The 130,725-nt window shown below is 58.8% G+C and overlaps 11 protein-coding genes across 33 annotated transcripts in view; 7 read left to right on the top strand and 4 right to left on the bottom strand.

Annotated features, from left to right (window-relative positions):
* Window positions 1-8,462, top strand: part of FASN (fatty acid synthase) — an 18,726-nt gene extending 10,264 nt beyond the window's left edge. The window contains exons 20-42 of the mRNA XM_059997143.1: window positions 1-88; window positions 165-368; window positions 1,006-1,310; window positions 1,590-1,982; window positions 2,065-2,229; window positions 2,326-2,444; window positions 2,532-2,686; window positions 2,841-3,044; window positions 3,218-3,368; window positions 3,455-3,633; window positions 3,719-3,838; window positions 4,035-4,157; window positions 4,267-4,490; window positions 4,569-4,770; window positions 4,906-5,057; window positions 5,170-5,261; window positions 5,470-5,621; window positions 5,715-5,960; window positions 6,203-6,391; window positions 6,671-6,901; window positions 7,014-7,234; window positions 7,322-7,420; window positions 7,516-8,462. The exon at window positions 1-88 is cut by the window's left edge and continues 92 nt beyond it. Coding sequence (XP_059853126.1) covers window positions 1-88; window positions 165-368; window positions 1,006-1,310; window positions 1,590-1,982; window positions 2,065-2,229; window positions 2,326-2,444; window positions 2,532-2,686; window positions 2,841-3,044; window positions 3,218-3,368; window positions 3,455-3,633; window positions 3,719-3,838; window positions 4,035-4,157; window positions 4,267-4,490; window positions 4,569-4,770; window positions 4,906-5,057; window positions 5,170-5,261; window positions 5,470-5,621; window positions 5,715-5,960; window positions 6,203-6,391; window positions 6,671-6,901; window positions 7,014-7,234; window positions 7,322-7,420; window positions 7,516-7,905 — 4,404 coding nt within the window. The 3' untranslated portion in view covers window positions 7,906-8,462. The remainder of the gene's footprint in view (window positions 89-164; window positions 369-1,005; window positions 1,311-1,589; window positions 1,983-2,064; window positions 2,230-2,325; window positions 2,445-2,531; window positions 2,687-2,840; window positions 3,045-3,217; window positions 3,369-3,454; window positions 3,634-3,718; window positions 3,839-4,034; window positions 4,158-4,266; window positions 4,491-4,568; window positions 4,771-4,905; window positions 5,058-5,169; window positions 5,262-5,469; window positions 5,622-5,714; window positions 5,961-6,202; window positions 6,392-6,670; window positions 6,902-7,013; window positions 7,235-7,321; window positions 7,421-7,515) is intronic.
* A 6,474-nt stretch (window positions 8,463-14,936) lies between these two features.
* On the top strand, window positions 14,937-22,084 carry DUS1L (dihydrouridine synthase 1 like). Of its 3 annotated transcripts, none has more exons than XM_059997226.1 (15): window positions 14,937-15,143; window positions 16,005-16,251; window positions 16,717-16,825; window positions 17,341-17,391; window positions 17,866-17,918; window positions 18,473-18,555; window positions 18,761-18,864; window positions 19,092-19,236; window positions 19,859-19,955; window positions 20,035-20,123; window positions 20,573-20,718; window positions 21,206-21,243; window positions 21,501-21,576; window positions 21,677-21,778; window positions 21,902-22,084. In XM_059997226.1, the coding sequence occupies exons 2-15, from the start codon at window positions 16,015-16,017 to the stop codon at window positions 22,039-22,041; spliced, it is 1,470 nt and encodes a 489-aa protein (XP_059853209.1). In that variant the 5' UTR covers window positions 14,937-15,143; window positions 16,005-16,014; the 3' UTR covers window positions 22,042-22,084. The 3 variants fall into 3 exon arrangements, with proteins under 3 accessions (XP_059853209.1, XP_059853208.1, XP_059853211.1); XM_059997225.1 differs by having other exon boundaries at window positions 17,806-17,918; XM_059997228.1 differs by having other exon boundaries at window positions 14,945-15,143; window positions 17,806-17,918; window positions 21,677-22,038.
* A 202-nt stretch (window positions 22,085-22,286) lies between these two features.
* Window positions 22,287-27,490, bottom strand: GPS1 (G protein pathway suppressor 1). 5 transcript variants are annotated; one of them, XM_059997222.1, is made up of 15 exons: window positions 27,429-27,466; window positions 27,049-27,252; window positions 26,459-26,551; window positions 25,773-25,954; window positions 25,170-25,334; window positions 24,911-25,046; window positions 24,731-24,808; window positions 24,491-24,551; window positions 23,969-24,054; window positions 23,657-23,751; window positions 23,443-23,548; window positions 23,282-23,362; window positions 23,061-23,198; window positions 22,856-22,990; window positions 22,563-22,774 (listed from the first exon to the last, which is right to left on the bottom strand). In XM_059997222.1, exons 1-15 carry the CDS (start codon window positions 27,459-27,461, stop codon window positions 22,700-22,702), a joined length of 1,668 nt encoding a protein of 555 aa, XP_059853205.1. In that variant the 5' UTR covers window positions 27,462-27,466; the 3' UTR covers window positions 22,563-22,699. The 5 variants fall into 5 exon arrangements, with proteins under 5 accessions (XP_059853203.1, XP_059853205.1, XP_059853207.1 ...); XM_059997220.1 differs by having other exon boundaries at window positions 22,287-22,774; window positions 22,856-23,198; XM_059997224.1 differs by lacking the exon at window positions 27,049-27,252 and having other exon boundaries at window positions 27,429-27,490.
* Window positions 27,491-27,552: 62 nt separating this feature from the next.
* On the top strand, window positions 27,553-31,142 carry RFNG (RFNG O-fucosylpeptide 3-beta-N-acetylglucosaminyltransferase). Its single transcript, XM_059997229.1, has 8 exons — window positions 27,553-27,882; window positions 28,537-28,585; window positions 29,154-29,256; window positions 29,387-29,540; window positions 29,842-29,930; window positions 30,020-30,185; window positions 30,760-30,845; window positions 30,919-31,142. The coding sequence occupies exons 1-8, from the start codon at window positions 27,601-27,603 to the stop codon at window positions 30,998-31,000; spliced, it is 1,011 nt and encodes a 336-aa protein (XP_059853212.1). The 5' UTR covers window positions 27,553-27,600; the 3' UTR covers window positions 31,001-31,142.
* A 23,679-nt stretch (window positions 31,143-54,821) lies between these two features.
* LOC132414934 (carbonyl reductase [NADPH] 2-like) lies at window positions 54,822-57,008 on the top strand. Its single transcript, XM_069540119.1, has 8 exons — window positions 54,822-54,854; window positions 55,062-55,134; window positions 55,598-55,695; window positions 55,800-55,957; window positions 56,119-56,279; window positions 56,402-56,466; window positions 56,691-56,808; window positions 56,905-57,008. Exons 1-8 carry the CDS (start codon window positions 54,822-54,824, stop codon window positions 57,006-57,008), a joined length of 810 nt encoding a protein of 269 aa, XP_069396220.1.
* Window positions 57,009-59,629: 2,621 nt separating this feature from the next.
* DCXR (dicarbonyl and L-xylulose reductase) lies at window positions 59,630-61,606 on the top strand. 4 transcript variants are annotated; one of them, XR_009517035.1, is made up of 9 exons: window positions 59,630-59,748; window positions 59,832-59,929; window positions 60,264-60,290; window positions 60,449-60,603; window positions 60,701-60,743; window positions 60,820-60,919; window positions 61,013-61,077; window positions 61,165-61,287; window positions 61,407-61,438. XR_009517035.1 is itself a non-coding variant. In XM_059997772.1 (9 exons), exons 1-9 carry the CDS (start codon window positions 59,697-59,699, stop codon window positions 61,508-61,510), a joined length of 762 nt encoding a protein of 253 aa, XP_059853755.1. In that variant the 5' UTR covers window positions 59,630-59,696; the 3' UTR covers window positions 61,511-61,606. The 4 variants fall into 4 exon arrangements, 3 of the variants coding, with proteins under 3 accessions (XP_059853755.1, XP_059853756.1, XP_059853754.1); XM_059997772.1 differs by having other exon boundaries at window positions 61,170-61,287; window positions 61,407-61,606; XM_059997773.1 differs by lacking the exon at window positions 60,264-60,290 and having other exon boundaries at window positions 61,170-61,287; window positions 61,407-61,606.
* A 1,161-nt stretch (window positions 61,607-62,767) lies between these two features.
* Window positions 62,768-65,650, bottom strand: RAC3 (Rac family small GTPase 3). Of its 2 annotated transcripts, none has more exons than XM_059997775.1 (6): window positions 65,458-65,612; window positions 64,811-64,882; window positions 64,493-64,610; window positions 64,247-64,309; window positions 63,650-63,813; window positions 62,768-63,502 (listed from the first exon to the last, which is right to left on the bottom strand). In XM_059997775.1, the coding sequence occupies exons 1-6, from the start codon at window positions 65,490-65,492 to the stop codon at window positions 63,442-63,444; spliced, it is 513 nt and encodes a 170-aa protein (XP_059853758.1). In that variant the 5' UTR covers window positions 65,493-65,612; the 3' UTR covers window positions 62,768-63,441. The 2 variants fall into 2 exon arrangements, with proteins under 2 accessions (XP_059853758.1, XP_059853757.1); XM_059997774.1 differs by having other exon boundaries at window positions 62,936-63,502; window positions 63,654-63,813; window positions 65,458-65,650.
* A 42-nt stretch (window positions 65,651-65,692) lies between these two features.
* On the bottom strand, window positions 65,693-74,084 carry LRRC45 (leucine rich repeat containing 45). Of its 5 annotated transcripts, none has more exons than XM_059997766.1 (17): window positions 73,354-74,084; window positions 72,812-72,873; window positions 72,348-72,418; window positions 71,891-72,069; window positions 71,488-71,616; window positions 70,539-70,651; window positions 70,110-70,168; window positions 69,741-69,818; window positions 69,305-69,440; window positions 69,125-69,202; window positions 68,916-69,027; window positions 68,760-68,830; window positions 68,245-68,337; window positions 68,043-68,135; window positions 67,322-67,495; window positions 67,090-67,237; window positions 65,693-66,819 (listed from the first exon to the last, which is right to left on the bottom strand). In XM_059997766.1, exons 1-17 carry the CDS (start codon window positions 73,571-73,573, stop codon window positions 66,623-66,625), a joined length of 2,013 nt encoding a protein of 670 aa, XP_059853749.1. In that variant the 5' UTR covers window positions 73,574-74,084; the 3' UTR covers window positions 65,693-66,622. The 5 variants fall into 5 exon arrangements, with proteins under 5 accessions (XP_059853749.1, XP_059853750.1, XP_059853751.1 ...); XM_059997767.1 differs by having other exon boundaries at window positions 67,322-67,492; XM_059997768.1 differs by having other exon boundaries at window positions 73,363-74,084.
* Window positions 74,085-74,248: 164 nt separating this feature from the next.
* Window positions 74,249-77,875, top strand: CENPX (centromere protein X). 2 transcript variants are annotated; one of them, XM_059998544.2, is made up of 5 exons: window positions 74,249-74,298; window positions 76,911-76,962; window positions 77,177-77,230; window positions 77,530-77,618; window positions 77,713-77,875. In XM_059998544.2, the coding sequence occupies exons 1-5, from the start codon at window positions 74,269-74,271 to the stop codon at window positions 77,725-77,727; spliced, it is 240 nt and encodes a 79-aa protein (XP_059854527.1). In that variant the 5' UTR covers window positions 74,249-74,268; the 3' UTR covers window positions 77,728-77,875. The 2 variants fall into 2 exon arrangements, with proteins under 2 accessions (XP_059854527.1, XP_059854526.1); XM_059998543.2 differs by lacking the exon at window positions 74,249-74,298 and adding an exon at window positions 74,477-74,608.
* A 1,524-nt stretch (window positions 77,876-79,399) lies between these two features.
* On the bottom strand, window positions 79,400-110,207 carry ASPSCR1 (ASPSCR1 tether for SLC2A4, UBX domain containing). Of its 6 annotated transcripts, none has more exons than XM_059997744.1 (17): window positions 110,057-110,207; window positions 109,099-109,154; window positions 106,026-106,140; window positions 104,641-104,741; window positions 96,664-96,721; window positions 95,645-95,718; window positions 94,859-95,291; window positions 85,429-85,568; window positions 85,111-85,192; window positions 84,679-84,745; window positions 84,169-84,231; window positions 83,556-83,608; window positions 82,371-82,495; window positions 80,135-80,186; window positions 79,829-79,898; window positions 79,578-79,753; window positions 79,400-79,493 (listed from the first exon to the last, which is right to left on the bottom strand). In XM_059997744.1, exons 1-16 carry the CDS (start codon window positions 110,156-110,158, stop codon window positions 79,620-79,622), a joined length of 1,725 nt encoding a protein of 574 aa, XP_059853727.1. In that variant the 5' UTR covers window positions 110,159-110,207; the 3' UTR covers window positions 79,400-79,493; window positions 79,578-79,619. The 6 variants fall into 6 exon arrangements, 5 of the variants coding, with proteins under 5 accessions (XP_059853727.1, XP_059853728.1, XP_059853730.1 ...); XM_059997745.1 differs by having other exon boundaries at window positions 82,371-82,474; XM_059997747.1 differs by lacking the exon at window positions 110,057-110,207 and adding an exon at window positions 109,576-109,847.
* A 12,323-nt stretch (window positions 110,208-122,530) lies between these two features.
* Window positions 122,531-130,430, top strand: NOTUM (notum, palmitoleoyl-protein carboxylesterase). 3 transcript variants are annotated; one of them, XM_059996303.1, is made up of 11 exons: window positions 122,531-122,786; window positions 123,583-123,941; window positions 125,069-125,121; window positions 125,204-125,299; window positions 125,824-125,884; window positions 126,133-126,191; window positions 126,589-126,691; window positions 127,352-127,758; window positions 128,298-128,445; window positions 129,462-129,509; window positions 129,740-130,430. In XM_059996303.1, exons 2-11 carry the CDS (start codon window positions 123,610-123,612, stop codon window positions 130,044-130,046), a joined length of 1,614 nt encoding a protein of 537 aa, XP_059852286.1. In that variant the 5' UTR covers window positions 122,531-122,786; window positions 123,583-123,609; the 3' UTR covers window positions 130,047-130,430. The 3 variants fall into 3 exon arrangements, with proteins under 3 accessions (XP_059852286.1, XP_059852285.1, XP_059852287.1); XM_059996304.1 differs by lacking the exon at window positions 122,531-122,786 and having other exon boundaries at window positions 123,047-123,941; window positions 127,352-127,543; window positions 127,658-127,758; XM_059996302.1 differs by lacking the exon at window positions 122,531-122,786 and having other exon boundaries at window positions 123,044-123,941.
* Window positions 130,431-130,725: the final 295 nt, after the last annotated feature.

Here is a 130,725-nt window from a genome sequence, read left to right as displayed (position 1 = left end):
CTGTGCCTGCCCACACGCATCACCGCCATCCACATCGACCCCACCACCCACCGGCAGAAGCTGTACGCGCTGCAAGGCGAGACACAAGGTAGCCCCGCCCTGGCCCCACACACTTGTGTCCCTGCGCCAGGTGCTGCCCGCACTTACCCAGCATGTCCCCGCAGTGGCCGACGTGGTGGTGAACAGGTATCTGAACAGCATCGTGGCCGGCAGCGTCCACATCTCGCGGCTCCACGCCTCGGTGGCCCCTCGGCGGCAGCAGGAGCAGCTGGCACCCGTCCTGGAGAAGTTCTGCTTCACGCCGCATGTGGAGAGCGGGTGCCTGGCTGGGAGCCTGGCCCTGCAGGAGGAGCTGCAGCTGTGCAGGGGTGAGGCCTGCGCCCACCCCCTTCATCCCAGGGTCCAGCTCCCAGTTCCTGTGCCCAGTCTGGCAAAGGGGAGCTCATCACCTCCCCTCATCGCCCCGTCACAGCCCCTCCTTCATGTGGAGCCCAAATCTGCCTTCCCCTCGTGAGCGCCCCCAGGCCTGGCTCCCCCAACCCAGAGCTGATGTCTTCAGAGGAGGCCTAGCACACACAGGTGACAGATTTGTCCCCTTCTGTCTATGCCCCTAGCCAGGCATATAGGCGTAATGCCATGAGACAGCTCCCTACACAGGGCTCACACCCAACCTGATGGGTGGGGAGAGCTGGGGAGGGGCAGCAGGGCCATCAAGGCACTGAACCCACCCTCTGGAGAATCCACCCTCTGTAGGGCTCACACCTGGGTGGGAGGCAGAGCAGCCCTTCACCCGCCCAGTGGTCCAGATGGTTGATGCCAGTTTCTAGCCCTGGAGGACTGGACTGCCCACTCCGTCCTTCTATTTGCTGTCAGTGGGCAGAGCCGGGCGGTGGGTCCTGCTTACCTCTGAGTCCCTGCTCCAGGCAGACACCAGTTGCTGGGGGACCTTCAGGAACCCCAGCCCAGCTGAGGCTCTTCCCTAGCACCCATCTCTGTCCTCCCCAGGGCTGGCACAGGCACTGCAGACGAAGGTGGCCCAGCAGGGGTTGAAGATGGTGGTGCCCGGGCTGGACAGTGCCCAGGCTCCCCGGGAGGCCCTGCAGCAGGGCCTGCCTCGGCTGCTGGCCGCTGCCTGCCAACTGCAACTCAATGGGAACCTACAGCAGGAACTGGGCCAGGTCCTGGCCCAGGAGAGGCCCCTGCTGTGTGACGACCCGCTGCTCAGCGGCCTCCTCGACTCCCCAGCACTGAAGGCGTGCGTGGACACCGCCCTGGAGAACACGGCCAGCCTCAGAATGAAGGTGGTGGAGGTGGGTGCTGGGCGCAGAGGCAAGCACTGTGGACCCAGACGCAGGCAGCCCCGAACACCAGGAGGGCCGGGGCCCCTCTGAAGCGAGGCCACCCGCACACTGAAGGGGAAGGGGCACAGAGAAGGGGCTGGAGGTGGGCTCTGCGGGTGCTGTGGACAGGGCAGCGCTGGCCCGTGGCCTCAGCGGAGTTGGTGGGTGGGCCTTTCTGGGAGACACCCAGCTGAGGGGGTGGGTGCGCCTGCCCCGCGGCAGCTGATCCAAGGAGCTCTTCCACCCCAGGTGCTGGCCGGTGACGGCCGACTCTATTCCCGCATCCCGGTGCTGCTTAACACCCAGCCCCTGATGCAGCTGGACTACATAGCCACTGACCGCCACCCCCAGGCCCTGGAGGTGGCCCAAGCCAAGCTGCAGCAGCTCGACCTGACCCAAGGCCAGTGGGACCCTGTGGACCCGGCCCCCAGCAGCCTGAGCAGGGCTGACCTCCTGGTGTGCAACTGTGCCCTGGCCACCCTTGGTGACCCGGCCACGGCCGTTGGCAACATGGCGGCTACCCTGAAGGAGGGAGGCTTCCTGCTGCTGCACACGCTGCTCGGAGGTTACTCCCTGGGGGAGACTGTCGCCTTTCTCACCTGCTCTGAGTCACATCAAGGGGGGCAGCACCTCCTGAGCCAGGTGCGGGGCGGGGCCGGGATGGGGAGGGGCCGGGATGGGGAGGGGCCAGGAGGCTGCCGAGCACTGACCCCCCAACGCACAGGACGAGTGGGAGAGCCTATTTACCGGGGCATCCCTGCACCTGGTGGCCCTGAAGAGGTCCTTCTACGGCTCTGTGCTCTTCCTGTGCCGCCGGCCAGCCCCGCAGGATAGCCCAGTCTTCCTGTCCGTGGAGGACGCCAGCTTCAGATGGGTCGACTCACTGAAGGTCAGTCCCTCCCAGCCCTGGCCAGGCCTGGTTAATGCAGCTCCAACGCTGGGGCCTGGGGAGCCCCCAGAAGCCAACCCCTCCCTCGTTCTACAGAACATCCTGGCTGACTCCTCGTCCCGGCCCGTGTGGCTCATGGCCGTCGGCTGCACCACCTCAGGTGTCGTGGGCATGGTGAACTGTCTCCGAAAAGAGCCCGGCGGGCACCGGATTCGGTGAGATGCCCACTGAGCTGCATGCCCCTTGCTCCTCCCCTCCAACCCCCCCCACCAGCTTCCCCTCACCTGTCTGGCTGCCCATAGGTGCGTCCTGGTGTCCAACCTCAGTAGCACGTCCCCCACCCCTGAGATGGACCCAAACTCCTTGGAGCTGCAGAAGGTGCTACAGGGGGACCTGGTGATGAACGTCTACCGGGACGGGGCCTGGGGGGCGTTCCGCCACTTCCCACTGGAAAAGGGTGAGTGCCCAATGTGCCACCCTGCCCCCCCAGTCTCCTCACCTCGCAGCTGGGTGGGCTGAGAAGGAGAGGGCAGGGGGACCCTGGCTGGAAGCCCTGCCCAGCCCAGGGCTGCGTGTGACCCTGTGGCAGCTCCACTTTCTGTCACCCACAGACCGGCCAGAGGAGCAGACAGAGCATGCCTTCATAAACATTCTCACCCGAGGGGACCTCTCCTCCATCCGCTGGGTCTGCTCTCCTCTGCGCCACGCCCAGCCCACTGGCCCTGGAGTCCAGCTCTGCACCATCTATTATGCCTCCCTCAACTTCCGAGACATCATGCTGGCCACGGGCAAGCTGTCCCCTGACGCCATCCCAGGTACAGGCAGCACACGGTGGGGGGACCAGAACAAAGACCCTTGGGGCCAGGACCTGGGAAGAGGGGGGTCCTCACCCCACAATGCTCAGGAACCTGGGAGGCTCCTCGAGCCCAAGCTCACACACTGGGGTCCTCCTGGGGAGGTAAGGGGCTCACCCACCATCTGCCCCCAGGAAAATGGGTCGCTCGAGACTGCATGCTGGGCATGGAGTTCTCCGGCCGAGATGCCAGAGGCAAGCGTGTGATGGGGCTGGTGCCCGCCGAAGGCCTGGCCACCTCCATTCTGGTGTCTCAAGACTTCCTGTGGGACGTGCCTTCCAACTGGTGAGTCGGTCAGGGCTGTGACCTGGGGCCCAACATGGATGTGGCCAGGGATCAGGCCAGAGCTGACCCCTGCGCTGTGCCCATAGGACCCTGGAGGAGGCAGCTTCAGTGCCCGTCGTCTATGCCACAGCCTATTACGCGTTGGTAGTACGCGGACGCATGCAGCCTGGGGAGACAGTGCTCATCCACTCGGGCTCGGGCGGTGTGGGTCAGGCCGCCATCGCCATCGCTCTCAGCCTGGGCTGCCGCGTCTTCACCACTGTGGGTAAGCCTACAGCCCTTCCCAGAGCCCAGGACTGCCCCTCCAACGCCTGAAGCCCAGACTTACCAGCAGCGTCTCTCCCCACCAGGGTCAGCTGAAAAGCGGGCATACCTCCAGGCCAGGTTCCCACAGCTCAACGAAGCCAGCTTTGCCAACTCCCGGGACACGTCCTTTGAGCAGCACGTGCTTTGGCACACGGCCGGGAAGGGTGAGTGGCTCCCATCACTAGCCAACCACCATCCACCCATATTCTCAGCCCCCTCTTCCTCCCATCCCCCCCTCTCCGGCCAAGCTGGAGGAGACACCGGCCCAGGCGGGGACAGGGTCTGGCCTTCTGGACTTGTGCCACGTTGGCTGGGCAGTGGTCTTGACTGTGAGGACCCCTCTTGCCCCCCCACCCCAAGGTGTTGACCTCGTCCTGAATTCCCTGGCGGAAGAGAAGCTGCAGGCCAGCGTGCGGTGCCTGGCCCAGCATGGTCGATTCCTGGAAATTGGCAAATTTGACCTTTCCAACAACCATCCCCTGGGTGAGGCTGGGCAGCAGGCCGGGTGGTCAGGGGGCTGTTGGGCAGGGCAGGGGTCCACAGGGTGGGCTGTCAGCTGAGTAGTGAGGCCGCCACCTGCCCACCTGTCCAGGCATGGCCATCTTCCTGAAGAACGTGACTTTCCACGGGATCCTGCTGGATGCAATCTTTGATGACGACAGCGCCACCTGGCAGGAGGTGTCGGCGCTGCTGCAGGCAGGCATCCGGGACGGTGTGGTGCAGCCCCTCAAGTGCACCGTGTTCCCCAAGACCCAGGTGGAGGACGCCTTCCGCTACATGGCCCAGGGCAAACACATCGGCAAAGTGGTCCTCCAGGTGAGTAGGGCACCCCAGGCACCCCCAGCTCCGGCCCCTGCCGGCACTGTGTGAACAGCGGTGCTACCTGGGCTGCAGGTACGCGAGGAAGAGCAGGAGGCGGTGCTGCAAGGGACCAAGCCCACCCTGATGGCGGCCTTGTCCAAGACCTACTGCCCAGCCCACAAGACCTACATCATCACGGGGGGCCTGGGTGGCTTCGGCCTAGAGCTGTCCCAGTGGCTCATGCTGCGAGGGGCCCAGAAGCTGGTGCTGACCTCCCGCTCCGGGATCCGCACAGGTGACCGGCCCCAGGGAGCACGAGGGTGGGGCGGTGGGAGAGGCCTCAGTCAGCTCCCCGTCCTGCTGCCCTCCGGGCGCCTGGGCCTAGGGCCAGAGCCCTGATTTGCCCATCCCCACCATCTGTGTCCCGCAGGCTACCAGGCCAGGCAGGTCCGTGAGTGGAGACGCCAGGGTGTGCAGGTCCTGGTGTCCACCAGCAACGCCAGCTCGCTGGATGGTGCCCGGAGCCTCATCACTGAGGCCACCCAGCTTGGGCCTGTAGGCGGCGTCTTCAACTTGGCCATGGTGAGGACGGCTCTAAAGGGGCTGCAGCCAGCTGCCCAGGGAAGCCCCCCGCCCCAAGCAAGCCCTCCGAAGCCCTGGGGCAAAGGCAGGTGCTAAGATCCCCTCACCCCAGGTCCTGAGAGACGCCATGCTGGAGAACCAGACCCCTGAGTTCTTCCAGGACGTCAACAAACCCAAGTACAATGGCACCCTGAACTTGGACAGGTGGGCTCCTCCCTCCTCTCTCTCCTTCTCCCAGCCCTCCCCCGCACGACCCTCACACTGCTGTCCAGAGACCAGGCCACAGGCCTCTGCCGGGGTCTGAACCAAGGGTCCGGGACAGTGGAGGCGGTTTGGCAGGCGAGCCAGGGATCCTGGGCATGTCGGCCGGTGGGCTGGGGAGGCCGGCTGGGGGTGACTCAAGAACCCACAGGGTGACCCGGGAGGCATGCCCCGAGCTGGACTACTTCGTGGTCTTCTCCTCGGTGAGCTGCGGGCGTGGCAACGCCAGCCAGACCAACTACGGGTTCGCCAACTCCGCCATGGAGCGCATATGTGAGAAACGCCGGCATGACGGCCTCCCAGGTGGGTCCGCCCGCCCCTCCTCCTCCACTCCTGCGGTGCCACCCTCACTTATGCCCCTTCTCACCCCAGCCCCCCACCCTCCCTCACCCGCAGGCCTCGCCGTGCAGTGGGGTGCAATTGGCGATGTGGGCGTCGTGCTGGAGACCATGGGTACCAACGACATAGTCATTGGCGGGACGCTGCCCCAACGCATCATCTCCTGCATGGAGGTGCTGGACCTCTTCCTGAACCAGCCCCACCCCGTCCTGAGCAGCTTTGTGCTGGCGGAGAAGAAGGCCGCAGCCCATGGTGACGGCAGCAGCCAGCAGGACCTGGTGAAGGCTGTGGCTCACATCCTGGGTGAGGGAGCACCCTGCACCCCCCAACTGGCAGACACTCAGCTCCCCTGAGTCTGGTCTCCCTGGCTGCAGAAGGGGGCATGCCGGCTTGCTCATGGAGGGAGAGACACAGGTGGTCTGTGCAGAGCTGGGTGGGTGCTGTGTGCCATGACCATAGTGATGATGGTTTGGGAAGACCCAGCCATCAGGGCACAGTACCCACCAAGGCCCATCCCCCATTGCCAACTGAGCGCCTCTCCCCAGGCATCCGTGACTTGGCCACTGTCAACTTGGACAGCTCACTGGCAGACCTGGGCCTAGACTCACTCATGGCCGTGGAGGTGCGCCAGACGCTGGAGCGAGAGCATGACCGGGTGCTGTCCATGCGGGAAATCCAGCAGCTCACGCTCCGGAAGCTGCAGGAACTTTCCTCGCAGGCTGGCACAGCTGATGGTAGGTGTGGAGGGGGGTATCCCCGAAACAGCACAGGTCCTCTCAGTGCTGCTGGCCTGTGAGCAGCCTGGACCCATCTGCCCCCACCCAGGTCAGGGCTCGTCCATCTGGCCCCGTCCTGAGAGCCCTCAGTGGGAGCCCAGTGCCCCCATCCACCTCCTACCCTAGCCACCAGCAGCCCCAGTCAGGTGTGTGCGTGTATATGTGTGCATGCTGGGGGATTGTAGCAGGGGACCCCATGTGGCCCCGGCCCTCCCTGGCATCTGCCCCTCTTCACAGAGCTGGTGGCCCCCACACCCAAGGAAGACAGCCCTGCCCGGCAGCAGGCCCAGCTGAACCTGAGCACCCTGCTGGTGAACCCTGAGGGCCCGACCTTGGCTCCACTCAACTCTGTGCAGAGCTCCGAGCGGCCCCTATTCCTGGTGCACCCCATCGAGGGCTCCATCACGGTGTTCCACAGCCTGGCTGCCAAGCTCAGCATTCCCACCTACGGCCTGCAGTGCACGGGAGGTATGTCAGGGTCCTGCGGAGCTGTCCCCACAGCGGGCCTCCTCTGTCCCCCAGTGGGTTGGGGGTGACGTGCACGTCCAGACAAGGGCTAAGCCTCACGCTGTCCCTGCAGCTGCGCCCCTGGACAGCATCCAGAGCCTGGCCGCCTACTACATCGAGTGCATCAGGCAGGTGCAGCCAGAGGGGCCCTACCGCATCGCTGGCTACTCCTATGGGGCCTGCGTGGCCTTTGAGATGTGCTCACAGCTGCAGGCACAGCAGAGCGCCGGCCCCACGAACAATAGCCTCTTCCTGTTCGATGGCTCGCACACCTACGTGTTGGCCTACACGCAGGTGAGGACGGCAACGGCGCCCCTGGGGCCGGGTCTGGAGTCCCAGCCCCTTGTGCCGCCACTGCAGCAGCCCCTCCTCCCTTTGCAGAGCTACCGCGCCAAGATGACCCCTGGCTGCGAGGCCGAGGCCGAGGCCGAGGCCATGTGCTTCTTCGTACAGCAGTTCACTGACGCGGAGCACGGCAGGGTGAGTCTGCAGATACCGCGTGGCCAGAGGCCTCCCGACACCCCTGCCCCCCATTTACGTGCCTGGCGCCACTCATCGTCCTGTCTGTCCTCCAGGTGCTGGAGGCGCTACTGCCCCTCGAGGGCCTGGAGGAGCGCGTGGCAGCCGCCGTGGAGCTGATCGCACAGAGCCATGCGGGCCTGGACCGCCATGCCGTCCGCTTCGCGGCACGCTCCTTCTACCAGAAGCTGCGGGCGGCCGAGAAGTACACGCCGCAGGCCACCTACCATGGCAACGTGACACTGCTGCGCGCCAAGACAGGCGGCACCTACGGCGAGGACCTGGGCGCCGACTACAACCTGTCCCAGGTGTGCGACGGCAAGGTGTCCGTGCACGTCATCGAGGGTGACCACCGCACGCTGCTGGAGGGCAGCGGGCTGGAATCCATCCTCAGCATCATCCACAGCTCCCTGGCCGAGCCCCGGGTCAGCGTGCGGGAGGGCTAGGCCGGAGGCTCCTGCATGCGGGGCCCACCCCGCCGGCCCCGCACCCCACGTGCAGCCACCAGTAGGACCAGCGCCCTCCCCGCTCCCACCCCCATCCCGGCTGCCCCGGGCGCGGGGCTGGGACCCGCGCCGCCAACTCGGAGACCTGCCCGGTCTGTGAAGAGTCGGCCGAGCCGCCAGCCAGGCCAAGCTTCCTGAATCGCGCGGGCTCTGCCACGCGGGTCCATTTGTCGTTTCTCCGTTTGGATTCTCCTATTTATTGGGTCGCCAGGGAGACGCCGGTTGGTCCACCTGTGAGGCCGGCGCACGGTAGCCAGGCCGGGGCCCCATGATGCCGGCAGTGGAGCGGAGCAGCCCCGGGCACTGGGCACCCACCCTGTTCGTCTGTGTTCATTTTTCAAGAAACAACATTCAAACTGCTGCTTGGATTTTGAAATTTACTGTAATTGTCTGTGTAAAGAACCATGTCTGGATACTGTTTCATTTTTACACCAACCTGGTAGAAATGTTGTCTCCTCTGGAGCCTCCCCACGATTAAACCGCACGTGCGCTCTGGCCTCTGGGCATCCTTTCTTCCTGACCAGCCCTGTGAGCCTGCGCTGTCCTGGCCAAGTCCTGGTGGCCCGGAAGGGACCACCCTCTGCTCCCTGCTGGAGGGAGGGGGCAACGCCTGGCTCCTGAAAGCAGGCTGGACACCTTGAGGCAGGGGCCCCTCTATCAGGGAAGCTTGACCAGGAGGAGACAGGTATGCCGTCTTATGATCCACTGGCATAATCGTGGGGTACCCCCTAGGGTACCCTTGCCAGATTTCCTTATCCCTCAGGGAAACCTCAGGTTTTCTCTCCTGGGCCTCAACTGAGTGGAGGATGCCCACCCACATTATTGAGAGTAAACTTTTATTTGAAGTCACCTGATCGTAGACATGAAGCGCACGGACCAAATACCTTCACAGCAACACCTAGGTGAGTGTGTGCTTAACTGGCCTAGTCCAACGGAAGACTGACCACACAGGTTTAGGCAGAAGGAATGAAGGCTGCATGGAAGGAAGTAGTGGGGCAGGGAGGCCCCTGAGCATCTGAACCTCGCCAAGCCAAGGGATGAGGTGGACGCACTGGGCTGGAAGCTTCCGGGCCAACAGCAGAGGTGAGATGGAGCAGGGAGAGAGGTGGGCCCTGCACTGGGCCAGGACTGAATCTGGGGCCGGGGGAGCAGGCCCACTGCTAGACTTCTAGAAGGATGTGTTGAACCCAGAACATCCGGGGGCCCTTATATGTTCCTCGGAAAGTTCAACGTAGAATTACCATGTGAGCCAGTAATTCCACTCCTAGGTATAACTCAAAAGAATTGGAAACGGACTCAGATACTTGTACGCCAATGCTCATAACAAGAAGTGTTACTCATCTACAACAGCCGAGAGGTGGAAATAATCCAAGAGTCTGTGAACAGATGAATGAGTATACAAATGTGGTCTGCCCACATAATGGGTATTATTCAGCCTTAAAAAGGAATGAAGTTCTGATAACATGCTACAACATGTATCAGAACATAGTGTGAAAAAGTTTCTGGAGCAGGTATGTTAATATCGGAAAAAGTAGGTTTCAGAGCAAAGAATAGGTTAGATATAAAGGATCATTTCATAATGATAAAAGTGTCAACTAATCCAAAGGACATGAGAACCCGTGCTCCTATAACAGAGCTCCAAATTACACAAAGCGAAAGATCTGGAAGAAGAATCGGAATTCCCTGGCAGTCCAGTGATTAGGACTCCGTGCTTCCGCTGCAGGGGGTGTGGGTTCAATCCCCGGTCGGGGAACTAAGATCCTGCACGCTGCATGGTGCAGCCCAAAAAAAAAAAAAAATCAGGCAACCTACAATTACAGTTGGAGATTTCCAAAACCCTTCTCAATAACTGAACAAGTAGAAAATCAGTAAGGATGTGTAAGACTTGAGCAATACAATCAACCAACTGACATTTATAGACCGACCAGCCAACAGTAGCAGAATGTACATTCTTTTCAGATTCACATAGAACATCTACTAAGATGGTTCACATTCTGTGTCATAAAACCAGCCTCAATAAGTTGAAAAGAACTCAGCTTCTATAAAGTATTTTCTTTGACCATAATTGAATAAAATTAGAATCAATAGCAAAAAGATCTCTAGAATATCCTCAAATATTTAGAAACCAAATAACATACTTCCAATAACCCATGGGTTGAAGGAGAAATCAGAGAGTATTTTGAACTGACTGAAAATGAAGACGGCATGCCAAAATTTGTAGTGTACAGCTAAAGCAGTGTAGGGGAAATACATAACAATAAAGGTCTATGTCAAAAAAGAAGAAATGTCTCAAATTAATGACTTCAAATTCTGCCTTAAACTAAACAAAGAAGAGCAAATGAAACCCAAACTAAGCAGAATAGAGGAAATAATACATATCAGAGTGAAAGTCAAATAGGAAACAGAAAAGCAGAAAATGAAATTAAAATCTTCTTTGAGAAGACCAGTAATTCATAAACCTTAAAACAGATTGAGCTGGGAAAAAAAATAGAAAAAACACAAATTACCAATAGTATCAGGAACGACAGAGGTGACATCACTAAGATTCTACATATATTAAAAGGCTAGTAAGGGAATATTATGAACAACTTAATGCCAAACAATTGGACAACTTAGAAGTGAACAAATCCCACACAAAACACAAAGTCAAGAAGATATAGGCAGGGCTTCCCTGGTGGCGCAGTGGTTGAGAGTCCGCCTGCCGATGTAGGGGACACGGGTTCGTGCCCCAGTCCGAGAAGATCCCACATGCGGTGGGGTGGCTGGGCCCGTTAGCCATGGCCGCTGAGCCTGCGCGTCCGGAGCCTGTGCTCCGCAACGGGAGAGGCCGCAACAGTGAGAGGCCCGCGTACCGGAAAAAAGAAAAGATCCCACGAGCCGCAGGTAAGACATGGCGCAGCCAAATAAATAAATATTTTTTTAAAAGCGCATTGAGATATCACACACGTATTTGCATGGCTAAAATTAGGCATACCAAGTGTTGGTGAGGATGTGGAGAAACGAACTTTTCTACGTTGCTGGTGGGAATGCAAAATGGTGGAACCACACGGGAAAACAGTTTGGCGATTTCTTTGAAAGGTTCAACACGCACCTACCATATGCCCCAGCCATTCCACTCCTAGGCATTTACCCGAGAGAAACAGAGCATATGTCCACACAAAGACTTGTCCGTGAATGCTTCCTGCAGCCTTATTTGGAAAAGCCAAAAACTAGAAACAACAATCCTTCACAGGTGAATAGGCAGACAAATTGTGGTTCATTTCTGAAATGGAATACCACTCCACAATAAAAAGGAATGAACTACTGATACACACAGAAGCATGGATGAATCTCAAAATAATAATGCTGAGTGCAAGACACCAGACCAGAGAAGAGGATAGCTTTTCCTTGACTTACGACGGGATTATGACCAATAAACCCATCATAAATTGAAAATACCGTGAACTGAAAATGCACTTGCTACACCTAAACTACCGAACATCACAGCTGAGCCTCGCCCACCTCAAATGTGTTCAGAACACCAACATCAGTGGGCAGTGAGGCAAAATCATCTAACACAAGCTCTATTTTATAATAAAGTGTTGACTGTCTCACGTAACGGATTAAATACCATACTGACAGTGAAAATCAGAATGGTTGTCTGGGTCCAGGATGCTTGTTCACCCTCGTATCACGGGCTGACTGGGGACTGCGCTCGCTGCCGCTGCCCAGCATCACGGGAGAGGACCAGACTGCATATTGCTAGCTTGGAAAAGAGCAACGTTCAAAATTTGAAATATGGTTCCTACTGAATGTGTATTGCTTTCACACCATCATAAAGTAAAAAAAATCGTAAGTTGAACCATCATAAGTTGGGGACCATCTGTCTATGTAATATGACTCCATTTATACAAAGTTCTAGAAAGGAAAATTAATCTGCAACAGAAAATGGATCAGGGCTTCCCTGGTGGCGCAGTGGTTGGGAGTCTGCCTGCCAATGCGGGGGACACGGGTTCGTGCCCCGGTCTGGGAAGATCCCACATGCCATGGAGCGGCTGGACCCGTGAGCCATGGTCGCTGAGCCTGCGTGTCCGGAGCCTGTGCTCTGCAATGGGAGAGGCCACAACAGTGAGAGGCCCATGTACAGCAAAAAAAAAAAAAATGAAAAAAGAAAATGGATCAGTGTTTGCTAGGGATAGGAGGGGGGGAGGGGAGGGAGGACTTACAAAGGGGTAGAGGAAGCATGGGGGATAATAAATAGTTCCATTATTTTGATTGTGGTAGTTTTACTGTTTACATACATGTAAAAACTTATTTCCTTGTCACCTTATGTGCAGTTTTAAACTGTTAATTATACCTCAATAAATCTGTTAAAAAGTTTATATATATATATACCAAATAAAAATCACTTAGACACCTAACATAATAAGACACTTCTCTCATTCTAAGAGAAATACAAACGACAACCACACTGAGCTATCTCATACCTTACCCATCAGACAGGCACAAATTGAGAACACCGCCTACATCCTCTGATGGTGAGGCCGTGGGGAGACGGACTCATGCGCTGCTGGTGGCAATGCAAAAGAGCACAAATCCTCTGGAAGGAATTTGGCAATCTGCAGAAAGATTACCTATGCATTCCCACGTCTTGTAATTTATCCTAAATGTATATCTACAGCAATTTTTGTAAAAAACCAAACCACACATACACAAGCAGATTCATTGCAGCATTATTATTATTATTATTATTATTATTTGGCTGTGTTGGGTCTTCGTTCCTGCGCACAGGCCTTCTCTAGTTGTGGCGAGTGGGGGCTACTCTTTATTGAGGTGCATGGGCTTCTCACTGCGGTGGCTTCTCCCGTTGCGGACCACAGGCTCCAGGCATGCGGGCTTCAGCAGTTGTGGCACGTGGGCTCAGTAGTTGTGGCTCACAGGCTCTAGAGTGCAGGCTCAGTAGTTGTGGTGCACGGGCTTAGTTGCTCCGTGGCACATGGGATCCTCCCAGAACAGGACTCGAACCCGTGTCCCCTGCATTGGCAGGCGACTCCCAACCACTGCGCCACCAGGGAAGTCCCTCATTGCAGCATTATTTGAAGTTGCAAAATATCAAGAGATCACTGACATGTCCATAAGAGGTGATTGACGTACTAAGCGACAGCCCATTCCCACGGAAAATAAGGAAGACTGCTGTGATATTCAAGACACAGTATTGGGCTTCCCTGGTGGCGCAGTGGTTGAGAGTCCACCTGCCGATGCAGGGGACACGGGTTCGTGCCCCGGTCCAGGAAGATCCCACATGCCGCAGAGTGGCTGGGCCCGTGAGCCATGGCCGCTGAGCCTGCGCGTCCTGAACCTGTGCTCTGCAACAGGAGAGGCCACAACAGTGAGAGGCCCGCGTACCGCAAAAAAAAAAAAAAAAAAAATTTCTGGCTGGACTATTGCTTGCTCCAACCATTATCATGGCCTCAGGCAGCTGAGATACAGGCCTCTACCCAGTTGTTTGCTACTGTGATTGCAATTGTTCTTTGGGGCTTTCCCCCTCCCCCAATCAAGCCAGCTCTCTCCAGTGTCTGTAGGAACTTGAGGTCCTCAAGGCCTACCTGGCTCTGGTGGAACTACCATGGGGAGGGAGGAAATAAAAGTAGTTCAATACTAAAACTCCACAGACTCCCATTGTTCTTCTTACAGATGTTCAGTACTTTTTTTTTAATAAGTGCTTTTCAAATATTGTATGCCTTTGGTCAACTTCCAGAGTCCTGGAATGGTTGCTTTTAACAGTTCTGCCCAGTTTTGTCACTGCTTTTTGGGGATGAGATTTGGTGAGCTCCTCAATCTGCTATTCCAGAAATCCCACCCACATACATAAATATAAATTTTCTAGTAGCCACATTGAGAAAGATAAAAAGATAAAATTATTTTCAATAATGTATTTAACCTAATATAAAAATATTATTTCAACATGTCATCAATATTCTTTAAATTATGAATTCTTTTACTTTTTTTGTTTCCCACTAAATCTTTGAAAACTGGTGTGTCTTTTTACTGTTACAGCACGTCTTAATTCAGACCAGTCACATTCGAGCACTCAAGATATGACAGCTGGCTGCCATATTGGACACACAAGGATGGATATTTGATATTAGGAAATTGTTATTTTTCAGGTGTGTTAATGATATTGTGGTTGTTTCTCTAAAAACTCCTGTCCTTTGGGTATGTTGAAATACTTAAGGATGAAATGATACAATGAAACTTGGTTCTGCCAGAGGAAATATTTTCCCTCTTCCCTTTTGGGACTGTGCTTGGAGGTCCTGAAAATTAATTGACAAAAGACAGGTGAACAGGAAGAAAGCAAAGTGTATTCACACCCTCTGGCGGGTACAGAAGACGTGCACGCAGTAATCAGAGGTAGGGGTTTCTGTACCTAAGGTAATAGGAGAAAGGGAGGGAGGGGAAAGAGAAGACCAATCGGTTTCTTTAGGAAAGAGAAGAGAGTGTTTAGGGGAACAAGCAGGAGGTAAGTTTGTGATCATATTTTCTAAGCAGGTGACTCGCACGTCTTGGGTTTAAAACGAAGAATTCTGTGGGTCTGGGCAGCCGAGCGTCGCACTATGGGGGGCAGGAAGTTCGCGCAGTGTTTGCCTTCCGCGATAAAACGGCGATTTCGATCCTTCGAAGGTTTCTACGAGGTTCCGCGCGCGGGGCCGAGGCGAGGACTTTAGCTCCGAGCTCCTCTGCGGGGAAAGGCGGGAGCTCAAGCCGGGCGATACCCGCTGCGAGCGAGGGGTGACTCTCGGCGCTCCCTGCCCGGCCCGCCCCCCGCGAACCCGCCCCACCGCGCCGGGCGGAGCCAACCTCCGCCCTGCGACCCCCGACCCCGCGTACCGCCCCTCCGCCGCCGGGCGCGGTTTCCCGGGGACGCATTTCTCGCCGCACCGCGGGCTGCCCGGACCTCCCTGGCGGAGCACCTTCCGGCGGACCCAGCGCGGAGCTCTGAGCTCGGCTGCGGTCCGGCGGCAACCCAGGTGTGGCGGCCTCAGGACGCGGTGCGAGCACAGGAGCCGCACCCCGCGGGACCCCGGCCTCACCCCCGGAGCTCCAGGCCGCCCCGCCTCGCCCCCGGCTCCGAAGGGCGTAGCTGCGTCGGGAGGAGCCTCAGCCTGGCTCGGGCGCTCAGGTGGCCCGGGTCCGCCCAAGTAGGTTCCCTGCGGATTTGACCCGCGGTTCTCGGGTTCCCGGGGCTCTTCCTTCGGGTGGGGGTGGAGGGTGCCCCGCTGGGCAACACACTGGCGACCTAGGTGATTTTTACATGTAACTTAACAATTTCCGAAATTCTCAAACCCACAGCTGGGCACTTAGGCAGTTGTTAAGCTGATGACCATGCTTAATAATTCCCAAACTAGGTACAGGAGGTGAGTGTTCTCTGAAAGTAAGCCTCCCTCATAGTCCGTTCTCCGGTGTTTCGGATTGTAATCGTTTCTCGGCTACCACCTGTTAAGCCCCTGTAGGGAACGATGGCTCCTATAAGGCTGGCCGGGCATAGGTAAGATAAGACAGAGGGGAAAGTACTCTTAGTGCTTTTATAAACCTGGCACCCAGAGGAGAGCACAGAGTGTCCAGGTGACTGCCCTGGGCCCCTTGGTGGGCAGGGAGGGCAGGCATTTTGCAGGCTTCCAGCAGTGTCGCCACTGGATGGTCCTGCTTTGGTGGGGGTCCCCGAGTCTTCTGGGTCGTAGCTGCCTTTTAGGGTAGCCTCCTCTGGGCTAGGCACTGACAGGATGTACTGTTCCATTTACTCTTCACGCCAGTCCTGCCAGGCAGACATCTTAATCCCGCTAAGAAGTAAGGGGTTAAAGCTCAGAGAGGTTGAGTGACCTGACCAAGGTTTCCACTGGAAGGCAACCGGCACTGGGGCTTCAGTTCCTGGCCTGCACCAGCTGACATCCTTAGTGTCCACATTTGTGACCATCGGGCAGCACTGGAGCGGCCTCGAGGAGGGTCGGCTCCTACACCTGCGCTCCGTTGGCCGCGGCTGAGCCCCTGGTCTTACCCCTCAGTGTGGAGACGATGCCAAAGCTGCAGGGCTTCGAGTTCTGGAGCTGTACCCTGGGGGGGGCCCGCCACGTGGTGGCCCCCATGGTGGACCAAAGCGAGCTGGCCTGGAGGCTGCTGAGCCGCCGCCACGGGGCCCAGCTGTGCTACACACCCATGCTGCACGCCCAGGTCTTCATTCGAGATGCCAACTACCGCAAGGAGAACCTGTACTGCGACGTGTGCCCCGAGGACCGGCCTCTCATTGTGCAGGTGGGCAGCCCAGCCCAGAATGCTGGCCGAGCACCTCTCCCTGGGCCTTTCCGGAAAAGGCTTCGTGAGATCGGAGTGGGGGGGGTGGGCCAGTTCTCCCAGAGATTGACCTCTTCCTGGGAGCTGCCTCAGGCTTTTGGTGAACGGACGACCTGGGTGCGATGGAAGATTCGCAGCCCCCTCCCCAGCATCACCCCTAGTGCTCCCTCTTTATCAGAACAGTTAGAATGGCTCTGCTCTTCACAAAGTCAGTGATACTGGCTTTCTGCTACAACTGGGAGAATTGTGTGAATTCGTAACTCGGTCTCGTGGTGGCATGGGAACGCATCCCAGCTTGGTTAAATTGTAAACATCTAAGATAGGATGCCATCCTGTGGTCATCCCCTCGGGCAACACCCCCACTGGTCACCTATGAACCCGTGTGGGACTGGCTTGGGCTCATGGTAACTTTCACGTCTCTTTCAGTTCTGTGCCAATGACCCGGAGGTGTTTGTCCAGGCAGCTCTCCTGGCTCAGGACTACTGCGATGCCATCGACCTGAATTTGGGCTGCCCGCAGATGATAGCCAAGCGAGGTGAGTTCCTGTTCTGGGGTTCTGTGTCATTGCACAAGCTTTTGGCTGGGGTGGACTCCAATCCCAGAGGTGCCCAGTGTGTGGCTGAGCTGGCCAGGGGCCTGGCCCTGCCTCTGATGGCAGCAGCTCAGGCAGCCACCGGCCCTTTCTTTGCTCCTCTTTCTGGAGAGCGGCCCTTCTCAGGCACTGAGGGCGGGGGACAGGGTTCAGCTGGCTGTCAGGGGCTCATCACGTCCTGGGACGTTGTTGGGCTCCCTCTGGATAAATGTGTTTTGCTGAAAAGTCCCCACCACGCCCTCGTGTTGCCTGAGGGACCAGTGGCTGCTGCCCTGGCATTTCAGCCTTTCTCCCTCACTGTGCCTGAGGAGTTGCTGGCTGGTCAGAGACCGTGTGGGGTGGGCATTCCATTCAGCACCCTTGAGCTCAGGCCGCCGGGCTAATAGAACCTGGCCAGGCAGCTCGAGGCCCATGTGGACTCGAGAGGGGGTTGCAGAGGGCATGCTTGTTCTTCGCAGGTCACTATGGCGCCTTCCTGCAGGAGGAGTGGGACCTCCTCCAAAGAATGAGTGAGTTGGCCACACACTACCTGCGGGGACTTGGGGCCACGTTGTGGTTGGGTGGCAGGCCTGAGACAGCCTGGCAGGGTTCAGGAGAGGACAGTGGCTGGCAGAGTCCTGTTGGCTGTGGCAACCCCCGTGCCTTTCCACTGTAGAAGGTGGCTGTGAAGTCGCCTGTCCCGCTCCTGCTGTCCCCCCGTCGAACCAGATAGTAAGTGCTGGAGGGCGGCATCCTCGCCCACCCAGTCCTGGCCTCTCCAATGCCCTAGGGTCAGAGGTGCAGCTCTCAGCTGCCATCGAGAGGGAGCCAGCGCGGGGCGTCTGCAGGGCCTTTGCTCCTTTGGGGGCTCAGCCATGGGTCCCCACACCCTGCCTGAAGGTGGCACCACAGCTCTCTCAGGAGCTGACTCTGCCTTTCCCTAGTTCTGCTAGCCCACGAAAAACTTTCTGTCCCTGTCACATGCAAGATCCGTGTCTTCCCAGAGATTGACAAGACCGTAAGGTACGCCCAGATGCTGGAAAAGGCTGGCTGCCAGGTGAGGGCTATGGGCTCCCGGGGCCCTGCACTGTTCCCCCGCCTCCAGGAGTGCCCCTTGAGGGTTTACCCTCTGGGGTGGGCAGGAATCAGTGACCTTTAGGTGAGGCCTGATGAGGGGAGGGGAGCCCCATGCTTGGGCCCAGGAGGCCAGTATTGTGCAGGGGGAGGTGCTGGGCCTCAACCACCTTCTTCCCACCCACCCCCCACCAGCCCTGGGGTCAGGCTGGTGCCTGTTCCTCCCTCACACCTTTGGCCTTGGGCAGCGGGGGTGCTGCCACTACAGAGAGGACTGGCCCTTGAAAGGGTCTGGGCCTCTCACCTCCACATCCTGGGTGGCGTAGTTGGCTGGCTCTGACGTGCAAGCCCCAGGCAGCACCCCCAGGGTGTCAGCTGGCCTCAAGTGCAGCACTGAGTGAGAGAGGCACAGGGCAGCCTTTCCTCTGCTCTGCATGGGAAGTTGATACCCTAAAAGCCGAAGGCAGAGGGTCCCCTGGAGTTGGTTTGGGGGCCGCAGTTGAGAGTGGGGCCGAGCCAGGTGCTGCTGTGTCCTAGTTGCTGACTGTCCACGGGCGCACCAAGGAGCAGAAGGGGCCCTTGTCGGGCACCGCGTCCTGGGAGCACATCAAGGCTGTGCGGTGAGTGGACACAGGGTGAACCCAGGGCAGGGAGACAGCCCAGCCCCAAGGCAAGGCCCTCAGCCCTTTGGGCACCAGGAGGGGTGCTGGGCCTGGGGGTGAACAGCACAGTGGGAAGATGGAGTTTGGGGGCCTGGCCCTCCCCCCAGGGTTGTGGGGGGAAACAGCATCCTTCTGAGCATCTGCCCATCCTGTTCCCCAACAGGAAGGCAGTGGCCATCCCCGTGTTTGCCAATGGGAACATCCAGTGCCTGCGGGACGTGGAACGCTGCATCCAGGACACGGGGGTGCAAGGGGTCATGAGTGCAGGTGAGGCTGTGCCCTTGCCCACAGCTGGGCCACCACTGGCAGATGCTGGAGGGGCCTGTTTGCATCATGGCACCATTGGCCCAGCTGCAGAGCCTTAGGCTTCATGCTGTCATCACTGAAGTCTCCATCTGCCTGATGGGCCAGAGCTGTCAGGCCAGTGGCCAGCCTTGCCCTTGCAGTGGCGAGGCACGGGGGCCCCTGAGCCTTGCATTGCCTTCCTCCTGCAGAGGGAAACCTGCACAACCCTGCCCTGTTCGAGGGCCGCAGTCCTGCTGTGTGGGAGCTGGCCGAGGAGTACCTGGACATCGTGCGGCAGCACCCCTGCCCTCTGTCCTACGTCCGGGCCCACCTCTTTAAGCTGTGGCACCACACGTGAGTTGCCCCCCCAGGGCACACGCTGTCTGGTCTGAGGCCTGCCTGGAACATTGGGGTTTGTTTGTTTTTTTCTTAAGTTTTTCTTAAAATTTATTTTATGTATTTATTTTTGGCTGCATGGGTCTTCGTTGCTGCTGTGCGCGGGCTTTCTCTAGTTGCGGCGAGCGGGGGCTATGCTTTGTTGAGGTGCGCAGGCTTCTCATTGTGGTGGCTTCTCGTTGCGGAGCACAGGCTCTAGGCGCGCGGGCTTCAGTAGTTGTGGCACGCAGGTTCAGTAGTTGTGGCTCGCGGGCTCTAGAGCGCAGGCTCAGTAGTTGTGGCGTATGGGCTTAGTTGCTCCGCGGCATGTGGGATATTCCCACGCCAGGGCTCAAACCCTTGTCCCCTGCATTGGCAGGATTCTTAACCACTGTGCCACCAGGGAAGCCCTGCATTGGGGTTTTTAAGACGAGCTCTCCACAGACATTTACAAAACCACCTGCCACCGAGTCTGGGAGGGCCGCGGTGACATGGTGAGGTTGGGTGGGAGGAGAGACCGTGCTCCTCTGTGCCCAGGGCTCAGGGTTGGTGGTTGGGAGCTGGGTGCTGGGTTGGCTCTGTGATGGGGCGTCTGCATCAGGCTGCAGGTGCATCAGCAGCTTCGAGAGGAGCTCGCCAAAGTGAAGACCCTGGAGGGCATTGCCGCAGTGAGCCAGGAGCTGAAGCTGCGGTGTCAGGTAGGTGCTGGGCTAATGTGTAGTGGGAAAGAGGCTTGGGCCTTGGGCCTCTAACCGAGGGCCCTCTGGGCTTTTGCAGGAGGATATATCCAGGCAGAAGGAGGGAGAGAAGCCTTCAGGCGGCTTGCCTTTCTTCCACTGGATCTGCCAGCCCTACTTCCGGCCAGGGTGAGCCTCCCGCATGTGGGCTGGCAGGGGGGTGGGGGGGTGCGAGAGGGTTACATGGAGGAGGGGGCTGTTCTGCCTGCTGCCCCCCTTGGCTGGGGTGCTTCATCCCTCAGGGGCCAGGGGCCTCTTCCTTGTCAGCCTATGTTTAGGTTTTAAATGGCTTTTTTCATAAGATGCTTCTCTAAGCTCCTCTGATCCTGAGTGGGTTTGCCCTGGGGTCAAGAGGTTGACCCTCCTTAGCTTCCTCTGGCTTTTCTGAGGTGAGGCTAGGCTGTCATCTGTAGCCACAGCCCCGCCCAGGACTCAGTGGCTCAGACACTGGTGTCCCAGCCTCTGTGCCGGCTGCTGGGGCCTCAGCGGAGTTGCACACATCCTCACCCGGGGACTGCAGCTGGCGGGCTGCCTCTCATGAGTGTCCCTCAGCTCCGCCCGCTGCTTCTCCCTTTCAGGCCCAGGGACGGGAGCAGGGAGAGCGGGGGTGCCCCTAGCAAGCGGGCCCTGGAGGAGGAGGAGGGCAGTACAGACATCTTGTCCAAGAACAAGCAGAAGAAGAAACTGAGGAACCCCCATAAGACCTTCGACCCCTCGCTGAAGCGTAAGATGCTCCCACCACTGGAGCCCTGGGAGGTGGCCAGCCCCTGCCCCGGGTCCCCCAGGGTCAGGTGGCTCTGCTGCTTCCTAAGCCATGGGGAGTCCACCAGGGAGGGCCCTGTGACCCTTCCATGTGCCCCCAAGGAGACTGGCGGGTCCCACGAGGCCACAGCCAGTCAGCCTCCCTGCCTGCTGCGGTCCCTGAGCTGCTGCCCTGAGGCAGCTGGAGAGGAAGGGAGTGGGGCCTGGGGCGGCTTTCCCAAGAAGGACCTTCAAGTGGGAGGTGGTGGGCATGGAGCCCGTGCACCTCGGGCAGATGGGATGAGGTTTCCCGGCGCAATCGTGAGTACTACGTCCTCTGCCCTCTGCAAGCCCCCTGGCCTGGCCAGCCGCAGGGAGCAGGGATACCTGCCAGGGGCCACATGTAGGAGATGGCTGTGGTGGGTGGGCTCACCTAGTTCAACCAGCACCTCCTTTTGCTCTTTTCCCAGCAAAATATGCAAAGTGTGATCAGTGTGGAAACCCAAAGGTGAGTCTGTCCTTCTAGCCACACCGCCCAGGGTAGAGCTCAGCCCCGGGAGGGGTGGGGACCTGCGCAAGAGGTCCTCTCCCTGTCTGTTTTGGGGGCAGCCTGGGCACAGCCCAAGGTGGGTTGGCTTCTGTCGTGTAAGGGGCTCTGCCTATCTTCAGGAGAGCCCCACCTGTGCTCGGGGCCCACTCACTCAGGCTGCAGCCCGGCCAGGGGAGGAGCATTAGCCCCAGGCTCACACGCTTTCCTATGTCCAGGGCAACAGATGTGTGTTTAACCTGTGCCGGGGCTGCTGCAAGAAGCGAGCTTTCAAAGAGACGGCTGACTGTCCAGGTGAGGTGCGCCCGCTGCCACCAGGTGCCCGCCCCCACTGTAGTGGGCAGTGGACCCTCAGCCTCCTGAGCCCCATTTCCCTCTCTTGTCCCTCTGCCAGGTCATGGACTGCTTTTTAAAACCAAACTGGAGAAGTCTCTGGCCTGGAAGGGGGCCCAGCCGCGGCTGCAGGAACCACAGCAGGCCAGGCCTGGAGAACCAGGTGGCTTCCCGGAGGTCATGGGCAGTGCCCTGGCCTGAAGGGCAGCTGCAGCCCCATGTGCCACCCCCCAGGCCCGCTGCTGAAGCCTTGAAACGTCCCACTTAAGGAAACTCCTTTACTCAGGGAACCTCCTGCTACTTCACACGGAAGGACAAGCTGGTCTTCCCTTCAGCCCACGCTGGGGGCCCAGAGATGCTGCACCAGGGAGCAGGCTCCCAGGCTGGACCTGCCCCGTCCTCACAGCCCACGTGTGTTCAAGATGAACAATAAATCATTTCAAAGACACGACGTTCCCACTCAGGTTCTTTAAGACCTGAGTGTCGTCGGGGTGAACAGGGCCTTCACAACAGGGGAGTGAGCAAGGCGCCGCCTGCCATCATCTTCCTAACCATGGGACCTGCTAAAAGGAGGGCCATGAACTGGCCTCAGCCCTGCAAAGCCAAGTGGAATGTGAGAAAGGGGAGCCCAAGGAGGTGGGGACTGGGCCAGGGGGCCCCATGGAGACAGGAAGGAGTGGTGCAAGGGGCTGTTCTCAGGCTGCCCTTTAATGGACTAAGATTCAACGATGCTACAACCCCAAATGACACAACGTAGAGGCTGGGAGACAGTGCTGCCGGGTGGGGCCCCAGGCGCCATGTGCGTGAGCCCAGCAGGCCGCTCCTTCCAGGAAAGCCCATCTCCTCCCCAGCACCCCCAGCACAGGGTGCAGCAAGGGGGAAGGGGGGCACAAGAATCTGGGCACATGGAAGCCCAGGCAGGGGGCTGAGGGCTAGCGTCAGCCAGCAGCCAGGCCCCTACAAGTGGGCCACAGGCAACACCTCTGGAAGTGCTGCTGGAGCAGATGTGAGGCCCAGGAGTCCGAGGGTGGGGGGTGGGGCAGGGCGGAAGGTGTGCAGACCGTCCTGGAGGCCGAGGGTGCCCTCACATGTTGGTGCTCATCCGGGACTGGCTGTTGGCTGGCGTCAGCTCCCCTTGGCTCCCTTCCCGGGGAGGGGACTGCAGTGGAGACAGCCACTTAGCCCAGAGGGGCGCGTGTGCCCATCCCATCCCCCCAACCCCAGGGCCCCCTGCCCGCACCTTGACGTGGATCTGGTTGCGTAGCACGGCTGCCCTCAGGATCATGGCTTTGGCACGGCGCTGGAACTCCTTGCCCATCAGCAGGGACTTCTCGAAGGTGGTGCTGCGCTGATCCACGTCCCGGGCATATAGGATCTGTGGAGGTGCAGGGCTCAGTGGGGCCCAGGGTCTCCCTCCCACACCCCACAGCCCTGAGGCTGCCCACCTTGCTGTGGGAGTCGATACGGGCGTTGATGAGCCCCTCCAGGATGAGCTGCGTCAGCTCATCCTCCAGCGCCGCCACTGTGGTGTTGAAGGCCGTGGCCATCTTGCGCATGTCAGCTGACACGTAGGGGCTGAAATACTGCAGAGCAAAGGGAACGTGAGCTACCCACAGACACATCCATAGCACCCTGCCTTGGCCTCAGCTTCTGCCCCTGTGTTTACCTGGATGAGGGCCCGGTTGCGAATCTGTGTGTACAGGGTCCTGACGTGGGGGGCCAGGTACATGTCTAGGAGCAGGTTGTCCTGGCGAGGAGAGCCAGTTAGGGACAGCTGCCCCAGGCCTTCCGCACCCGCCCACCTCCAAGCCAGGCCAGGCCCCTCACCTTCATCTCGTCCAGCATCTTCAGGCACGAGGCATACTTGGACTCATAGAATTTGAAGATAATGTCCCGAACCTGTGGTTCCAGCTCCAAGAACAACTTGAAGGAGCTGCAGATGCCAGACTCCTCAGAGCCGGCCCTGCCTGCCCACCCGCCTGAAGGTGGCTGGGGGCGCAGGAGCAGGGCTGCAGTGCCCAGTACCCCACCTTCCACCCACCTGCTGGAGATGACATTGCGCTGCAGCTCCTGCCGGTCAAAGGTGGCCAAGGCGCACAGGCCACCGTACACGGCCACGTTGCTGGGGGAGAGCAGCTGAGGAGCAGGAAGGGAGATAGGTCAGAGTCCTGGAGTCACTGGCAGTCAGTACAGAAGTCTGGGCTGGGTCCACCCTACCTCACCCACCACCCACTCAGAATGCCTAGAACCCCATGGGGGTGACCGCCCAACAGAGAGCCCAACTCTCGAGCCCTCACCCTGCTTCCCAAGCCCCAGTGAAGTTCTCCTCCCCAGAGACCCTCACGCCCCTCACCTCGGGGAAGTCGCAGTGATCGAAGGAAGCCAGCAGGAAGCACTTGGCAGCCTGCTTGTACTTGCGTGCGGCCAACTCAGCCAGGCCTGGAGCGGGGGCAGGGGGAAAAAGGATGAAGCCCGGCATCCAGAGGAAGCTGCCAGGGCCCTGTGGGGCCATCAACGGGCGCGCACCTGGGGCAGAAACGCTGGCAAGTGAGAAGTAACCTCGCCAGTGAGCACCGGCAGCACTCTCCATGAACCAGGCGCCCAGGGAGGCTGAGCAGCTGCTACTCCTACTGCAAAGGGCACCCGAGCTGTTGAGCTGACAGGCTAGGGGTGGGAGCAGGGGTAACCAGCCATGGCAGCCCTGTCAGAAGGCACTGCCTCTAGTCCCAACCACTGCTTACCACTCCCTAGCCTCCAAGGGGTACCTGAGCCGGGTAGGTGTCAGGTACAGCACAGGTGTGGGGCTTGTGGGTTTCCCTGGCTGGGATGAGGCCACCCGGGCTGCCCTCCTGCCCCTGTGCCCCAGGGCCCTCACCTGCTGCACACTTGAGCTTGGTGAGGATGGCCTGAGTCTGGGTGTCCCGCTCCCCACGCTGCTGCAGGAGAAGGTCGCACATGTGAGCAACCCCCCGCCCTCCATACCTTCATCAACCCCCAGGCACCCGGCCCCAGCCTAAGAGCAACAGAGGCAGACTCCAGGAGGACAAGGCCCACCAGGGCCAGGAGTGGTCAGGGATCCTAGGGCAAGTTCCAAGGGGCACAGAGCCATCATTACCTCGGCAATTTCCGGGGTGGACTCGGCCTTGCTGACATAGCTCAGCACGTGAGACCAATTCTGCAAGTAGACGCTGACCTGGTGGGCAGGTGGAATGCACTCAGCCTGGGGCGCCCCCTCTTGGTCCACGGGCATTGCTGCCCTATGCCCCCCTCCCATGCCACCCACCCCAGGGCCCACCTTGATGACGTTGAGGCACATGTTAATGACGTGCTTGGCGCTGGTGCAGTAGTCCCGGGCCCGGGAGTAACACTTGAGGGCGTTGCTAAGGTCGCCACAGTCCAGATAGTGGTCACCCAGGTCATCATGGCCACGCCTGTGGGTCCGGCCGCAAGTGGACACCGGTCAGTCCATGGGCCTGGCTGCCCAACCCCCCCACCCCAAGGGTGCACCTGATGCTCCCTCTGATGGAGCCTGCCCCCCAGCCCCCTGGGCACACCTGATGCTCTCCTTGATAGAATTGCCCTTGTAGTTCTTCAGATCTGTGTCTAGCTTCTCCAGCTTCAGCAAGGCCTTCTTCCGCGTGGCCTCCACCCAGGCTGTGTCCAAGGGTGGGGGCTCCACACCACTCTCAGGGATGGCGTCCGGTGCATTCTGCAGCTCCCTGAGGGAGGACCTGGCCATTAGGGGCCCGTGTGCAGGGGGGCAGCTGCCTCCCATTGGCCCTCATCCCCACTGGGAGGGCGCCCAGTTGGCACAGGGGCAGTTGTGACAGCAGGAGCCCGCAGCCTGGCGGGAGAGCCCAGCGAGAAATAAGTCACACAGCCGTGCTGAGAAGCAAAAAGCACGTTGCAGTCTCCACAGGCTCTGCTCAGTGTTGGAACTGCACACGCATGCAAATGTGGAGAGCGCCTGAATTCTCAGCGAGGAGAGTGAGAGTCTAGCCCGTTGGGTCGTTTCTGCCCCTCCTGGCTTTTCAACAAGAAAGCCAGATCACTGTGTCATGGGGCCACGCACTGCAGGAGCATAGGGAAGGCCCTTGCCCAGGCTGGCCATATAGCATACGCAACCCCTGCCCCACCTCATTGAGCCCTGGCCTCACCTGGCAGCCTCCAGGAGCTTGCGGTGGATCTCCTCGTACATGTCCACGTTGAAGGTCCTCTGCACGAAGGACAGGGCCATCTTCAGGGCCTCCACCCGCAGCGGGGGGCAGTGGTCAGCAATGAACTGCAGTCGTTCGATGCGCATCAGGCCACTGTAGCTGGCCGCGTACTGCTCCAGATCCTGGGGGCAGGGGTGGATTGTGCAAGCTGGGACCCTAGACCTCAAACCCCAGCCAGTGAGTCAGGAGTAGTGGCATGTGGGCACCAAATAAACCACTGTCCAGGGGCTGACGAAAGGCCACTCGGGATGGGCCAGTGCAAGGCCCTCTGGAGTCAATCTCTGCCCTGGGGGGTGAACGGCCAGAGCCACGTGGGCAGCCAGTCACCAAGCTGAGCAGTGAGGAGACAGTGCTTCCCAGGCTGGGTCCCAAAGAAGACCTGCCCTCGCAGTGAGACTCGACCTGCAGGGGGGCCTGGCACACAGGGCCCCTCCGTGTGGGGGAGAAGCAGGTGCAGGGTCTGGAAACGACTAGCAACCCATTATAAGTGGCCAACTAGAAACCCTAAAAGTTTCTGAGTCACAAAAAGATGCGGTGGAAGTGGGGAGTCTGGCCTGGACCTCCCAGCAGGACTGACACCCCCATGCAGTCCCCGACGCTCCAGGAGTGCCCGCCAGGCTCCGTACCAGGGTGGGGTTCTCCACAACGTAGTTGACATCGGGCGCGTTCTGCGGGTCCTCCTGGGGGTCCACGTCAATCTGCATAGGCTCCACGGCTCCCTGCAACACGGGCCAGCACCTTGGCACCTCGAGCAGGGGACGCCCAGGGAGGGCGAGTGACCCTCACTGTGTCCCAGCTCAGCTCTGCCCTCCATCTCCCGGGTGGGTGGGATCCTGTCCCCCGAGCCCCTCCCCACTGCCCGCCAAGTCCAGCGCCGCCACATCAGGGAGGGGGCTCCTAGCAAGACCGTTGGCTCAAGAGCAGAACGCTCAGCCCGATTGTGATGGCCCATCTGTGGGGCGGGAACCAGAGCCGAAAGACCACTACCCAGGGACCCCAGAGGGTCCCTACGTGCTCCCAGCCACCGTCCTGACGCAGCCTCCTCCGAGCCATAGGGAAAACACGGACGGCCTCGACCCAGGCGCGGCTGAGCAGCCGGAGCCGCAGCGCCGGGCGAGTACCGCCGATGGACCGGGAGGCGGGAGGGGGGCGCCCGGGCGCCCTGCGCGGCCCGGCGGGCGTGCGGGCTGGTCCCGGCCCCTATCCTGGAAGGTACCTCATAAAGCAGCGTACAGGCCGACAGGCTGGCGCTCAGGCTGAAGTCCCCGGCCGTGCCCGGCAGGAAGAGCTCTGACCTACCGCTGGGAGGGGCGCAGTGCACATCTGCCACTGACGACGCGGCCGCGCGGGGGGCCGGGCCACCCCGCATTCTGTCCTGACTCTCTGCACCCCCCGACCCTGACACAGAGCTGGCTGGCTGCTGAAGGAGAGAGAGCGTTAGCGCGCCGGGCCTGCCGGGCTGCCGGGGCCGACGGGCGGGACGCTGCGGCCGGAGCCCGGGCGCAGGGAGAACGCCGCGCGGGGGGTTGCGCACGGCCGGCCCCGCTCAGGCCCAGCGGCAGGAGCGCGGGGGGGCCGCCGGCCGCGGCTCGTTACCTGCAAGTTAAACACCTGAACCGGCAGCGGCATCTTCGCCCACCCCGCCGCGGCGCGCCGTTCACTTCCGGGGCAGCGCAGCCGCCGCTTCCGGGTCGTGGCATGGGCGGGGCGGCTCTTAAAGGGGCCGCGGCGCTCCTGGCCGGGCGGTGACCGCGGGTCCCGCGGCCGCATGAGCCGCGCGCGGGGGGCGCTGTGCCGGGCCTGCCTCGCGCTGGCCGCGGCCCTGGCCGCGCTGCTGCTGCTGCCACTGCCGCTACCCCGCGCGCCCGCGCCGGCCCCGACCCGGGCCCCGGCCCCCGGCCCCGGCCCACACGCTCCCCCTGCCCATCCCGCCACCGCCCCCCGCCTGCGGCCCGACGACGTCTTCATCGCGGTCAAGACCACCCGGAAGAACCACGGGCCGCGCCTGGGTCTGCTGCTGCGCACCTGGATCTCCCGGGCCCGACGGCAGGTGGGCCCCGTCCCGAGACCCCGCGGACCCCGCCCCCGGCACCCTCCCATGCCCCGAGATCCCAGCTCCCCGGATTCCTGACCTTGGGACCCCGGGCCCGGGACCTCCCCCATCCCTAGTCCCGGCACAGCCGCCCCCCGGAATCCGCCCTCAGGACCTCCACCGCCGGGATCCTCCACCCGGGACTCCTACCCCGGCATCCTTGCCTTGGGACCCCGCGCCCTCATCCCCAAACTGGCAACCCCGCCCTGGACCCCACCCAGGATAACCACCCCAGGACCCCTTACCCACCGCTGTGTCCCTAGCATGGCAGTCAGGCCGCAGGCCTGAGTATACAGAGACCCAGGACCCTCAGTGCCCACCCTTTCCTGTCCGTTCTCGGGCTCCAGGCTTGGGTGGGTTTTCCCAGCTGACACTGGGCTGAGGCCACAGAAACTCCTCCAGCAAGAGCAAGCCTGGCCCCAGCAGCACTGGGGATGCTGAGAGTACTAGCAGGCTGTCACTGGGACACCGCCCTCCCTTCTCCTGGACCCCATCCCTTCCAAGCCCACCCTTGCCTCTCCAGCTTCATCCTTGCTCACAGGGCCAAGGCCCTGCCAGACCCAGAGTCCCTGGGAGGTGCCTCTTGAAACCTCACAGGTTATTTCTCTATAGACGTTCATCTTTACCGACGGGGATGACCCTGAGCTACAGCTCCAGGAAGGTGAGTGCCCTCCCCAGCCCAGCCCTGCTGGCGTGTCTGAGGGCCTCCTTCTCAGCTATCCCTTGGTTCAGTGCCACATGGACCCCTGCTGTGTATAAAGGCCCGGGGTGGGGGGTGGGGGTGTTAAGGCACCTGCCCAAGGCTACACAGCTGGTAGAGAACAGAGCCTGGAGTCCAGGGCCCCACCCTACCAGCCATGCTCTGCCTCCCTCAGCCACTGGCTGACTTCCCAGTGCCTCTGGCTGGAGTCATGTTCCCTGAAGATGGGCCAGCAGGGAACCATCCTTTCCAGTCCTGCCCAGAGCAGTGTGGTCCCACCCCAGTCCTATTTCCTGGTGGGTTTTCTCCCATGAGATTCCAAGTGGTCGTCATCTGCCCAGACCTCGGAGGGCAGCAACAGGATCAGCTGAAGGAGGTCAAGACAGAGCTGTGATTGGGTCCGACTTCCGGACCTTGAACAGGACAGGCCCTGTGCCGACCAGCTAGCCGCATTTTGCCCGACTTCAGTGGGGTGGGCTGGCAGCAGGCCTCACCCCAGCCCTCATGCTTCCATCTCTCCAATGGGCAGGCAGCCATGTCGTCAACACCAACTGCTCAGCCGTGCACACACGCCAGGCTCTGTGCTGCAAGATGTCAGTGGAATATGACAAGTTCATTGAGTCTGGACGCAAGTATGTGGTGGCCACGCGCATGCCCCCTGGAGACCCCAGGGCTGAGTGAGAGTCCGGGCCCCCACCTGGGCCAGGGGCTCCCCCCCCCACCCCCTGGGCCCCGCTCACTCTAGAGACTGCACGTTCCCAGGTGGTTCTGCCATGTGGACGATGACAACTACGTAAACCCCGAAGGCCTGCTGCAGCTGCTGGCCACCTTCTCACCCAGCCAAGACGTCTACCTGGGGCGGCCCAGCCTGGACCACCCCATCGAGGCTACCGAGAGGGTCCAAGGAGGTGGAACCGTGAGTGCTGGGGCCGGGGAGGGGCCGCTGAGAACATGGAGACCCTAGCAGGGAAGGGCTGGGACAGGTGCCCGATCCACCCAGATGCAGTGTTTCAGGAACTGGGGTAAGTGAGGTGGGGCTGCGGGAGGGGCTGGGACCACAGGCAACTGGGCTGTGGAAGCCCCGGTGTCCTTGTGCCCTGGGAAGCTTCTGCCAATTGACCAGGGAGTCATTAAGGAGCAGCTTGGGGACGACCCTTGGAGTGCCCAGACGAAGAGTTGGGGTGAAGAGACCTGATCGGTGGCTCCCTTCCCTTCAGGTAACCACGGTCAAGTTTTGGTTTGCTACCGGAGGGGCCGGGTTCTGCTTGAGCAGAGGCCTTGCACTCAAGATGAGCCCATGGGCCAGGTGAGTGAAGGCCAGGCAGGCGCTGGCTGCCGCAGATGGAGCTGCCCAGGGCTGGGGAGGAACTGACCTGTCCCCGCTCCGCTCCCCAGCCTGGGCAGTTTCATGAGCACAGCCGAGCGGGTGCGGCTGCCGGACGACTGCACGGTGGGCTACATTGTGGAGGGGCTGCTGGGCGCCCGCCTGTTGCACAGCTCGCTGTTCCACTCCCACCTGGAGAGCCTGCAGAGGCTGCCGCCCGACACCCTGCTCCAGCAGGTAGGCACGCTGGGCCCCTGCTGCCTCCGCAGGTGTCCCTGCCTCGGGCCCCTGCCCCCACCTGGCTCCCCAGCACCCAGATGGGCTCCCGGCTGAACAAGGGCTCAGGGCGGGGGTAGGTTCCAGCGCTGCGGCAACTTTGCCGTGGACCCTGGACCCTGGCTGCTGTGGCCCAGGGTCCTGGCTGTACGGGGCTCCCAGGCTCATACAGGGGCTCTTTTGTAAAGAACAGCTGCTGCGCCTTCCCAGGTGGGTGGGCCCAGGGCACCCGGGCCATGGGCAGTGGTTCAGGTGTGACAGGAGTCACAGACCTGGCCCAGGGAGGGGGAATCAGCTTTGGGCAGGGGGTTGGGGACCTCTCGCCCCTACACATGCACCAGCCACCTCCCTGAGGTGTCTTCTGTGCTGGCCACGCCTCTCAGCCCCCATCACTCTTCAGTGCTCTTCCTGAGCCTGCCCTGAGAGCGCTGAGTGGGGGGCGCTAGGAAACCAGGAGGCCGAGTGGTATCTCCTGTGAAGGATGGGGTGGGAGGCACTGGCCCGGAGAGTGACTCTCCCTCCTCCTCTCTCCCAGGTCACCTTGAGCTACGGGGGTCCTGAGAACCCACATAATGTGGTGAACGTGGCCGGAGGCTTCAGCCTGCAGCAGGACCCCACGCGGTGAGCCGGCAGTGGGGAGGAGTGCTGGGGCCAGCCCACCCGTCTTGCAGCCTGACTCCCACTTCCCTCCCAGGTTTAAGTCCGTCCACTGCCTTCTTTACCCGGACACGGACTGGTGTCCTGAGCAGAAGCAGAGTGACGTCGCCTCTCGGTGAACCTCGACGTCGACCCAAATATGCCTCTGGCTCTGCCCCAGGTGCAAGTGGACGACGCCTGCCTGAGGGAGCAAGAACAGTGCTGTTCCCTCCTGGGCTCCAGGCGGCCACGGTCACGGTCTCATCCAGGGAGATAAGGGCGCCCAGCAAATACTCCAGCTGGCTTGGAGGCCTCCCCACAGCCCCGGGCAGGCCCGGGTGACCTGGCACTGTGGGAGAGGAGGACAGCGCTGTGTGCCTGCCCAGGGGCCCAGCCCCAGCTCTCACAGGAAGGGTCCCACCCTAGGGTCCGGGGACCTGGGAGGGGGCTGACATCTGACTCCCAGGGCTCCGTCCTGCTCCCCTCACCTGTTGGAGAGGGGACTCCAGGCCAGGGTTGTGTGTGAGATGCTGCAGCTTAGCAAAGGTGACTACAGATGCTTCACCCTCTGTTCTCTTGAGAAGCCGCCCTCCCCACACCAGGCTTTGGAGCCCAGACAGGGCCTCTCTGTTCCCGAGGGGAGCCGCACTCAAGGATGCAGGCCCTTTGGCTGGCTGTGCTCTTGGGCACAGCTTACTGCTAGCCAGGGCATCTCCATTCAGCGGCCACCTTCTTGGGGGCCATCGGCCAAGGGGTTCTTACTGAGGGAACTTGAACTTTTCTCCACTCTGACTCATTGCTCAGTACTGGTCCTCCCTTCCTCCACCCTGGGCCCCAAGTCCATCAAACAGCAGGAGCCTTTTGTGTGAGGCCCTCTCTGCAGTGAGGCATCCCCATCCCACCAGCTGACCCACCTTGACTTTGACGGTGCCTTTCCATGGGAGGAGGAAACAGAACAAGGGGAGCCAGCGCTTGCCTTCTGGTCTCTCGCTCTGCTATTGCAACGAGTGAATAAAGCCTTGATTGTTACTCTGTCATTGTCTTAATTAACCAGTGGCACCTGGCAGCTCAGCTCCGGCTAGGGCCACACAGCATCCAGCTCCTCCCCCTGAAGGCTCTGCCCCAGACCAGCTCCACGCCAGGCAGATCTGCGTTCCTTACCGCACTGCCAGTGCAGCCAAGCCTTAAGCTGCCCACTGGGCTCTTCAGTGTGAGTTGAAGAGTATGTGACGGGGGGCGGGGGGGCCTGCAGGGAATGATGGAAACATGACAGAACTTGCCCCAGGAGGCAGACCGCCTGAGTGCCAGGCTTGCTTTTTCAGCACGCTGTGGAAGTAGCGTGTGTGCGTGCGTGCACAGACGTGTACGTGTGTATGTGCATGAGTGAGCACGTGTGTGCGTGCGTGTGTGGGAATTCCTGTGTAAACGTATGCATGTGGGTACGAACGTGTGTGGCTGTGTACGTGTGGGCAGGTGTGTGTGTGTGTGTGTGTGTGTGTGTGTGTGTGTAGGGCAGGCCAGCAATACCCAGTAAGCAGGTTGGAGTCAGCATGGGCTGAGTGGTCAGACCGAGGTCCCTTGGAGAGGGGTTTATGGCAGGTCACTGGGAACTGTCCATACTCAGCAGTCACCTCCCCTCACATTCCCAGATGTGAATGTGTAACAGCTCCCGAGACCTAGACACACACTGAGCCTCCCAGACCGCAGCCCATTGGGGCATCCACACAGCACAGACCCAGGACAGCATCAGTTGGACCAAATTGCCCCTCCCCCAGCTGCAGCCGCGTCAGGTCTGGATCTCCAGGCTCGACCACCTCGGAGGCACAGACTCCTCCCTCACCAGGTGCAGAGAAATAGTCACCCCCAGCCCTCCAGCACCCTCTAAGGGGAGGTGGGACTGGCTAGCACCCTGAGGCTGCATGATCTGCCCAAGTGGGCGGTCCATTTATTGTTCAGAGAGAAAAAAGCCTGGAAGGAAACACACCAAAATGTTTATGTGATTGTCCCTGAAAAGTGCAAAAATTGATAAAAATGTTTTTTTCTCTTCACACTTTTTGTTATTTTACAAATAACAAAATATGTCGTATAGTAGACATAATAGATGTATAATCAAAGTTAAAATTTTGTTAATTAAGGTTCAAAATTAAATTGTGTGTACTTGGCCCTCCATCTAACTTTTTTTTTTTTTTTTGCAGTACGCGGGCCTCTCACTGTTGTGGCCTCTCCCGTTGAGGAGCACAGGTTCCGAACGTGCAGGCTCAGTGGCCATGGCTCACGGGCCCAGCCGCTCCGCGGCATGTGGGATCCTCCCAGACCGGGGCACGAACCCGTGTCCCCTGCATTGACAGGCGGACTCTCAACCACTGCGCCACCAGGGAAGCACCTCCATCTAACATTTTTTTGGGCAACTATTCACTCAGCATCAGTCCATCCCATGTAATTGCATGCCAGGCACTGAGCAAGCCCAGAGGAATGGTGACCTGCAAAATGGACCAGCTCCCCAGGGCTGGGGAGAGTTGGGGTGTATGGGGCATAACCACTGATGGGTATGGGCTTACTTTGAGGGGATGAAAAGTCAATCCTCGTTATTTTCAGACTCTGTGTTTCCAAATTCACCCACATGATAAAACTTATTTGTAACCCCAAAATCGACACCTACTTTCCTGGTCATTCTCAGACACGCAAACAACGGTGAAAAAAATTGAGTTGCCAGACGTGCCCATCCCCAGCTGAGGCTTAACTAGGTGAGGCTTGGCCCCAGAGACTCCGAGAACATGGAAACAGTAGGGGGCAGTGCAGAGTAAAGCAAGAAACCCAGTGGGAATTAACTTCACTCTGAATTAGATTATGGTGATGGTTACACAATTCTGTGAATGTAATAAAAAAAAAAAAAAACTAGTGAATTATACACTTCAAAACTGTACACTTTTTGATGTGTGAGTGATGTCTCAATAAAGATGTTATTTAAAAAGTAGCCAAGATGAAATTAAAAATTGAAATAGCCCTATATTTATTACATAATTTGAATTGAACAAAAACATTCCCATAAAGAAATCTCCAGGATCAGACGGTTTCATTGGTGAATTCTATCAAACATGTAGGGAAGGAATAACATCAATCTTACACACAGTCTTCCAGAAAATAGATGAGGACATTTTCCAATTCGTTTTATGAGGCCAGCATTACTCTGGTACCAAAATCAGCAAACACATTACCGAAAAAACTGACCAGCTGAATCTAAACTTTATATGGAAATGCTAAACACAATATAAAAAGCAACCTTGGGGCTTCCCTGGTGGCGCAGTGGTTGAGAGTCCGCCTGCCAATGCAGGGGACACAGGTACGTGCCCCGGTCCGGGAAGATCCCACATGACGTGGAACGGCTACGCCCGTGAGCCATGGCCGCTGAGCCTGCGTGTCCCGAGCCTGTTGCTCTGCAACGGGAGAGGCCACAACAGTGAGAGGCCCACGTACCGCAAAACCAAACAAACGAAAAGCAACCTTGAAAAAGAACAAAGTTGAAGGACTTACACAGCCTGACTTCAAGACCTACTATGAAGTGCCGGAAAATTAATCTGTAGGGACTTCCCTGGTGGCGCAGTGGTTAAGAACCCGCCTGCCAGTGCAGGGGACATGGGTTTGAGCCCTGGTCCAGGGAGATCCCACATGCCATGGAGCAACCAAGCCCGTGCGCCGTAACTACTGAGCCTGCACTCTAGAGCCCAAGAGCCACAACCACTGAGCCTTCGTGCCACAACTACTGAAGCCCACGCTCCTAGAGCCCCTGCTCCGCAGCAAGAGAAGCCAGTGCAAGGAGAAGCCCCCCCACATCACAGCAAAGAGTAGTCCCTGCTCACCACAACTAGAGAAAGCCCGTGTGCAGCAACAAAGGCCCAAGGCAGCCAAAAATTTTTTTAATATTAAAAAGAATTAAAAATCTGTCGATCTAAGAAAGAAATGCAAATTTTTATTTGAACCAAATTTGAGGATTATAACCCAGGAAGAGCATCTCAGAAAGCTCTGAGAACTGTTCCACCCATTAGAAGTCAAGGCACAGTTATGTAAGTTTTAAGACAGAAGGCTGTACATCAAATGACGTATTATAGACAATTTACATGATCCAGATCTAAGTGTCATCCTGGTGGGTCACGTGACCCCATACAAGATCAGGAAGAAATGCTATCCCTGGGCTTCCCTGGTGGCACAGTGGTTAAGAATCCGCCTGCCAGTGCAGGGGACACGGGTTTGAGCCCTGGTTTGGGAAGATCCCATGTGCCGCGCAGCAACTAAGCCCGTGAGCCACAACTACTGAACCTGCACTCTAAAGCTCGTAAACCACAACTACTGAAGCCCACGCACCTAGAGTCCGTGCTCTGCAACAAGAGAAGCCACTGCAATGAGAAGCCCGCACATTGCAACGAATAGTAGCCCCCACTCGTCACAACTAGAGAAAGCCCACGTGTGGCAACAAAGACCCAACACAGCCAAAAATAAATTAAATTAATTTTAGAAAACATTAAAAAAATGCTATCCCTTAAGGAGTTGTCTTGTTGATGATGGGAGAATGTTGGTCTTTACAGTTGAGCAGGTATTCCTGCTGATGGGGTAGGTTTGCCTGATGCCTAATGCAGATACACAATGCACAGTGAGGGGAGAAGGGAGGTCAAAGAGCAGAGAAGATTTTTTGTTTGAATATCTCTTGTCTTGCCATAAAAATATGACTTTCATTTCACAAAACTACAGTATGGGGACTGTGATGCTGGCACTGGGACCAACAGATGGATCCGTGGGACACACAGCAGAGCCCAGCCACAGATACACGCTTCTACTATCATAGAGTTCCCAACAGTGTCACCAGAGCAATTCAAGGGGGAAAAGTCTTTTCAACAAATGATGCCAGAATTAGTTTACTAATTAATTTTTTATATTTAAAAAAAAAAAAAAGAAGCCAACCTGGAGAATGTATGTCAGGATGCGCTAGGCTGTGCTGCAGAAACCACTAAGCCCTGGAAGCGTATTTGTTCACATCACACTGTGACCTGCATGGGTGGTGAGTCAGGAACTCAGGCTGCTTATATCCCTGGGGCCCAGCATCCTTGGATCGTCCAGGTGAAATGGAGGAGAAAGCGGGATGAATGCATACTAGATACACACCATCTGAGCCCAGTAGGGATGTTAATTTCCCATATGTCACTGGCTTGAAGAAGTCACATGGCCACCATAACAGCCAGGGAAGCTGGAACAGGTAAAGAGCGCTGTGGCATCGATGTTACTGAATGCAAATTCATGTGCCCGATGAGTGAGGCCAAACGTACCGAAACATCGGAGATTGGAGCAGAGAAAGGTTGATTGCAGGGCCAAGCAAGGAGAACAAGAAAGGGTAGTTCATGCTCAAAAAAACCTGAACTCCCCGATGGTTTTCCGGGAGAAGATTTTAATAGGTGAAATTTGGGGTGAAGGCTGCAGGGTGTGACTTACTTCTGATTGTTTGGTGGTGAGGTAGCAGGGCGGTGTTCTAGGATCTTGGCTCAGCCTGAGGTTACAATCCTCTAACTCGGTGGGGGCCTTAGCTCCTGCAGAAGAGCTCAAAGATATTGTTACCTCTATTCCTTGAGGAGGAGCCAGGACCCTGCCCCAAGGCTGCACTATTGTTTCGTGACTGCTCCTCCTTTGTTTCTGCATCCCCTCCCTTCCCTGATTAGCAACTCTTTGAATCTGCCCTTTGGAACTCAGGGAAGGCCGAGGAGGCTGAAGGAAACCTATTTCCTACAAAAGAAACAGGGGACAGGGAAAGGATTTGTACTCAGCAGGGCCCTCAGGGTCCTGCTCCGTCTCACTAAGTGGACAGAGGGAAAGATCCTGGGTCTCTGACGTTGCTGGCGCCACGTTCTCACCATGCATTTGTTATTATGAGAGAAACGTTTCAGCCAGTGTTAATCACCTTGTTTGCAGCTAGAAGCACTCCTAACTCATAGGGAATGTGAAGCAAAGTCCATAAGTACAAATCGTTTTTGGAAGGAGTAGTTAGGGGAAGAAAAATGAAATAAAAGAGGTGTTGGGCTGCATCCCACAGGCCTACAAGGCCTGTACTTACCCAGCTTCAAGATCAAAGAAAGAGCCCGGCGTCAGCAGCAGAGACATCAGTGGTTTAATGGGTGGGGGAGCTTAAGTGTCCGAGACAACGTCCTAGAACGACACCCCACCATGTGCGGCGGGGCGGCAAGCAGGACATGGCAGCAGCCTTCGCTCCCAGGCCGGTGTGGGGGGGGGGGTGGAATTGACATCAGGTGGGCTCATTAGTTACCAGGGAAACCATTAGAGGGGCACGCCCCTCACCACCCCTTTGATAAGAACGATCTCTAGCTGGGGCCTAGCGCAAGTATGTAGAAAGGTCAGTCATGTGAGTAGGGTGTAAGTGAAGCAGGCACTGGTCCTGCGGGGGATGTACAGAGAGCAAGAGGACAGCCATCTTGAGTGTCCTGACCACACAGGACTATAAAAAGTAGAGGCGATATGGAAGGAAGGCCCCTCAGCTTGAGACGGCGGCTCTGTTACCGAGTCCAAGCTCAGACTGCTCACTGCACGGCAGGCCAATAACTTGAGAGACGAGGTGTTGGGGCAAAGGAACAGCGACTATTCAGAAAGCCAGCAGATCAAGAAGATAGTGGACTAGTGTCCCAAAGAACCATCTTCCCCGAGGTAGAATTCAGGCTTCTAATACTAAAAGGGGAGGGGGGAAAGTTCTGGTTCTGGCCAGACTCTGGAAGGGATGTGTTAATTTCTTCCTCTCTACAGCCATTCACAGGTGGGCCTGGTTGGGATATTTCATGTCAGCTAAACAAAGGTATTTTAGCTTCACGCTCTTTACCTGGGAGGCAGGGTTCCCAGAGATGGGCCATTATGTGTAATATAAACTAATAGGCAACATCCCTTTAGTAATTACCTTGTCATAGAATACAAGGCTCTTCCCTATTACAGCTCCTGGGTGCTGCACACAGTTATAAGGGAAAGTCATCATTCTTTTTTTATAAATTTATTTATTATTTTTCGCTGTGTTGGGTCTTCATTGCTGCGCGGGCTCTCTCTAGTTGCAGCGAGCAGGGGCTACTCTTCCTTGTGGTGCATGGGCTTCTCATTGCTGTGGCTTCTCTTTGTTGCCGAGCACAGGCTCTAGGCACACGGGCTTCAGTAGTTGTGGCACACAGGCTCAGTAGTTGTGGCGCATGGGCTTAGTTGCTCCACGGCATGTGGGATCTTCCCGGACCAGGGATCGAACCCGTGTCCCCTGCACTGGCAGGTGGATTCTTAACCACTGCGCCACTAGGGACGTCCCATCATTCTTATGTCTTTTAAGAGGAGGAGGGAGAAGCACCTGTACTTTGAATCTCAGCCGGGGCACGAGAGCCTTTGGAAGCTTGACAGGCTGGAAGGTGTTGAATCAGGGTGACTCTGTTCTCCATGTGGGATGGGTTCCAACTCTCGTCCAGAGTTGTCACCTCCAAATAATTTCGTTGATATGTGCTGGGCACAGGGCTGCTATACATGCTGTGTCTCATCTCTGCACCAGAGCCTCCGCTGGCGGCTCAGGTTCTGACTGGAGCCGAAAGCTTTCTTCCCTCCCACCTGAGCTAGGGGTCTGTCTCCACCTACCCCTGAGGTGGCTTCCCCTTTCATTCTTTGAATATAGTTATAATAGCTACTTCAAAGTCTTGCTTGGTAAAGCCAGACAATTTTTTAATTGGTTGCTTTTTTTTTCTTGACTTTGAGTAACATTCTCCTGTTTCTCTTCATGTCTAGACAATTTTCATTGTGAATGACATGCCACAGAGAGTCTGGACTTCGTTATTCTCCGCGAAGTGTTGTTTGTTCTGGCAGCTTATTTACTGAGAAATCACTGCACCTGTTTGGGCTTGCGTCTGCGCTTCATTAAGTTCATCTGTGGAAAACCTATGGCATTTCCCAAGGGCCTCTAACTTAGTGGGATTTGGCCTCCAGACTCTTGTCTCTGTGCACGTTATCAAGGTCTTGGGGATTAGGACTGGAGTAAGTCTCCCTCTACTGGTCCTGACTGGTAAGGATCAGACTCTGCAGGCCTCAGCTGGGTGCCCAGGGAGTGGACTAGATATTAATGAGCTGCGTCCACTCTGGCGGGGCCACCACTTGCAGGCCTCCAGCACTGCTTCACTCCTGGTAGCTCTGTTGTGCCCTGAACCTCTCTTGGGTCATCTCACCCTGTGCACACACAGCCCAGCCCTCAGCCATTGACTCACAGCCATCTCTGCTGCTGTGCCCTGAAGAGTTCAGCTCCTTCAACTCCTCGAGTCCCGATCGGCCTTCTCTGCTTGGCAGGACCGTGCATCTGCTTGGACTCCAGCCTTCACCCCTCGGAGGAGGTGAGGTCCATCTGTGGGTCTCATCTCAGGGGTCCCACCCTCCGGAGACAGAAGTCTTGTGCTGCTTGTTATCCGTTTCCTGAAAACAATAACGGGGCCTCCGTTGTCAAGATTCATGGTTATTAACAGCAGGAGGGCTAGTGTGGGTACCAGTTACAACATTACCACTGGAAGCAAATGTCTGCGCGCATAATTTTGGTTTATGGAGAGGACAGTGTGTTGTACACCTCAGTCTCTTTCTGTCTTGTTCCTCTGCTCTGAGCGGCAAGTTACAGCAGGTCCTGAGGAGGCACTAGCTGGTGGGAGGGTCTGGTGGGGCCTAGGAAGGCAGATATGCATCTGTGCTGGGCCACTCCCCAGGGACACCATCACCTGGAGGAAGGGCTCATCCTTTCCAAGTGGCTGGGAGAGGCCGGGCTGTGTAGGGAGCAGGCAGAACTGCTGAGGACTGAGTGATCTGACCTGCAGTATGAGAAACCCCTCCTCACCCCAGAAAGTTCTCCTGGACGGGATTGCAGGGTCCTCAGCTCCAGATTCACAGTACTTGGGGCCCTGTGCCTCCAGGCGGGGGTCAACTCTTCCGTGAACTGCTGACTCCAGAAGAGTATGGGGCCTCTGTGCCCCACAGTGGGGCGGGGCCACGGGAAGGCAGCTTGCCCACAGGGAGCTCGCTGCCCCCTCCCTAGCTCCGCATCCTCGGCCACTCAGGCCTGCTCCTCAGAATGGCCCGGCAGCTTTTCCCAGGCTATCACCTCACTTCTGGCGCTCTCCTCTCCCGGGAGCGCTTCCCTGCCAGGAAGGGCTTAGCCTCTTGGCACGTCTCTTGGGAGAGCAGGGCCTCTCCCAGTCCACACTCTATTGCTCAGGCTATAATCCCATTATACTGGGGGCAGGGACCTCAGACCCTTTCCCACCAGAGAAGCTTCTGTGGATCCCAGGAACCGAGGAGCCTCTGGGGAGTGGGCCTCCTGGCCCAAGAACCCTGGCACTCAAGCCTCGCTCTTATTTCTCCAAAACCCTGGTACTGAGGTAGGAGCTTCCCGGAGGGCAGAGCCCCAGAGCAGGGTTGGGGTTTTCAGGAGACAGCAGGGGGTGGGGGGTGGGACGTCCTGAGAAACACTGAGACTCAGCAGTGAGGGATCCCCCCCCCCGATCCTGCCTCCTTGGCCAGTGCCAGGCACGGCCCCTCCACCCTGTGCCTACGCTGTGGGGCCCCCTCCCTGCATGTCCCTGTCCCCTCTGAGACGCTCAGCCCCGACAGCACAGGAGGGACTCACCCCTGCGGGGGAAGAAAAGAGCCACCAAGCTGACGTGGGAAGGACCAGAAAGGCCGTGGTCTGATGGTGACAGTCCGCCTCGTTGGAGGTGACCGCAGGTGCTGGCCTGAGGTCCTCAAAGGAGGCCTGCAGGAAGCGCTTTCTCTGTGGCATCTGTGGGCTTGAACGCCCCCCCCACAGAGGGGTTGCTTGTGGCAGGAAAGGCCTGGCGATGAGCCCACAGACACTCCTGGAGGCAAAGGGCCCCCAGCTGGGCTCCTGGGGTGGCCTGAGCCCTGGATCCCACTCCCTGCGCGGAGCACAGAGGCCTGGGGCTGGGATCTGACCTGGAGTGCTCTGCTCCCTGCACAGTCAGCTTGGCACCTTGGTCCTTGCCAGCTGCTGGCCACGCAAGGCCTGTCCTGAGAGCCAGAAGGACCAGCACAGTGTCCAGGAAAGTGGGAGCCAGAAGGTCTCAGGTCCTTTCAATCCCATCATTGCCCAGAAGAAAACAAACTATGTCCTTGAGATGGCCCTTGGCTTCTCTCCAGGAGGGCGAGTATTTCTCCAACCCCCACCTATGGTGACTTCAAAGGCCGCAGGACTGGGCCCAGCTCTCAGCACCTGGTGTGAATCTGGCCCAGCAGAATCCCCAGGAGCCTCCCTGAGACCAGGGAGCGGCAGCCGACCTAGGGGCCCTCACCACGGCCAACGTGCCATTAGCCACCCTTCCCCGAGATCCGGCCCGTGTGGCCAGCTCCAGGGAGTGCCAGGGTTCTGTCCCCTCCTTAGCATGGCTGTCCTGCAAGAGGACCCTAAGCACAGTGATAAAGACACAGCTCAGCCTGGCTACTGGGTCAGCCCAGCATCAAGAGTGAACGTGCCAAAAAAATTAAAAAAGAATGAACCTGCTGATGTCCAGGGTCCTCTTCACTGTGCCGGCCGGACGAATGTGTGCTCGTGTGCGTGCTCACGTGTGCCTACACCTGTGTGTGTCCATGTGTCTCCCTGTGTGTGTGTGTGTGCTCACACGTGCATGTGCCCAAGCAGGCACACACGAATGGTGACAGGAATGGTGACCTGCGCTCAGTGACCTGCGCAGGTTTTCTCTCCTTCCCAGGGCCCCCTTACGCTTTCCCTCAGTTGCACCTGCCTCTTGCTTCATTCGGGAAGTCCCCCTGTGCTCTATGGGGTTCAGGTCCTCTTAATCTCCTCTTAAGGGTTCATGCCCTGTGTCTAAGAGGCCTCACTGTCAACCGTGCTCTCTTTTTTTTTTTTTTTTTGCGGTACGCGGGCCTCTCACTGTTGCGGCCTCTCCCGTTCCGGACGCGCAGGCTCAGTGGCCATGGCTCACGGGCCCAGCCACTCCGCGGCATGTGGGATTCTCCCAGACCGGGGCACGAACCCGTGTCCCCTGCATCGGCAGGCGGACTCTCAACCACTGCGCCACCAGGGAAGCCCCACAGTGCTCTCTTGATAACAGTCCTATTGACAATAATAAAGCCATTTCCACCCGTCTTGGACGTGGGCCAGGCTAGGGGCTCAGGGGTGGAAGACTTGACTGCTGTTATCGGAACTCACGCCCCTGTTCCCGTTCCTTCCCGCCCTCTCGATCGCAAGCTCCCTGGGCAGGCACAGCTCACGGCCCACACAGTTCTGTGTGGCTACACGTTGGCTGTCCCCCTTGTTTTAGAATGTGTCATTCATTCATTCATTCACTCTGTAGACACACGTTGGAAACACACTCTCTCCCAACTGCTAGGGAAACAGTAATGGAGAGAGCGGCCCCTGCCCTCCCAGGGTTCAGGTGACTGCAAGTGACGGAGCAGATGGAAGTGTGAGATTCGTACCAGTAGTGCGTGAGTCCAAAGGGGTGACCCTTGAGGTTGCTGACACCCCAGCTGGGCCCAGAAGCCAGAAGGTGAAGGGGGGCCAGCAGGGAGACTTGCAGGTCTAAGCAGGGCAGGAGCTGGGCAGTGAGCAAAGGTGACCTGGCCTTTGGGAGAGGAACACAGGGATACAAGCAGATCAAAGGCTCTTCATGCAGTAGAACCAGTGGGCCAGGAGGTGGGCCCCAGGCAAGCAGTGGAGGACAAGGAAGGGTTTGGAGCAAGTAGGGGCTCCGGACTGAGCAGTGGGCAGAGCTGGGACCACGGCTGTGGCTCTGGGTGGGGGTCAGGTGGCACAGCAGAGACACTGCAGCTCAGAGAGGAGCTACGGGCTCAGACCGAACAGCAAAACAGGGCGGCGTCCGGATGGGGCATGGGAGAGCCCCACCCACCCCTGACCCTGGCTGCACCCAGGCGCCCTTGTTTGGGAGACAGGCTTGATTTCCAGGTCCAGAGGGTACAGTCCACGTGGAATTTTCTAGGTGGCATCAAGCCCTGTCCAGCCTGGGCAGCAGGGTGGGGCCTGGCCTGCTTCCCAGGCACCCCTGTCGTGCACCCCCGTCCCTGCTCTGCTGGGCGCACGGCCCTCCCTGAGAGCCCTGTGGCCGTTCTTGCGCTCAGCCTGGATCCCAGCCTTTCCCAGCAGGTGCCCGAGGGCTGGCCCTTTGAGGGGGCCCCTTCCCCTCAGAGGCCGCTTGTCCCGGACCGCGGCCAGCCCCAGCCCCACCCTGACCCCTGCTCAGATGTGCTCTACCTGTGATTACAGTTTTATTACAGCAAAAGGATACAGGAAATCAGCCAAAGGAAGAGACATAGAGGGTGGAATCTGGGAGGTCCGAACACAGAGCTTCCGCTGTCCTCTCCCGGCAGAGCCCTGACGTGTGACAACACACACAGGGTACTGCCGCCCAAGGAAGCTCTCCCAGACCTTTAGTTTCTATTGGGGCCTCATCACCTTCTGCCCCCGTGGCTGGCCATCCTTTAGACCCAGCCCTTCCCAGAGTCAGAACTGATGTGCGTGTCCCAAAGCCCTGGGCACAAGTCACACACTGGGCCAGCAGGTGGCCAAGGCTCCAGGCAACCGACAAGCTCCCATCAGGCAGGACGACGTGGGCCCTGGAGATCCCACCCCAGGAGACGAGGCCAGGACCACACCTCTCTGGTAAAGTTAATTCTTTAAATACACCTGATGCAAGAGGGCTGGGGTTTTGCCACACAAGCTAGAGCATCACGGGCACAGAGCACAAGCAAGCTTACGGTGGCCACTTACATTGGTTCAATGAGGAGCCAAGGACTTTCCTTTTGGAGACTCTGATGAGCGATGTCAGGAGCACATGGGCCACCAACTGTGTTGGGGGGGGCATTTTGCACCCCCACCCCTGCCCCTTGGCTGCAGGGCCATGGCCTCTGGCCCCAGGGCAGAGGGCAGCCCCTGGAGGGATGGTTCTGGAGAATGAAGCACCCAGAATGAGAGGGATAGAAAAGCAGCCAGCAACGCAGCTGTGGGGGCAGGCGTCCGGGTGGTGTGTGGTGTGTGGTGTGTGGTGTGTGTGGTGTGTGGTGTCTGTGGTGTGTGTGGTGTGTGTGGTGTGTGTGGTGTGTGGTGTGTGTGGTGTGTGGTGTGGTGTGTGGTGTGTGTGGTGTGTGGTGTGTGGTGTGTGGTGTCTGTGGTGTGTGGTGTGTAGTGTGTGTGGTGTGTGTGGTGTGTGTGTGGTGTGTGTGGTGTGTGTGGTGTGTGGTGTGGTGTGTGGTGTGTGTGGTGTGTGGTGTGTGTGGTGTGTGTGGTGTGTGTGGTGTGTGGTGTGGTGTGTGGTGTGTGTGGTGTGTGGTGTGTGTGTGGTGTGTGGTGTCTGTGGTGTGTGGTGTGTAGTGTGTGTGGTGTGTGTGGTGTGTGTGTGGTGTGTGTGGTGTGTGGTGTCTGTGGTGTGTGGTGTGTGTGGTGTGTGTGGTGTGTGTGTGGTGTGTGTGGTGTGTGGTGTGTGTGGTGTGTGTGGTGTGTGTGGTGTGGTGTGCGTGGTGTCTGTGGTGTGTGGTGTGTGTGGTGTGTGGTGTCTGTGGTGTGTGGTGTGTAGTGTGTGTGGTGTGTGTGGTGTGTGTGTGGTGTGTGTGGTGTGTGGTGTCTGTGGTGTCTGTGGTGTGTGGTTTCTGTGGTGTGTGTGGTGTGTGTGTGGTGTGTGGTGTGTGTGGTGTGTGGTGTGTGTGGTGTGTGTGGTGTGTGGTGTCTGTGGTGTCTGTGGTGTGTGGTTTCTGTGGTGTGTGTGGTGTGTGTGTGGTGTGTGGTGTGTGTGGTGTGTGGTGTGTGTGGTGTGTGTGTGGTGTGTGGTGTGTGTAGTGTCTGTGGTGTGTGGTGTGTGTGTGGTGTGTGTGTGGTGTGGTGTGTGTGGTGTGTGTGGTGTGTGGTGTCTGTGGTGTCTGTGGTGTGTGGTGTCTGTGGTGTGTGTGGTGTGTGTGTGGTGTGTGGTGTGTGTGGTGTGTGTGTGGTGTGGTGTGTGTGGTGCGTGTGATGTGGGGTGTGTGTGTTGAGAGTGTGCTGTGTGTGAGACCCTCAGGTCTCATGTCCTTCTGCCCCTCTCCTGATGGTCCCCTCATGGGTCTGTTGGCATCTGCTTCTCCTCACACAGCCCTTTCCCTTCCCCAGCCCTCCCTACACCGCCCCCTGCTCCTGGGCTCAGGGAGACTCGCTGGAGAAAGGCTGGGGCCCAGGCCTGGCCCAGCCCCTGCTTGCTGGAGTGGTGGGTTGCATTCTGCACGATGTTTCCCGTCATCTGTGGCACTCCTCAACTCAAGGATGGTAGGACCGGCCGGTTGCTTCTAAGTGTACTGGAGACATACGGGGAAGGAACACTCCCAGCCCAAGGCCTGCTTAAGGGACTGAAAGTGTCTGGGGTGGCCCTGGAAGAAACCCGGGTCCTCCGTAGTTGCAGGGGAAGATTTCCAAAATCCCACCCAAAATCTCATGCTGAATTAAAGCACAAATTGAATTCCTGGCCCTGCAGGGACCCTGTTTTAAAGCTGCAGCATCAATTGGCAATGAATGGGACCTGGAACAGTGAGATGGGGACCCATGGGGGGACGCTTGGAACCACTAAGTGTCGCTGGTTTCCCTTTCCTGGTGGAAGCAGCCCTTCCAGCCACCTTCCCTGGCGCTCAGTCGCCCTTCGCCTGAGGAACCGGAAACCGCCCACCCTGAGGTTGCTGTCTTGCAGGGAACTGCTGGTCCTTTCGAGCACACAGCCCACTGCCTCTCCCTCTCCAGACCCTCAACCAGAGGCAAGTCTCAGGGGGGCCTAGAGGGTGACGGTAACGTAGAAAGTGTGACCCGTGAAGGTCTGTGAGGCACACGGGAAGAACTGGACAGCTGAGCTGATTTATATCCACAGAAATGAGGAGAATGTATCCTCAGGGTGTAGGACCAGTGTAGAAGGAACAGGAAGTTGCATGAAGGTGAAGGTAGATGTGGGCTCACTTAGCAGGGCTCTTGGGTCCGTGGGTGACTGCAAGCAGTTGGGGCGCTCTGCTGGTGTGCTTGGTTGGTTGGCAAACCTGGACCCCACGACGGCAACTCTAAACAAACTGAAAATGTCAGAACGTCCATAGCAGATGGTAGAGCAGGGGGTCCTAAGGTGCTGAGAGATCAAATGTTAGAGTGGACTTACCATGTGAGACCTGCTCGCCCACCCCAGAGAGCCTGGAAGATGCACTTTTCACCACACTTCTGAGAAATAAATTCATGAGTGGGGCCCCAGCGTCCTCAGGGCCCTGTGGGGCTCTTCTCTGTAGGTCAGAGCTTACAGTGGCCAAAGCTTCCATCGAGCTGGGGGTGATGGGATCCCAGGGTGACAAGGGCCAAGGGGTAGTACTTGTCAACTTTAAAAATAGACTAGCCAGGGCTTCCCTGGTGGCGCAGTGGTTGGGAATCCTCCTGCCAATGCAGGGGACACGGGTTCGAGCCCTGGTCTGGGAAGATCCCACATGCTGCGGAGCAACTAAGCCTGTGTGCCACAACTACTGAGCCTGTGCTCTAGAGCCTGCAAGTCACAACTACTGAGCCCGCGTGCCACAACTACTGAAGCCTGTGTGCCTAGAGCTCTGCAACAAGAGGCCACCGCAATGAGAAGCCCATGCACCGCAACAAACAGTGGCCCCCGCTCACGGCAAATAGAGAGCCCATGTGCAACAACGAAGACCCAACACAGCCAAAAATAATAAAAGTAAATTTTAAAATAAATAGACTAGCCTGTTTCACCAGCAAAAGCAGGTTTGTTCTGGAATAGCCAGAGGAATGGCGACTCCAGAAATGCAAGCTACAGGGGACCAGAGGCAAATCCAGAGAACAAGGAAGGGAAACTTGCTTTTATAGGGGAAGGAGGGAGCGTGAGGAGGGGCCGTGGTAACCAGAGTACATTGGAGGAGCTGGGAGTCCACAGTATGGAGGCTTCCCATTGGTTGGGCTGTGGCAGTCTCTGATTGGCTGGGCTGTCTGGGCAGAAAGATTTCCTCCTCCTGAGGGACAGTAAGTGGAGGCAGCTGTCTTTCCCGTCTGGGTCATGGACATGCGTGGCGGGCATGAGAGCTCCCCCACAGGCCTGCCCAGACTCCAGCTGTGGCTGAGGTTCCCTCAATTCTATTACCGAAAGCGGGGTTTGTGTTCTAAAGCCAATAAAGAGGCAAGTTTGGTGGAAAGGAAAGTTTGCTTTATTTTGGAGGCTGGCAACCTGGGGAGGAGGGCGGATTCCTGTCCAAAGGCCAACTCCCTGCCGCTGACGATTAGTTGGCAAGAGTTTTTATAGGTGAAGGGAGGGGGCTACATGCAGAACAGCACAGTCAGCTCTGACCGTCATCTTGAAATTGGTCATCAGTGGTCTGATCAGCGTCATCTTGATTGTTTTAAGTACAGTTAATCTTCAGTTCCAAGGGCACGTACTAGGCATTGGTGCGAAACCTCAGACACCTAAGTGGACAGGAGGAATCCTGGCTGACAAGGTAGAACGTGGGAGGGAAAGAGGGGGGAAAGAAAAGTGGAGGCAGGACAGGACCAGCGCCCCTGAGGGGGAGCTGGGGGAGGGGAGACATTCCCACACTTGGAGGGGCCCACTCATGGCGAGGGGATCAGCGGGGACAGAGAGGGACCTTTGGGGGATTGGGGGATCAGAGGGGAACGCAGCTAGCATCTCCCCTGCCCACTCGGGCTCTGGTGAGCCTGCTGGGGTCCCAGGCCTGAACCCCCACCCCCTGGGCCCCCCTTCGGCCACGTGGGTCCCCGGGCCTGAGCCCTGACCCAGCCAGGGCCTCCTCCGGCTGCGCAGGTCCCAGAGGGCCTGAGTGCCGCCCCCCCACAAGGCCTCCACGGGCTGCATAGGTCCCAGTGCTGAGTTCTGCCTCCGCCAAAGCCTCCTCTGGCCACGCAGGTCCTGGCAGCCTGAGGTCAGGCCCCTGGCAGGGCCTCCTCTGGCCATGTGGGTCCAGGCAGGCTGAGTACCACCCCCCCTCCAAGGCCTCCTCCGGCTGCGCCGGCCCCTACAGGCACACCTGTGGGGGCCTGAGCCCCAGCTGGCCTGTACAGGCACGTGTGCTCCGGGCCAACTTCAGGAATAGACACTGGTGAGAGGAAAACACGCAGAGGTAGGGCTGACACAGCGGGTCCAGAGACCTACCTAGAGGTCTTGGAGGCCTACTGGGGAGGCAGGGATAGGCTGTAGCTCACCATGGGGGCAAGGACACTGATAGAGGAGGCACCAGGGAATATTACTCAGCCATAAAAAGAAACGAAATTGCGTTATTTGTAGTGAAGTGGATGGACCTAGAGTCTGTCATACAGAGTGAAGTAAGTCAGAAAGAGAAAGATAAATACCGTATGCTAACACATATATATGGAATCTAAGGGAAAAAAATGTCATGAAGAACCTAGGGGTAAGACAGGAATAAAGACACAGACCTACTAGAGAATGGACTTGAGGATATGGGGAGGGGGAAGGGTAAGCTGTGACAAAGTGAGAGAGTGGCATGGACATATATACACTACCAAACGTAAAATAGATAGCTAGTGGGAAGCAGCCGCATAACACAGGGAGATCAGCTGGTGCTTTGTGACCGCCTGGAGGGGTGGGATAGGGAGGGTGGGAGGGAGGCAGATGCAAGAGGGAAGAGATACGGGAACATATGTATATGTATAACTGATTCACTTTGTTATAAAGCAGAAACTAACACACAATTGTAAAGCAATTATATTCCAATAAAGATGTAAAAACAATTATTTTATTATTTATAAAGTATTTTTAAAAAATATTTATTTATTTATTTATTTGGCTGTGTTGGGTCTTAGTTGCTGCACACGGGATCTTCGTTGCCATGTGTAGGATCTTCGTTGCGGCATGCGGGATCTTTAGTTGTGGCACGTGAACTCTTAGTTGCAGCACACAGGATCTAGTTCCCTGACCAGGGATCGAACCCAGGCCCCCTGCATTGGGAGCGCGGAGTCTTAGCCACTGGACCACCAGGGAAGTCCCTATTTTATTTTATTTTTTAAATCTTTTATAATCTTTTTCTTTATTTTATTTTTTATTTTTTTGCTGTTGTGGTTCTGTTTTGTTTTGTTGTTTCATTTTTATCGTTATTTTTTCTAATATAATTTTTATTTTTCTAATTTTATTTTATTTTTTATTATTTGTTATTGTTCTGCTCTTCCCTGTTTGTGTTTTTTGTTTTTTTTTTCTGCCATGCTGTACAGCTTGTGCAGGTCTTGATTCCCAGGCCAGAAGTCGGGCCTAAGCTCCTATGGTGGGAGTACAAAGTCAAAGCTACTAGCCTAACAGAGAACTTCAGGTGCCAGGGAATATTAATTGGTGTGAGGTCTCCCGGAAGTCCTCATCTCAGCACCAAGACCTGGCTCCACCCAACTGCCTGCAAACTCCAGTGCTGGACGCCTCAGGCCAAACAAGCAGCAAGACAGGAACACAGCCCCACCTGTTACACACACACAAAAAAAGGATGAGACGACAAAAAAGTATGTTACAGACGAAGGATAAAGGTAAAAACCTATAAGACCAAATAAATGAAGAGGAAATAGGCAACCTACCTGAAAGAGAATTCAGAGTAATGATAGTAAAGATGATCTAAAATCTCAGAAATAGAATGGAGGTACGGATCGAGAAAATACAAGAAATGTTTAACGAGGACCTAGAAGAAATAAAGAACAAACAGTGATGAACAACACAATAACTGAAATGAAAAATACACTAGAAGCAATCAATAGCAGAGTAACTGAGGCAGAAGGACAGATAAGTGAGCTGGAAGATAGAATGGTGGAAACAACTGCCAAGGAGCAGAATAAAGAAAAAAGAATGAAAAGAAATGAGGACCGTCTCAGAGACCTCTGGGACAACACTAAATGCACCAGCATTCGAATTATAGGGGTCCCAGAAGAATAGAAAGAGAAAGGATCTGAGAAAATATTTGAAGGGGTTGTAGTCGAAAACTTCCCTAACATGGGACAGGAAATAGCCACCCAAGTCCAGGAAACACAGAGAGTGCCATACAGGATAAACCCAAGGAGAAACACGCCGAGATACATATTAATCAAACTAACAAAAATTAAATTTAAGGAAAAAATATTAAAAGCAGCAAGGGAAAAGCAAAAACTAACATGCAAGGGAATCCCCGTAAAGTTATCAGCTGATTTTTCAGCAGAAACTCTTCAGGCCAGAAGAGAGTGGCAGGATATGTTTAAAGTAATGAAAGGGAAAAACCTACAACCAGGATTACTCTACCCAGCAAGGAGACCATTCAGATTTGATGAAGAAATCAAAAGCATTACAGACAAGCAAAAGCTAAGAGAATTCAGCACCACAAAACCAGCTTTACAACAAATGCTAAAGGAACTTCTCAAGGCAGGAAACACAAGAGAAGAAAAAGACCTACAAAAACAAACCCATAGGGCCTCCCTGGTGGCACAGTGGTTAAGAATCCACCTGCCAATGCAAGGGACATGGGTTCGAGCCCTGGTCTGGGAGGATCCCACATGCCAAGGAGAAACTAAGCCCGTGTGCCACAACTACTGAGCCTGCGCTCTAGAGCCCACGAGCCACAACTACTGAGTCTGTGCACCACAACTACTGAAGCCCCATGCCCTAGAACCCATGCTCCACAACAAGAGAAGCCACCACAATGAGAAGCCCGCGCACCACAATGAAGAGTAGCCCCCGCTCGCTGCAACTAGAGAAAGCCCGCACACAGCAACGAAGACCCAACGCAGCCAAAAATAAATACATAAAAATAAATAAATTTATTAACAAAAACAAGACACATGCACCCCAGTGTTCACTGCAGCACTATTTACAATAGCCAGGGCATGGAAGCAACCACTGACAGATGCATGGATAAAGAAGATGTGGTATAGGGACTTCCCTGGTAGTCCAGTAGTTAAGACTCCATGCTCCCAATGCAGGGGGCCCAGGTTTGACCCCTGATCAGGGAACTAGAGCCCACATGCCACAACTAAGAGCCCGCATGCCGCAACTAAGACCTGGCACAGCCAAATAAATTACATAATATTCCATTGTACATATATACAATGGAATATTACTCAGCCATAAAAAGGAACATAACTGGGTCATTTGCAGAGACATGGATGGACCCAGAGCTCTGTCATACAGAGTGAAGTAAGAAAGAGAAAAACAAATATCGTATATTAACACATATATGTGGAATCTAGAAAAATGGTACACATGAACCTATTTGCAGGGCAGGAATAGGGATGCAGACATAGAGAATGGACATGTGGACACGGTGGGTGGGGGAAGGGGGCTGGGGTGAATTGGGAGATTGGGATTGACATATATGCACTACCCTGTGTAAAACAGAGAACAGGGAACCTGCTGTATAGCATAGGAAGCTCAACTCGGTGCTCTGTGGTGACCTAGATGGGTGGGATGGGCAGGAGGAGGGAGGTGCCAGAGGGAGGAGATATATGTACACATATAGCTGATTCACTTCATTGTACAGCAGAAACTAACACAACATTGTAAAGCAACTATACCCCACTTAAAAAAACAACTGCCAAGGAGCAGAATAAAGAAAAAAGAATGAAAAGAAATGAGGACCGTCTCAGAGACCCCCGGGACAACACTAAATGCACCAGCATTCGAATTATAGGGGTCCCAGAAGAATAGAAAGGATCTGAGAAAATATTTGAAGGGGTTGTAGTCGAAAACTTCCCTAACATGGGACAGTGGGCTTCCCTGGTGGCACAGTGGTTGAGAGTCCCCCTGCCGATGCAGGGGACATGGGTTCGTGCCCCGGTCCAGGAAGATCCCACATGCCGCAGAGCGGCTGGGCCCGTGAGCCATGGCCGCTGAGCCTGCGCATTCGGAGCCTGTGCTCCGCAACAGGAGAGGCCACAACAGTGAGAGGCCCGCGTATCACAAAACAAACAAACAAACAAAAAACCCCTTCAGTTCCAGGGTCAGTTTGTTCCCATTTCTTTTATTTATTTATAATTTTGGCTGCATTGGGTCTTTGTTGCTGCGTGTGGGCTTTCTCTAGTTGCTGCGAGCGGGGGCTAATCTTCGTTGTGGTGCGCAGGCTTCTCACTGCGGTGGCTTCTCTTGTTGAAGAGCTCTAGGTGTGCAGGCTTCAGTAGTTGTGGCTCGCAGGCTCTAGAGTGCAGGCTCCGTAGTTGTGGCGCACAGGCTTAGTTGCTCCGCGGCATGTGGGATCTTCCCTGACCAGGGATCGAACCTGTGTTCCCTGCATTGGCAAGCAGATTCTTATCCACTGCGCCACCAGGGAAGTTCTGTTCCCATTACTTTGAGGCCAGCTTTTGGAATTGTGGCAGCTTACATCATGGCTACAGTCTGGTCATCATGTAGTTTTCTTCTTCCACCTGGTGGGGTTTTAGTGTCTAGAAGACAGCTCAAAGGATATGGCTCAGTATATTATCTATAGCCCTTGAGGGGGAGCTAAAGGCCCTTGACTTTGCTTAATGACTAAACTATTATTATTTAGTCTTGTTGGACTGTTTTCCTTTGTTTCTGCATTTTCTCAATTCTCTGATTAAACTTATTCTTTGGCCAAAATTTTTCCACAGACAAAAGGCAGGTTGAGGATATGGGGGGCAAGGACCATAGGGGTCCTGCTCCATTTCGATTCCACACAATTTATTTTATTTTATTTATTTATATTTTGGCTGCATTGCGTCTTGGTTGCTGCACGCGGGCTTTCTCTAGTTGCGGCAAGTTGGGGCTACTCTTTGCTGCGGTACACAGGCTTCTCACTGTGGTGTCTTCTCTTGTTGCAGAGCACGGGCTCTAGGTGTGCGGGCTTCAGTAGTTGTGACTCATGGGCTCAGCAGTTGTGGCTCACGGCTCTAGAGCGCAGGCTCAGTAGTTGTGGCGCACAGGCTTAGTTGTTCCATGGTATGTGGGATCTTCCCAGACCAGGGATTGAACCCATGTCCCCTGCATTGGCAGGCGGATTCTTAACCACTGCACCACCAGGGAAGTCCCGATTCCACACACTTAATCCCCAAAGACAACTTGGTCACACTTGCCACAATGGTAGCAGATTCAAAGCAGTAATCAAAATGTGTGCCCTCAGAGATCTGACTCCACCTGGCAGTGGAGGACAAAAGAATATGGGCAGTGTAAGAAGATAAGCAGTAGTTACGGCCATGTGACCATGTGACCAGCTGCAGAAAAGAGAACTATAATAATTTCATCCTCATTTTTACACAAATATATTTGTGTACATATGAACCGATTTTTTTTCTCTTCTCTTCTCTCTCTCACTCACCGTCTATCATAATATGTGTTAATAGTGGTTATCTTTCTACGTCGGCATGTAAGTTACAGGATACATAAGGGGGGTGTGACTCAGTTGGAAGAGGGCTGAACATCACCCAGAGGTGGATAAAGGGACTTTACGTCACCTTCTGGGGAGAGGGTAGCATGTATTTGGTTGTGTGTTGTTGGTTGAATTATGTCAGGCCGACTTTGCTCTTGGCTTTACTTGGAAGTGAAGCTAGACAGACTGGAGTGGATTTGTATTGGTCAACGTAAATTGCGCAAGGCTGAACCTAGGGTCCCAGACTCCTTTCCCCGCACAGTTCTGAGTTGGTGTGGAACACAGGGGACATTTCGCCCAGGATTTGCAGCCGTGTTCTTTTTGCACCTGGAAGGGTGATGCAGCGATTGAAGTGGTGTCCTAGTGATGTCCGCTTCCATCCCATGATCAAAGTTAACACCACCAGTGATGGGACCGATCAAAATGGTGCCAGCTGATGGGATGCTGTGAGGATGCAGTGTCACTTCCATGGTGCTCGAGACAGAGACGCACAGCCTGCAGCTAATTACAAGGAAACACTGGGAGAGCCAAATCGAGGGACTTTCTACCAAACAACTGATCTATATTCTTCAAAAGTATCAAGGTCATAAAGGTCAAGGAAAGACTAAGGAGTGTTCCAGAGTGAGGAAGACAGAGAGACGGGACCTCCAAAGGCAACATGTGACTCTGGACTGGACCCTTTGGCCATAAAGAACTGGAGTGGAAGTCTCAGCTATGCCAGACAAGCAGGTTGTAGAGACCTATAGTTCACAGTTGGTACTGAGCATTGGGACTCTGTGTGAGAGGTGCCCTCACCACAAACACAAAACCAATGGGTATGAGGAAACTTGGGGGTGATGGATATGCTCATGACCTTGACTATGGTGATGGTTTCACACAGGTGTTTGCATATGTCCAAACTCATCAAACTGTATACATTAAATATGCAGAGTCATATATATCAATTAAACCTTGATATAGCTTTTTCTTTTTTTTTTAAAGAACATCATTGGGACAACTTATGAAAGTTGAATGGGAGCTAAGGATCACGTGGTAGGGACGCATGGTGTTACTCTTCTGACTCTGACAGTTGTGCTATGTTGTGATGGTGTGTGTTATGCTGTGGTTGTGTCGTATGTATTGTGTGTTTTTGTGGTTGCGTAGGACAATGTCTTTATTCCAAGGAAACAGACACTAAGCTATTTAGGGGTGATGGAGTGTTAGTTTTGCAAATTACTCTCAAATGGTTCAGGGGGAAAGAATCCTTACTATCCTTGCAACTGTGAAGCTTTTATTTCAAAATAAAAATTATCTTTGGCATTTGAAAATGTGTCTGGAGTGTGGTGACGGCCTTGGCTGCGTGAAGCAAGTGCTGCTGGGTTCTGATTCGGGTGGGGGTTGATGGAGGTAGGGAGATGTTTTTAAGCTGTGGGTGTTTGGGAGAATACTCCCCAGAGGGACCTCTGTGTGGCCTTGGCCATCACCCAGGGGCATCAGGCCCAGTGCTTGCAGGGACCAGTTCCAGGCCATCTGCCCCCAGCCAGCCAGGAAGGGGCATGTTCCCCACCCCAGGGTTTATTTTTAGTTTCTTTTCCAAAACCCAGGATGGCGCTTCTGGCTGGCACCTTTGGGTTGTGGGTGAGGACGGTGGCCCCTTCTAAGGAGACAGGTTTCTGCGAGCAAGGAAGCAGAAGCTGCACTGATGCCTGGCCCCGCCTAGTGCCCCCAGTCTTCCCTCCTCCAGCCAGCCCCCGCCCCCCCCACCACACACAAACCTGCCTGGCCACCCAGCCTGCCCCAGCCTAGGCCTATAACCCCCCCACGCCCTCGCCTCCTGTTGTACAGAGGCTGACAGTTGGCACCACGCTGCTGAATTTCAGTGGCCTTCGGGCCCTGGTGACGGGGCAGGGAAAGATGGGTATGAGCGAGGCAGGTGGGGGTGTGTGAGGGGCCGAGGTTAGAGAGCAAGGTGGCCAGACCCAGAGCCTCACAGGCCCATGCTGCGGCCTGCAAGTCCCTTTGTGCCTGAGCCGGCTGATCTGGGCCTGGACTGCTCCCTACCACCCAGCAGGCCCCATTGGGACAGGATGCTAGCCTCTCGCTGGTCAATGCAAGAGCCCTCCTGTGAGGGAGGCCCTCAGAATCAGTCTGGGCAGATGGGGGGACCCAGCCAAGGCCTCTTCCCTCAGCCCAGCAGGAAGGGGCTGCCCTCTGGGCCTCCCTTGGCCGAATCCTGGCTGGCTGGACCCCTGACCCCCGGGCCACCAACCTCTGGCCAGCACTGTCTCACTGCTCTTTCCTGAGCAGCAAATCTGCTGCCCCCACCCGCAGCCTTGGCCCAGACATATTGCGCCATCTGGCTGCCCCGTGCACCCCTGCAGGGAACGGGTGGGACACCATGAAGGCCCTGCACGCCTCAGGAGCCAGAGTGGTGGCTGTGAGCCATACCAATGCCGACCTGGTCAGCCTCTCCAAGGAGGTGAGGTGTGCAGCCCCACCATGGGCCAGGCCTGTGACCCTCCGGGATGCCTCACCAGCCTGCCAGGATGCCCCCTTTGGTCACTGGCCAATGCCTTCCCACAGGGCCCCGGGGTAGAGCCTGTGTGCGTGGACCTGGGTGACTGGGAGGCCATGGAGCAGGCGCTGTGCGACGTGGGCCCTGTGGACGTGCTGGTGAACAATGTCGCCATGGCGCTGCTGCAGCCCTTCCTGGAGACCACCAAGGAGGCCTTCGACAGCTGAGGAGTAGGAGAGGAGGTGGACTGGGGAGAGGGCTGCTGAGGAAGTGGACCGGGTGTGGCCATGGTGTGTCTGACTGTCCCCTCTCCCTCCAGGTCCTTCAGTGTGAAACTGCACTGTGTTCCGAGTGTCTCAGGTGAGCCAGTGGGAGGATGTGGCCCAGTGCAGACATGGCCCAAGCGGGGGTGCGGTGGGGTCAGGGTGCCCCCTCTCTTGGCTTACAGATTGTGGCCCGGGGCATGATCAGCTACAGAGTCCCTGGCTCCAGCATGAATGTCTCCAGCATGGCGGCCCATGTCACCCTTCCCAACCTAGCTGCCTACGGTGAGTCCCTCTGCCCAAACTTGAGCCCCCATTCCATGCAGGAGCAGCTGGGCTCCCGGGCTGGGCCTCATGCAAAGTGGGCTGAATCCTTAAGGGTCCTCAGTGCTACCCTTTTCCCACAGGCTCCACCAAGGGTGCAATGACCATCCTGACCAAAGCCATGGCCATGGAGCTGGGGCCGCACAAGGTAGGCATGGGGGAGCTGGGGGTGCCAGGGGCCCCGGCCTGGGAAGGCACGAGGTAGGCGCAGGGTGGGGGTGAGGTGGGGGCTGGCGGGTGGTGGGCAAGCGGCGGCTGGGGATGAAAACGGGGGCAGGGGGCGCCAGGGGGTGAGTAAGCAAGCTCAGTGGGGTCTGTGAGGGCGGGGTTTGTGCGCCGGCTGAGACCGCCCCGCCGGCCCCTCGGCCCCAGATCCGGGTGAACTCGGTAAACCGCACGGTGGTGCTTACCGCCATGGGCCAGGAAGCCTCGTCTGACCCCCAGTTCGCCCGGAAGCTGAAGGAGCGCCACCCGCTGAGGCAGTTTGCAGGTCAGCTGGGCTTCGTGGAGTGGCGGGCGCGGCTGGGGCGGCCGGGCCCAGACAGCCGGGCCGAGCCGTGCTGACCCCGCCCGCCACCCGCCGCAGAGGCGGAAGACGTGGTCAACAGCATCCTCTTCCTGCTCAGCGACCGCAGCGTCTCCACCAGCGGCTCGGGAATCTTTGTGGATGCCGGGTACCTGGCCTCCTAAGAGCGTGGTGCTCTGGGCGGCCAGAAGGATGGTGCTCGGCTCCGCCCGGCCCCGCTTCCACGCCCCACCGCCCCGCCCCCAGACCGCCAAGGCCACCAGCCCACCACGCCCCTGGCCCCATCTACGCCCACGCCCCGGCCTACTGCCCCCGCCCCGCGGCTTGGCCCCACCTCCACGCCACGCCGCGGCTCCGCCCCACCATCCCATCCCGCATCCACACTCACGTGCCAGGAGACCCCGCCCCTGTCGTCCCCACCCACTGTGTCCTCAGCTGTGCTGGAGTGGATTTGCCTAATTAAATGGAGGCCTTTCTCCTGCAGCTAGCCGTGCCAGGGCTCTGGCTGGGCATGCAGGGAAGCTGGGGAGGGGAGGATCAGGGACTGGGGGGCACCGGTTAACCTTCGAAGAAGTAAAGAGAGGGCAGATCCGAAGCCTGCCGGATTCCACCGCTGACCCTGCCTTTGAGCTGAAGGGCCGAGATTCCTTGCAAGAAGATTCCTCGTGTCCACGCCCTTACCGCAACACCCAACCTTCTCTGGGCGGAGGGCAGAGGGCAGCGTGCAGCCACCTTTCCTTCCCTGAGGCTCTGGCTCCGCCCTTCAGCCCAGCATGCCCCCCACCCCGCCCCCACTACCGCCGGCCAGAGAGGGTAGAGGGTCTGAGGAGCTGCGGGGAGATGCTCTGGACCATAGGCTATCCCTAGGGAAGATGGGACTGAGCGCTCAGCGCCCGGCGTGAGGGGCGGGGTGCTGGACCATTATAGCTTATCCAACCCTGAGCAACCAGCTCCGCCTTGGGGCACACCTTCCCCCACAAGACCACCCATGAGAGGGCAGCCCCAGCTGGGGAAGGGTCCACAGCTGCTGCCCTACCTACTGTCCCTGGCCTGACTCCAGACAAAACAGCCCTGCAGCTGGGGCAGCTAGAGGGTTTTGCAGGCCCTGTTGGGATTCAGCTGTGCTTACCTGGGTCAGGTTCCACATGACACATGCCTTCTGAGTGTGGGTGTGATGAGGCCTGAGGTGGTCAGTCAGCTGGACTGGTGCAGTGTCCAACTCTGGGCAAGGGGGCAAGGTATGAGGGGCTGGGGTGGGGCCCTCCAGGCAATGGTACCACTGGGCTGAGAGAGCAAAGGGCACGTTGCAGGGATGGGGAGTGCTGAGGGCACTTCTAGCCAGCCTCAGGGCCTCCCAGAGCAAGGTTTGTGCCAAAGCAGGCTTGGCTCAGTCCAGCTGGTCCACCAAGGATCACGGGGCAAGTGAAAGGATTTGGACACCATTCTGGGGGCCAGGTAAAGACAGTGAAGGGACCTAAGCAGATGTCCCTTTCAGGAAGGACAGGCTGGGGGCTGTTCCCCGCCTCCCCTTGGCTTCTGGCAGGCAGACGGCAGGGTCCAAGGTTAGCAGCAGAAGGCAGGGTTTGCCCAGTGCCTAGAGGGTGTTGGCTGCACCACAGTGCCAGATCTGGTAGGGAGGACTCACTTGGCTATCCTCCAGGGGCTTCTCAAACCTGTGCCTCCTGCTGTCCCCAGCCACCCTCTCCTCCAGACTGTCCACCTCTCTGGGCCCAAAGCCACAGTGACCCAGAGGCCCTGCAATCACCATTTCCTTACTCCTGTCCACAGAAGGTCCTCAAGGGCAGTGTTTCTAGACTTTCCCACCATGACCCACAGAACAAAGTAGCTTTTACAGGAGGAGCCAATGGCACACATGGACACGTAAGCACACATATATCTCTGACCCTAAAGCTGCAGGAAGCAATGCTTGCCCTTGCTGGCCACTGGGTACCCCATGACCCTAAGCCTATCCCTTCCCATCCTATCCAAGTTTTTAAAGTCCTGGTGGCCTTCTGTGGGTTGGTGGGGTGAGTCAGCGTTTCAACTCCCTTTGAGGCTAAAGCACACCTTTGCTGGCCTTGGCCTCTTCTTCAGGCTTATTGGGTTGTCCAAACCCTTTCCCTCTAAGCACAAGTGAGCCTGCGTGAGCTACTCCCAGGTCTGGGGGAGGGGAGCATGTGATCCTTTTTGCCAAACTTTTCTTCTCAGAAACAAAAGAAAAAAATGTTGGGCTTCCCTGGTGGCGCAGCGGTTGAGAGTCCGCCTGCCGATACAGGGGACACAGGTTCGTGCCCCGGTCCAGGAGGATCCCACATGCCGCGGAGTGGCTGGGCCCATGAGCCATGGCCGCTGAGCCTGCACGTCCAGAGCCTGTGCTCCGCAACGGGAGAGGCCACAACAGTGAGAGGCCCGCGTACCGCAAAAAAAAAAAAAAAAAAAAAGCCCTGACTGAGATCTCTTTCACGTACAGCTACGTATAATTACGTATTAATTTCACGTATTAATTACCACATCTGTTTTTTTGTAATAATCATCTTGGCAGGGGAAATGCTAGCGGGGCCCGCTAAACCTATTTCACTCTGGTTCGAAGGGTCACAACAGGGCAGTTTGAAAAACCCCGCCCAAGAGTCCAGCGGGGACCCAGCCTGCCCCGCCCCGGCCTCGCCCACTCCTTTCGGCCAATCGCCCCCGCGGGGAAGCCTCTATTTGAATATTCCCTCCCTCCCCAGGACACCGCCCTGCAATTGGCCCGCCGCGTCCCGCCCCGCCCCGCGCCCTCCCGGACAGTCGCGCGCAGCTGGACCCAGGCACGCAGTTGGGCCTCAGCAGTGCACAGGGTCGGTCCGAGCCTCATGGAGCTGAGCCTAGCGGGGCGCCGGGCGCTCGTCACTGGGGCGGGCAAAGGTGGGCCCGGGGCGGCGGCCAAAGGTGGGCCTGGGAGGGGGTGGCCGGGGAGGGGCGCCCGCACTGAGCCGCGCTCCTCGCAGGCATCGGGCGCAGCACTGTCCAGGCGCTGCACGCGGCGGGTGCACAAGTGGTGGCTGTGAGCCGGACCCAGGCCGACCTGGACAGCCTGGTCCGCGAGGTAGGCGTCGCCTTGTCCCAGCCCAGCGGGCGGCGGGCGAGGCTGAGGGCGGGCCGGGACACGCGGCCGCCGGGCGCTAGGGATCGCCAAGGACTCTTGCACACCCTCCCCCACGCCGGGCGCACGGCCTCTGTTGGGGGCCGACGGGTTGGGAGAACGACGACTCCCCCTGGGCTTAGGAGCAGGCAGAAATGGCTGCCTTGCAGGCCCGGGGCCAGACGCGTTCGGGCGCTGGGAGGAAATAGACTGGCCGGAGGCGGGGCCAGGCTCCCGTTCCCGAAGCCCCGAGTTGCCCAGTGGCCCAGAGGCCGAGTTAACTACCCTCCACCTGCAGCAGCCTGGGATTCTGAGCCCCAAGAAGGTGACTGGCTCCTCTGGAACCCCTAACCCCTCCCCCTGTCTAACTGAAAGGCCATGCAAACCCAGCCCTTCTCCCTCGCATGCCAGAGGCCCAGATGTACCCTTCCTTGGGCATGGATCCTCTGGTAGATGTGCCCCCTTACCACCTAATACACACAGTGCCCAGGGGTAGAGCCTGTGTGTGTGGACCTGGGTGACTGGGAGGCCACGGAGCGAGCGCTGGGCGGCGTGGGCCCTGTGGACCTGCTGGTGAACAATGCTGCCGTGGCGCTGCTGCAGCCCTTCCTGGAGGTCACCAAGGAGGCGTGTGACACGTGAGCCAGGGTGGGGTGGAGGAACTCCCGGGGGGAAGGGCTGTCTCCTGCTGCAGCAGTCCCAGTCCCTGACCACGGTCTATCCATCTACTTCCAGGTCTTTTGACGTGAACCTTCGGGCTGTCATCCAGGTGTCCCAGGTGAGCTGCCTTCAGAACAGGAGTGGGAACTGGGGGGTGACACCAGTTCTGCCTCATGCTTCCTCTGCAATTCCAGATCGTGGCCCGAGGCTTAATAGCTCGGGGAGCCCCGGGGTCCATCGTGAATGTCTCTAGCCAGGCCTCCCAGCGCGCACTGACTAACCACAGCGTCTACTGTGAGCAAGCCCCGGCTGTGCCCTGCCCCTCACCCCCCACCCCCCAGCCTGAGCAGCCAGCTCAGGCTCCACACAGGCTGTCTCTCCTCACAGGCTCCACCAAGGGTGCCTTGGACATGCTGACCAAGGTAATGGCTCTGGAGCTTGGGCCACACCAGGTGAGCCCCACTGGGATGCCTTCCCATCACCCAGCCCACGTGCCCAGAGAGCCTCAGCCCACCCAGCTGACCCCCTTCTTGTTCCAGTACAGATCCGTGTGAATGCACTCAACCCCACAGTGGTGATGACACCCATGGGCCAGGCCAACTGGAGCGACCCCCAGAAGGCCAAGACCATGCTGGATCGCATCCCACTTGGCAAGTTTGCCGGTGAGTCAGGCGGGAGCCCAGCTGGGAGTTGCATCAGTGGCTTGCTCAGGTGAGGGGTGGGAGGGAAGGATGAAGGGCAGCTCATTTCAACCACATCCTGAACCCCACCCCGCCCACAGAGGTGGAGAACGTGGTAGACACCATCCTCTTCCTGCTGAGTGACCGCAGCAGCATGACCACGGGCTCCACTGTGCCGGTGGATGGAGGCTTCCTGGCTACCTGAGCCCCTCCACCCACACACACACATGTTCCATGCTGAGCCCACTTTTACCCCCACCCCCCTTCCCCATCCCTCCAATAAACATGATTCTTCTGCCCAGCCTGCACACTCATTCCTAGGCTGCAGTCAAGTGGCTGGAAGATGTAGTGCTCAGGGCTGGGTGTGGGGATGAGTCCCAGGTAGAGGCAACCATTCAACTCACATCCTGGGCCAGTGGCAGCCTGTCCCTCCTGTGAGAGATTTTCAGGCCTGGCTAAGTCCCTGGCAGGACTGGGAGGTAGAATCTTCCAGAAGGCCAGCTCCTAATGAGAGTGGTGAATTTGACCGAGGATGGCCTTTGGCCCTGTCCAGAGGTCTCTGGTATGGAAGCAGTGGTGTTTTTAACATGAGTGTTGGTTGGCATTCCTGAAGTCCATGCATAAGACAAACGTGAACTGAGGATGCTGTGTGTTGGGACTTCATTACTTTGTTGATGACTTGAGCGACTTCTTTGCTGAATCAGATGACGGTTTTCAATTTTCATTCCCTCAGCTTTGTGAGTTATTCACCACGTACTGAGCACAAGCTCCAGCTGTAGGATTTGCCAACTTCTATGGTAAAATACTCCCGCCTGTTTACTGTCCTTGAGGTGGAGCTGGGGAGAGATGCGTGTCCCCCACCACACAGATACAAAAGCCTTACACCCGATAGCACAGATAATAGTAATATGTACAAAAATATTTAGGAAGTGATGTGTTTTGAGTATTTGTTAATTTCATTTTTTTTAATACAACTAATGTAAGTTTATATAATTATTAACAATAGCTGTTTAAAAACTGGCTAGCAAAATTCCTGAAATTCAGCAGTCCACCCTCTACACACCATTTTGGGGGTGCAGTGTGGCTTCTCATCACACCAGAGTAGTGCCTTGCGGCCTCAGGGGTGAAGTCCTAGCTCCAGGCCAGGCCCGCCCCTCACCTCCCGCCTTTGTCTGCCCAGCGATGCCAGGCTGTTGGCTCACCTGCAACCCCTCCTGTCCTCTCCACACCACGTTTGTTCTGCCTCCACGGCTGCAGGGTCCCTCTGCCTGGACGTCCTTCCTCTTGACGGTCTGTCTTCCTGAACACTCAGCTAGTGTCCCCTGGCCTTGCCTGGGCTCCACAGGGCCCCATGGGGCCTGACTTGCAGACCATCCTGCCCCTTGCTCGCCTGGCTGTGCCCTCCCAGAGGCCTGAAGTCAGCGTGAGAAGGGCTTTCTTCATCCAGAAGGGACCAAATGCACTTGCCCCCACTTTGATCTGGGTCCCTCCTTTGGAGACCGAGAGGGCTCAGCAAGCTTTTCCTCCTCTCCTCTGGTGCGCGCGCACGCGTGTGTGTGTGTGTGTGAAGCTCACCCGCTCTGTACCCGTGGATGGTGGGGGTTGGGGGCCTGGCACCCTCAGGGTGCAGGAGCAGGCAGGGGGAGACAGGAGCAGGGCAGGTAGCAAGACAGCAGGAGATGATGAAGAAGGTTTATTGTATAAAATAAAAAGGGGCTGCCCCATCCTGGGGCACAAGGACAGAACCCACCCCACAAACTCCCCCATCAGGGAAGCCCATCCTGGGGCTGCCCTGGACCTGCCCCTGCAGCCTGAGGGAGACCCTGCTCCCTTCCGGACTCCCTGGGGGCCAGGGAAGGCTGGAGCTGTACCCCCAGGTAGAGGAGGCAGAGTGGACAGGACCCCATGGCCCCAGCACCACCCCGGGAGCAGCAGCCTCGTCCCCGTGATTCTTCCCCCTCCCCACCCACAAAACTTCCCCACAGCAGACTCGGGGACACCAGACATCTCAACACAACAGATACAGGCGCGGGCGGCTGGAGGCTGCTCCTCCAGAAGTGAGGGCTCTAGAAGACCGTGCACTTCTTCCCCGGCTTCTTCACAGGAGGCGGGCAGAGCACAGCCCGGATGGCCTCATCAAACACAGTCTTCAGGCCCCGCTGGGTCAGGGCTGAGCACTCCAGATACTTGACAGAGCCTGGGGGCAGCAAAGAAAGAGAAGAGTGAGGGTGGCAGGCAGCACAGGCAGGCAGCGGGGGGCAGCACAGGCGGGCAGCGGGGGGCAGCACTGTGCCCCCCAGAGCGAACCTCTCCTCCCTGCACCGGCAGGCCTGTCCGTGCCCACTCACCGATCTCCCGGGCCATGGCCAGGCCCTGGGGGTAAGTGATGGGCGCTAGCTTCTTATCCCGTAGCCGCTCGATGGTGTCCTTATCGTCACGAAGGTCCAGCTTGGTGCCCACCAGGAGGATGGGCGTGTGGGGGCAGTGGTGCCGAACCTCTGGGTACCACTGTGGGGATGAGAGGCTCTGATCCCTACCCCTCGAGAGCTTTGCCCTCAGCCTGGCCCAGAGCAGGCCATGGCTCCCAAAGGCCCCTTCCTTGTGCCTAGACCCACACTTAGCCCTTCTTGTTTCACGGGGCGACCACTGGGTCTGGTAGGGGAATGACCAAGAACAAAAATACCTAGCCAAGACGCTTCCAGGCCCGTCAGGTCCTCTCAGTCAGGGCCCTTCCTTCTCTGAGAGCCTCACTCACCACCCCTACCCCACCCCTGGCCCCTCATCACCCTCTGGGCCATGAGACCTCACACCCGGCAATCTCCAAAGGACAATATGTCTCTGTAAGGCCCTCAAGCAAGAGACCCCTGCCCTCTAAGGGCAAGTCCTCTGGGCAGCTTCCTCCCCTCCCAGAAACACAACTCTGCTTCTGGCCCTTTCCTACCTTGGCTCGAACATTCTCAAAGGAGGCTGGGCTCACCAGGGAGAAGCAGATCAGAAAGACGTCCTTGGGAGAAAGGGAGAGAAGAAGGGAAGAAGAGAGGGTACCATGTAGGAATGGTCAAAGAGACTCCGAATGGCCTCTGCTCACCCCCCCAACACACACACACACACGCATGCACACACACCAGGCCCTCTGGGCCTCCACCCGAGCCACCCGGCCCCTGCAGGCAGCCCTGTGGTCCCCTACAGTTTGGGGGTAGGAGAGTGGCCGAAGCCGGTCGTAGTCCTCCTGCCCAGCGGTGTCCCACAGCCCCAGGTTGACAGGCTTCCCGTCCACCATCACATTCGCAGAATAGTTGTCAAAACTGCAGGAAACAAAGTGAGAGAGATTCCCCCCCGTGTCTGGGTTCTCAGGCCTGCACAGACCTGGAGCTCTGTCAGCACCTCGCCTCACCCCGGAACCCAGACCAGGGCTACTTGGGCCCGACCTCGAAGCCCAGGGGAGCCCCGCACACAGGCATCCATACCCTCCCCTTGCCAGCTCTGGACCCGCCCGCCTGCTCACACGGTGGGGATGTACTCTCCAGGGAAGGCGTTGGTCGTATAACTGATCAGCAGGCAGGTCTTCCCCACGGCGCTGCGGAGAGAGGACAAGTCCACGCTGCTCCCAGACCCACCTCAGCCCTCTGCCCAGCGAGGGCAGCCCCTCCCACGGTGCCCAGAGTGGGAACAGGGTTGCCTGCCCAGCAGATCCGCAGCGATAGAGGACCAGGGCAGGAGGGCCTCCGGGGTGGCAGAGTGGTGGGTGAGGGCTGGAGCGAGCTGCCTCAGAGCCCCAGGCAGGTGCCGGGAAGGTGGCACCGGCTGAGGGTTAAGCCCAGGTGAGAGGCCTGGCCCCACCCACCGGGAGGCCAGGAGGGGCCGCTGGCTGCCGGCAGCATCAGGTGGGCCTGGGCTGGAGGCCTGCGCCCCGCGACCAGCCGGGACCCCGCCCCACCGCGTCCTCCCGCCGCTGCCCGGTCCCCCAACGCCCACGGGCCGGTCGGGGCCGCCCCGCCTGGACCCCAAGCCGGGATCCCCGGACCGCACGCCGCACCCTCCGTCCCGGCCGCGCCCCGGAGCCCCGCGCCCTGCCCAGGAGGGCCCCCGGGGCCAACCCCTCCCGGCGCGCCTGGCGCGCCAGGCCGAGCGGCCTCCGCCTCGCGCACTCACCCGTCGCCGACCACCACGCACTTGATGGCCTGCATGGGCGCGGGCCGGGCGGGCGCGGCCGCGAGCCGAGCTGCGGAGAAATGCCCGGCGCCGCAGCGGCCGCGGACCCGAGCCGAGCGCCGAGCCGAGCGGCCGGAGACAGCCGAGCGCCGCCGAGCGCCGGGCGCGGAGACAGCCGAACGCGGCCGGCATGGAGGGCGGGGGGCGCGGACCCGCCCCGAACCCGGGCCGACGCGCCTTCCAGAGAAATCTGGTGGGGGGCGGGGTCACAGGGCACCCCGCAATCCGTGTCGAGCTTGGGCAGGCCCTCCCCAGAGCCCCTGTGACCCACGCCAAGGGGCGAGGGCAGCGCAGACAGGCTGCTCCCACCCACCTGAACAGGTTGTGGTCGGTGCACACAAGGTTTCTTCTAGGGAGAGGATTCCCCGGGCCCACCGAGGGAGGGGCTGAGGCCCACCCACCCTCTAACCACGAGACAGCTGGTGAAAACTCAGGTGTTTGCAGTCACTAGAGATCCACGAGGCAGGCAGCCCCCTGCCGAGCTGCCCCCATCCCCACCTGTCTGCTGCAGTAGCTGGACCAATCCCTACCTGGTAGCAGTTAGAAGGGTGACCCAGCCACACCTGGAGGGCCTTTCCTGAAGGGCCCAAGCTTGGAGAAAAGACTGATACTGGATAAAGGCACTGGGGCCAAAATGTATCACAAATTGCAAAAGTCTGTATTTCAGAACACCCTGGAGTGAGAGCTGGGGCCTGCGGAGCTCATGGTTGTGAAAGGTGACTGAACTGTGGTGGGTGGGGCCAGGAGAGCTCGGGCCTGCTCCCCCAGATCTCCTTCCAACATGGGTCTGTGTTCTCAGGCGCATCATTCCTTGTGATTGGGATGAAGGAGTGGGGATGGGGCTGGGGCCCTCTCCAGCCCCCTTGGCCAGCGAGGTTCTGGACCCCCCGCAGGTGGGCACTCTGGTGGTAAGCTGCAGCCGTCCTGCTCTCACATCCATCTCACATCCAGCACTGATTTTCCAAGTCACCGGCTGTAGACCCTGCCTAAAGAGCCCGGACCTACCCATGGCCTGTCCCTTGTAAAGAAGGGAGAGGCAGGCATGAGACAAAGATGTCCAACAGATGCCACCTTCCTGCCACTTTCAGACTTTCCCTGCCTCGCCTCACTTTTGGGGGCTCAAGGTCCTCAGGGGGGACCCCTGCACATAAGCCAGAACAGCATTTTGCAGGAAGCTGGCCCTTTGGGCCTCCTCATCCCGGATCCGGGCAATCTCGGCCTGCTTCAGGCGAAGCTTTTCACGGAGAGAGGCATTCTCGCTCTCCCTGTCCAGCAGTGCCTCCCGGTGGTCACTTGCGATCACTGCAGGGGAGGAAGCTCAGTGAGGAAGGGGCTCTGGGGACTGCCTGGGCTCCTGCCAACCCAGAGGTCCGCAGGGGGCCGGCAGGGTGGGGTTCGCTCGGGGTCCCCTGGGCACACACATACCCAGCCTCCCCTACCAGCACTTCCTGGAGCTGAGACCTAGGCCAAGCTCAGCTCTCCAGGCCAGCCTCCTCCTCCTCCTGTGGGATGACCCAGTAAGGAAGGCCCTGCAGAGAAGCCACAGGGGGGCGGGGGTGGCGCTCAGCTCGCCTTTCAGCTGGCGTTCCAGGGCCGCTGCCTTCTCCTTCAGCGCTTCCTGGGCTGTCAGCTCGGCTTGCAGGCGGCCGTTCTGCTCCTGCAGCTCCAGCCGCACCCTTGTCACCTCAGCCGCCTTTTCTTGGTCCTTGTTGCTCAGCTCCTGCCAGGCAAGGAGGTGGGGGGGGGTGAGGTGGCAGCTGGGGGCACCAGGGGCACCCCTGGGAGCCCTCGATGTCCCGGCTACCTGCTGCAGCTCCTCCAGGCGCCGCCTCAGGCCCTCCACCTGCCGGCCAAGCTGGCTGGCCCGCGCCTGGGCATCGGCTACCACCTGCTTCTGCTGCAGGCAGGCGCTTTGAGCCTCGTCCCGAGCCTGCGCCAGCAGCCGCAGCTTCTCCTCCAGGTGAGCCAGGCGCTGCTGCTGCAGGCCCAGGAGAGGGGCTGGTGAGCTGCTTTCTGGCCTGTGGCCCTGAGCTCACGAGAGGAGTGAACCCCCCAGCCCCACCTTCAGACAAAGAGGAGCGTATGTTTGCAATGTGGAAACTGCCTTGTCACTAAAGTTATAGCATACGTTGCTCTGAATGGGCTCAACTTGAATGAGGAACCTCCCCCATGTCCCAGGCTGACACCATCCTGCCCTCTGGCCTCTGGTCCCCTACTTCCACCATGTGGTCACAGGCTGCACATTTGGGCCAAACCCCTTCCCCACCTTGGGGCTGGAGGACATTGGCTCTTTGCGTGGGCGTGGGGGGGGCTGGATATGGTGCTGATGGGATGAGTGTCCTCGTCTAAGTTTTCTGCACCCCTGGACCTCCTGTTCCCTTGTCCCTCCCTACAGAGTCAGAAGACAGCCTTGGTCTGGCCCACTTAAGCCCAAAGGGCTGTGCAACCCAGGCAGCTCATGCCAACCCCTCAGACCTCTCTCCCCAGTGGGCGCTGCAAGCAGCGGACCGTGGCCCTGGGCTCACCTCCTCCAGGCGGACTTGGTTCTTGGCCTTGATGAGCTCCTCCTCAGCTTGGCTGCGCTCACTGAGTGCCGCGGCCTTTGCCCGGCTCAGCTCCTATACCGCAGACAGTGACCACTGGGCCTGCCCTCTGCCCCTGCCCAGGGACCCCTTCTGGCCACACCCAGCCTCCCTAGGGGAGAGCAGAGCCTGGCACCCAGCTCACCTCCTCCAGGGACAGCCGCACAGCCTCCAGCCTCTGTACCCTCTCCTGCATGGCCCTCTCGCTCTCCTCCAGGTGGCGAGTCATGTGCTCCACCTGCCCAGGTGTGGGGTGGGGACAGGGCTGGCACGCTGGCTCCCCAGCCTTCCCCTCTGGGACCCCCACCCTGGGGGCAGGTGAATCTTGGGGACTCTGTTACTTCCGAGTGAGTGCTGCCCCAAGTGACCTCACAGGAAGTGAGGATGGACGGCACGTCCCAGTGCTGCACCCCAGGTGGCACAGAGCACATGGCAGCCTGCGCTGTGGCCCCAGCAGTCAGGGTCCCTTCTAGAAACTGGTGGGGAGGTTCTGGGTCTGACATCTACCAGGGCTGTTGGAGAAATGCCACCAGCACCCCAAGGTTGTCGAGGGAAGCCTGGCCAGGAGTGCGCCTTGGGGACACCATGCCACACCGAGGTGTCTGCAGGCCCCGATGAAGCGGAGAGAGCAAAGGCCAGACGACACAACTAATGAGGCACCTCCTTGAAGCGCAGGTGTTCCGCGTCCTCCAAGCTCTGCCGGGACCTCTTCTTCTCCAGTTCCAGGCGTTCTGGAAGCACAGGGGAAGAGCGTGGGTAGGACTCCTCTGGGGGCCTTGGTTCTCAGGACCCAGTGGCAGGCCTGTGTGTGCCCACCTTCAGCCTGGACAGCCCGCATCTTCAGCTCAGCTGCCGTGTTGGTCAGCTCCTGCCTGGTCAGGAATAGCTGATCCTGCTGAGATTTCACTTTCCGCTCCAACTCGTCCACCTGGAAAACCGGCACTGAGGGAGGGAAGCTTTGGCCCCTTCCCTGAAGCCCTGCCCCAGGCCTTCCAGGGACCTGCCCCCACACCCTGCCCCCATACCTGGTTTTGCAAAAGCAAGTTCTTTTCATTGGCAGCAGACAAGTCTCTGAGGAGCTTAGACTCCCGCTCTGCAGCTTCCTGGGGGTCAGATGGGGAAAGGGCACCACTGGACACCTGCCACCACGTACCGCCTGCCTACCCCACACCCAACCACCTGCCCATCCAGCCCTCCCTGCCCACCTGCTGCTCCAGCCTGTGCTCCTTTGCCTGCCTCTGTGCCAGGCTCCGCTGTTCCTGCTCTGTGGTGGCCAGGAGCTCCCCCAAGTCCTGGGCCTTCTGCTCTGACAGAGCCAGGGCGGCCTCAGCCATCTGCAGCCTGCAAGGAGGGAAGGGCTAGCCCCACCCCATCCCTCCTCTAGACTCTGCTAAGTCCTTGCTGTTCTCACTCTTGCCAGACTATTACCCCAGCTAGCGCCCACCTCCTCCAAGAAGCGTTCCCAGGTTACCATCCCAGCGGTCCCTCCACCTCCTTTGTACGCTGGGGACTCGAGTCCTTGTCTGGACAGTCCTCCTCTGCCCTGTGGACAGGTCTCTAAAGTGTTTTGAAGCCTCCGCACAACCCCGTCCTACCCTCTGCTCCTCCTTACTTGGCGTCCTACCCTCTGCTCCTCCTTACTTGGCCTTGAGAGCGTTGATGATGGAATGCCTCTCGTTCAGGGCTTCCTGAAGCTGCCCCACGCGTGCTGCCGACGCCCTGTGGGCACAGAGGAGGGTTCAAGAGACCCAAACCCTGGCGCCCTCTGGGCCCCTCCCTGCGGCAGCTGCTGCTCCTCACACTCACGCCACCTCCAGGTGTGGGCTGAGGAAGTCGCGGTGCAGCCTCTAACCCTCCAGCCAACTCCCTCAGTAAACACACCCCACAACCTTGTTCACGGGCAGGCGACGAGGCTCACGTCAGGTCACTCCAAGGCCAGAGTGAGGACCCGAAGCCCGGGTACCCCCAGCGCACCACCTCCCTGCCCCCTGGCCCTGGGGCCACACTCACTTGCTGCTCCTGACCATCTCTTCTCTCTGTCTGTCGATTGTCTCCATCAAGTCTAGAAACTGGGGACAGAGCCAGCCAGAGCCCGGTCAGGGCCCAGAGCCCGCCCACTCCCCACCGTCAGCGGACAGGAGAGCAGACATCCACTGAGGCGGCAGGACACGAAAGGGCTCAGCCTCATCCAAAGGGAGAGTGGCTCCCACGCAGGGAGGCCCAGAGGGGAAACCCACCTACCCGCCCACCCAGCCAGAGGGTATCAGAACAAGAGGCTGCCTCTCAGGCCTGGCTACTGGCTGCTTGGAGAGGCTCCAGGGCCCAGAAGGAAGGAACAAGGCCATGGCACGGGGGCTGAGGGGGGCCCTTTGTCCATACAGCCAGGGCGGGGCTGGGGTCGGGGCGAGGCCCTGCAGTCAGAGGCAGCACTGTCCTCACCTGTTTGGACTTCTCTTCCCGGAGGTGCCGCACCTCCTTGCTGAGCACGTGGGCGCGGGCCTGGCTTTCCCGGAAGGCGGTCTGCCGGTCCTGGTTGTGATCCATGGCTTGCTCTGTTGGAAAGAGCCAAGTTGTCTACCGGGAGCCCCAGGAGTGGCCAACGGCCAGCCCAGCCCCATGCCCAGAAGACACTGCGCGAGGTGGTATCTCACCCCACAAATCAGACCCCTCAGTGCACTAGCAAGTGAGGGGCTCAGAGGGGGCGGGGGTAGGGACAACAGTGAAGCCAGGAGCCTGGGAGGGGGAACAGGCACACGGGGAGAGGTGGGGAGGCTGCTCAACTGCCAGAAAAGGTGGGCATTTGGGCTCCGCCCCAAAGGCCAAAGGCCAGCGTGTGACGTTTAAGAGGTGAATGGTGTGCTCAGCTCCCATGCTCTGGAAAGGTCCAGGCAGCATTTGGAGAGAGGCCAGCCCGAAGTGGCCACAGTGCCAACTGGGGTGACTCAGAGGCAGGCCCAAGAACCAAGAAGTGGGAGAGGACATGCGTTGGGCAGACCCAGCAGGTGGTGATGCCACACTAGATTGCAACCCAGGCTCGGGCCCTTGGGTGGCTGGCGCTGCCGGTGGGACAACGAGCCATGGGGAGTGGCAGAGTGCTCAGTGGGCTTGGGGCTGAGGAGTCAGGGTCATGACAGGCGGAGACCGTGGTGCGAGGAGGGTGAGGCGCAGCACCAGGCAGTCGGCACTCTGCAGGCTCCTGCCGCTGCCTTTTCTTCCCTGGAGCCTGCTCTCACTTCCTCTGTTTTTAACATGCTACCATCGTGATGCCGTGTTTACTTGTTCTGGCCCAAGCCACCCCTCCCTCAGTGGCTGAGTCTCTGACGCAGGGAATCAGCTCTATGTCCTGCTCCAAACAGTGCAAGCCACCAGCGGCTCCATGTGCCCGTACCCACGGCTCTGAGGATGTCACCGGGGATGCTGTTCCCAGCCAGCTCCAGCTTCCACAGGGTTCTGTTGCTGGGGAGACAGTTTACCAGGGCGCGGCCCCCCAGGAGGCCGATGTGATTCCAGCGCAGGTCTGGAGGGAAATCTGGTGTTGCCAGATGGAAAGCACGGGGCGGGGCTGGGAGGGCTGGCCCAGCCTGGAATACTGGTACTCCCTGCGATCGGCCACAGATCAGGAGCCCAGCTCAGCGTGCCCCTCCTCTCCCACCCCCACCCTTCTGGGAGAGGACAAAGGAAGCAGTGGGAGGGCTGAGGAAGCGATGAGATGCAACCCCTCCCCCTTCCCCCCCAGACCAAGACCTCCTGGCCCGGTCTGAGGACGAAGAGGCCAGTGCTGGCGGCCTCACCAAGCTGCTGGAGGCTGGTGTTGCTCTTCAGGGCCAGAGCCAGCTCCTCGGCACCCTTGTGGCTGATCTGGTTGTTGCGGAGGTCCAGCTGCCGCAGGGCGCCATTGGCTGCTAGGGCCCCGCAGAAGGCCGCGAAGGCTTCTTCCCACGTGCCCAGGCTGTTCCACTCCAGGGTTAGGCTGCAGGAAGGGTGGACATGAGGTGCGTGGCCCCGAAGGCTCCCATCCTGCTCCCATGGGGTCCAGCGGGCTTGAGGAGGGGCACAGGCTTGGGTGTCTCTGGCAGAAAGGCTGGAGGCGCGTGAGTAACTCATACCCGCCTACTCCCCACCACGGAAGACCGGCATGAAGGCGTGAACTCTCATGTTGCAGAACCGTGTCCGCTGGAGCCAACCCAGAACCACGCAGAGAGAGAGCGGGGGCTCGGGGGAGAGCGGGGGCTGGGACCGCCACCCTACCTCTGAATGGACTTGTTCTGTCGGAGGAGTTTTGCCAGTGCCTCGGCCCCTGAGGCGCGAAGGTTATTGCCCTAGGACAGGAAGAGGCCAGCCAGTCACTCCCCGGCATCCTGAGCTGGGCTCTGAATACCCTCGCCAGGCCAGGCGTCAGGCGTCAGGCGGTGGGGGAGGCCATGGCGAACGGAAGGTGTGGCTCCTTTCAAATTCTGCTTTCCCTGCCCGCAGTGGCCTCCTAATGCAGGCTATTTCAGTTTGCTTGTGAGAACATTCTGGAACTCACGTTCCTGCCCTCAGAACACCGACACGCGTGCGTGAGACCATGAGCAAATGGTGCGGAGCCTGTGTGCTAAGAGTGCTTACAGACACAGTCTCCGGCCACCATGCAGACCCCTGGTCGCCAGGACACCTGTATCTTCTCTACTCCTGCTCTCAGGTGGCACGCCCCTGAGTGCAGATCCACCCACCTTGAGATCCAGAAACCGCACGATGGTGTTGACACACAGCCCCTGCAGCAGCAGCACGGCCCCTGTAAGAGAGCAGGGCAGTCACCCTCCACCCCTGGTGTCTCCGTCTTGGGTCAGCTCCCCACACATAGGGGAGAGATGGCTGTCCCAGTGGCCCCCACCAGCCAAGGTTCATGCCAAAAAGGAGTCACCCCACTCCTGTGTCAGGTTTGAAACGTCCGCCAGGTGTGGAGTCGGGTGGCTCACCAGCACAGCGGGACTCTCCTAAGTCAGGGGACACTAAGGCTTTCCCATTACAAAGAGAAACTGCCTTCTGCTCCCGGGTTTCCAGAGAGGACGCTGCTGCTGCTTTATGACAGTAAAAGGGAGTAACCTCACAAAGAAGAGATCGGGTGAGACTGAGTTCTCTGCTAGAGATGCTAAGCACCAAGGACTGTGGCACGTGCAGCTAATAAGCAGCAGAGCAAAAAGAAGCCAGGGGAGCCCGGCCCCAACACTGAAGTTGGAAGGGCTGCCCTGGGCCGCCGGCCCTTGGTGCCCACCTTCCTCACTCAGCATGCAGTCACTCAGGACGAGCTCCGTCAGCAGTGCCTCCTTCTGTAGCAGCTTGCCCAGAGCCCTGCAGGTGTCCACTGTCAGGCTCTGTGTGGCCAGGTCCAGCCGGCCCTGCGGCAGCTGGTGCATTTGCTGCAGAACAGTCTCCTGGGGCTCGGCCCCACTCTCCTTGCACAGCCGGCTGTAGGTGCGCCGGAACTCCTCCATGTCCCTGGGGTGCAGGAAGGGCTTCCCGGAAAGCGCCTAGACAGGCCTCACCAGGAGCCAGCTGGGACCGGGAAGCCGGGGAAGGGCAGTACGGCAGGGCCTCTCCCCTGGGGGCCTTCAGAGAGCCCCCGGCAGCTCAGTGGGGGCACAAAGACTCTAAGTCTTCAGCAGCCAGGAAAAGAGGCGCAAACTGAGTTGGTCCAACAGGCGCGAGGCCCCAGGAGGGCAGGGGCGGGTGATTCTCAGCGGACCGCTGAAGCCTGGGACCGAGGAGGTGGGGCGTCCTCGGGGGCGGGGCCTCCAGCGGCGGGGCCGGTCCGTCCGGACGTCGCCCGTACCCCTGGGCTCCGGGCCCGATGCCCCAGCCCTCGCGCCGCTGGCCCCCCGCTCGCTCGTCACGGCCGCCGCGCGCCTCAGTATCCAGGAAGAGCAGGGAGCGTCGGGAAGACCTGGAGGAAACTACAACTCCCAGGAGGCTTTGCGGAGGAGGGGCGCTCACCGCGGGCTAGTGAAGGCGAAGGAGCGGGCGCGCGCGGAGGGTCCATTGGCTGGAGGCGGGGGGCGGGGCTCCAGAAGGCGCGCTCTTTGTCGATTGGTTGGAGTCGCGAGGGAGGGTCTCCGGAGGGCGCGCTCAAGGTTCATTGGCTGGGGACGCGGGGGCGGGGCTCCGGAGGGCGCGCACCTTGGTGGCGGTCATGGAGGAAATCGGCGCCGGCTTCCGGAAAGTGAGAGAGGGCCTGCTGGCGGGGCGGGCTGGGGGCGCGGGGCGAGGCCGCCGGGGCGGGGGGCACGCGCGGGTCCGGCGGGGACGCTGCGGCCCGGTCCCCTGAGTGACCCACGTGCGGATCCTGAGCTAGCCCCCGCGCTGCCGTCGGGTGCCTTATAGGGTGAGCCCATTCCCAGAATCTGGCAATGACCCTCGTCCTGCACACCTTTCGTCCTCCGTGGATGGGATCCCGCGGCCGGGTAGCGGAAGGTTGGGTAGGCAGCCTGGTCTGCGGCAAGAGGGAGAGGGTCTGCAGAAATCGGGCAGGGGTAAGTGCCAGCACAAATGAAGGGAGGCTCAGAGAGGAGCCTGGGCTCCCGCCCCGCGGCTCCGGGATCCGCAGGACTCACCCTAAAGAATTTAGCGTAGAGCACAGTGCGGCCCAGCTCGCGGGTAGTCTCGGCGCCTGCGTATTCTAAAGCTTCCTTTTGGCCTGTTTCCTATCACACCAGCCCTGTGCTTTGCGTCTCACTTGAGCCAGGCTGGCTTCGTTGCCTGGTGTGTACGTGGCTCTACAAGTGCTTTTCTTAGCAGCACACCCAGCACAGTCAGGCACTGTTACATGCACTTGAAATGGATTAGCCCGTGTAATGCTCAACACCATAGGAGATGGGTACTGGTACTACCCCCACCTGCCAGTGGGAAAGAGGCAGAACTAGAGTCAAACCCAGGCCATCCGCCTCCAGAGTCAGCCCCTTTGCTCTGCACCTGGCAAATGGGGCTCTGGGTGGGTGGGTGGTGAGGTCAGCTGCCTCCCACACCCCGCAGGCTGTAAGTGGTCTGAGTCTCACATTGTTGCTCTGTCTTAAGGTTAGGTGACATTGAGCCCTTGATATCAGGCCTTTGTGGGCAGGAGGGAGAGTCTCAGCCCCTCATGAGTACTTGTCCAGCCAGTCCCCAGTGGGTGTTCTCTTTCTATCACCCAGAATCGTCACTCTGCCCTGGCCTACAAGGGGTATATAGTGTCAAAGGGAAAACCACCGAGGCAGGGGGTTGTAGGAATCCTCCACTGTAATAGCTGCAGAGGGGAGCACTGGGCTGGGCCTCCTTCATGCAGTCCTGCACAGCTCTGGAGCCCTCACCCTCAGAGGGCTCTGGCCAGAGCTGGGGTTATGGTCATTACCCGTGAGCAGGGCTGTCCCCGGGGAGGGGGAGGGGTCGTGGTGCCCCCACACAGTGGGGCAAAGGCTGACCACATCCCAGGTCCCATCCTACCCTCTGCAAGTTTAGGGAACCTCTGCTCCCAGCTGGTGCTGACTGCTTTAGTTATCACGGCAACCCCATGCAGCTGCCCCCCAGCAGCAGCCTGGTTGATTTAGCTCTTCCCCAGGGTCTGGGAGCTGGCGGAGCAGTAGAGCCTTCTGTGCCTTTGCTGGTACCTTTCAGGTACACAGCAAGGAGGGCCAGCAGGTGGCGCCAAGATCACGTGGTCACTGCTGGGAGGATGAGGCTGCTTCTTTGGTGCTGCCCCAAGTGACTGGTGACGAGCTCTTACCCTCCTGAGCCAGGGCTTCGTCAGGGTCCGCTCCCTCCACTCTGCTCTCCAGCTTTGCTGAGCTGCACTGGGTGAGGCAGTGCCATCTCCGTGGCTAAGGCTAGAGGCCTGGTGGGTCCCCAGCTCACCTTCCCTGCACGACACCCAGTTTCTCCTGGGCACCCACTGCTGCTGTCCTCCCGCCTCCCCTGGCGCTCTGCTGGCTCCTCATTCGCAGCCTCTTCTGGCTGGTCCCTGCCCTCAGCAACCTCCCTTGGTCCACCCACGTGCTGCCACCTCCCAGATCCTCATTGCCAGCTTCAACCATCTCTGAGTTCCAGCCACCCAATGGCTGCTCTGCTTGGACACCTCACGTGTGTCCCTCATGCAACATGTTCCAAGCTGAGCTCCTGAGATGCTGATCCCCAGAATCTATATCCGCTTAGTGGTGCCATACTTTGGGGCTCAAGCCTCTCCCTTGAGGAGTCTTGGCCTGGGCCCGCCCTTGTCCCATCCTCATTGGTCAGGAAGTCCTGCAGATAGTCTGGGCCCTGCCCCCTACCTTGACTGCCCATTGACCGAGGAGCCTGGCCCCTCCCCAGCTCTGCGGTTCCCACAGTGCCCTTCCCCATTACAGGAAGATCCCTTTCCACGTGTCGTGTCGTGTCGTGTCGTAGGCTCCAGGGAGGGACCTGGGATGGAGCTGACCCAGTGCCCAGAGCAGGGTCTGGCAAAGCCGGGCAGCATTGGTGGTGTGGACAGGCCTGTAAAGGGGCCCAGTGTGGGGAGAGCACCTCGTCCCTGGGGGCAGGAGCACAGGACTGCTCTGGATACCATGAGAACTGGAGCCCCAGAGAGCGGCAGGCAGGCACCTGGGCTGCTCCCACCGGTCTGCCACTTGCATCTAATTTCTGGTCCTCCTGGAGGCACTCAGAGAGGTTTCTCCCCACTGCCTAATCTCCCCACCCTGGGAGAGCCCCACAGACAGCATTTCCAGCCAGAAATTACAACCCCATCCCATCCAGAACTAAATGCCTAAGGGGTGTGCAGCAGAGGGGCGGGGGCGGTGGCTCACTGACGCCCCCTCCGTCCCTCAGGAGCTGGTGAGCAAGCTGCTGCACTTGCATTTTAAAGACGACAAGACCAAAGGTGTGTGAAGGGGAGGGTGGGGGGGCGGTGGCCGGGGACTGCTGGGCACCCGGGACCCTGCACTGCACCTCTGCAGGGGCCAGAGCCTCAGAGAGGACTGGGCCAGACGGAGGGCTGAGGTCACCGGCAAGAGCGTGAGGTCAGCAGCAGTGAGGGCAGAGTGGGGCAGCAGGGAGAGGGTGTGTGTCTGTAACCTTCTCCCTTCACCTTGCAGTCAGCGGGGACGCGCTGCAGCTCATGGCCGAGCTGCTCAAGATCTTCGTTGTGGGTGAGCAGAGGGACCCAGCAGTGTTCTCTAGTATCCCACCCAGGCCCGTCCGGATCATTCACGACCGCTTTGCATTTTATTTTTCAGTGGGGTAACCAAGACACATTTTTCCAGTTTTTCCCCAAGCACCTAAGCTCCCTGTCCCTGAAAAGCTCCGTGTTTCAGAGGCCCCAACCTCAGCCTTCTGAGCTGTCGGCTGGCACGGGGGTGGGCCAGCAGCCAGGGCTGAGGCCCACGGGGTTTAGGGTTCAAGGCCCCCCAAGCCTTCTCTGCCTCACTTCCCTCCTGCATCACGGCAGAAGCGGCCATCCGCAGCGTCCGGCAGGCCCAGGCAGAGGACCTGGCCCAAGTGGACGTGGAACAGCTGGAGAAGGTGCTGCCTCAGCTGGTAGGTGCACCTCCAGGAACAGGGCCTGGCCCAGGAGACGGGGGTGGGGGGGTGGCTACATCCACGAGGCTCTGAGCGCTCCTCTCCCCCACAGCTTCTGGACTTCTAGGGGTTTCCACCCTCACTGTGGCCACCGCTCCACGTCACGGCCTCTGGCTTCAGACAGGACAGGAGCTGCTGATCCCCCAAGGTTCTCCTCCAGCTCCCAGGATTGGCCGGGTGCCAGCAAAGCACCACTCTCTTCCCCCTGTCATCCCCTCTGCCTGCTGCTGATGGCCGGGATGCAGCAGATAGAGGGGTCACTGACAGGATGAGGGTCCTGCACCTGGGTTGGTGCCCTCCCCTCACGCCCCCCGCCCTCAGGACAGCCGAGCACCCACCGGTGTGGGAGAAGCACTTGGTCACCGGGAAGCAGGTGCGGGAGACCCGCCTGCCTGAGCAGGTAGCCTGTGTGTCCTCCACAAACAAGCAGAACGGTGTGGTTCTGCCACCGACATCAAAGCCTGTGTGTCACCTTCTAGCCGTCTGATATTCCCCTCAAAAGATGCTTGCCTGAGCTGTATATTTGTTCTCACAAAGCAACGTCAGTAAATCAGAGCCACCTCCCCAGGCACAGCCTCCTGTTGCCATTAATCACCCAAAGTCAAGTTGCTTCAAAGCTGGGAGAGGACAGAATAACAAACAGCATGTGTGAGTGCCCTGCTGTGGGCCAGGCTCAAGAGGCTGTGAAATCGGAGCCCTCGCACGTGTGGCTGCTCGCCTGGGACGGTGCCTCTGCCACAGGGCTGCCGTGAGTGTGGTGTGCCACCGGCCTGGCAGGGGTGCTGGTGGGGCAGGGGGAGCCACGCCAGCGGGGAGCACCACCGGTCCCAGGGCCACAGGGCCAGGCAGCTCAGAGCTGCTTGGGAGCCGCTAGAAGCCCAGTCGGGAGGCCTGGCTGCCCTCCCCCCCCAACACAGTACCCACCTCCCACCAGTTCTGAAAGCTGCTGGGACTCATCAGCCCAGGACAGAAACACCCAGAGGGCCCTGGGCCCAGTGACCATGGGGTCAGGACTCTCGCAGAGCTGGAGGACCTATTCCACTGGGGAGGGACGTCTGCCCCTGCTGCCACGGGCACCCAGGAGCCCCACCCCCATGCCCAAGGATGGCATGGGTGGGGGGCCAGCCCTCCCTCCCTAGTTTAGCCCCGCTGGCCCCTTCTCGCACCCGTTCCCCGCCTCTGCCCCCCACTCCCCTCTCCCCCCTCCTGCAGGGAGTCTCAGGGCTTCAAAGCTCTGGGCGCATGTGGAAGTCATTAGACCTGAGGGGAGAGGCTGGCGACAAGTGCCAGAGCCCGTGCCCCACAGCCACTTTGAAGTGCGCTCAGATGGTGGGGCGGGCGGGGCACCGGGAAACCCCAGGCCAGCCCTGCCCGGTCCCACCGCAGGGTGGGGGCTGCGTCCGCCCCTCTCCTGCCAAGGGCTGGGGGCCCAGCCTGAGATGCAGCCAGGCAGGCGATGCCTGGAGGTCCTTCTCCCTGAACTCGTGTCCTGCCTACAGGAGTCGTCATGAACAACGTCAGTGAAGTAAAAACCAAGGGGCAGGCGGTTCAGGGCAGACACCTGTGCCCTCGTTAAGGAGAACAAGCCCCAGCAAGCAGCCTCCCAGGCCCACGTCACCGTCCAGCCAGGCTGGAGGCCCGCGGCTGGGGACGCGGCGCAGGGGCAGCAGCAGGAGGAGGGCCGTGGGTCAGAGGACCGAGGGCCTCTGCCCTGGAAAGGACGACAGGAGGGTCTCAAGAGAGGCTTGCATGTTTATTCCCGCTCAGGGTGGGCAGGGGTCCTGTGGCTGGCAGAGTGGCACCTCTGGGCTGGCGGCTCTCACCTCTTGCTGGCTGCAGCGCAAACACATGGGATGACCTCTGGGCCCTGGGCTCCCGCCCAGCAGCCCCTCCCTGCCCGGCCACCCCCCATAGTACCTGGCAGCTTCAGCCACTTGGGCACCTTGCCCAGACCCCTCCTCACTGGCTGGGCCGTCCCAGGGCTGGGCTCAGGGGGGCCCACTGCCCCTTCTTCAGCAGTTGGCTCCAACTCAACGGGCGCAGGGTCAGGGGCTGGTGGCGGGGGTGGGGTTCCAGCAGCCCTGGACATGGACCTGAGGACAAAGGCCGAGGTGCCAGATGGTGGGCACTGTGGCAGCGGGCTCTCCCCACCCTCTGTGGACACTCACCTGGCCACCAGCACGTCAGCTGCAGACGGGGAAATGGTGTGTTCCAGCAGCGTGGGCTCCAGGTAGATGCCTGCAGGAGGCCCAGCCTACCCTCAGGCCACAGAGAATGGGGTGCCCCTGCCTACTGCTGCTCTGCTCTGGGAGGGGGCGTGACCCAGCCTGAAGCCCCCAGGAGAAGGGTATGGGGTATCGGGGCCACAGGTCGCCCTCCCAGACCCGAAGTCCCCTGCTCTGGGGCGTCTGATGAGCTGGGATGTGCGGCCCGGGGCTGGTCAGCAGCGGTGGGCAGAGGGGGGCCCCACCCACCTGTTGGCTCCTCAGGTCCAAAGTGCACAAGGGCAGCAGGGAAGAGGTTTGCCTGCAGGGAGGACAGAGGAGAGCTCAGGGACCAAGTGGGCACCGTGGAGGACAGCAGAGAGGGCCGCACTGCACTTCCATGCTGGCCTCATGGGTGCTGCACCCATAAGGCCCAGGGCTCCGCTGAGGGCTACGGCCCTACCAGGCCCCTCCCACCGTGCAGTCCACTGCCCAGCTTCACCTATTCCTCCTCTGGCACCAACCCCAGTGCAAGCCAGGCCAAGGCATCAGACCATCGAATCCTAGGGCCAGCCCCAAACACCAGCTGAACAGGAAGTTCTCGTGGTGTGTGTGCTCTGGCATTTTTACCTACCTCCCCTTCCTGCCCAGTTCCCGGGGTAAACAGTTGACAGTCTGAAGGTGGGAACTAAGCTTGGAAGCCCCCGCCCTCAGCAGAGACTGCAGGAGGTCAAGAGGTCAGAGGAGATGCAGACTCACACAGAACTGCATGGGTGGGAGCATGGGGCACAGCCCGCCATGCCCCCCACTCCCCTCCCTCACCTGTGCTGCCCAAAGAACAGAGTGCAGGAGTCGGGGGCACTCCATAGGGACTGACATATGAGCCCAGGTGCACTGGAAGCAGCCAGACTGGAGACAGGAGCACCAGGGGAGGGACCCTCAGTGGCCCCGGCACAAGGGGAAGGCGGGGGGGGGGGGCTCTGGGAGCCAAGCTGCTTTGGGAGTCCCAGGCTGATCGGTGCCTCCAGGCCTACTGCCTTGACCCAAAAGCCCATAGGTGGGCTCCCTGACTCGGCACTGGTCTCGCTTGATAAGGAAAAGCCAGTGCCAGCCAGCATCAAGCCTGTCCTGCAGGGTGGGTGTTGCACTGGGGTCCCCACACCCCTCCCGGAGGCCTGTCCATGGGGGTGGTGGTGCAAGATTTCTGCTCAGGACTGGCTCCACCTGCGCAGGTGTGGGACAAGGACACATCACGTGGCCCCCGAAACGCCCCTGGAGGCCTCCCAGGTAGGGGGCTGGACTGTGGTGCAGAGTCAGGGCTGTTGCAGAGGATCCCGAAGCCCTCCAGTGTCGTAACCTGCCTCTATTCCCGCCTCTGCACCCGACGAGGACCATGGCTGTAAGCCCCAAAGCTGGCCTGAGCCAGCAGGAAGGCCACCGCCCAAGGCTCTGTGTCCTTAGCCCTGGAGGAAGGGCCACTGCTGCCAGCTGAGCGCATCCTCTCTGCCCAGCTCTGAGCTCCTGGCGTCTGGGCGGGGAGTATTAATAAGAGGAAGCTTCAAAGGCCATGTCTAGGAACGCTGAGATTGCAGTTGAAGTTGAGGGACAGAGAAGGGCCGTGAACACTCTGAAACCCCACTGTGATGCCTGGAATGATAGCCTGGTGCAGGGAGATGGGCTGCAGGGTGGAGGGCAGCCCTAGGGCCCTGGAGGCACTGGAAGCTGGGGGCGTGGGGAGAGAAACACAGGTAGGACAGTGCCTCAACCTTTCTAGGGTAGCGCAGTGAAGCCAGACCCTGACCCGGCCAACCCGCCAGGCACTGGGGCCACCCACCCGGCTGGGCCGTCTGGGAGCTGCAGAGCTTGAAGTCTTGAAGGACCCATTTGGGCCCCTCGAGGCAGCTCCTCTTGAACCTGGCCTCCCTGCCTTTCCTCAGCACCTGCTGGAAGCCCCCTACCTGCCAGCCTGTGTCTCAGGGAATCCCATTGGAAAAGGGGTGAGTGGACGGCACAGAAGACCACCATGACCGCCAGGAGGGAGGGTGTACCCCTCTGCTCAGGCTGACGAGGTCTACATGGATCATGGTGGTCTTCAAGGCCCACTAAGGGTGATGGAGGGGCTCTGGGTGAGGCAGTGGTGGGGGTGGCTGAGACAGGAGCCGAGTGAGCTCCCTGAGGCTTGGGGCAGAACCAGCACTAAGGGGGCTCAGTCCCAGGAAGCAGGTACGACGTGGGGGTTTGGGGACCTTTGTGTCCACGGACTGGGTCCTCTGCATCCTCCCATCCTTGGCCTCACCCTTTTTTGGCCTCTCCCAACGAATAGTCACTCTGACCTGATCCAGTGGCCAAAAAGGGCACTGGGCTGCCATCCCCCACACCCACCCTGAGCTGTCACTTTCTGGGGCGCAGGACCAGCCCCCGGGCAGCCTCCAGGGCAGCCGGCAGCCAGAACGCGGCCCTGCCAGGGACATGAAAGCCAGCAGCTTCCGCGCCCGCGCCTGCTCACCCGCAGGAGGGAGGAAGCCTTCCTTCCCTGAGCCCTGCCAGCTCTCTGATCGCGGGCGGGCAGGGACGCCACTCCGAGCAGAGGCCCCACGGCTCCAGGGCGAGCTGACGGATGAAAGGAGACGGCTGCTGGTAGCGGGGGCAGAGTGTCACCAGGAATCAGGCCACGTGGGCGGGACAGGCAGCACCCCAGGGTTCCTAATTGGAGGGGGGTGCCTGGACGCTGGCCCCTCTCCATCCCAAAGCATCTTCCAAATTCAATGTTTATCAACAGGCTGGCCAGCGAGGGAGAGTGGGGAGGGAGGGAGGGCGGGTGGGGATAGAGGAAGGAGGCCCAGTGCCTCTGGGGCTCCCGGGGGGCTGCAGAAGGAGGCTGAGAAGGGGGAGTGGGGGCAGGGGAAGCACCCTGCTCCCCCCAACCTTGACTTCTTTCCTTGGTGGGCTTCCAGCCTCTCTGCTGCTCTGGCCCCATCCCCCCATGACGGTGGCAGTCCTGAGCAGCAAGCAGACCCCCTTGCCCCAACTAGACCTCTGCAGGGCCTGCTGGCCACTCAACAAAGGCCAGCCTCTGTTACTAATTAAAATATCTGAAGACACTTTAAGAGGAAACCATTAGGCTAGAGGGCTGGGGAGGCCTCAGGCTGCTCTCCTGGGGTGAAGGGACAGGACATTCCTTCTTGCTCTGGACTGCCGCCCAGCAGGGCACCGGATCAACGCTCCTCACCCTGGGAGCTCTAGGGGCCTCCAGCTAGCAGGGAGGGCCCACCACGGCATTCCCAGAGGAGGCCACAGGGCCCAGGGGAAAGGCAGGGACAGGGCAGCAGGCCTGGCAGCAGCCCCTCCCGTCTGGGCAGCTGGCCACCTGCAGCCGAGGCCTCTGACCCTTGGCCCTTAAGGGGTTCCCCTAAGCAGCCCCACCTGCCAGCCCCTTCTCATCCAGACCCAGGGGCAGTCCTGGCTCAGGACGGTGGCAGCCAGCCGGGCAGGCCCATCCCCACCGGGGCAGGAGGCAGAGGAGGCTGGAAAGCCCCCAAACTGACTTCAGCAGCACCCTGCTCCCTCCTAGTCCACCCTCTAAAAGGCCTTATCATACTCCCGACTGCGGCCTCACGCTCCCTCCTGGGCAGGTGCCCCTCCCGGGCCAGCCTAGCAGCACCCACCAGCCAGCCAGGCAGGCAGGCAGTACCTGAAAGAGGGTCAGCGTGTGGTCGTCCAGGATGGTTTTTGGAGGAGCAATGACTGCGGAAAGATGGTTGTCTGCGCCAGGAAACGCCTCACGCCCCCCATCACCCCCCCCATCCCTTGCCCATGCACCCCCTGCCCCAGGACAGGCCTGAGAGTGAGCATGAGGCCTGGGCCATAGGCCTCAGCTGAGGAATTTCTGAAGTACTCCTCAGCTCACATCCCCCTGTCCATCACTCTACCGCTGCAAAAACCCAGCAAGAAGCTGGGAAGAGGGCCTCGGGCAGACTCACCTGCAAGGGGACACCTGCCCTTCACAGTTCCCTGTGCAGCCCTGAGGCCTGACCCTTCACTACCCAGACGCCCTCCAAAGGAAGCCAGCAGCTCGCCCCTGTGCCCCCAGCCCCTACAGCTCCTGGCCAGGTGGGAAGCAAAAGGCACAGGGGCGCTGAGCAGGGTCAACCTCCCTCCCCAACTTCCCCAGTCCCGGACTCATGCTCAGACACCGGCACAGGACCTGCCTGCCCCATGATGCTGTTTCTGTGGGAAAAGCTGCTTCAAGCCCCAACTGGGAGGTGCCAGGACTGCTGAGCAGGAGGTCCCAGAAAAGCACTTACACAGGTAGAACGGCAGCTTGGGGTTGCCCAGGTGGCTCCTCACGAAGTCCCGCAAATCCCCCACTGCAGGAGGAAGGGTGGGGTGAGCAGGGATCCCACACTCAGACCCACTCCAGGGCCGGGCCCCCTCTGCAATGGGACGGGAGCCAGGTCCAACCTGTGTGCAGACCCGCTCCCCAAGGTCACCAAGAACCCCACTCAGAACTGGTGGCACTGCTGCCTTCCTTCCAGGTGAGCTGCAGCCCCAGGCCAAAGACCCCGCTACTGGGTGTGGGGGAGACCTGGGTCCACCCTTCTCTGGGTGCCCCTCTGTCCCACCCATGCTCAGAACAGATGGGTGCACGGGGCCACCCAGTCCCACGGGTACTGCCTAGCTGGTCTGCCGAGCCTCCAACGTGAGCCGGTCCCCAGCCCTGCACCCGCTGCCTGCCCCATGGCCCAGAGGGAAGGAGCCTGGAAGAGCTCACAGGGCGCCCCCACCCTCCCGGACGCCCAGACGGGGCTGCTCACCGGTCTCGCTGGGGCGGAAGAAGCCCTGCAGGATGTAGCGGTCAGGAAACAGGACCCTCAAGACCACCTAGGCCAGGACAAGCCAGCTTGTCAACAGGACAGCTGGAGTCCAATCCAGGCGTCCACACCCCTGGGCCCACGATGGCTAGGTCCCCCGGCCACGTCGGGCCAGCACCCCCTCACCTTGGCTGCCCCCTAACGCTCCCGGCCCCATGGGCTGGACACAAGGACCAGTCAAGTACCCACGTGCACTTGTGAAAACACACTGATGTTTTTCATCTTAGAATGGGGCTGCCTGGCTCATTAACGAACCACGGCCGTGTAGGCTTGGGCTGAAGTACAGGAGACCATGGCCAGTGGCTTGTGGGCTGCAGAAGCCGCAGGAGGCCCCAGTGCAGAGCCATGTGCAGACCACCTCCCGCCCAAAGGTACCTTAGGGTAGCGCTGCAGCTTCTCCTTCATCTGAGCCTCTCTGAAGGCCTTGGTCACCAAGGGGGCTTCTTCCAGGCGCTTCCTGGGGTGGGGGGGTGGGGTAGGGGGTGGCAGTGGTGAAGGTCCCAGGTCTCCCCAACCAGAGCAGAGGCCCCACACCAGCTGGACTCTGGGTTTCTCCCTCGTCCCCCTGGACTTCGTGAGCTGCTCCGCAACACAGGGCCAGACAGGACTAGGAGCCCCCTGCCTGGGACCCCTCACCCTCTGAGGTGTTGCCAAGGGAATGGGTGTCTCTGAAGGGGCCGGGTGCACACCCACCGTTCACTCTTGAGCTGGGCCAAACGTCTTCTGACATCATCCACGGTCACTTCGAAGAACTCGTCAGGCAGCTCTGCAGGCCAGGCCTGGAGCAGCACCTCCAGGTCAGGGTGGCACACCACGGGGTCTCGGTCCACTGGCTAGGCAGGCAGAGGGCTCGGCTGATGCAGGTCCCGGGAAGGGCCCAGGCTCCCGACCCCAGGGGGCTGGGGTGGCCGTGCAGACCCCGGCTGAGCCATGTGCTGCCGGCCCCGCCTGTTAGCCCATGGCCAGGGCCGGGTCTCCGTGATGGGGCATGGGACAGCCGAGCCTGTCCAGGACTGGAGCCCCTCCCACCATGCCTGCCTGCTTAGCAACACTGACACTGAGACCCTCACTCACCACCAGGGCACATGGCCCTGGGGTCTTGGCTTAGCCGGGTCAGCTGGCACCCTGACTGCTGGGGGGTACTTGGGCAGTGGGTGAACAGCAGCATCTCTGTTCACTTCCTGTCTCCGTGGGGGCTCCCCACGAGCCCCAGGGAGCTACCTGTTATCAGGGTCTCCCAGTGGGGAACAAACTTGGGGAGCAATGCCCTGGTCATGGCCATGTCAGCGGTTCCACGGGAAGGGCAGGAGAAGCGACAGCCCCCAAATTAGAGATTTGGCAAAAACCTGCCAGCTGCTGGCCCTATGGCCAGGCTGACCCCTCCTCCCTTCTCTGGGGGAGCAGCTGGCCCCACCCTCTGCCCACCGTGGGGACACAGGAAGGGACAGCGTCTCTCCTAATTGGCAGCAACGGAGAGGGAAATTATAAGGCAGGGCCTGCTCTGCTCGCAGTGCCTCCGGGTGGGTAATTGTAGCGAGTGTAGCCCAAGTGACTATGTGGGGAGACACCTTCGCGGCGCTGAGGCCGCCCATGGAGCCGGGCCCGACAGAGGTGTCCAGCTGCGCCGGCAGGGCCTATGCCAGGTCCTACCCTCCCTCGCACAGAACATCCACAAGCCGTCTGGGGTGAGGTCACTTCTCTGCCTTCTGCTCCCGCCTGCCCCCTCCTCCCCGCCCCAGCCTGGCACCGAAATCCCACCTCCTGCCTTCAACACTCAGAGCCGGGCTCAGCAGGCTTCTCCGATCATCCCTTCCTGCGCTCCGGCCCGACCACAGCCCCACCCACTCTAGAGGTCAGACTCACCAACCTGGGGCTGGTCGAGGGCTGAGGCTGCCCAGTGCACCTGCCAGGTGTCCCAGGGCTGCTCCCCCAGCCACACCCGAGGCCTTGACAGCCCAGGCCAGCAGGTCTCTGCCATTCCTGAGTGCACAGCTGTGTCACTCCTCGTAATGAAGGGAGGTGGGTTCTCGCCAGGAAGCCCCACTGATCTCAAGGCACTGTGGCAGGGTGGCCAGGAAGGGCTGGCTGAGGCCCGGGCAGTGGGGTCTGTAGGTGGCTGATCGAGGCCCCTGGGGGCTGCCCCCTCAAAGCCACAACCCTCCTGCCGCCCACAGGCAGTCCACACCAGAGCTTTTTATAACAAGATGCCAGGCTGCCCCCCATAGCCACGGCGCCTGCATTCCAGAAGGGCCGAGCACTCGCCTGGGCTCCCGGGGGAGGGCGAGGGCAGATGTGGATGTGCCTGAGCTGGGCACCGCCGTGTCCACGAGTGCCAGGCCCCCGGCGCTCGAGCACAAAGCCCACAAGCCAACGAGCAAGCTCTGGGACCTCCCTGTCCCAGTCCCGCCCTCCGAGGACCCAGTTCTGGACACATGAGTCACCCCGAGAATCCAGCAATTGGGTGACTTGTGATCCACGGCCTGGAGCTGAGCCTGACCATCAGACAGGCCCCCTGATCCCCAGGGGCGGCACGGCTGGGGAAGCCCGACCCTGAGTGCACGGGGCCACTCTGGCCTCCTTATCCTCCTGGGTACTTCCAGTGCACAGCCCAGGGGTAACCTGGAGGACTGCAGACTGCTAGCACTTCCCACAACCCTCCCACAACTTCCAGAACAGGGACGCAGGTGACACCAGCTGCTGGCTTCATGCTGCTCAGGGGCCACTGACTTTCAGTCAGAAAGTGAGCAGACAAAAATCTCTCTCCCCGCTGGATCTACCTTCAATTCACACCCCTCCTCCCATGCCTCAGCTCTGCTCCAGAAGCCCGTTTGTCTGTCCAAGAGCAGTCAGGAGCCGGGGTCCCACACGGGAACCAGAGCACTGGGAGAGAGCCACCTCGAGATCCCACTCTCTCGTTCTCCTGCACCGCCCTGCGTCTTGGGGACCTCCCTGCTCCTGGGCAGAGGAGCCAGGGTTCTGAGCAGCCTCTGCTGCCCATCAGAGCCCAGGGGCCAGATCACCCAAGTCCCAGAGCTGCCGCCACGACCGGACCCCAGGCGGTCCCTGTCCCATGAGAACAGTGGATATCCATGGCTGGGCTGGTAGGACGGACCACCCTGTCCTACCAAATGACCAAGGGAGAAGCCAGGGGGCTTCAAACACCTCCATGAGGCCTGCCCAGAAGATATTTCCACCGCAAAGAGGAGAGAGACCAGGAAAGGAGGAGTGGGTCTGACCGCTCCACGTGGGAGGAAGCAGGGCAGACACGGCGCCAGCGGAGGCCAAGCCCTGGCCCTGCTCACTTCCAATGCTCTGCCGGCTATCTAGCCCTCATTTGCTGTTCCTTTACCCGCCGCTCCTTAGTCATGGGCAGTTATCATGCACAGCTCCCATCCTAGGTGGATTTATGGAGATGTTTTTGGATGGAGAATAGAGATCTAGGATGAGACACCATTAAGAAAAAAAAAAAAAAAAAAACGCATACAGTGGCCACTGTCAGAGGGCCTCAGCGCCCTCACCATGGGGACTGGGTTCCTGTGTGCTGGCCGAGGGAGGGACACAGCCCCAGGGTCCAGGATGGGCCTCCAAGATGAACCTCCCAGTTGGTGCCCGAGGATGCTGGTGGGGTGGCAGGCCTAGAACCTTCCCAGCGCACCTGACAGCTGGCCCACCTGACAGCCCGAATCTCCAGGTCTGCTCCTCCAGATCCTACCAGGGAGCCACTCAGAGGACGCGCCTCCACTAAGAACCCAATGTCACCAGGCTTGGGTCATCCTGCCAAAGTCACAGGTTTTCCATCATCAGCTCAAGGTCCAGCTCCTGAACGCTGTCAGTGTCCAGAGCACAGCCCCGGCCCCGTCTCCCGCCGCCCCCACCCCCTAACCCCAGGAAAGCCAGAGGAGCCGGTTCCTCCCCCGGTGGCCCCGACGCTGCGGGCATCTCACTGTCGGCTAGAAGATGGGCAGAATGAGGAGGAGGCAGCCAGAGCCTGGGGTCTGAGCCCATGGGGTGGGGGGGCCTACATGACAGCGCATGACAGATGAGAAAACAGGCACGGGCATGATCCTGAGGGGAGGATCGGCAGGTGTCTGCAGCCTCCAAGGGCAGGGCCACAGGAGACCCGATTCTTCTGGTGGAACGCCCAGCAGGGGTCTCTCATTTCCTGCAAGCAAGCACAAGACCCTAGCAAAGACTCCCCTGTCCCAGCCTCCACCGAGGGTATTAAGACAAGAGAACACCCAGAAGACCAGAAAGGAGGGAGGTGGACGGAGAGAGCAGACGAGTCAGGCTGTCTGCAAACTGGAGGATACTGGCGAGGGGCACAGAGGGCATTTGGGAGGGAAAGGACCCTCCGGAGGTGGGGGAACAGGAGCACTCTCTGCGGGTGATGTTCAGAGGAGGCCCTGGGTGACGGCCTGAGGCTGCAGACACTGGACTGACACCTGGGCCACTCAGCCATGGGGACTTGGGGACCCACCACCAGCTGTGGACGGCCACCAGTGCCTTCAGGAAGAGCCTCTGTCACACCAGGATGGACCCTTCAAGGGAGACCCGAGGGGAGGAAGGTGTGAGGGCACTGCCTACCCTCAGCCCCATGCCACAGGCAGTGAGATGCCAGGCCTGGAGGGGACCAGGGGACGGGGCTCTGGGCTGAGACGTGGGCCCACGGCTTCCCCCAACAGCCAGTGGACATGCTCCAGTGGCCACCACACGAGTGGCTGAGAACCCACTTGGGCACACAGGGGTCTCCTCATGTCAAAAGCGGCCTCACTGCCTGCTGAGGTTTCATTTTCTTGACAGTAATTTTCCAGGACATGATGACACAGGGAGAAAAAATGTAAAAACTATTTGGAGGTGACCTCAACCCCAGATTTTCCAGCTGCCCTGTGAGGGCTCTTGTTTTCCTCCCGCCCTCCCACCTCCCTCTTACCCAGACTGTCCTCTGACAATGGTTTTTGGTAACAGGGAATGTGAAGCGTTTCCCCTTGAGGCTTGGAGCTGAAATGAAACACTACGCGGGAGGAAGGCGGGCCAAGCCTCCGTCACTCTCAGAGCCGGCCGCCCTCTGGAGGGAGCAACGCGCCAGCACGAGGCCAGGCCTGACCGGCAAGGCTGCACTGAACTCCAGCCCCTCATCCGCTGGGCCTGCCAGCGGCACAGGCGGAGGCCGCGCCTGCCCCAGCCCTGGGCCAACGTCCACACCTGGGCCTGCACGCCTTCCAAGCAGGAAAAATGAGAGCATCTTTAAGAAGAGGAGAAACGCTGGGCTGCGACAGTGACGCAGGCACACTTTGAAACCCGGTGGCTCCACGCCCTGGCGTGGTCCCACCTGTCTGTGCACGCAGTGCATGAACCCCCAAAGGACTGAAATAAGCAAATGTAAGGCATGGGGTGGCTCTCCTCATGCACAGGGGAAGATGCCTGCTCCAGGCCAGCAAACCCAGGGGTGGACGCACACAGCAGACCAAAGGGCCAGGAGAAACCCCGCAGAGGGAGCCCCTTGAGCCCGATCAGGATGGGGGCCTGCAAACGAGGCTGCCTGGCCCTGCGGGCAGCTCTGGGGTTCCAGGGGGTACTCTGGCAGCCGGGGCGCCCTGCCCACCGGTTCTCCATGGCTTCGCAGGTTGGGCATCTGTCTCTCCCCCGAGTCCAGTCATGGTTGAGACACAGCATGACAAGGACAGCTGGAGGGCACCTGCCTGTCACCAGGCTTTAAAAACCGCCTCAAGACTCAGTTGGGGCCTTCAAAGTTGCTGACCCATCTGCCAGCAAACCTCAAAGGGCATCCCAAGTTAAGGCCAAGGCCAGAGCCCCGGGACTGTCCACAAACAGCGGCAGGGCAGGGACAGGCTCACAGCACGCCCTGGGCCCACACACGGGGGGACAGCGGGCTGTGCTCTTGGGGGCATGTCATGGACAGGCACCCCGGGCCAAGAGGAGGAGGGTGGCAGGGCAGCAAGGGGCACTGCTCTCGGTCCACCCCAGGCCCCAGGTCCTGGCCAGGCTCCCCCCAGCCCTGCGTGTTCTAAACCTTCCCGTAAACCGGGGACAGCCAGAGGCGAAGCTGACGCCTGCCCTGAGACATGGGTGCAAGGTGCGGAGTAAGCCCCCGGGGCCACGTCTTCAGGAGATGAGACCATCCCCTGGAGGGTGAGGGGCAGGCAGGGGAGACTGCCGTCAGCCCGCCCTTCCCAGGGGGTTGGGGCCTTTGATCACGAACCCCTGTGCCAGCTGCGTGGGGGGACGCCGGCTGGGAGCACAGCCCAGCAGCACAAAGAGCTGCGGGGCAGCCTCCTGGGCCAGCGGAAGGACTTCAAAGGACAGGCCAGGGGCCGCCGGGCAGCCCCAGCCTCTCTCCGCACTTGGTTCTGACGGCCAGTAAAACTACCTTCTAATAATTAATGTTCTGACATCAAAGGCAGGAGCCGCCCGGGTCTGTAAACCATCCCGGGCCTCAGCCGAGGACCTGCCTGTATTTCATCCTGTCTCTTCTGACTCTTCATTCAAATCCAAAACCACACACAGGCAAAGCATTAATGGGAAACTTGGAAACTCTTTTTGATTACTAAAGTGTACCTTTGAAGTTCCCCCAAAAGTTCTGATTTGTTCCCTTCTCCCCTCCCCCAGGACTCGAGGGGACACAAAGCAGACAGCATGTGGCCAGCCGGGCCTCCGGGTGCACGGCTGTCAGTGTGACAGGAGGCGCAAGGCAGGCGGGCGGGGGACGCTCCACAATCAACCAGCTGCTGGGGCTCCCAGATCAAAGACACGCACTGCTGGCGGCCAGGCGGACCCTCCCCAGGACTCCTCCTTCCTGGGGCCCCTGGGGTCAGCGCTCGGGGATGCACTGGGATCCTGCGCCTGACAGCAACCACCTATCAGGCTGGCACCGGACCAGGGCACTCCCCACACAGCCCTGGGGAGTCAGCAGGCTCCCAAGAGATGCAGAGAGCCACAGCCTTTAGGGTAGGAAAAGGAGACAGCCAGCCCCGGTACTAGTTTTCTGGCCCCCAAACCTAGGGGTCCCCAGAAAGAGCAGGCCCGAAGGGAGTTGGGCCCCCAGCCCTGGCTCACCCCAACCACAAGGCTCTGCTTTCGAAAGCTGATTCTGGGCCCAGGTGACGAGCCTGTGAGACTGGGGGCTTCGTACTAGTGTCTAATGCAGCCCAGACATCAGCGTAGAAGCCAGTAGGGTCCCTGAAGAGCCAGGGCACCACCACCACCTCCCCAGGACGGACATTCACGGGGCTTGAGACTGGCTCAGTTCCCCTCCCTTCCCCCATCCATTCAGCAAGGACACACAAAGCATGGTTCAGGAAGCAGGAGGAAGCCCCCACCACCTGCCCCTCTGCAGGAACTTGGGCTCTGTCCCACCGCTGAGCCTCCGCATGGCCCACCCCGCACAGGCACAGGTGCCCCTGTCCCTCTACCCTCCCCTTCAGGTATGTGACCTGAAAGCAAGAGTGAGGAGGGTGCTCTAGAAGAGACAGGATGCAGGCTCCAGCACTAAAATATTAGTTAACAGCAACTCAGAGTGCAGCTAAACACATCACTGAAACTGGACTGACCCCTGGAATGCAAGGATAGCTTCGTGGGGGAAATCCATCCCAAACCTCAGCATGCAAACGAACTAAATGAGAGCGAAGGCGTGGAATCACCTCAATGCGGGAAACGCAGCTCATAAAGCACCACTCTTGGGCTTCCCTGGTGGCGCAGTGGTTGAGAGTCCGCCTGCCGATGCAGGGGACACGGGTTCGTGCCCCGGTCCGGGAAGATCCCACATGCCGCGGGGCGGCTGCGCCCGTGAGCCATGGCCGCTGAGCCTGCGCTGCACAACGGGAGAGGCCACAACAGTCAGAGGCCAGCGTACGGCAAAAAAAAAAAAAAAGCACCACTCTTACTTTTGATAAAGAAAAATTCTCAGAGAATTAGGAATAGAAACTCTTGATTTGATAAAGATTTTTCACAGCCCACAGCATCTTTCACAGATAAACTAAGATTACTCCGTGTGAGATCAAGGTCAAGACAAGGATGCCCACTAAATTTGCTGCTATTCAACAGAGACTCAATCACTGCAATACGACAAGAAAAAAAAAATGAGAGAAGTAAGGACATCAAGGAAAAAGATAAGCTGACATTATCTGCAGACTCCAATTGAAAATGAGAAACTGCTGGAACCAGCAAAGCAAGTGAGCAAGGCTGCTGGGTATAAAAGCCAGCAGCATCCATGCCCGGGTGGAGCCTCTCCATTCTCACTCCACAAGCTCCTGCTCCAGGCAGGGAATCCTGCAATGGCTCTCCATCGTCTGGAAAGGTGATTTGTACAAAGGAATTCGTTTCAGCAGTGGCATCCTTCTCGTCACTTAAAACCTCAAGTGGACCCTAAGCGTTGGCACATGGAGCCACTCTGGCTGGAAGGAAGGGCAGAAGAGAGCAGAGAGCCTGGAGCCCTCACTCAGAAGGTGCAGCTGCGTCTCGAATAACGCCCACATGCACCTGTGCAGCCTCATGGGCTCCACAGGTGACAACGTGCAGCCCAGGCTGGAAACCCAGGCTGGCCCCACCGTAAGGTCTCTTTATTTGGAAAGACCCTCTCCAGCCACAAGCCAGAGACCTAAGCTGGACTCTGGATGAATGCCTGAGCCTCTCCGGGGGCCAACCCCAAGAGGCAGGGGGCCCAGCACAGCGCAGGAGCCCAAAACGTTGGGAAATCTACAACACGCCTTTCCTGAAAACAGTCTGTGAGCGCTGCTGAGGGAGCAGTCACACAGAGGGACACAAAGAAGCCTATGGGGGCTTCCCTGGTGGCGCAGTGGTTGAGAGTCGGCCTGCGGATGCAGGGGACACGGGTTCGCGCCCCGGTCCGGGAAGGTCCCACATGCCGTGGAGCGGCTGGGCCCGTGAGCCACGGCCACTAAGCCTGCACGTCCGGAGCCTGTGCTCCGCAAAGGGAGAGGCCACAACAGTAAGAGGCCTGCGTATCGCAAAAAAAAAAAAAAAAAAAAAAAAAAAGAAGCCTATGGAAGCTCTGCCGTACGACTCATGAAAGCCCTACTGGAGAAAGTCCCAGAGGCGCTCCAGGGAGAAAGTCCTGCCCTGGTGCCAAGCTTGAGCACCAACCCGACAGGGGCCACGCCTGTCCTCCCTCTTAGGAGCTCCAACACAGCTGCAACTGCCCAGGGACAGGTTGGCCTGACCCACAGACGACCAGAGATGGCCTCCATCAGACAGCGGGGAGGCAGACACTGGCCACACGTCTGACTTCTGCAGAGGTGCCGCCCACCTGGGGGTCCTCCTGCTCAGCGTGATCCAAGATGCAAGGCCCCTTCCACCCCTCATGTCTGTGTGTGGTCAGAGCAGGGGACGGGGGCGGGAATCACTGTGGGGGAGGATGTGAGACTAGGGCACAGCTCAAAGGTGCCCAAAGACAGATTCAACATCGAGAAGACAAAAAGCCTAACACTGCCCTGATGGTAGGTGTCTATTAAGTCGTACCTCAATAGAGCTGATCAGACTAGAAGACAGCGTCACAGAGGCAACCCAGGGCCTGGGCCGTTTCATCACAGCTCCGTGAGGGCTGCATGCCCTCCTCCCAGCTGTGGCTCAGACGGCCGCCAGGAACTTCCAAGAAGTCCCCACCAGAGACGTCCGAGGCCCCACCCACAAGCTTGTGAAGAGTGAGCAAACTCACCCTCTTCTGCCTGTTTGGCGCGTGCCCCACACGCCCACTGGCCAGTGGTGGGACGTAGCATGTGAGCTGCAGCACGCCTGGCTCAGGAGTCAATGTGGCGTGGGACGATCAAGGCCAAACCATCTTCCTGTCAAAAGCCAGTCAAACCCACCAGCCCAGGAGAAGGTGGAGGCGCCGCGTCCAAGGCTCTAGGAAGGATGGCTCTCTTGGCTGTGACATGGCCAGCCAGGACACACAGGTTTGTCAAAACCCATCAACTGTACATATAAAATGGTGCCTCAAGAAAGCTGATTTCAGGCAAAGCAAAACCAAAAAATCGCTTCCCTGGGAAGATGAAACCGCACCCAGCGACCCTGCTGCACCCTGGGCTGAGCAGCCACGAGGTCAGGTGCAGTTAAGAGAAAGGACCCCAGCGCCCAGCTCGCCCCTTACCAGCTCCGGCTCCGGCTGGGGCTCCTGGCCAGGCCTCGACTTCTTTGGCTGGGAGGGGCCTGCAGGGCTGGAGGACTTTGGCAGTTTGGCTGAAGATGACATCAGAGGCCTCACGGACCCGGAGGGGCCCCCCAGTCGCTGTCCCCCACCCGAGAAAGGAACAAAGGGGGCTGGCGTGGGCTCCTTCGAGATCTGCTTTGCCTGAGCGTCCACCGGCTTCGGGCCCAGGCCATCCACGCGGCCAGCCCCCGGGCTCGCTGCCTCATCCTGATGGCTCACATCGCCCTGGCTGAGCTCCGCTGAATTCAGTGGAAACGGAGGGCTGCTGGCTGCCTGGTCGGCCGACAAGGAAGGGGTCGGGCTTCCTGGGCTTCTGCTCCAGGAGACCCCAGGCTCCTGCCTGCCAGTGGAATCATGTCTCTTCATGGAAAACCTGAGTGGGTAGGCCCGGAAAGCAAATGAAACTCCATACACGGAGCCCCGCGTCTCACAGTGCCAGCATCGTATCTTCTGGTGACTACCAAGCCAAATCCAACCCCTGAAAGCACCCCACAGCCCTTCCCGACCCGCCTCAGCTCACGGGGGAAGAAGCGTGCGTGGGGCCGCCACGCCAGCCCGGCTGAGGGCAGATCCCCCCCACCTGATGCTGCACCCCATGGTGCCCAGCCCCCACAGACTGCAGGCGGGAGAAGCGACTGGCAAGGGTCTGGGCTTCCCCACGTTTCCTGTTTCCTTTCCCTTGAGACCGCAGTTTTCTTCACTAAACCAGACTCAGAGACCCCCCACCTGATGATGGCGCTGCCCCCGGTGAGGCCCAGTGACTGCAGCGTCGTGCTCTGCAAGGCGGCTCTACCGGTCACCTGTGAGGAAGGAACAGGACATCCTGCTGACCCCTCGCTGCCTCCCCCAGCCTGGGCACTGTGTCACCAGCACCATGGGGTCCCGCAGCCAGCCACAGCTCCCAAAAGGCCTGGGTCCAGCCCCCTGCACCCCAATCTACATCCGAGCATTTGTTCGCTGGTCCATGTCTGTCTCCCCAACCCCACCCCATCCGAGGTCTGGGTGGGCAGGGCTCAGGCCGGGGTTAGGCACATCTGGCCAGCTAACCAGCCCTCTGAGGGCTGGAGCTGATCCAGGCCCAGGTGCCTGAGGCCCAGTGGTCTGTCTCCTCCAGGGGAGGACCCATCCCCCAAGGTCCCTCCCGCTCACAGCCCTGGAACCCCTGCCCCACTGAGCTCTGGGTCAGGAACCTCAAACTGGGATAAATAGGTGGCTGTGCCCTGTCTACACCAGGGGCCCCTCGGGGACAGTGGGCACCCCAGGCCAGGAAAGGGCGCTTGGCCAGGGTTGAAACAAAAAGCCCCTGTGAGCCAGGGGACAAGCGCCAAGAGGGTCCCCCGTCACGGGCGGGCGGGCGGGGACAGGCAGGGCCTCAGTGCCAGGCCAAGCCTGCACCACGCCACACTCGGTTTTGAAAAAGATCAAAACTTTGAGCAAAGCAAATATTTATTAAAATGAAACCACTTTTGTGACTCTTGGGCTTTGAGAGAAGCTGAGAAAACAAACAGGGCTCTGAGGGAGGTTTGGGAGCAGCCCGGGCGGCCCGCAGTTGGTTCCAGCGGAGCCGGCGTCCTGCCTTTTTTCCATGAAACACATCATGCTTTCAGGGCCCCAGTCTGCCCATCGCTGCTTTGAAAGGTCTAAAGGAGTGAATTTTCCAGATTGGAAAGTGGGGTGGGCCCATGTGGCGGCTGGGAGGGGGCGACAGGGCGCGGGCCCGGCGGGTGGGCCCACAGCTCACCTACCTCATCTCTCATGTACACGCAAACGGGGCTGGCCTCACACGGCCGGTCCAGACACTCCCTGAGAGGGGAGAGAAGAAAGCATTACAGGTAGCCACTGCCTGGGGACACTGCTGCCCTGGGGACAGCACCCTGGCCAGCCACTGTGGGGGACCCGCCCACCCTGGCCACCCCACGGCTGGCCATCAGCCCATGGCCTGGGGGTGTCTCCCACCTGCCCACGGCCTCCCGGCTCAGAGCAAAGGGAGGACACAGAACATGGGGACGGGCGGCACCAGCCACCTCCTGGACGTGCCTTGGGTTGCTGTCAACTGTGCCCAGGGTCGGCGATGAGAAAGTCCTGGGAGGGCATGATCTGGGCTTTTATCTGAAGCTGTCCCCTGAGAAGGCTGCTGCCCCAGAAGCACCAGGAGCACTTGGCACGGATCTATCACACAAACTCCGAGGAGAGAGTGGGGCAATGCCAGGACAAACAGGGAGGTGGGCAGCGGGCCCAGCCACCAACGCCACTCCCCTATACACCAGACCCTGAGATGGGAGGGAAGGGCCCCCAGGAAGCACAGCTGGGCAGGCTGGAGGATGGCAGGCACGCAGGCGCACCATCGCGCACACACCCTCAGGATGGCCAACACCACTCACACAGGCCTGTACCTCGACAGCTGTACCACACAGGCCTGCGACGACCAAGGGAAGTTTATTTCTGCATTTCCTGACACATACCCGTAGAACCAGCCCCCAAATAAACGCATGTCCCAGACCTAGCAGCAGTGCCCCAGGCCTGACCCTCTCCTCCGGGAAGGGTGACACAAGGCGTTGCACCTGCCAGAGTAGGAGACCTGGAGCACCCTCAGGCTGTGCAGTGCTCCCGGCCAAGCCCAGGGCTCAGACAAGGAGGTGGCTGGGATGGGAGACACAGAGGCTCAGCTGGTGACTGTACACAGACACTCGGACACTCGACTGCCTGGGCCCGTCCCCGAGACCCGTGACACTGTCCTCTGCTCAGGTTCAGCATGTTTTCTCCCGTCTCTCTTTTTTGCTTTCAGTTTATGCTTTGCATATTCCTCAGGGCTGAGACACTCAAGCTAATCCAGAGGTTGCCGTGGGGCCCCTGGAAGAGGTCCCCGGCCACCTCCCACAGGCTGCCGGTCCCCATGGAGCACCCCGGGCTCTCCCCAAGGCTGTGCTCACAAAGAAGCTGCTCCCCAGGGAAGGCTTCCAGCCCTCGACCAGAGCCTCATGGGGGCCGGCCACGGCGGGTGTGACCCCGCACACACAGCGTGGCCAGGCCTCAGGAAAACACAAGACCCCAAAGTGCCAGAGAGACAACCCTGACCAGGCCTACACACTCTTCATCCTGAAGCCGAAACAGAGAAAGAGTGAAGGAAGATACTCCAGCAAACAAGATCCCAGGGCTAGAGAGGAGGAAGGCGGTGGGGAGACACAGGGGTCTTGCTCCTTTCAACGGCAACAGAGACAGCAGCTTTCAGGGCTGGGCTCAGAAAGCAAGCTGACTGCCCACCACGAGACAGGCAGAGTCCCCTCTGCTCTCAGGGGTTCTGGCCAGGCGTCCTCCCTCGAAATCCTTGTCCAGGGCACCCAATGCCAGCGTGGGGACCACAAATCACAAACAGGGACGAGAGCACAGCAGCACCCGGGAAGGCCTGCCTGCCTGCTGCCCTCAGAGGCCCCTGGACATCAAACAGCAGCTCAGCTTTGATGTCGGCTCCTCCAGAGGGATCGGATTCCTGCGTGTGGGATCTGAGGAGAGGCCTGTAAACACGCCGAGGGGAGGGGCAGCCGAGATCACTTCCAGACTTTCCTGGCCAATTAACAGCGCTCTCCCATCCGGCCGAGGACAGTGGACCAGGAGGTTCCAGCTCAACGGAGAGCCGAAGCCACCACTCCCTGCAACAGACATTGCTAAAGTTCCACGTGTCTCAGAGGGAGCCTAGAGGGGACCTCCCGGGGACCCTTGTGCCCCTGGACCTGCTCCCACCCCCCAGCCCAGGCAGAGCCACTGGACGCCACTTGGCCCAAGGGATGATGCTGGGGAGGAGTGGCAGGATCTCACTCTATCTAAGGCCGGCACACCTGCTCTCGGGGCCAGGCCTGGGGCCAGCAGGGTCAGCCAGGCAGGGCAAAGGTGCTGCTGCTGCTGTGCTCTTCAACCACCATGGAGGGTGTCACCCCATAGGCATGGGCCATCCGCCTACCCAGATGGCTCCTGGCAGGGCTCGCGGGGAGGTGATGCTGTGAACTGGGGGCAAGGCAGGCATCTGGAGCCCCTTCTGTTTTTGTCACCTGTTTGGGCCTGACCAAGTTGGGCTGGTACAAACTCAGGTGCCACCGACACAAGCCCGACACCACAGCACTCCCACACAAGAACAACCAAGGGCTTCCCTGGTGGCGCAGTGGTTGAGAGTCCACCTGCCGATGCAGGGGACACGGATTCGTGCCCTGGTCCGGGAAGATCCCACATGCCGCGGAGCGGCTGGGCCCGTGAGCCATGGCCGCTGAGCCTGCGCGTCTGGAGCCTGTGCTCTGCAACGGGAGAGGCCACAGCAGTGAGAGGCCTGCGTACCGCAAAAAAAAAAAAAAGAACAACCAAAACTGACAAAAACCAACTGAAACTAACAGAGCTGTGACTTCAGGCTCAGAGGGGTCCCTGCTGCCACAAGGAAGCCCAGGGTGGGTGAGGCCACATCCCAAGGGGTCAGGTGACTCACATCCACCACCACCCAGCAGCCCAACCCACAAAGAGATGAGGTTGTGGCCCAAGGGAGCAAGGAGGCCGAGGCTCTGCCGAATCACAGAGACTCCTCCTCCAGAGCAGACGGAGTGGGGAGTTGCAGGGGGAAGGCAGCCTCTGGCCTTCCCAAACAAGACGGGGGGTGGGGAGGTGCTGCGCGAGAGCCCTGAATCTAGGCCTCTGGCTGCCCGCCCACAAGGCTCTGGGTCTGGGCACAGCGTGACCACAGGCCGGCCCCCAACCTCAGGGGCAGCCCCTCCCTGCAGCCCGCTGTGCCCTGGAGGCCCTACGACCCTGAGAGAACAGGCAGACACCTACCTTTCCCAGGGACACTCGACTCCCTGCTTTTACTATGCATGGGATGAACACGGCTGAGATGGACCAGTGGGCTTGGCTGTGAAATGAGGCCAGGTGTAGAGGGGCAACGGGCTTCCGGGAAGAATCCAGCCTGGCATGGCATGCCTGGAGCCCTCCCTGAAGCAGATGCCCGAGAAGCAGAGAGGAGGACGGGCCAGCCCACATGGAGCCAGTGCCATCCGTGGCGGCTACCCGTCCACACGGGTGCCGAGCACGCGCAGGGCAGCTGGCCCAGAAGGAGGCCAGCTCCAAGTGTGAGACACACCGGATTTCAAAGACCTCCTACCAACAAAGAATGTAAAATATCTCCTTTTTCCTGTTGATTACACGTTCAGAGAATATTTTGGATATATTGAGTCAAGTTAATTATATTCCTAAAATTAATTACACCTGTTTTTACTTTCCTTTGATGTGGCTACCAGAAAATTCTGAATTACCTCCATGTCCCGCACATGTGGCCCACATGGCATGTCCAGTGGACAGTTCATTGCTCCAGATGCTAGGGTCAGGGCGGGCCACCATCCACCCTGATCCCCATGCATAGGACCTGCCTCCTGACCAACAGTGGATCCAGGGTGCTGTGCTCATCTCCCACAGCTCCTGGCCATGCACGGCACCAGCTGCTCTGGGACTCTTACTGCTCCCAAAAGCATCAAGTGAGAAAAACCAGCTTCCTACTTGTCCCACTCTGTGGGGACTTGGACACTTGGAATTCCCAGAGCTTCCTGCCCCCGGCCAGCAAGGGAGCTGCTGTGAGCCAGCCAGAGCTCCCTTGCCTCACCGGACCTGTCAGGCAGCTGCCCCCCATGTTGGCAGGCCCTTGCAGTGGTGGGCAGCTGATGCAGCCCCTGCACAGCCCCAGCATGGTTTCGCCAGCTCACTGGGCATCTGGCCATGACGTTGGGGCTGAAGAGGCTGCCCTCCCTCCCTCATCTGAACCTTGCTTCACGGTTAGGGAGTGCCAGCTTCCAAGGAAAGGCCCGGACCTGCACTTCCGGAGATGAAGCCGAGACAAGTCCCCATTTGCTGGGCCAGCAATTCTGCCTCCAGAGTAGATTCTCAGGGCGGAGTGGGGCACAGACCTCCAGCTGCCCACAGGATGGGCTGGGCGCGCGCACGCACACACACACAGGACAGGACTGCACAGCCATGGAAACGATGCTGAGGGCATTTCCAAAAAAACGCAGAACAGTCACAGCAAGAAAGAGAGGGTGCAAGCCGTGCCGTGCTCAACGCTGCACGAGTCAAGAATCCGTCCCTGCGTGACGACCCCTCCCAGGGCCCACATCCTCCTGATGTCACCTCGCTTCTTATGCCGCTGTCCCCACTGCCCCTACATTCTGTTTCTTGTATCTTAAACCCAGGTTACTGAGTCAGTCAGTCCTGAGAGGCTCGTGTGAACCAGTGTTCCCAGCACCTCGGCCCCTCCACAGAGGCAGCCCCCAGACCGCCCAGCCAACAACTCGAGGGCCAGATGGGAGCATCAGGCTTCATCATGACAGGGCGACCCTGGCTCCCCAGGCCAACAGCTGAGGAACCACCCAGTCTTCCCGGGGGGATGGACCCCGTACCATGGAGCCCCGTCTCCTCCCTCTGGGTTACTCCTCCTTTTGGTGGTCACAGCCTAAGCGGGGGGCCTGGCAACATGGGCTCCCACCACGCCTGTGTCTGGGGCCCAGGCGTCAGCCCCCCACGCCCCTCGTTTGCCTGCTTCTGGGTGGACCTGCCCGCCTGCCCTTTGGTGGAGCAGTTAGCAGCTTGCTCAGAGGGTGTGTGCGGTAAATGGGTGACCTTTGTGTCTAAAAATGGCTTTGTTTCATCCTCACCCTTCAACAATCTAGCAAAATAGAGAATTCTAGAACAAATGAATTTCCTACAGTATTCTGAAGGCACTGCTTGGCCACCTTCCTGGTGGTGCCACAGGGAGCCTGAGGCCTTTGTGCAGGACTGCTGTCCCTCTCTGAGCGTGGGGAACCATCCCATCATCTCCAGCTCCTGATGAGTTACAGTGATGCCACCAGATGAGGCCCCACTGGTACAGGCATAGCCAGCCTGTCACTCTGGAAACTCATGCCCTTCGGTTCCAGGACGGTTTCCCACCCTCTTCACCAGCTTCCTCCTGTGCTTCTGTTTTATTTCTAGAGATGCAGTATCAGGAGCCAGCGGCCTGTCCTGTCCCGAGTCCCCTTCCTCTGGCCTCCATCCTGTGCTTGGCCGCCTGGCTCTGCGGCTCCTCCCAGGAGGAGGGATGGCAGGGACCCTGCACCCCAGGTCCAAGCATCGGCTCCCAAGCCTCGAGTGGCGGACCCCACGTGCCCTCAGGCATTTGCCACCTCGGAAAGAATGCGCTCAGTCAGGCTGCAGACCAGCCAGTCACACCGGCTAACCCTCAGGCGCGTGAGTAGAACGGCATATCCTCGGACCACCGGCCACTCCCAGACACGCGGCACCCTGTCATGTGTGACAGGGATTGTGCCGTTTGATCCACAGCTGTGGCTGACCCCTGCACCTTCTACTGCAGCTTTCCGATCCACTTCCAAGGGCTCTTCCTTTTTTTTTTTTTTTTTTTTTTTTTTGCAGCATGCGGGGCTCTCACTGTTGTGGCTTCTCCCGTTGCGGAGCACAGGCTCCGGATGCGCAGGCTCAGAGGCCATGGCTCACGGGCCCAGCCGCTCCACGGCATGTGGGATCCTCCGAGACCGGGGCACGAACCCGTGTCCCCTGCATTGGCAGGCGGACCCTCAACCACTGCGCCACCAGGGAAGCCCTTCCTTATCTTTGAATGTTTCTTTTTAATAGCATCCAGCTCCAGTTCCAACAGCCCCTCCATCCTCGGAGAACAGGAACAAATGCTGTCACCCGTCCTGACAGCTGCCATCTCTTCCTGTCTGTCTGCATTGGCCTCTCACGTCAGCCTTGCTCAAATGTCTGGGCACCTTTGGCTGTGGGCTCCTGTTTACGCCCAGGGCTCTGGCCGCAGTGCAGCTATCAGTATCCAGGTGGTGATCTGGGGAGCCACCCATGCCCCCAACATTGGGAGCTTCCACCATTTTGGAAGCCACATGGGGGGGCTCACGCTCACCTACCCCGGTTCTCGGGACAGCAAGGGCATCCCCAGTCCAGAGAGCCCCACCCTACCCAGGGAACCAGCTCTGGCACCAGCAGCATGGAGTGCGAGGGGATCTAGGACCCCACGTCATCCAGCGCCTGCCCTGGCCACCCCCCTGCCACCCGTGGCCCCTTGTCACCCTCCCCACCCACGTCCAGGTGCTGTCACTGCCTCAGCTCCTGCTCTCTCCATCCTCCAGGCTGTATCTCTGTAAAGTCCTTTAATGACGTTTTAGTTGCCTTTTGGGAGGGAGAAGAATCACAAGCTGTGTTCCATGTGTTTCTCCTCTCCTTATTTCTGCCCCAGGACCTTTGCACTTGCTGCTCCTTTGGCCCAGATGTCTCCTTCTCAGATCCTAGTGCAGCTGGCTCCTCCACGACCTTCCCCACCACCTCCCAAGGCATCTTCCCTTCTTCTTTGTGATAGCTTCTGATAGTTTCTTCTGGTAGTTCTGTATACCTGCCTATTAGCTATGGGAGACCAGGACTAACTTCCTACTAGAGCCCCAGCCAAGCCTGTGCTGAATAAATGAAAGAAGGAAGTAGAAACAGAGGCAGAGGCCCCATCTTTTCAGCAGCTGAGAAGGCAGGTGCTGGCAACCCAGGCCCTGGGCTTTGAGGAGCCCCCTCCTCCCCTGGGTCTCTGTTTCTTCTTCTGAAAACAAGGGTAACAGCAGCCTGACCCCCCCAGCTGACAGAGGAACCAGTCAGACAACAGGTGCCAAGAGCAGTAGAGTGAGGTGGCAGCCTATGTACTCATTTTAGAAGTCCTAATACTGTCAGAAGCCACCTGAGTGGGGGCAGAGTTCTCTCAGGAGAGCATCTGGGTAGGAAGCAGAAGCTGGCTGCAGGGGTGGCATCCCCGGCTACCCAGGACCAGGCTCATAGGAGGGGCAGGGGCCAGCTGGTCTTTGCACAGCAGCCCACCGTGGCCTCGTCATAGAAAGAACTGGCAACAGGGGGACACCAGCACATCAGATACGGGGAGAGGAGTTCCATGGGAGCGGCTGAGGTGGGGGAGCAGGAATCTGGATGCTGGGACAGCAGGGGCAGTGGGTGCCACATCAGATCAGAGCAGGCTTTCCTAGAGGCCCTGTCACCGTGATGGCCCTACCCAGAGCCCCTTCTTCTGCACAGACAAACCGTGGGCAAGGTCCTGTTCTCGGCACTTGAGACACATTAACTCATCTCATCCTCACATCACCCCTGCGAGGCCCACAGAGGGCAAACAACTTGCCCACGGCCGCACAGCAACCACTACACCCTCTCACAGTCCCTTCCATTCTGTTGGTTGAGACCTTTAAAAGTGGACAAAGTCTTCCATCCCACAATGAAAAACCAAAACTTAGAAGACTACCATTTTGACACACTCAGAAATAAAGTTTAAACCATTAATCACCAGATAGAAACTGACACATGTTAACTGTCATCAAGATGTTTTCTTTAAATACGGCCCATTCTCACGACAAGGAAGTTTTACACCTGCAACATTTGTCAGCTGAGAAGCCCAGCACCCCACTTCTCCCCTGACTGCTCACCACACAGGTGGGGACCTCTTGGGTTCCCCACAAGCTCTTCCAGAAGGGCACGGCCTGGCTATCATACCAGGACACCAAGTAAAAAAGATGAGCTACTGGTGACCAGCACCTGCTGGTATGAAGTCAAAGCAAAGCTCAGGCTTGTGGCCCTGGACTAGCCCCAGTGACCGTGGCAGCATCCCCAGGGCAGAGGGAGGCAGAGCCCCAAACCTGCTCACTGACACTTACCTGATCTGGGCAAAACGGCAGAGAAGCTCCCAGAGTGTCTGGCCTGAGCAGAAAGTGTCTTGCAACCGGGAGCCATCATCCAACTGCAGAGCAATGCGCACCTGAGGGGCGAGATACAGGAACCAAGTCGGGAAGAGGAGCAGCTATCCCAGCTGGACCCCAGACCAAGTCTGATCCTTAGGGCACAGGCGGAGGGCATTGTGTTTGCTGAATTTTAGTAAGGGAGCACACTGCCTTACAGGATAATTTTAACAATTATCTCCCTAAATAGTGACACAAGTCTATAACCAACAGGGGGGTAAATTCTCCTCTGGTCCCTCTGTTGAACAACAGACACACTAAAGCACGAGTGCAGAGACCCAAGGTAAGGACCTTGCACAGCCCCACCTGTCACAGCCCAGCGCATGACTCTCTAGGTCATTGCTACTCCTGCCCTTCTAGCCAAGGGACTCCTCAAGGGCACGTTTATTTACATTAAATCCCAATAACAAACAAAGGAGGAACTGTTCTGTGGGAAGAAACTGCGAGGGGGTCTCCATCACACCCAAGGAACCCACAAGGGAAGTCAGGGTGCTTCCATGTGAAAGGCTGAGAACCACAACTGTAATGGAAAAAGAGGTGTATTAATAAGCTCAGCCCCAGGCGCCTGACTCCTGGTGGGCTCTGGACAGAGAACTAACACCCCAGGGCCTGAGCCTCCTTGCCTCTCGACATGGATGAAAACCACTTCCCTGCAGTGTTGGGAGAATTTGCAGTTTTGTATGTAAAGGACCCACTTGTGCACAAGAGAGCAGCTATCACCATGATTCTTGTCTCTATCCACAGTAACCCTAGTGTCATTCACTAAATCCCTAGGACATAAAAGTTACTGATTTGGTAGAAAGCAGTGGACTGCAGTCAGGAGACTCGGGCTGTGGTCTAGCCAAGACTGGTCAGAGGAAGCCTGCGCCCCTGAGCTGGGTGTCCTCGTCCCAGAAGTGAGGCTCCACTGGACACCGCACAGAGTCCTGTGGGCTCTAAGACTCTTGGTGATTTTCTGACCAGAAACATCAGGTCGTATGGTGGATGCTACCAGCACGCTGATACGGACACAGCACAATTAACTGCCTCTACACCCCCCACCCCCAAAAAACATTCAGCACAAAGAATGAAAAGTCTCATTTCCAATCATCAGCTTTTGGAGTAGAAAAGTGGCTCTGGCCTAACCTAGAGAAGGCAGCCTCACCCAAGGACGAGGACAAGCGCCTCGCCTGCACAGCCCTCTGAAACAGCCCACGCTCCACACCCCGTCTGCTCGGCCTGCTGATACATCCTGCGGCCCAAATGGTCTGAATGGAAGAGCCGGGAGGAGCAGTGAAGCCAGTCCCTCCTTGAGAGCCACCTACCATGTTCTCGGGCCCCTCGCGGCTCCGGGAGATGGGCACCATCTCCAGCTTGGCGTTATTGGGCAGATTGGCAAATCTCCACTGGAGAGAGAGGTCAAGCACATTCCTCTGAAACCTGCAAAACAGACCAAAGCCACAGGCTGCCCGCCGACCCGAACACAGCCCAGCCCTGCCGGGACCACGGCACAAGCAGAGTGACGCCCACGTCTGGCTAGCAATTCCACAGCCCATGGCGCCAAGGCTGCAGGAACAGAGTGACGGCCGGCAAGCCTGCAGAGACAGGGTGGGTCCCTGACTCCAGCAGTGGGTCTTCCAAAGGAAAGAGAGAGTGAGCATTGATACAGTTCAGGCAAGAACAGAGAGAACACAGACAGGTCACCCCTGGGGCAAACCGAGGGCCTGCTCTTTCAGACTGTGAAGCAGCAACCAGCCCAAGTACAAACTCAGAAGATAAAAGCGCACGTGAGCATGACTAAGGGGTGTGCACCATGCTCTGCGCAGAAAAGTTCTAACAGAACGATGCCTTGTCGCCACTGCTCGGAGCTGCAGCAGTCTGGCCACTGTGGCCACTCTCCCTGTGCTGCTGGCCATCAGCCAAAATGACCCGCTCCTGTCACTCCTGCTTCCTGCTACCCTTGGAAGCAGGGCCACAACCCCAAAGACCAGTGACAAAGGCAAAAGTTCTAGAGAACCACAAATGGAATGACCGGGCCTGAAGTCTCCATGGAGAGCCAGGCCCTCACGGTGGCTGAGATTCACAGATGAAGGGCTGAGACCGCCATTCCTAGCTCACAAAGCCAGGTCCTCCAACCCTGGAGCAGCCCTTCAGTCTCTCTGCCTGTGTCCTGCATGTTTTAGCTGCTGCACAGGGACCTGGCAGCTTAGAGCTTCCAACAGATGAGGAAGAGGCCCACATGGGCTTGCAGCCTCCTCTGACCCTCATGCATAGAGCTCCTGGATCCAAGGAGGGATGGTTCTTGGAAGGAACTGAGGGGAGCAAAGTGAACTGGTGAGTCAGGGTGGAAATATCCACAGCCAGGAGAGAAGGGCAGGTGGAGAATCCAGGGACCTCCGAGACGCCTGCTGCTCTCTATTGACAGCCTGCCCTCCCGAGACGCACAGTCAGAGTCGTGGTCACCCTACTTCACAAACAGGAAACTCAGATGAGAAGTGCCAGTAGGTAGCCCAGGCCACCCAAAGGCAGTGCTGGGACCACAATCTGCAGCTCCTGATATCCATCTCAGATCATACCTCTTTGGTGGACTGACAGGGAGGCAGATACCCACTCCTGAGAAGAGGAGAGAGAGGAAGGGGCGTGGGCTTTGAAGGCCTGGACACTGCCTCACCCGTGGGCAGGGAGGGTGGCGGTCAGGTGGCCCTGGAGCCTGAGTGACCCTGGGCCCTCTCCTCCTGACCCCCTTAGCTCCCAGGAACCCTACAGGAAGGAGAACCACCACTGTTAACCCTATAGATCACTTGGGTCTCAGAAAAGCTCCTGCCCACAGTAGAAAATAGTTCTGCCGTGTGGCCTTGACTTTACAAGAGACAGACAGCAGCCAGAATAAGTTACCAGGAGAGTGAATAAGAGAACTTATTTATGTCTCTCAGAAATCAGACTGTGAGCTCTATTTTCAATGAACGTTTAGGGGAAAAACTACAGCACTAGTGAGAGAATGTGAGCTTTGAATACACACAAAGTGGTCACCCGATGGCATGAATGCCAAGATGCCTTTGGAAACAATGGTTTTCTGAACATGAATAGGGCGTTTAGAAGACTTGGGAAAGAAACACCTTTGATACCCATCTTCAACACTGGCTGGAAATTGCCTTATAACAACCTCAACGTCAAGTGCAAGACAGGACAGATGACCTAAGGAAAACCCGAGAAGCGGGGCTCAGAGCTCTGGAGATGAGAGGAAGGGGTCTCACACACGTGCACACACATGCGTGTGCAAAACGCTGCCTTCGGTGGCAGTGGCAGCAGTTTTTAAACAAATTACACAGTCGGTGGATACAAAGGAGACAAGAGAAAAATCAATACCTGTTGTAACAGTCCAACCAGGCACCACGTGGAGATCTCAGGCAGGTTCAGGGAGAGCAAAGAAAGGGCACACAGCTCTGTGACAGGATGCCAGGGGACAGTCCAGCACTGGCCCTAGGATTCTCGGTGGCAAGAGGCAGAGATCTGGGATGACGTGAGGGCATCTCCACTCACACCTCCTCTGCAGAGCCCTACGTGAGAGGCAGCACGGGCCAGGTCTAGCAGAGCAGGCTCCCACCCCTTGGGCTCCTCTCTACCCCTGAATGTGAGGACAGCCAAACAGTGAAGGACACGCCGCTGCTAAGATTGGAAGCTCCCCATACGGGACAGAAATCCATACCAACCAGTGAGGCGTTTTGAGCCTTTCATTGCCTTAGACCCCACAAGAATCTGGTAAAAGCCCTCTCTTTGGAAAAATGCCTGCACACAAAGACCCATGCACACAACTCCAGAGTCTGTGAGCCCACCAGAACCCACCTACAGTTTGCAGGTTTCTTCCCATTTCTCCATGACCACCTCCTCTTGCCCTCAGAGCTCCACCAGGAACTTACACAACCAAATGCACAAAAGCCCTCTGCAGTGAGTAGAATGGTGGCCCCTAAAAAGACATATCCACATCCTAACACCCAGAACTCATGAATGTGCCTTATTTGGAAACAAGGCCTTTGCAGATGTAATTAAGGATCTTGAGATGAGGTCATCCTGGATTACATGGTAGCCCCTAAATTCAAAGACAAGTAGCCTTATAAGAGACAAAAGAGGAGAGACACAAACACACAGGAAGCAGGCAGGCAGAGACTGGAGGGAGGCGGCCACAAGCCCAGGGACGCCTGGAGCCCCCAAAGGCTGAAAGAGGCAAGACAGGTGCCTCCCCTAGACCTCTGGAGGGAGTGCAGCCCCACCAACACCATCATTAGGGGCTTCTAGCCTCCAGAGGGTGAGAGAATAAACCTTGTGGGTTTAAGCCTCAGCAGGGCCCTGCGGGAAGGGTGGATGGATTTGGAGCCCGAGGCCCGGCCAGAGCAAACTCACTTCAGGTCGTACTCGTTGGGGTTGAAGTCCTGCCGATGGCACGTGTCCTCCAGGACCTAGGGGTGAGATGAGGGCATGAGCCACTGTATCTGGCCTGGTGGGCCCCGGCGGGGGTAGGCAAGTGACACTGAGGCAGCCAAGGGCACAGAGTCCACCTCTTGGAGAGCCGGTCGGCTCTGTAGGACTAAGCCTAATACAAGCCAGGTGATGGACCGTCCACTCAACAGCTCCACACATCTCACCTGCAAATCCTGCTCACTCTCCTCCTCCTCACTGGGCCTGCTTTGTCAACCCAGCTCTGTGGGACCCAACAAACCGGGTCCCCAACAAACCCGGCACCACAGACATCTTCCTACACTTGGGGACACCCCACACACAGAGAATAAAGTTCAAACTCCACAGAGACCCAGCTCGAGTGGGTCCTAGGTGCCCCCCTGGGCGGGAGCCCCAGTCCCTACCCTGCACACATTGAGTTACCATTCATCGTCTCAGCCCCCTGCACCACCGTGTATGTGCACCGTCCCCTACACTTCAGGGTCCAACAAGCATTTCCAACGTAATGCAATCGACGTCCGCCAGGTGCCCGGTGAAGTGCTGCGAGTGACTCAGCACACCCGGCCACAGCACACCGAGACGAAGGGCGACCCCGGGGTGGGGACAAGGTTCGGGGGCCCTCGGAGGCGGGCTCGGAGGACCGCGAGCTCGGGTGGGGGTGGCAGAGGCCGCGACCCCTGACAGCCCCTGAGTGCGGCGCCCCCGCCCCCACGGACCCGGAGCCCGGCGCGGAAGTGGGCGGGCCCACCGCGCCAGGAGGCCGCTCATTGGACGTCGCAGACCCCGCCCCGAGGGTCCCGCCCGGCCCCGCCCCGCGGCCCTCGCAGGAACCGCAGGAGCGGCCGGCGCCGAGTCGCGGCCGTCGCGTCCCTGCTTGCTGCCCGCCGCCCGCCCGCGGCCGCACCTGCAGTAGCACTGTGCTCGGCGTCACCTTCACCGTGTGGCGCCGCCCGTTCGGGGCCAGCACCGACACCGCAGAGCCCCCGCTGCCCGCCGGGGCCGCCATCTTCTCCTCACGTGACCTGCCGCCGCCCGCCCAGCGTCAAACTTTATCCGCAACAGCCGGACGCACAGCCTCGCGGCCTCGGGGGCGGGCCCTGGGGCGGGGCGGGGCCAGCGCGCCTCCGGGCCCGCCCCTGCCTGGCCACGCCCCCGGTGCTTTCGCGGGGCCCGCGAGCGCGCGCCCGACGTTAGATAGGCGCGGTCACTCCAGCGCGGCCACGTGGCCCGGTTCTGGGCCGGCGGTGCGGGCAGCGAGTGCGTCTAGGCCTCGGCTCCCTGTCCTCGCCGGCCCGTCCTGGGTCCCACTGCCCCCCTTCCTGCCCCCTCTGGTCCCGAGGGGTAGGGTCAGGCCCGGTACCCCTGCGGAGTGAATGCCTGCCGGCCGTGGGGTGGTGTCAAGGTCAGGGAGCAGCTGCCAGGAAAGGCCGGCTAGAAACTCCAAACCAGAGAGCAGATTCAATGAAAGTCTGTGACGAGCATTGTGCCTGTCCGTGCTCTCACTCTGCCAGCAGCTAAACTCTTGACAGAACTTGTCCCCCAATTCCACCTGCCCAAGGCAGTGGAAGGGCCGGGAGGAGGGGCATGTGGGATCCTGCCACCCCTCTGGTGTGGGTGCTGTCATGCCTTGGTGTAGCTGACACATCTGTCTCACAAGCAGTTTCATACTGACAAACAGACGACTGCATGCTTATGCGAGAAAACGGGAAAGCCTCAGGGTAGCCACAGCTCCACGGCCACCCCCGAGGGACTGTCTAGCACTCTATGCAACCTCAGTGCCTCACCGAGCCACACACACTTCCTGGTCCCCATCGGCCAGTCCCCTCTCCTGAGGCCGGGGAACACCACAGGACACAGGACAGAGAAATTTTCTGGCTCAGAGACAGCATCTGCTGACCTGCCCCACCCCCTCCTACCTGCTCACATGGCTCTCATCATCTATGTGTAGCCGAGTACACGAGGCCTTGGAGCAGACACCTGTGGGGCATTTGTGACCACTGCCTGCAAGCTCTCAAACCCACCCTTCAGCCCAGCAGGGCCCCACATGCAGTTCTGCGGCAGCCAGGCCCCAAGTTGCCCCCAACCTGGCCTCTTCAGCACTGTGGGGTTTCCTCAGAGCCTCATCTGCACTGGGACAGGCCTTTCGTGCCTGCTCACTTGTTTACTGGCTGTCCCAAGGCAGCCCTGTCTGTCTGGCCCTCCGCCGGCAGGCACGCAGAGCAGAGCCTGGCACGGGGTGGGTGCTCTGCAAACATCTGTGAGAGGAATGACTATCGATGGGACAAACGAATGCACAGTCCCCCCACATGTGCCTTCTCCTCCTTCTGCTGCCACTCACCTGGCAGGGGCAGGGTGCCCCAGGCTCAATGGGGTCTGTGTCCTGGCATTGGCACTAGGAGGTGGGAAAGGCAGAGCAGACCCGCCTCCCTTAGTGGCCTGGCTGGGCCAGACCTGGTGAAGACCAAGCAGGACAGACCAGACCCCACGAAGCTCCCATGAAGCAAGCCCCAGAGCCGACCCCTGGATGCTGGACCTCAGCTTGAGAAGCCTCCAGAGGCTGGAAATGCCCAGCAGAGGCTCCCCTGGTACAGGGGATTATTTCAGGCTGGAGGCAAAAATTCCAGGTTAACACACCAGCTCCACACCACAGCAGGAAGGACCCTCACCTGCCCCATGGCAAGTTTGCCATAGATTAGGACCCACACGCCTGGCCCTCCATTTGCTCTGTGGGGAGGCTGCCTCCTCATGCTTACCTTCCACAGTTCCTCACTGCAACTTGGCACCTTCCCTCAAGGCCCCATCACCTCCTGCGGGTGGTCCAGGCACAGCCTTAAGGGCGTGATCACAGCAGAGGTCACAGAGATAACTGTAGGGTCAAAGATCATCTTTGGGGGACTCCCCTGGTGGCCCAGTGGTAAAGAATCAGCCTTACAGTGCAGGGGATACGGGTTCGATCCCTGGTCAGGGAACTAAGATCCCACATGCAGCGGGGCAACTAAGTCTGCGTGCCACAACGACTGAGCTCGCGAGCCTCAACTAGAGCCCACGCGCCCTGGAGCCCTCACACCACAACTAGAGAAAAGAAAACCTGAACACCACAACTGGAGAGAAGCCCGCATGCTGCAGTGAAAGATCCCACGTGCTGCAAATAAGACCCGATGCAGCCAAAAAATAAATAAATAAATAAATAATCTTTAGGAAAAAAAAATCATCTCTGAGAGGCATTCAAGACCCCAAAGGGGAGCCTCTTCTTTGTGCTCATAGTTCAGCCTTTCTCTGCAGCTCACATTTTTCTTTCCAATTTTGCCGTTTTAAAAAATGACAGATCTGTACATTAACTTTCACAGCAGCTTTATCTAATAGTCAAAAGCTGGAATGAACCTGGATGACCGTCAACAGGTTGAGCAGTTAAACAATGTGGCACATCCACACATGGAACACTGCTCAGCAATCACGGGAATGAACTACTGACACCGCAGCCTGGGTGAGTCTCCAGGGAAACATGCTGAGTGAAAAGAGCTGGTACCCAAAGATTGCATACTGTGCCATTCCATTTATATAGCATTATGGAAATGACAGCATTTGCCTTTTCTCTTTGCATTAATATATGCATATATATTTATATTTGAAAGTAAGTTGATGACATCCAAGCACTCTCCCCCCAAATAATGCGGCAGCCCCTCCTAAGAACCAGGACCTTCTCCTTTTTAATCATAACCCATCACCACACCCAACAACCATGGATATAATGATATTATCTAATACACAGCCCACTTTAGACTTTCCCTTGTTGTCCCCAAATGGTCCTTTATAGCTGGTTGTCACATTGCATTTTGTTGTTGGGTCTGTTTACACTCCTTTAATCTACCACAGTCCTGGGAATTCCCTGGCGGTCCAGTAGTTAGGACTCTGCACTTTCGCTGCTGAGGGCATGGGTTCGATTCCTGGTTGGGGAACTAAGATCCTGCAAGCTGTGTGGTGAAGCCAGAAAAAAAAAAAAAAAAAAAAACACCCTACCACAGTCCCTCTATTTTTTGTTTCGTTTTAATTTTTCATGACATTTGCATTTTTTAGAGCCCAAGGCTGGATCTGTCTGATCTTTTCCTGGAGTTAAACATTCAGTGCAGTGAGGCAGCATAGATGACAGCCCCCCAGGAGGTCCAGGGCATCAGTTTGTCCCATTAGTGGGGACATGCAGACTGAACCTCCATGTTCCAGGTCCCGTGTAGACTGAATAAGCTATGTGTGGGGTAATTCTTTGAGAGCACAAATATGATGTTTTTCCAAGAACCATTTACCCAGTGGTTTTAGCATCAGTTGATGGTCCTTGCCTGAATCCATCATTACATTTATGGTGCAAAATCACAACCTTCCAACTTTATCATTCCTCTACATTTAATAGGTATTTTTTGGTCAAGAATTTTTTTAATTCCTAAACATTAATATGAACTCATGGATTCTTTTTCTTCATTCAGTTATTCTTTCTGATGCTCAAATTTGATCCAAATTTGGCCAGTGAGACACACACCCCCTTTAAGCTGGCTCCTATGCTCCCTTGGGTGGGGGGGCAGTGACTTCTTATTTTCATATTATTTCAAATGTAGAAGTTGCAAGAACAGTAAAAGGAACTCCTGCATACCTCTTAGACAGACTCTCCAGTTGTTTACATGTTGCCCATTTGCTTCATCATCATTCTCTCTCTCTCTCTCCGTATACGTGTATATATGTTCTGAACCACCTGAGAGTAAGTGGAGACATTGTTCACCTCTGCCACTAAATACTTCAGTGTGTATTTCTCAAGAGCAAGGCCGCTCTCTTACTTCACCACCGAACTGTGATACAACATTGGGAGATCTGTCATTGATACCACACTCCGAGCTACTCTACAGTCACCTGTAGCACTCACATCTTTCCTGCATCTTTTCGATGTTTGTGTTGTTCTCTGAGCACTTCATCACTTCAGCCACAAGAAAGTATTTTAGGCCCCCCCAGGATGTCCCTGCCCCAGCCCTGAATGCCATTTCTCAAGGAAGCCCTAGTCCCTTTTTGAGGGGAATGAGATTTAGAAACCGAGGTCTGGAGCTGAGCACGTTCGTTGCTACCGGTGTGCCTCTGGTTTGTAGGCCCTCTCAGGGGACAGAACTAGCATCCTGAATTCACCACCCCTCAGTCTTCTTCTTCCCTCCTTCCGTATTTATATTTGGTTGAATTGTATGAAATTGCCAATATTCAACCATTTTCAATCTACGAAAAAAGGCACAACCAAATATCCCCTTATCCACAGTGAGAACCCTTGTTTTCAGCAGCATCAATATATTTATAAATTTGCTCTGTTCCAAAATACCCTTCAGGGACTTCCCTGGTGGTCCAGTGGTTAAGACTCCGCACTCCCAATAGAGGGGGCCCGGGTTTGATCCCTGGTCAGGGAACTAGCTCCCGCATGCATGCTGCAACTAAAAGATCCCACATGCTGCAACTAAGACCCGGCGCAGCCAAATAAATAAATAAATATTAAAAAAAACAACAACCCTCCAAATAGCTTTGGAATTACTACAACAATACTGCTAGTAACCAGACCTACTAAGGAAATCTCAAGATTTCTTTGTAGTTATTTTTGTCCTCAGAATATATCGCACAAAAGAAATACAGAGTATTGTGTTCAAAATTATTTGCATTAATTCTTTTTTGTGTGTGTGGTTATGTTAATTGGATACACATGTTCATTTATTACTGAATTTTAGGGTCTTTTTCACTCTTTTTTGATTTAATGTTATATTTTGATTATGAAAAATATTTATTATTTGATTTGAATATTATTTGATTCAAAAGTTATAAGTATAAAATGACACATAGCCAGAAGAGGGTCCTCCTTCTTCATCCACTCCCACTCGCCCCCATAAGAACTAATCTTCTTCTGGTTCTGGGGTAGCTTTCCTGCCTTTTTGCAAAGATGAGCACATGCATGTAGCAGAGGCTAAGTGGACACAGATGCGGATTCTTCCTCTCCTTCCTTCTTACACAGCAGGTGACACAGAACATACCCTCATTTGTTCTTTTCTCTGCAGCCTACATGACCCACTCTGGGACCCCGTCTAACTCCGCTCCCCTCCACAGTGCGGTACATCCAGAGCACAAAGTCCTGGATGTCGTATAGGCTGTCACAGCATCCCGGCAGCCCAGGGAGTGGTCAGGGCATGGGGTCCCGGCTCCCCTACCTGCGCCAAGCAGAGCTTTGACACCTCCTGGCTGCCCGGGCCTCCGTGCTTCATCTGTAAAACTCGACCCAGGGAGGTGGAGGTCAGCGCAGGTGAGGCAGACAGAACATCACAGGCAGCAGTTCCCCCCAGTAGCTGTGGGAAGCCCTGAGCCCAGTCAGAAGGTGAGGCTGGGGTCCTCACCCCAGGCTGCACAGAATCCTTTCAAGGTTGGCCTGGGTCCCACCTGAATGCTGGGGTGGGGTGTCCCTGGTGGGACCAAGGCTGTATTTTCCAAAGAAACAATGTCCCAAACTGTGGTTCTATTAGGACTTCAGGTCATAGGTTAAAGTTAAAAAGCCCATGGCTGGGCTGGGCTGACCTGGGAACCGAAGCGCCTCGAACCTGTCTCTTTGGGAAAGTTATGGCTCATTCTCAGAGCAAGTGGCTTCTGAGGCTCTTCTGAGCTGGGCCCACGGAGGCACAGCCCTGCCCCATGCTGTGCTTACGGTCCAGCCGAATGCATTTAAAAATATGTATGTAAAGATATATATAATTGTGGTAAAATTGCAGTTTAAATTTAATCAGCTTAAAATATATTTTTTAAATAAATTTATTTTATTTATTTATTTTTGGCTGTGTTGGGTCTTCGTTGCTGTGCGCGGACTTTCTCTAGTTGCGGCGAGCGGGGGCTACTCTTCGTTGTGGTGCGCAGGCTTCTCACTGCGGTGGCTTCTCTTGCTGAAGAGCACGGGCTCTAGGTGCGCCGGCTTCAGTAGTTGTGACACACGGGCTTAGTTGCTCCGTGGCATGTGGGATCTTCCCGGACCAGGGCTCGAACCTGTGTCCCCTGCATTGGCAGGTGGATTCTTAACCACTGTGCCACCAGGGAAGTCCCTTAAAAATCTACTTTCCAGCATAGATCCTTTGGGAGTTTATCTGTATTATCAATAAGGCAGTGGCTTTCCACCACCAAAGAAAAAAATGTAACTTCCTGGTGGCTGTGTGCTGCTCACTCTCACCGCTCTCCACCGCACAGCCTCCTTCAGCCTGTCCCCCAAGCCTTTCCTCAGCTCCCTCACGTCATGAGGGCTATGCCCACATGTCACCTGCTGGGGGACTTCCGTGACCGCATCCCACCTGCCACCCTCTGCCTGGTTTTCTCGTTTTCTCTCCCCTCCTGACATCACATTGTGGAGCCCCTTGGGCAGCTGTTTTCCATCATCTGCCCCCTCAACCCCAGCAGACAAGCCTGGGCCAGGGCTCTGGTGAGTGAGTGTGAGATCGTCAGGGACCCTTCCCCCGTGCATGGAGCTGCCCTACATCTGGTCTCAGTCGGTGGCCTCCAGGCAGGACAGACACCTGGACAGGTAAGAACCTTGGCTCATTCTCACACATGCAAGAGAGATCACACTATCGATTTCACGAAATGAGCTGCGTTTCTACGTTGCCACCCTAGCCGCTGGCAGAATAATCAATGCCCTTGACTCAGGAGCTTTCTGGGCCCTCAGCGTTCTCCTCTGAGAAATGGATCCTGACTCCTAGGTGGAGGGTGGTGGTGCTTCTGCAAGACGGTATAAGGAAAGTGTGCAGCATGGTTCCCACAGCCCTCTCACAAGTAAGCAAACACACTGGGGTCTGGGGAGGACAGGGAAGGCCACCTTCCTGCTCCTCCTCACCTCATCTTCCTCCCTCCCAGGCAGTGGCTAGACAGCTGTTCCCAGGCTCTGCTTTGAATTAAAAAGTGGTGTGGCCCTTTAAGAGAAGCATCCGCCACCCCCGCTGCCCTGCTGCCCCCTTTGAAGTCCCTGGCGCTGAAAGGTTCCCAGTGGCAGATCTGAGGGTTTGTTTCTGCCTCCCCAGAGGCCACGTGCGGATCACAGGGTGGGAGGGAGGGAGGGCCGAAGGTCACAAGGCCGGCCAGGCCTCCCTGGCCTGCAGCCGCTATTGCAGCAGGCACTGAGGACCAGCAGGCTGCATGGATGGGGACCAGGCGGCTGGAGCTCATTAGAGCTCAGCAGAGCCAGCAGCTGGGAGAGCTAAGGAGGCGCTGTCTCCCGCCCTCCCCGTGGGCCTGGGGCAGCCTGACTTCCCCAACGCCCTCTCGCCTATACAGTGAGGAGCATGCGCTGGCACTTCGGAGCCGCTCTGGCCACACCCCAAGAAGCCCCATCTGCACAGATGTGTAGGAAGCCCCTCCCATCGCCATGACCTTCCTCCCCCCAGCTTTGGAATATGGCTGGTTCCAGGTGGACCCAGGTGGACCCTGACACGCCACAGTTAGCTGAGGTCAGCTGTGGGTTGGCATCCAGGAGGGTTCTTCAGCCAGGACTGCCCACAAGCCAGGTGGGGCTGTGTGAGGGGGGTGGGCTGGTGCAGGGGCTCTCAGAAGCTGGCTCCCAGGGGTCGAGCCTGGGACCAGAAAATGCTACTTGTCCTCTGTTCACCAGGCACCGGAGGGTGGGGTTTGCAGCAGAGTGGCAGGAGCATCTGGGACTCAGCTTCCTCTCGCTCTCACCCATAAGTAAAGGGCACTCTGACTCCCACATGTTCCCAGTCCTAGGGTGAGGTGTGTGTGGGTCTCTTCTGCAGGTGACCCCAAGGCTGCTCAGGCCAGGCCTGCAAATGGCCACCAATTCCCAGGAGAGGACTTCTTCTGGCATCATGCCTAGGAGCTGTCTATTAAAGCCTGTAACTGACCAGGTGGTCCCAGCCCCACCTTCCCCTGCCCCTGCACCAGATGGCTCCAATGGACTTTTCTCATCAAGGCCCCAGGATGTGAGGCAAGGGGGGTTCCTGCTGATGGATGGGGGGGGGCTCGGGGAAACCAAAAGGGTTCAAGCTCTGTAATTACATGGCCTGAGCTTAAGGCCCCTCCCCCAGCTCAGAGCCCGCAGTGGGCTCTTGCCTGGCTATGGAGTGGGGTCTCCATTCAGGGCAAGCCACTGGGGGGAGTGCAGTGGTCTGCCCCACTTCCCTGCCCTCTTGGGCCTCAGAGGCCAGCAGCTGGGATGCAGAGCCGCCCAGGTGGTTGTGTGAGGCGGGGCGGCTGAGGCCCGCAGGCAACAGCTGGGCCCCAGACAGCAGGCAGCAGCTGCAGCACAGAACAGCCTTGTGCTCTTGGAGCCCTGGGCTCAGGGCCCTCGGGGATCCCCAGGAAGGAGCTGGCTGTGTGATACGGGGCCGTCCCAAGTCCAGGCAAAGGCACTGGGTCTGGAGCTCCTGGACATCCTGAGGACCTGAAGGCCCAGTCCCAGGTAGGATCCCCTGCACCACTGACTGTCCCCACCATACCTTCCTCCCCAGGGCCTGCCTGCCAGTCTGGGCCCCAAGCCTGCCTCAACTCGGGCCCTAGCTCTTGCTTCCTGAAATGTGCCATCTCTGATGCCCCCTTCCCAGGAATTGGGCACATGTCCATGTGTGGACCACAAGTCTCATTGCCCCCCTCTGTGATCCCTTCCTTATATCTTCCTCCCCAAGGGACCAGCCCCTGAACCCCCATCCTATACCTGGGGATGCTGCTCCAAAATAGGCAGAGGCCCCCCTCTGGGCTCTCATTTTCCCAGGCCTCCTTGCACCTGGGCATGCATGAGATCTAAGCTTGACCAGAAGCACCTGCAGCCCACCTGAATGGGAGCCAGGAAGCCAAGAGGCAGGAATGATACAGAACCCACCCGGGACATGGCAATGGGGGGGGCTGGTAAGCAGAAGGGTGGGTCCCATGTCCAGCATACGTGGTGTCCATGGCCCATGGGACCACTGCAACAAGGCAATTTGGGACATTGTTCCTGCTTCTCCTCCTCAAGCTTGAGTGTTGGCCCTCCAGACATTCCATGAGCCCCCTGTGCCCAGGACCTCAGTCTACCTTGGTGTCTGAAGGATGGCCAGCATCCACCAGGGAGCAATAACTATCAAACAAGTCCTGCCTCATTTCATGCTCTCATGACCCTGGAAAGCAGGTACTATTCTCGTCTCCACCTTACACATAACAAGCCTGAGGTTCAGAGAGCCAGCTGCAGGCCCAGCAGCAGCAGAGCCAGGCCCTGAATGCAGAGATAGGCTCTCAGTCCCGCAGCTACATCTCTTAGTGTGTGGGCCCCACAGACATCTGTCTAATGAGTGAATGGGGGCATGTACATGCCATGTCCCAGCAGGATCTCCAGGGTAGGACCAGCCCACCACGTTCATTCACCTGCCCCGCATCCCTGCCAGTCACCTGGTGCCTCAGGCCCAGCCTGCTGACCATCATTGGTTAGACCCATTGGTGTTTGGGATTTTTTAGGTAAAATTTATAATATAAAACCACTTCAAGGTGTACAATTCCATGGCATTTAGTACATTCACCATGTTATGCAACCATCAACATGATCAATTTTAGAACATTTTCGTCACCCCAAAAAGAAACACTGTACCCACTAGCAGTCACTCCCTGTTCCTCCCTGTCCCCTGGCAACCAAAAGTCTGCTTTTCTATCTCTATAGATTTGCCTATTCTGCATATTTCATGTAAATGGAATCATAAGATATGTGGCCTTTTGTTTCTGGCTTATTTCACTTACCTTAATGTTTTTAAGGTTCGTCTGTGTCATAGCATGTGTCAGTACTTTGTTCCTTTTTATGGCTGAATAATAGTCCATTGTATGAATGGACCACATTTTATTTATCCATTTTATTCATTATGGACGTTTGGGTTGTTTCCCCCTTTTGGCTATAGTGAGTACTGCTGCTGTGAACATTGATGGTCAAGTTTTTGTTTGAACACCTGCTTTCATCTCTTTTGGGATTATACCTAGGAGTGGAATTGCTGAGTCATGTGATAATTATACATGTAATTTATTGAGCAGCCACCAAACTGTTTCCATAGTGGCTGTACCATTTTATGCTCCCGCCAGCAATGCACGGGCTCCAGTTTCTCCACATCCTCACCAATGCATGCTGTTTTCCATTTGTTTTTGTTTTTGTTTTTGGCCACACCACATGGCTTGCAGGATCTTAGTTCCCTGACCAGGGATTGAACCCAGGCCCTCGGCAGTGAAAGCGCCGAGTCCTAACCACTGGACCACCAGGGAATTCCCTGTTTTCCATGGTTTTCATCACAGCCATCCTAGTGGATGTGAGGTGTTATCTGAACTGCTGCTGTTCCACCAGGTAGGTTCCCCTTCCTCCCATGTGTCAAGGCCACAGTGGCCTCTGGGCTGAGTGCAGGCAGCCTGGAAGCAGAGGCCCGGAGCTGAGCTGAGTGGCTCCCAGAACCTGCTGTCCTAGAAACCCCCTCCCATATTTTGGGAGCTGAAAACTCTGAGTTGGGGGAGTCTGAGGTGCAGAAGGTAAAGCTGGCCCTTGAGGGGAGGGAGCCCAAGTACAGAGCTAGTCTGTCTGAGTCGAGAGAAGGATGAAGTATGAACAGCCAAGGAAGGCTCTCTCAGGGGCTGTCACCACCAAGAGTCTGAGTTGGGGGTCTAAAGCTTAAAGGAGAGGGTGTGGGGAAGGCAGAGACACAGAAGGACAGGGAAGTTCTGGGGAAGACTCTTCACTTCTGCTAGTAGTGTTGAATAAATCAAACGGATTCATTTCGGTCAAAGTGCAGGCTAAATCTCATTACAGCAATACTAGCGAGTCCAACATGCATGCTCCCGCCTCGCACCGGCATTTCATTGGCAATTGTAACTGCCATTCCCACAGCACCGAGCACTTTCATGCATGGGCTCCCGTAATCCCACAACAGCCCTCTGATGGAGGTACGGTCATTGCCCCGCTTTAAAGAAGAGGAAACAGAGGCACACAGAGAGGTCACGGGCCTTGCCCAGGAGCTCCTGCCAGGAAATGGCTCAGAGCCAGGTCCGTGTGAAGTACAACCCTACGCAGTCTTGCCATCCGGCTGGAAGCAGCATTTCCCTGCCTGGGACTTGGAATAACAGGCTCCTAGACGTAGAGTGTTCCTGGGGCATGTTCTCCCCCATGCCTAGGAACACCTTCGCGTGGGGGACCTGTGTTTGAAATGCCTGCCTCTGGCCAGTCCCACGCAGGGCCTATATATTGACCTGAAGACAGGAGGGTGGCAAGTGTGGATTTCCAGATGCACAGCTCACTCTCAGCTCTTCTGCTGGCATGTCTGAGTCTCAGTTCCCCTCATCAGGAAAATGGATGCCCAGCTGCACCACAGAAGCTTGTGGGGAGGACCTCTTTTTGTCACAGCTGCTCTCTCCTTCACTGAGTGACCCCAGCCAAGGCCAACCTCTGGGGCACCTCAGCCTGGTGTTAGGCTTTGAGGTTTAATTTACCGCTTAAACCTCACACAGCAGCTCTCAAGGACCCTGTCTGGTCTCCCACTTTGTCTTCTGAGAGCCTGGCCAGAGCAGCCTGCTGTGTCTGTGCACGGGGTGGGTGTTGTAACTTTTTAACCCTCAGCCCATTACTCAGCCCAGGGACTGGTGAGGACAGCTCAGGAGGCAAAGGCAGGGGCAGGATCCCCGGTGCTGCCAGAGCCTCTGGCAACCACTATTCTCCTGCCCCAGAGGGGCTGCAGGTGCCTGCCAGCGGACACAGCTTCCCCACTGCCCCGAATTAGGAGGGAGCTCAGGAAGCTCTACCCCAGCTCTAGACCCAAAAGGCAAGGTCTGTTTCCTGTCTTTACAATGGTGTAATGACATCCACGGAGCTGTGGCTGGGAGGGGAATGAGAGGTCTACCAAAGCTGTCTATGGCACTTTGTGGGTGTGTGTGGAGGGCAAATAAATGCCCTTTTTTTTCTTTTGTCTGCCCACCTAGCCGGGAGGAAGCCTCCTAAGTAAACAGCTGCCCCCTCATCCCATTTTGATTTCTGAGGAGGAATCTCCTTCTGTCCCCAGTGAGGTGCACTGGGAAGGTGAGGTGATGGGGCAGATGCACTACGGTGCTTGGAGGTCACTGAACAGAAACCAAGGCGGCAGCTCTTCCATCCGCGACCACCCCAGGGGCGGCTGGGACTGCGGGAGAGGTTCTTGGGGGTCCTTGGCATGGGGTGCAAAGCGAGGGCGCACGCGGGGAGGATCCAGGACTCCGCTCCGAGGCCCACCGACCTCGATAAGTGGCAGCGCCCCCTTTGCCCCCACTGCCCTCCGAGGGCCGCCCAGAATCTGTCCACCCAGGCGCGGGACAGGGTGACTCCCCCGTGGCGCCGTGCCGCGGCGCCCAGTCCCTCCCGCAGGTCGCCGAGGGCGCCGGGGCCTCGCACCACACCTGTCCGCTCCTCCGGGAGGCCCCGGCGCCTCTGCTGCCGGCCCCTCGGCGCGGAGCCCTGTGTCCGCCGTCGCTTTGATCCCGGGGGCCCCGCTGGATAAAAGTCCCGGGAGGCTCCGCGCCAGCGCCAGAGGGGAGGCAGCCGAGCCGGGCGTACCAGCAGGCTGGCGCTGGGCGAGCGACGCCGAGGAGCCGGGGCCGCGGGGCCGCCCTCGCCGCCCGCGGTGAGCGCAGGGCTCCGGGCCGGTTCGGGGTGGGGGTTGCGGAGCGGGGTTCTGGTCGCCCGTGGGTTGCTGTGGGCCTGGGCGGCGGGGGCGAGGGGACCCCGGCGGCTCAGGTGAGCGCTCCCCCTGTGCCCCCAGCCCGTCGGGCCGACCCACCCCGTGGCGTACGGAGCTCCCCCCGCGCGGAAAAGCCCCGCTCCTTCCCCCCCGCCCCCCCCCCCCGCCGCCCCTTCCAGTCGCCCGGGGGCGGGGGCGGCGGCGCCGGGCTGGCCGCGATGAATGAGCCGCCGGGGCCGCCGGGCCGCGCTGCCCCCCACGGAGCCGGGCCGGGAGCGCCTCCGGCGGCCGCGGCGGGATAGTCCAGGCCCCTCCGTCAGGCTTGCGGTTTGGGAAGAAAAGGCGATGCCTCCGCCAAGAAAAGAGCGAGCGCGGCCCCCTCCCCCTCCGCCGAGCCCGGGCGGCGGCGGTGGCGGCACTTCTAACGCGCGGGCACCCGGGCCGCCGCGGCCCCCGCAAACTACGCCCAGGCTCGGCCCCCGCCGCTCATTGGCGCGGGCCGGAGCCAGCGCACCCAGACCCTGCGCTGCCCTCGGCCGGACGCGCGCGGAGCCCCAGCTGCCCAGGCCGACGGCGCCCGGCCCGAGAGCCTCGACGCCGAGCCGCCCTCGCCTCCTCTGCCGGGCCCAACGCAGGGAGCGGGGCGAACGAGCAGGCGCGGCTGGCGCCCCGCGGCCCGGGCGCCCCCGGCCCGGCGCCCTCGCCACCGCGCCGCCTCAAGGCCGCCCGCTCTCCGCAGGTGGCCGCGGGCCCGAGCAGCGCGGCCATGGGCCGAGGGGTGCGCGTGCTGCTGCTGCTGGGCCTGCTGCACTGGGCCGGGGGCGGCGAGGGCAGGAAGACCTGGCGGCGCCGCGGCCAGCAGCCACCCCCGCCGCCGCCCCCGCCGCGGGCCGAGGCGGCGACGGCGGCTGGGCAGCCGGTGGAGAGCTTCCCGCTGGACTTCACGGCCGTGGAAGGCAACATGGACAGCTTCATGGCACAGGTCAAGAGCCTGGCACAGTCCCTGTACCCCTGCTCGGCACAGCAGCTCAACGAGGACCTGCGCCTGCACCTCCTGCTCAACACGTCGGTGACTTGCAACGACGGCAGCTCGGCCGGGTAAGGCCCGCACCCGCCCGCCGCGACCGGCGCGCCCCCGCCGCTGGCCTCGGGGCCGCGGGCCGCCTCGTCGCCGGCGGGTTCGCACACCCGCCTCCCTGTCCCCGCTCAGACGCACGGAGTCTCTGCACTGGACCCTCCCTGCTGGCCGCAGCGGTGCTCGCCCACGGGGGAAAGGGCTCCCGTCGGGTCTCGGAGGCGCTGGCCCCGGGAAGGGCCCTGCTCGGAGGCTTGCCGCGCGGGGGTGGGGCAGCGCTGGCAGCGCTGGTCGCGGGCCAGCCCGGGCACTGACCCCTCGGCCACCGGTGCCCAGCCCCTGTGCTCGCGTCCTTCGTTCCCTGGGCGGGGAGATGGCAGTCGGCGAGTGGCCCTGGCTCCAGCAGGAGGAGGTGACACAGGGGGGCGGGGAGAGTCCTGCCGTACCCCCACCCCCACACCAGCTCTACTCGCCCCGTCTGCTCCCTGCTGCTGCTGGGACTGCCAGGGAGCCCAGCCAGCCAGAGGGACAGGCAGGGGGCGCAGGTGGGACAGAAGGACCTGGGGTGCAGCATTCACCCCTCTCCAAACGGAAGCAGATAAAAAAGAATGCGAGGCTGAGGGTTAGGGAGGGGTTGGGGGCGCCCATGCCCTCAGCGACTCCACAGCCCGAGGAACTGGACGTTAGGTCGGGCCTCGGAAGGAAGGCTGCGACCCTGCCTCGGTGGCGCCCTCGCCCCTCCACGCGCGCCTGTCCTACCCCAGTGCCCCTGCCCCACGCACACTCCTCCAGCGAGAGTGCTTTTCACTCTCCAAGCGCCACTGCGCGTCCCAGGAGGATCCCGAGCCCCAGCGAGGACCCCCCCCCCCACCCCCGCCCGGCCGCCAGCGCCGAGGTTACAGCGGGTCTGTCGCGGGGCGGGCAGTGGGGATTTTCCACGGACCACACAACCCCTCGCCGCCCTTCCCCGCCCCGCGAGCGCCACCTCCCGGGACTGGCTGGCCGGGCCGGGCGCGCTCTGCGGGGGCCTGGCCGCTGGCGCCCCCGTGCGGTCCGCGCGCGCCTGGCGACAGGTGGAATGACCCCTTCCTTCCTGGAGCTGGGCCCTGCAGCCCCAGCTGACCGCCCGCTCCGCCCACTTCCCTTGCAGCTACTACCTGAAGGAATCCAAGGGCAGCCGGCGATGGCTACTGTTTCTGGAAGGTGCGTCCTAGGTGCGGAGGTGGCGGGGTGGGGGTGGGGATCCACTCGGCACTGGACCCTGAGGTGGTGGCTGTGCCCGCAGGAGGCTGGTACTGCTTCAACCGGGAGAACTGCGACTCCCGATATGACACCATGCGGCGCCTCATGAGCTCCAAGGACTGGCCGCTCACTCGAACAGGTCAGCGTGCCAGGGACTGACCAGGAGCCCCCACGAGGCGGGGGGGGCGGGTGGTGGCGGGGGAAGGGGCTCATAATTGGAAGTCCTGGAAGAAGCTCCTCCTCTTTCACTCCCTAGAGGCCCAGAGAGGCCCCACCCCATCCATCCCCCCCCCAAAGTTAGGGATCATTCATTCTCACCTTTCATTCTTCTTCCACAGGTAACTTCCCAGGGCTCACCCTGGCTGTGCAGTACACAGCTGGTCCCTAGGTCAAAATATCTGGTGGAAGGGGGGAGGTTGAGGGCCATGTCCAGATGTCACAGCCTGGCTGGTCATCCTGGCCATGGGGACTCCGTGGAGTAACTAAACCCATCCATTCATTCCCCACTTCCTCAGCCACCTTGGTTCAGGTGGGTGTCACCACCCACCTCCTTGCTGTGGCCAAGTAGGATGCCCCCACAGCCCCACACCTTCCTATAGTCCTCACCCCTGCATGCCCCCTCCCACCAGAAAGACCCACTGCCTCTGTCCTCCCCTGCCACAGGCACGGGGATCCTGTCCTCCCAGCCAGAGGAGAACCCCCACTGGTGGAACGCCAACATGGTGTAAGAGGGAGCCGAAGGTCTTTCCTTGGGGGTCCTGTCCTTGGGGGTCCTTCCTGGAGGATCCTTCCTAAGAGGTTCTTAGGGGGGAGTCCATCCTTGGGGATCCCATCCTTGAGGGGGTCTGGTCCTGGGAGAGGTCTTCCTAGGGGGTTCCTGTCCTCAGGAGTCCTTCCTGAGGAGGGTGGTCCTTCCTGGGGTCCTCGGGCAACAGAGAAGCATGGCGGGCTCACACCATCCCTGTGTCACAGCTTCATCCCCTACTGCTCCAGCGATGTCTGGAGTGGGGCTTCATCCAAGTCTGAAAAGAGTGAGTCCCCTGCCTTCCCCCAGCTCTCCCCCACCCCTGACAGAGGCAGGGCAGGGAGGACGGAGCTCCTGGAGAAATACAGACTTTCAGCCTTGTAACGCCCTCTAACCCTTTGATAGTGTGTCCCAGGGTGCCTGCCCTCAGCACCCATTGCCTGGCTTGTCCATGGCTGGCCTGACCCTGAGGCGTCCTCACTCCTGGTTGTTCCCTGCGGGAGAGCCCCCAGCACAGCCTTGTGCACCTAACCCGCCTCTCTCTAGTCTACCCAGACCCTGTTCCCATCCCCTCTAAGACCCTCCAGACCCCCAGCTATACCCCTCCTTCTGCCAACCTGGGGGTGGGAGGCCTTGCTCTGTGTCCAGGCCCCCACTTGAATCCACCCTCCTTCTCTGTGCAGACGAGTACGCCTTCATGGGCGCCCTCATCATCCAGGAGGTTGTGCGAGAGCTCCTGGGCAAAGGGTTGAGCGGGGCCAAGGTGCTGCTGCTGGCAGGGAGCAGGTGGGCTGGGCAGGGGCTGGGGTGGGAGTGTGGATGGAAGGGAGAAGATGGGGCTGAGCCAGGGCAAATGCATGACCGGGAGGCTCAGCATCACGGGGCATCTCAGAGTTCGGCTCCCAGGTGCCATGTAGCTGGAAGCTGTCCAGAGGATGCTTCTGGGTCCATGGTTGTTGGGTGTGAGGGAAGCCTTGGACTGCAGTGACCTAGGCAGTTGGTTAGGGGTTAGCTGTGAACCCATGTACCACCAGGGCTGGGGTCCCTGGAGGCAGGATCACACCTGCTGGTCACTGTATCCCAGCAGGCATGTAGGGGACCCAGGGGACATCCAAGGAATGGATGGAGAGGCCTGGGGCACCTAGTTCATCTTAATTTTCAGATAAGGAAACTGAATCAGAGAGTGAGAGAGAGGAAGGGAAGGAGGGGTGGGAGGAAGTGGGATGACCTGACACTTAGCGCTGGGTCAGTGCCGGGAGCTCTGCCAGCCCTTCTCTGCCTCCAAGACCTCGAAGGGCCCAGGGGACTTACACATGAACACAGAACGTGTTGGCAGCTCAGAATGCTCTCAGATCCCTGCCCACTCGGGGATGGGCTTGGGGATGGGCGGGCCCTGGTGGGTGAGTGTCCTCATCTGCCTGGCCTGACATCCCACCTTCCCTGCAGCGCGGGGGGCACAGGAGTGCTGCTGAACGTGGACCGCGTGGCCGAGCAGCTGGAGGAGCTGGGCTATCCAGCCATCCAGGTGCGGGGCCTGGCTGACTCTGGCTGGTTCCTGGACAACAAGCAGTACCGCCGCACAGACTGCATTGACACCATCACCTGCGCGCCCACGGAGGCCATCCGCCGGGGCATCAGGTGCTCTGGGAGGGAGGGCCCATCCTGTGCAGAGGGCCTGGGGTGTGGTGGCATCTGTGGGTGGAGAAGCTCATGGGAGGCCAGGGGCAGCCTAACCTGCAGCATGTGGCCTAGGTACTGGAATGGGGTGGTCCCGGAGCGCTGTAGGCGCCAGTTCAAGGAGGGCGAGGAGTGGAACTGCTTCTTTGGCTACAAAGTCTACCCAACCCTGCGCTGTGAGTGGGCATATGGGGCGGCGGGGGGTGTTTAGACTATCTGCGCCTGCTGGGAACCCAGCCTGGAGTCCAGCCCTCAGAGGCTAGGCCCAGAGACCACTGTCCCACCTAGGATGGGTGACAAAGTCATCTGGGCTTGGCTGGGACTTTCCTGGTCTTAGCACTGGCAGTCCACTTGGTTCGAGGCAAACCAGGATGGTTAGTCATGTTTCCACATCCACGGTGAGGAATGCGCTTTGGAGCTGGATCCCAGTGCTGCGCCTGTGTGGGGCCTTGGCTGTCCCCCCAGCCCCACACTTGAAGGGACATCATCACCATGTTTTGGTCAAAGTAGAGTCCCTGGGAGCCAGGCCAAGGTGCGGGGAGGGAACAAGGCATCTCTTCAAGGAAGGGTGCTGGGGATGCTGGCGGCCAGCACCCTGCACAGAGAGCCCGGTTGGCCTGTGAGCCTGCTGTGGAGCTGACTGCAGCCTCGGGCCCCTGAGCCTGGGGTGGGGGGCAGAGCACCGAGGCGAGGCCCATCTGAGCCGTCCCCCCAGGCCCGGTGTTCGTGGTACAGTGGCTGTTTGACGAGGCCCAGCTGACTGTGGACAATGTGCACCTCACGGGGCAGCCGGTGCAGGAGGGCCAGTGGCTGTACATCCAAAACCTGGGCCGTGAGCTGCGGAACACACTCAAGGACGTGCCGTGAGTGTGTTGGGGACCCCACTCAGCCCCCACCCCAAATATACAGTAAACCACTTGACTTAAAAAGAGAGAGAGGCCTCAAAGATGGAAAACAGGAAGCAGCCAAGGGGTCCTTGAGTACGTGACAAACTGTGGTCCACGTAGACAAGGGGATCTTACCCAGCGCTAGAAAGAAGTGAGCGATCAAGCGGCAAAAAGACAGGAGGAACCTTAAAGGCGTGTTACCAAGTGAAAGAAGCCAATCTAAAAAGGCTACATGCTGTGTGATTCCAACTCTATGTCATCCTGGAAAAGGCAAAACTACGGACACAGTAAAAAGATCAGTGGCTGCCAGGGGTTGGGGGAGAGAGGTATGAATAGGTGGAGAACAGGAATTTTAGGCCTGAGGAGCTACTCTGTATGGTACCACAATGGTGGATACGTGGCATTATACATTTGTCCAAACTCATAGAACGTACAACACCAAGAGTGAACCCTGATGTAAGAGTGAACCCTGATGTGAACCCTGATGTACAGACTCTGGGTGGTAATGTTGTAAGAGTGAACCCTGATGTACAGACTCTAGGTGGTAATGATGTGTCAGTGTAGGTTCATTGATTGTAACAAATGTACCAGCTGGTGGGGGTTGTTGATGACGGGGGAGGCTGTGCGTGTATAAGAGCAGGGGATAAATGGGAGCTCTCTATGCCTTCCATTCAATTTTGATGTGAACCTAAAACTTCGATTAAAAGCTAACTTATTAAGAAAAACAAAATATTCACCTGTCCGGGAGAGCCCCCACTCCGAGCAGGATTTGGAGGCCGGAAGGGACAGGGGTTAGTAGGGAGCATGTGTGCTGGGGGGGACAAGGCCTTGGGGAGCCGCTGGCTGGCACAGAGGCAGGAGGGAAGTAGGACGCAGGCAGGGGACAGCCTCCCAGTAGAGGGGGCTGGAGCTGCTGTGACCTGTGGGCTTTGGGGGTGGGGAAGGGCTGAGGCGGGGACATGGTTGCTCACAGGTTGTCTTCTCCCCAACAGGGCCAGCTTTGCCCCTGCCTGCCTCTCCCACGAGATCATCATCCGAAGGTCAGTGTCGCCAAGCCCCAGGACAGCTCGCGTCTATGGCTCTCACTCCAAGCATGTGCAGTGCCCCCGTCCCCAGCAGGCCTGCCCACCGGCCTCCCCGGCTCTGGCTTCTTTTGGGGGCTTTCAAAATCACTTAGACAACCCACTGTGTGGCAAGAATTCACTGGTAGCAATGCCGTCCTCTGCTTTGGCCACACCTGAGTGACCCCCACCTGGGTTTCTGTCTGCAGCCACTGGACAGACGTCCAGGTAAAGGGGACCTCGCTGCCCCGGGCACTGCACTGCTGGGACAGAAGCCTCCACGACAGCCACAAGGCCAGCAAAGCTCCCCTGAAGGGCTGCCCCATCCACCTGGTGGACAGCTGCCCCTGGCCCCACTGCAACCCATCTTGCCCCACCATCCGGGACCAGTACACGGGGCAGGAGATGAACGTGGCCCAGTTCCTGATGCACATGGGCTTCGACGTGCAGACAGTGGCACAGCAGCAGGGCCTGGAGCCCAGTAAACTGCTGGGGATGCTGAGCAGCGGGAGCTAGGGCCCCGCCCACCTGCCCTCCAGGCCCTCCTGTCCTCCTAGGGCCGCAGGGCCCCGGCCATCCCCATCCTGGGTCTGGATGCCCTCCCCTGGCAGCCTTCACTGCCTCTTTCCCACTGCCTCTGGGAGGCCCAGCCTGAGATGGACCCACCGTCAGCCCAGCTGTGGCCCTGGGCCCCCTCCCATCCCTCCCTCCTGACTCCCGCCTCCAGCCCACAGTGGGGAGTCAGAAGCACTGGATTCCTCAGCCCCCAGCCCAGAAGGCCCCGCCCCAGCCCAGCACCCAGCCTCGCCTGCCCTTTTGTATTATTTTATAAAGTGACTTTTTTTATTACTTTAATTTTTTAAGAAAGAAAAATAAGCAAGAAATATATAGTGAATGATATTGTTTTGTAACATATTTTTTTTAAATAATGAAGAAAAAAGATAACAAAAGAGCCTCACCCTGTAGATGTGTTTATTTGAGGGGGCACTTTGCCCACTTCACACCCCTCCCCCAACCCCGACTCCACCCCCCACCCCCACCCCCCTGGTCCAGGGCAGCAGAGAGACTGGGGGCGACCACGGGGCCTCTTGCCCTTCAATCCCTGCTCCTTCTGTTCATCGTTTCAGCAAACAGTAGTGATGGGCTTGTTTCGGGCGAGCCCCCAGCAAGGTTTTATGCTCCCTTTCCTCTTTAT

This window comes from Delphinus delphis, chromosome 19 (assembly GCF_949987515.2).
Source record: "Delphinus delphis chromosome 19, mDelDel1.2, whole genome shotgun sequence".
NCBI lineage: Eukaryota > Metazoa > Chordata > Mammalia > Artiodactyla > Delphinidae > Delphinus > Delphinus delphis.
This window is presented reverse-complemented; position numbering and strand designations above follow the sequence as displayed.

Coding starts and splice junctions, on each gene's coding strand:
- DUS1L (XM_059997225.1), top strand. CDS start 16,015: ATGCCAAAGCTGCAGGGCTTCGAGTTCTGGAGCTGTACCCTGGGGGGG. Junction 18,865..19,091: donor GCAAGGGGTCATGAGTGCAG/GTGAGGCTGTGC, acceptor TTCCTCCTGCAG/AGGGAAACCTGCACAACCCT. Junction 21,577..21,676: donor AGAGACGGCTGACTGTCCAG/GTGAGGTGCGCC, acceptor TCCCTCTGCCAG/GTCATGGACTGCTTTTTAAA.
- GPS1 (XM_059997220.1), bottom strand. CDS start 27,461: ATGCCGCTGCCGGTTCAGGTGTTTAACTTGCAG. Junction 23,199..23,281: donor GCAACCGGGCCCTCATCCAG/GTAAACACAGGG, acceptor TTTGCTCTGCAG/TATTTCAGCCCCTACGTGTC. Junction 22,775..22,855: donor GCAACCAGATCCACGTCAAG/GTGCGGGCAGGG, acceptor TCTCCACTGCAG/TCCCCTCCCCGGGAAGGGAG.
- RFNG (XM_059997229.1), top strand. CDS start 27,601: ATGAGCCGCGCGCGGGGGGCGCTGTGCCGGGCCTGCCTCGCGCTGGCC. Junction 29,257..29,386: donor TTCATTGAGTCTGGACGCAA/GTATGTGGTGGC, acceptor GCACGTTCCCAG/GTGGTTCTGCCATGTGGACG. Junction 30,186..30,759: donor CCGACACCCTGCTCCAGCAG/GTAGGCACGCTG, acceptor CCTCTCTCCCAG/GTCACCTTGAGCTACGGGGG.
- LOC132414934 (XM_069540119.1), top strand. CDS start 54,822: ATGGCGCTTCTGGCTGGCACCTTTGGGTTGTGG. Junction 55,958..56,118: donor AAGGAGGCCTTCGACAGCTG/AGGAGTAGGAGA, acceptor GATGTGGCCCAG/TGCAGACATGGCCCAAGCGG. Junction 56,809..56,904: donor CCCGCTGAGGCAGTTTGCAG/GTCAGCTGGGCT, acceptor CACCCGCCGCAG/AGGCGGAAGACGTGGTCAAC.
- DCXR (XM_059997771.1), top strand. CDS start 59,697: ATGGAGCTGAGCCTAGCGGGGCGCCGGGCGCTCGTCACTGGGGCGGGC. Junction 59,930..60,448: donor TGGACAGCCTGGTCCGCGAG/GTAGGCGTCGCC, acceptor TAATACACACAG/TGCCCAGGGGTAGAGCCTGT. Junction 61,288..61,406: donor CCCACTTGGCAAGTTTGCCG/GTGAGTCAGGCG, acceptor CCCCGCCCACAG/AGGTGGAGAACGTGGTAGAC.
- RAC3 (XM_059997774.1), bottom strand. CDS start 65,492: ATGCAGGCCATCAAGTGCGTGGTGGTCGGCGACGG. Junction 64,310..64,492: donor CACTCTCCTACCCCCAAACT/GTAGGGGACCAC, acceptor CTTTCTCCCAAG/GACGTCTTTCTGATCTGCTT. Junction 63,503..63,653: donor GGCCATGGCCCGGGAGATCG/GTGAGTGGGCAC, acceptor TGCTGCCCCCAG/GCTCTGTCAAGTATCTGGAG.
- LRRC45 (XM_059997766.1), bottom strand. CDS start 73,573: ATGGAGGAGTTCCGGCGCACCTACAGCCGGCTGTGCAAGGAGAGTGGG. Junction 67,496..68,042: donor ACCAAGTCCGCCTGGAGGAG/GTGAGCCCAGGG, acceptor CTGGGCCTGCAG/CAGCAGCGCCTGGCTCACCT. Junction 66,820..67,089: donor CCTGGAACGCCAGCTGAAAG/GCGAGCTGAGCG, acceptor CCTCCCCTGCAG/TGATCGCAAGTGACCACCGG.
- CENPX (XM_059998543.2), top strand. CDS start 74,486: ATGACCCTCGTCCTGCACACCTTTCGTCCTCCGTGGATGGGATCCCGC. Junction 74,609..76,910: donor TCTGCAGAAATCGGGCAGGG/GTAAGTGCCAGC, acceptor TCCGTCCCTCAG/GAGCTGGTGAGCAAGCTGCT. Junction 77,231..77,529: donor GCTCAAGATCTTCGTTGTGG/GTGAGCAGAGGG, acceptor GCATCACGGCAG/AAGCGGCCATCCGCAGCGTC.
- ASPSCR1 (XM_059997744.1), bottom strand. CDS start 110,158: ATGGCGGCCCCGGCGGGCAGCGGGGGCTCTGCGGTGTCGGTGCTGGCC. Junction 95,719..96,663: donor GCGTGTACATGAGAGATGAG/GTAGGTGAGCTG, acceptor CCTTCCTCACAG/GTGACCGGTAGAGCCGCCTT. Junction 85,193..85,428: donor GCCCAGCTCAAGAGTGAACG/GTGGGTGTGCAC, acceptor CCCCCACCCCAG/GAAGCGCCTGGAAGAAGCCC.
- NOTUM (XM_059996303.1), top strand. CDS start 123,610: ATGGGCCGAGGGGTGCGCGTGCTGCTGCTGCTGGGCCTGCTGCACTGG. Junction 125,300..125,823: donor CTGGCCGCTCACTCGAACAG/GTCAGCGTGCCA, acceptor CCCCTGCCACAG/GCACGGGGATCCTGTCCTCC. Junction 126,692..127,351: donor CTGCTGCTGGCAGGGAGCAG/GTGGGCTGGGCA, acceptor CCTTCCCTGCAG/CGCGGGGGGCACAGGAGTGC.